Below are 126,529 nucleotides of genomic sequence, written 5' to 3' on the forward strand. Positions count from 1 at the left end.
GGGCCGAAACCCTTCTTCAGACTGAACGGGTCTGGAGAAGTGTTTCGGCCCGATACTTCACCTATTTCCATCGCTCCATGGATGCTGCTGCACCCGCTGAGTTTCTCCAGCATTTTTGTGTACCTTCAATCTTCCAGCATCTGCAGTTCCTTCTTGAACACTTTGCCTAGGTTGTCCGGCCGGCAACAGGGAAAAAATGGTAAGCGAGAGCCCTGGGGGGGGGGGGGGGGGGAGCGGGGGATTGAACTTACGTAGACGTGATTGGACGGATCTGCAGCTTCACCTTCTCCCCATTAACTGTCAGAACTGAACGAGGAGGAGGACACAAATGCAGGCTCAGACACAGGGCAGATCAGTCTTCGGCGTTTAATCGGTCCAAGTCAGTACACAGGTAGGCAAAACAGAGGCAACAGTACCATATAGGAGCAGGCAAAAACCAGTGGTCGAAAATACAGGCAAAGGTCGAGATCACAAGGTCACAAGATTTCGAGAGCTGGAACGAGGTGATACCAAGTAGCATACACAACGAACTGGCAATGGGAACTAAAACACAAAAGGCTTAAATACAGACTAGCAGGGGATAACGAGACACAGGTGAAACACATCAGGGCGTGGCCAACAATCACATGAGGGTAAACGACCTGACAGGAAATGGGACCTGAAACAAGAGGAGATGTGAGACACCAAAATAAAACAAGAATGCAAACTCTAATACTAAAAACCAATAAGAAACAGAAACTGGATCAAACGCGAGACTTGACAGTACCCCCCCCCCTCTCTCCACGGCCGGCTCCTGACGGCCCAGGATCTTCAGGATGTTGGCGCCGATAGTCCCTGATAAGTTCCGGGTCGCATATGTTGCGAGCTGGCACCCAAGACCGCTCCTCAGGTCCATACCCCTCCCAATCCACAAGATACTGACAACCACGACCACGCCGGCGCATCCCCAGCAACCGGCTGACTGTAAACACTGGACCCCCATCAAGGAACCGGGGGGGCGGAGGGGGTGTGGAGGCAGGGACCAGAGGACTCTCCTTAAATGGCTTCAGACGGGAGACATGAAAAGTAGGGTGGACCCTCATGGCACGGGGGAGTTTGAGACGAACCGCCACAGGATTGATGACCTTCGATATGGGGAAAGGACCAACAAAACGAGGAGCCAGCTTCCGGGATTCCACCCTCAGCGGTAAGTCTCGAGTGGAGAGCCACACCCTTTGACCAGGCGAGTATACTGGAGCCGGCGTTCTTCCACGGTCAGCCATCCTCTTGTAACGCGCAGAACTGCGCAACAGCATCTGACGAGCCCCATTCCAAACCTTGCGACAGCGACGGACGAGAGCCTGAGCGGAGGGCACACTGGACTCCTTCTCCACAGCAGGGAACAATGCGGTTGATAACCATAGGCACACTGGAATGGAGAGAGACCAGAGGATGAGCAAGGAAGTGTGTTGTGTGCATACTCCACCCAAATAAGGTGTTTGCTCCAAGTTGAAGGGTTCTGTGCCACCAAGCACCGCAGTCCTGTCTCCAATTCCTGGTTAAGGCGTTCAGTCTGTCCATTGGATTCCGGGTGATAACCAGATGTAAGGCTGACCGTGGCGTCCAACAGAGAACAAAACTCCTTCCAAAACCTGGACACGAACTGAGGCCCCCGGTCAGACACAATGTCTCTGGGAAATCCATGAATGCGAAAAACATGAGACAGCATGACCTCTGCCGTCTTCTTGGCGGAGGGAAGCTTGTGCAACGCAATGAAATGGACCATCTTAGAAAATCTGTCCACTACAGTCATGACTGAGGTGTTACCTTCAGAAGAGGGCAAGCCCGTGACAAAGTCCATGGAGATGTCTGACCAGGGGCGTGAGGGGACAGGCAGCGGATTCAGGAGGCCAAAGGCGGCCCGACGGGAGGTCTTGTTTTGAGCACAAATACTGCAGGCGGCGACGTACTCCTTAATCCCCCTCTCCATGGAAGGCCACCAAAACCGCTGTTTGGCCACAAACAGGGTTCGGCGGACACCGGGATGACAGGAGATCCGAGACGTATGAGCCCAGTGAATCACCTGTGAACGAAGAGACTCGGGAACAAACAGATGATTAGAAGGACACCCTAGCGGAGACTGAACACCAACAGTTGCCTCGGAAACTCTCTTCTCAATCTCCCAAGTAACCGCCCCAACAAAACAGGAAGCAGGCAGAATGGGAGTTGAAACCTTAGGGGATGGGTCAGGATCAAACTGTCTGGAGAGAGCATCAGGTTTGCCATTCTTGGCACCAGGGCGGTAAGACAGTACAAAATCAAATCGATTAAAGAAGAGAGCCCACCTTGCTTGGCGCGAGTTGAGGCGTTTGGCTGACTTGATGTATTCCAGGTTTTTGTGGTCTGTCCAAACTAGAAACGGCTGCTTGGTACCCTCCAACCAATGTCTCCATTCCTCCAAGGCTGTTTTAACCGCTAACAGTTCACGGTTACCCACATCGTAATTTCTCTCAGCAGGAGAAAGCTTCTTTGAGAGGAAAGCGCAGGGATGTAATCGACCATCTGTGGGGGATTTCTGTGAGAGTACGGCCCCGATGCCCACACCCGAGGCGTCCACCTCAACCACGAACTGGAGTGACGGGTCAGGGTGAACCAGGATGGGGGCTGAGGAGAAGCTCCTCTTGAGTCTCACAAATGCAGTTTCTGCTTGAGAGGACCAAGAGAAAGGCACGTGGGGTGAGGTAAGAGCATGGAGTGGTGCAGCAGTGACACTAAAGTTCCGGATAAACTTCCTATAAAAATTAGCAAACCCAAGGAACCCCTGAAGTCGCTTACGACTGGAGGGTGTAGGCCAGGTGGCCACAGCACTGACCTTGCTCGGGTCCATCTGTGTACCAGCAGGTGATACAACATAACCAAGGAATTGAACAGTGTTTACATGAAATTCACATTTCTCAGCTTTCACAAACAGATCATTCAGGAGCAAACGTTCTAGCACCTGGTGTACATGCTGCACATGGGAAGTCTCGTCTGGAGAAAAAATCAAAATGTCATCAAGGTACACAAACACAAATCGGTTCAGCATGTCCCGTAATACATCATTAACCATGCCTTGAAAAACTGCTGGAGCATTAGTAAGACCAAACGGCATGACCAGATATTCATAATGACCACTGGGTGTGTTAAACGCAGTTTTCCATTCATCCCCGTCCCTTATCCTCACCAGATGATACGCATTTCTAAGATCTAACTTAGTGAATACTGCAGCGTCTTTTAACAGTTCAAATGCAGAGGAGATAAGAGGAAGAGGGTATCTGTTCTTAACAGTAATGTCATTGAGTCCTCTGTAGTCAATGCAGGGCCGAAGTGTTCCATCCTTCTTATCCACAAAGAAGAATCCAGCTCCTGCAGGTGAAGAAGAAGGTCTGATGATCCCAGCAGCAAGGGTATCGTTAATGTACTTTTCCATGGCGAGCCGCTCAGGTGAAGACAAGGAGTAGAGATGGCCCTTAGGAGGCGCTGTACCTGGCAGAAGGTCGATGCAGCAGTCGTACGGTCTATGCGGCGGAAGAGATGTGGCCTTGGCCTTGTTGAACACCTCCTTTAGGTCTAGATAATATGAGGGAACCTTGGTGAGATCTGGAAAATCCTCCTCCCTTGAACGGGGAGGCTGCCGGAGGGTGGTCCTGGAAGATCCCAGCAAACTGCTCCTTGACGGATCCTTCATAGACTCAGGAGAAGAATCATGCAGATAGATGAGTTTGCAGTTATTCCCCCAAGAAATTACTTCCCCAGTACCCCAGTTCATGTGAGGATTATGGTAAGACAGCCAAGGGAGCCCCAAAACCAGAGGATGAAGAGGACAGTCGAGGAGATGAAAACTGATGGTCTCAAGGTGATTACCTGCCACGATGAGTTGAACAGGTTGAGTTCGGTGAATTACCCTGTACAGTAGGCGCCCATCCAGTGCACTAGCCTCCATAGGATCTTGAAGCTGTTCACGTTCCAGCTTCAATTCATCAGCCAAGCGAATGTCCATGAAGTTCTCATCTGCCCCAGAATCAACCAAAGCCTGCAGGGAGTGCCACTGGGAATGCACCAACAATTGTACCGTCGACAATGGACGAGAGGAACGGCTCATAGGAGTGGTACAACTCACCAATGTCCTCTCTTTCATTGGTGAGCTTTGTCTTTTACTGAACAGCTGTTCAACAAATGTCCCAGTTCACCACAGTAAAAACACCTCATTTCCCTTAGGCGGCGCTGCCGTTCCTCCGGACTGAGTTTGGCTCGTCCCACCTGCATGGGCTCCTCCGAAGATGCAGGTGGCGCTGTAGGCTGACTGGACCGGCCGAGAGGGAAGAAGTCCCGACTGGAAGGTGAAGGGCGACGCTGCCGCCACTGCTGAGAGGAGGACCGAACTGCAGCCGATCTCCTCTCTCGATCTCTTTCTCTGAGCCTAGCGTCAATTTGGATAGCCAGGGAAATCATAGACTCGACGTCGGAAGGCTGGGTTAGTGGAGCCAATTGATCTTTGATAGCTTCAGACAATCCATTGCGAAAAGCATCCAACAAAGCAGCCTCATTCCATCCACCCTTAGCAGCAACAGTTCGAAAGTCAATAGCAAAATCCATAACAGAGCGATTACCTTGTTTCATGGAGACCAGGTTCTGTGAAGCCTCTCGGCCAGGATTGGAGTGATCAAACGTGCGGGACAGAGCTTCCATGAACAGGATCGATGTCTGGCAAACAGGAGAATTCCGAGACCACTCCGCCGTGGCCCAAGCCTCCGCCCTACCCGACAGGTGCGTGATGATAAAGGCTACCCTTGAGCGTTCTGATGAAAAGGAAGCCGCTTGAAGTTCGAAATGCAGTCCACACTGAATCAAAAAAGGTCTACATTTCTCCGATTCCCCCGAAAAGTGTTCCGGTCTTGCCAGGTGGACGAATGGAGACGCTGCGGCAGCCGTGGCCGTCGGAGCTCCTGGAGACACAGACAAGGAAACAGACTCGGCAGGCACGGGAGCCGCAGCAGGAAACAAAGAATTCAGCCGAGTAACCAGGTCTTCAAACCGAGAACTTAAAGTGTTCACCTGTGAACCGATGTCTGCCTGTAACCCCTGCTGACGCTCGCCGAGATCCCGGAACCCGGCGACGATCGAGGAGAGTTGACCCTCGTAATGCGAGATGCGCTCCTCTTGCTTCTGGAGCGCTGCACGAAAAGGATCAGAGCCCGCTGAGTCCATTGTTGGCCAGTTCGTAATGTCAGAACTGAACGAGGAGGAGGACACAAATGCAGGCTCAGACACAGGGCAGATCACTCTTCGGCTTTTAATCGGTCCAAGTCAGTACACAGGTAGGCAAAACAGAGGCAACAGTACCATATAGGAGCAGGCAAAAACCAGTGGTCGAAAATACAGGTAAAGGTCGAGATCACAAGGTCACAAGATTTCGAGAGCTGGAACGAGGTGATACCAAGTAGCATACACCACGAACTGGCAATGGGAACTAAAGCACAAAAGGCTTAAATACAGACTAGCAGGGGATAACGAGACACAGGTGAAACACATCAGGGCGTGGCCAACAATCACATGAGGGTAAACGACCTGACAGGAAATGGGACCTGAAACAAGAGGAGATGTGAGACACCAAAATAAAACAAGAATGCAAACTCTAATACTAAAAACCAATAAGAAACAGAAACTGGATCAAACGCGAGACTTGACATTAACATCGACCGTCTGAATCTTGAAATCCACTCCGATAGTAGTGATGTAGCTACCTGTAAGAGAGAGAGAGTGAGAGACAGAGAGAGAGAGATAGAGAGAGAGAGAGAGAGGGAGAGAGAGAGGGAGAGAGAGATGGAGAGAGAGAGAGAGAGAGAGAGAGAGAGAGAGAGAGAGAGAGAGAGAGAGAGAGAGAGAGAGAGAGAGAGAGAGAGAGAGAGAGAGAGAGAGAGAGAGAGAGAGAGAGAGAGAGAGAGATGAGAGAGAGAGATTAGGGAGGATGATTGAGAGGGAGAGAGAGAGAGAGAGAGAGACAAAGAGCGAGAGAAAGACAGAGAGAGGCGAAACAGAGGGGGAGGGGGAGAGAGACGGAAGGAGAGATAGGGTAGGAGAGGGAGAGAAGGGAGAGAGGTGGAGGGGAGAGAGAGGTGGGGAAAGAGATGTTCAAACCCTTCGGGAAACAGACCCTCCTGTCCTCGCCCCTCCCCTACATTTCGTTTCTCCCTCTCATGCTCTCCCCTCCTCTCTCTTCCTCCTCCACCTTTCTCCTTCATTTCTCTAGCTCTACCTCATCCCTCCCTCATTCTATCTCTTCCACCCTCCCTCCTTCTCTCCCTCCCCTCTCTCTCTCCTACCTGAGAATGTGTTTTCAGCAAACCAAAAGTAACAAACTGCTCTAGAGTGAAAACCTGTTGAGTTAAATCACAAGATCATCTGGGATGATTATGGGGAGAAGGCAGGCACGGGTTATTGATTGGGGATGATCAGCCATGATCACAATGAATGGCGGTGCTGGCTCGTAGGGCCGAATGGCCTATTCCTGCACACATTTTCTATGTTTCTATGATAGGAGCATAATTAGGCCATTTGGCCCATCTAGTCCACTCCGCCATTCAATGACGGCTGATCTACCTCTCCCTGCTAACCTCTTTCTCCTGCCTTCTCCTCATAATCCCTGACACCTGCACTAATCAACAATCTATCTATCTCTGCCTTAAATAAATCCACTGACTTGTGGCCTCCACCCCGTCTGTGGCAATGAATCCCACAGATTCACCACCCTCTGGCTAAAGAAATTCCTCCTCATCTCCTTCCTTCAAGATTCTCCTCCATGTCTACAAAGCCCTCAATGGGCTTGCCCCCACCTACATAAAAAGTCTTCTCACCCACCACTCCACCTCCAGGCCCCTCAGATCGGCCGACTTGGGGTTGCTGAATATCCCACGGTCTAGGCATAAGCTCAGGGGCGACCGCGCCTTTGCGGTTGCAGCCCCTAGACTGTGGAACAGCATCCCCTTTCCCATCAGAACTGCCTCCTCCATCGACTCATTTAAGTCAAGACTAAAGACTTATCTATATTCCCAAGCCTTTCCTGATGTTCTCTGAGTGAGGACTACATGTATATATGTATGTAGTTTGTTTTGTTGTGCTAGTCTTATAACAAATGTAAAGCACTTTGGCCAACGAGAGTTGTTTTTTAAATGTGCTATATAAATAAATGTGACTTGACTTGACTTGAAGGAACGTCCTTGAATTGGGAGTTTGTGCCCTCTGGTCCTAGACTCTCCCACTAGTGGAAACATCCTCTCCACATCCACTCTATCCGGGCCGCCCACTGTTCGGTGACGTTTCAATGGCCCCCCTTGTTTACCCACTTACTTGTCCTCCACCGCCGTCTGTGGCAACGAATCCCACAGATTCACCGCCCGCTGATAAATATCATCATTAATAAACTTCACACCCGCTCTTTAACCCGACAGGAAAGTGGGGAGGAAACTTGACTGTGTGTGGGAGAGAGGGAGAGAGAGAGAGAGAGGGAGGCAGAGGAGTGAGGGAGAGAGGGAGAGGGAGGGAGAGTAGGGAGGGGACAGTGGGAGTCAACCTCTCTCTCCGCTCTCTCCTCACACCATCTTTCTCTCTCTCTCTTTCTCTGTATCGATCTATCTATCTCTCTCTCTCTCCACCGCTCCTTTCTCCGTCCCCACACCCTCTCTCTCTCTCTCTCCCTCTCTCTCCCTCTCTCTCTCTCTCCCTCTCTCTCACCGTCCAGTGCGGGATCGGCTCCATCTTGGGCCGCGGCGACACGTCATATCTGGGCACACAGACCTGACTGTCACCATTGACTCCATCTCCACTGCCTCAGGAAAGCAGCCAACATAATGAAGGACCTTTCTTACCCCAGTCATTCCCTCTTCTCCTGCTCCCATCGGGCAAAAGATACAAAGGTTTGAAAGCACGTTCCACCAGCCTCAGGAACCACTTCTTCCCCTCTGTTATCAGAGTTCTGAACTATCATCCCATTAGGTGTAGTCCAAATATCCCAATCTACCTCGTGGTGGAATTGGACCTTTTCTCTGAATTGTAATGTTAAAATACTGAAAAAATATATTGTGCACGCTGATATTTTTCTCCCTGCTCTACTTGTTGTACCTGTGTATGACTTGATTGTGTTGATGTATAGAATTATATTTTTAAATTGAATAACTTACAAATAAAAACTTTTTGTTGCATCTTGGTATACATGACAATAATAGACCAATACCAATACCAATATTAAATTAGGGCCAGAATATAAATTCATTGTAGCATCTTCCCATTCTTCAACATCATTTTGAGTGGTCGAGAAGCCTGCTCACTTGTCACATCCAACCAACTCACTGCAAATGGCAACTTCTGAGCTTCAGAAAAGATTAAATTGAGAATATATCTACATGTTTGCTGAAACCCCTCTCCCCCCTCAACCCCCCGCCCACACATCCCCCCCTCCCCCACAAGCCCCACTGCCCACACACCCCACCGCCCACACACGCCCCTCTCCCACACTCATCACCCTCCCCACACCACCCTCTCCCCCCCATATACCTCCCCATCCACACGCACCCCTCCTCCGCACCAACCCCACAGCCCCCCTCCCCACACCCCTCCCCCCCCACACCACCCTCTCCGCCCCTCCTACACCTCCCCGTCCACACACACCCACCACACACCTACCCCTACAAGGAACCAGAAAAGGAAATTTCGTTAAATGTAGTGGTGAGGTTTGAAGGCGAAGGAGGAGTAAAGAAGATAGAGCCAATGAAGCTGACAAAAATAATCAGAGCCCAGGTTGGGGAAGTAAAGTATGCAATAGTGCTGGAAGATGGAAACATGCTAATAGGGTGCAACAGTGAGGCTCAAGTTGAAAAGGCAATGAAAATAAAGAAGATTGACAAAATCAAAATAATCAAAGTAGTGAGAGTGGGAGAACGGAGGAGGGCAGGGTGTAAAGGGGTTATCTATGGAATCCCTCTCAAAGTCAATATGAGTGAACTGGTTCAGGAACTCAGAAAGAAATGTGAATTAATTATGAATGCCAAAAGAATGACCAAAGGAGCAAAGAAAGAGGAAACTGAGTCAGTCCTGCTTGAATTCAAGACAGAATCCCTTCCAAAAGTGGTCAATTTTGGATTCATGCGATATAGTGTAAGAGAGTACATACCCAAACCAATGAGGTGCTTCAAATGTCAGAAATTTGGGCATATAGCTAAAATGTGCAAGGGGGCGAGGAAATGCGCAAGGTGTAGTGGGGACCATGAATATGGTCAGTGTGGAGAGGGGGTCAGACCAAAGTGCTGTAATTTTGGAGGAGAGCATAGTGTGGCTTACAGGGGCTGTGAGGTGATGAAACGTGAAGCTGAAGTACAAAACATAAGAGTGAAGGAAAAGGTCTCCTATGCAGAGGCAGCAAAAAAGGCTGACCCTACAAAACAGATGAATGAAAGAAGGATCAGGAGGGAGCAAGGTATGGGCATAATGGAAACAATAAAAGAAAAAGAAAAGAGTATATGGAAAGAAAAGAAAAACCTGGTTATATTTATAGCAGGAGTAATAAATGCGACAGCAGAAGTAAAATCCAAAACAGAAAGGATCCAAATCATTGTAAAGGCTGCAGTCCACCACTTGGGCATGGCAGGATTGAAGTGGGAGGAAATACATGATGGGCTCAGTATCCAGGCGAGCCAAGAGTCAACATGTGTGGGTTAATAATATTAATGTTAATCCTACAATGGAATGCAAGAAGCTTGTTAGCCAATGGGCAAGACTTTAAGCAATTCATAGACAGTAGGAAGGAAAAACCAGATGTCGTATGTATCCAGGAAACCTGGTTGAAACCAAGTTTAGATTTTGTTCTATATGATTATGTTGCAGTGAGATGTGATAGGGGAAATGGGGGAGGAGGGGGTTGTGCCACTTTCATTAAAAAAAAAGGGATACCATACAAGGTATTAGGAATTGGGCAGGAACAGGAATATGTGGTAATAGAAGTGTGGTCTGAGAGGAGGAAAATAGTGGTAATAAATTACTATAAACCATGTAAGCGATTAGAGGTCAATGTTACAGGAAGTAGAAGGCCAGAGCAAATCTGATGTTATTTGGTGTGGGGACTTTAACACACATAATACATTATGGGGCAGTGGAAAGTCAGATAATAATGGACAGGTAATTGAGGAATTATTAAATGATGGTAATCTAGTATGTCTAAATGATGGAAAGAAGACCAGGGTAGATGTTAGGACAGGGAAGGAGTCTGTGTTGGCCCTTAGGTACACAAAATTGCTGGGGAAACTCAGCGGGTGCAGCAGCATCTATGGAGCGAAGGAAATAGGCGACGATTCGGGCCGAAACCCTTCTTCAGACTCATGGGGGGTGGGGGTGGGAGAAAGAAGGAAAAGGGGAGGAGGGGGAGGAGCCCGAGGGCGGGCGGATGGGAGGGTGGGAGGAGACAGCTAGAGGGTTAAGGAAGGGGAGGAGACAGCAAGGGCTAGCAAAATTGGGAGAATTCAATGTTAATGCCATACGGACGCAAGGTCCCAGACGGAATATGAGGTGCTGTTCATCCAATTTCCGCTGTTGCTCACTCTGGCAATGGAGGAGACCCAGGACAGAGAGGTCGGATTGGGAATGGGAGGGGGAGTTGAAGTGCTGAGCCACCGGGAGTTCAGGTAGGTTATTGCGGACTGAGCGGAGGTGTTCGGCGAAACGATCGCCCAACCTACGCTTGGTCTCCCCGATGTAAATCAGCTGACATCTAGAGCAGCGGATGCAGTAGATGAGGTTGGAGGAGATACAGGTGAACCTTTGTCGCACCTGGAACGACTGCTTGGGTCCTTGAATGGAGTCGAGGGGGGAGGTGAAGGGACAGGTGTTGCATTTCTTGCGGTTGCAACTGAAAGTGCCCGGGGAGGGGGTGGTGCGGGAGGGAAGGGAAGAATTGACGAGGGAGTTGCGGAGGGAGCGGTCTTTGCGGAAGGCAGACATGGGGGGAGATGGGAAGATATGGCGAGTGGTGGGGTCACGTTGGAGGTGGCGGAAATGGCGGAGGATTATGTGTTGTATTTGGCGGCTAGTGGGGTGAAAGGTGAGGACCAGAGGGACTCTGCCCTTGTTGCGAGTGCGGGTATGGGGAGAGAGAGCCGTGTTACGGGGTATGGATGAGACCCTGGTGTGAGCCTCATCTATGGTGGCGGAGGGGAATCCCCGTTCCCTGAAGAACGAGGACATTTCCGATGCCCTGGTGTGGAATGTCTCATCCTGGGAACAGATGCGGCGTAGGCGGAGGAATTGGGAGTAGGGGATGGAGTCTTTACAGGGGGCAGGGTGGGAAGACGTGTAGTCCAGATAGCCATGTGAGTCAGTGGGTTTGTAATGTATGTCGGTCAGGAGTCTGTCCCCTGCGATGGAGATGGTGAGGTCAAGGAATGGTAGGGAAGTGTCGGAAATCGCCCAGGTGTATTGGAGTGCCGGATGGAAGTTGGTGGTGAAGTGGATGAAGTCAGTCAGTTGTGTGTAGGTGCAGGAGGTGGCCCCAAAGCAGTCGTCAATGTAACGGAGGTAGAGGTCGGGGATGGGGCCCTGGTACGTCTCGAACAAGGATTGTTCAACGTACCCGACAACGTACCCGACAAAGTGTTGGACCTTACACTTGTGTTGGACCTTACACTTGTTTCTAATAGGATTGCTGCTAAATGTAACTGGGAAGTATATGAAAAGGGTACCATAGGAAGTGATCATCATCCTGTGCTATGCAAAATAAATATTACTTTAACTATGTGTAAAGAAAACAGAAGTGGACGATGGGTGTTTGGAAAGGCTAATTGGGAGAAATTTAAGGAGGAAAGTGATAGATATGTAAAACCGATACAAGAAGAGACAGATTTAGAAAACTTTGAGAATAAATTGTCAGAGGGTATCAAAAGAGCAGCATTAGTTTCCATACCTAAAAGTAAAGGAAGATCAAAAAGGAAAGCTGTGCCATGGTGGGACAATAAATGTAAAGAGGCAGTGGTGAATAGAAACAGAGCATTCAGATTATTAAAAAGAACTCATAACTACCAACACATGATTAATTACAAACAGGCTCAGGCAATTGTAAGGAGGACTATAAGACAAACAAAAAGAGCATATTGGAGGAAGTATTGTGATTCAATTGGAAACACAACACAGGTAGGGGAGATATGGGGGATGATTAAAAAAATGGAAGGTGATAAAAGGGAGTGGAGTTATCCTACCCTAACAAATGGAGATCAAACTGTAGTCTCAAATAAAGACAAAGCAGAACTAATGGTTAACACTTTTAGTAGGGTTCACAGCTCCCACAACTTATCAGATGAAGGAAGAAGAGGTAGGGAAAGAACAAGAGAGGAAAATGTTGAGGCCTTACAAAGGAAAGGTATCACAGAGGACAAGTACAATATTCCATTTAATTTGGGGGAGCTAAAGAGAGCTCTGGCCAAGTGCAAGAACTCAGCCCCAGGGAAGGATGATATTTGCTACATAATGATAAAGCATCTAAGTGAGGAGGGACTCCAAAAGATACTTGCACTATATAACAAGGTGTGGGAAGAAGGGCGAATACCGGAGAGGTGGAAGGAAGCAATCATTGTGCCTATTAGGAAACCAGGGAAAGATGCAAGTAATCCAGTAAATTATAGACCTATAGCTTTAACAGCACACATGTGTAAACTGATGGAAAGAATGGTAAATGAAAGATTAATGCATCTAATGGAAGAAAACGGTATAGTGGCTAATTATCAGAGTGGCTTTAGAAAAGGGAGAGGTACTAATGATCCAGTTCTGTGCTTGGAAGATGATATAAGGAAAGCACAAGTTAAAAAAGAATCTGTAGTTACTGTATTTTTTGATGTAGAGAAGGCTTATGATATGTTGTGGAGAGAAGGTCTTCTAATAAAGCTGCATTTAATGGGAGTAGGAGGAAATATTTTTAACTGGAAATGGATTTTCTTAACGGTAGAAATATCCAAGTTAAAATAGGGTCAGACATCTCTAGTAAATGTGTAGTTGAGAATGGAACTCCCCAAGGAAGTGCGATAAGCCCGATCCTATTCTCAATCATGATCAATGATATATTTGCAAACATTCAACCAGAGATGGGGCGATCGCTCTTTGCAGATGATGGCAGCCTATGGAGAAGGGGGAGGAATATAGATTTTATCGTGGGTAAAATGCAGCAAGGGATAGCCCAGGAGGAAGAGTGGGGAGTGAAATGGGGTTTTAAATTATCTATAGAGAAGACAAAGACAATGGTTTGCACAAGGAAGGAAATTAAAGAGGATGTCCAGTTAAAACTATACGGCAACAATTTGGAAAGAGTAAAAGATTTCCGTTTCCTGGGAGTCCATTTTGACTCCAGATTAACATGGAGGGTCCACATTACAAAAATAATTGAAAAATGCAAAAAAGCCATCAATGTAATGAGGTGCTTAGCAGGTTTAGAGTGGGGAGCAGATATATTATCTCTTAAACATATCTATGTATCACTGATCAGATCCAGACTAGAGTATGGCAGTATAGCTTATGGATCAGTGAAAAAGCTACTTTCTTAACTACTAAACCAGGTTCGCTTCTTAATAAACAGACACCACACAAACTGTTTGGTAGACCAGTTCAAAACTTTACTTAACATCGGCCGATGGAAGGGAGCGAGAATTCCAGTCAAGTGACCAATACAGACACTTGACCGTCTTCCGTCCACTTCACTGAACAACAGAATTACATTGCATTAAATAGGGTTTTTTCGTCCCCTTAGCACATTTCACAGACATTAGTCATGGTCAGAGGTACAGGAAAAGGTTTCCACAGAATGCATCACATCAAAGGCCTTTTGTTTACGTGTTACAAGATAACATTGGCCATTTGGTTTACGACATTTTATCTTTCCACTTCCCTGGTTCCTCTCTCGTCCTTCATAAACATTGGCCATTTGGATAATGCCATTTTATCTTCACAGAGATCACCCTAGCTCTTTTGCTGCTTCCTCGCTGTCATTTGGTCCCTCATAAACATTGGCCATTTGGTTTATGGCATCTTACTTCACAGAGATCTCTCTAGCTTCTCCTCTCTGCTTGTCACTTGGGAGACAATGTTATAGGATTTATTATCTCACACACCCGCAACCTGAGGCAAGCCTAATTTGAGACTAAATATAAGCTGTAAGCTAGCCCAGAAGCCAATTTAATATCTTCTTATATTTTTAACTAAAATTCGGCTTCATCATTCCATCCTTTTATCAAAATTTTGATAACAACTACAGTCCTTGCTGAGTACATACGAAAGACCATTAGCATCTCATCAGACAAATTAATAGTACACTAGTAACACAATCATTTCATAGTGGACAATCGTTCCACAAGTCCCTCCAAACATTTTAAATGGCCACCAACCTCCCCCGAACGTGACACTAAGATACTACCATAGGACAGGAAAAGGATCATAAAAATTGCTCAGCCTTTATTCGGCTTCGCTTGGAACTCCCCTTGTGCTGGTGTAACTGGTTCATGCTTCTTTTGTGTGGCACTGCATTTGCAACATAACAATGCCCTGTCACAAATATACTGTTTCCTAAAAATACACCAGTGCCTTGGTTGTGGCAAAAACAGGTAGATTTAACTGGCCTTTGCAGACCTCTTACTGTCTGTAGTCAGGTTATCTTTGCTGCGCTTGTCATGTTTGACTTCAATCTTGTTTAAAAGGAGGTGTGAACCATCCTTTAAATTTGGGTTAGTCCGCAAGCTTGCCATTCTGAAGAAAGTTCAGTCCATGTGGGCTGGGCCACCCTAGAATAAAGGGAGCATCAATAGCCCATCGTCCTTGTTTCCACAAACTGTTCACAGTCAATCAAATGTATCCAGCGACGATGATCTTCAAACTTTACAGCAGTTCATGTTGTTAGCAACACTTGGTTGTTCTTTTCAATACAGTCTCAATTTTTTCTTGTCCCAGCACCATCATCGTATAGCTTTTATGGCCTTGGTCACTGGTTTCCAGCAAAAACTCCTCCACCCTGGGAATGTAGATCTGGCAAGACATGGGTTAATTGCCGTCCATACATAATTAGTTAATTGCCCAGGGCCTGTAAGTGGCTTTTCCTGTATCAATAAAAAGTTGTAAATCTTGTTCCCAGCTGAGTTTCTCCAGCACTTTTGTCTTCCTTTGATCCTCCAGTATCTCAGTTCCTTCTTAACACTTCTCTGTGAACTTATTCTTTAATCCAATTATATCCGAAGAGGCTCTCTCCACCTGAATATTAAATTATCCAAATATGTTCTCTTCCCCAATCTACTTTATCTTCTCACCTTTCATCCCTCATTGTGAGTTCCCTCAAACCCCCTTTTGTAAGTCATAATACAATTTTTCATCTACCATCATTTCCCTCAAACAGCCCATGCTTCAAAATCTTTTTGTTTGCTTGAAAACAGTAATCTTGCTTCATTTGCATTTTAAAAGACAACCTCTGTTATCATATCAAAACAATCTTTCCCAAAAGAACTCACTCAGAATCAGTAATCAATAATACATTTTCTTTTTCTCTGTAATTTTGACATTTCCAATCTCATTTAACACTTTAATCGGGATGAGTCTTTTTTAAACTTGGCTCAAAAGATTTATAATCAACAAACACATTTTATCATTCGAGTATAGCTCCGCCCCCCATTCATGCCTGTTTCTTAACGGAGCACACCATAAACTATCCATTTGCATTTTAAAGGACAAACTTCTTAAAGCGACACACAACTTTGCTCATTGCTTTGAATTTCACACATTCCACATACAAAAAACCTTGTTTTACAAGCAGTACATATACAAAAACATTGTTTTACCAGCAGTATATATACAAAAACATTGTTTTACCAGCAGTATATAATATTTCATCTTCAAAGACATCTCTTTGTAATTTACATTCCCTTTTTCTGACAAGATTTCTGTTTACCAAAATCCTGGTTACCTAACCCTAATTGGACATTGATCCAGATCATGATTAGTCAGACTCCCCGTGACTTTTCAGTCTCCCTAGCTCTTTCCTCATTTCTCCATCAAATTTCCCTTCATCCCCAATTTTTTTATAACATAGTTGCCTGTCAGAAAAAGGATTTACCTTCGGGGTAATTTTGTTTTGCAATCCCCATTGACTCTTTCCACCATCCCAGATGCCTGTGGGTGGTGTACACAGTGAAATTGCAGTCGAATATTAAAATGTGCACATTTTTCCTTATTAATAGTTGTTAAAATGAGGACCATTGTCTGAACTTATGGCAGTAGGTAGGCCAAACCTGGGATTACAACAATGTTACTGTAGTTTCAGCAGTATTATTAGTGGTTGGTAGAGCTTCACTCCACCTGCTAAATAAATCTAAAATCACTAAGCAATATTTATAACACTGGGCCCTTGGCATTTCAATAAAATCAATCTGTATGCATTCAAACGATCGTGATGGCATTGGCGTCACCCCTGAGGGTATCTTAAATGGTTTGTCTGGATTACTTTGTTGGCAAATTTTACATTCAGAGGCATGCCACCACATTTCCTTTGTTATCCTATCATTCCCTCCTTACCAGCATGGGTAAGACGAGTAAAAATGTATCGAATACACCAACTTGTCCAAGCGGGGTGTGCTGTATCAATGGCACAGCCCTCCTGTTTCCATAGTTATTATTATATATGAGAGGCGTCCCTCTGTAATGTACATACCTCCTTCATGTTTGGCAGGACCGTTCTATTTGCTAGCATCTGTTTACGTGCTGTCACTGTGCATTTGGATGTACAGGCTGCCTGTTTGGATACAATATCAGCAACCTACTGCCTTTTGCTATAGGGTCCCCAGCATCAGTGTGTGCAGTACATTTCACAATGACCAGCTGTTCTGGTAGCATCAATGCGTTAAACAAATTACGCACAGAAAGGCATTCCCCTGCTCCCAATCCTGGGGAGCTTTGTAAGGTCAGAACTTCAAGGTATAGGGATGTTACTGACGGAACTGTCCCAGGTAAAGATGCCATTGCTACTGGTAGGGCATAGGGAGGTGGACATCTCCCAAGATTATCTAACTCCTCATCTTCATCACCAAATAGGGTCGTCGTGCCAGACATGACGTCTCCTCCAGAGGATTTACCAGTACTGGGTTTATTTTTTACTAACCATCACCTGTTTCTCACCTCCTGTCTGTCTTTTAATTATTTCCTCTTGTTCCTCTGCCCACTGGCATTCTAGTTGCAATACGTTCCATCCTTTCCGAGTGCTATCCTTGTTTCTTAACTCTATCCCCTTCTTACATACAGCATCCATCCAACTTCAAACTCTATACTCTCCTCATGCTTCTTCACTGCGTCTGCGTCCCATGTTTTAATTCCTTTCTTCCATTTCTTTCCCGCCTTTCTTTCCCATATAAATGTCTCTACATTCCATGTTCACCCTACTGGCCAGGCTTCATCCCCTAACCGTTTGGTCAACTTGTAACTTAACATTCTAAATTTCTTATTATACCTAGGATTCAAATAACACATATGTTGGACTGTTATCCAGAGCATTCCCCATAGATAGATACAAAGAAAGAGAAAGAGAAAAAGAAAACAGACTTCTTAATTCCGAATTGTTCCAAATATATCAACCAGGCCGACTCGCTACTCGAGACCCCAGTTTCTCAATTTGGCTAACTTTTTAACTCTTTAATATACGACCCAAGTGTCTCAACGAGGCCGACTCGCTAACCGAGACCCCCGTTTCTCAACCTGGCAGACTCCTTAACTCTTAAAATAAGCCCCAGGTGTCTCAACGAAGCAGACCCGCTATCCGGGACCCCCGTTTCTCAACCTGGCAGACTTCTTAACTCTTTAATATACAACGCCACTTATTTCTCAATCCGACAACTCTTCGGATGTCTCAATAAGCCAGACGCAAACCTCAACTCCCGTATCACAACCCGACAAATCACGGATGTCTCAACGAGGCCGATGAGCCCTTAGTAGAGAGAGAGAAAAAAAGAAAACAAAGAGAGATAGACAGAGAGAGAGAGAAAGAGAAACCGCTCAAGTCCTTCTTAAAAATATACACAATTCCTTCTTAAAAATACATACACAATTATGTCTTAAAAATACATACACAATCCCTTCTTAAAAAAACATATAAAGCCCAACTGGTCTTACCTTTGTCTGTTTCTAAGAACCTCGGCAGGGAACCAATTCAATGTCTGATGAAGGATCACAGATGTTCCCGGGAGTTTCTAGGGAGTCGGACTTACAAGGGGGCCGATAGAGCTCAGTTATCTCCCTTCCAATCCCGGCAACCTCTGCAACCTCTTGCACAGTCAGCCGTTGATGTGGTCCCAGCGAGGCCTGCATAACTACGCCAATGAAAACGCTACTTTCTTAACTACTAAACCAGGTTCGCTTCTTAATAAACAGACACCACACAAACTGTTTGGTAGACCAGTTCAAAACTTTACTTAACATCGGCCGATGGAAGGGAGCGAGAATTCCAGTCAAGTGACCAATACAGACACTTGACCGTCTTCCGTCCACTTCACTGAACAACAAAATTACATTGCATTAAATAGGGTTTTTTTTGTCCCCTTAGCACATTTCACAGACATTAGTCATGGTCAGAGGTACAGGAAAAGGTTTCCACAGAATGCATCACATCAAAGGCCTTTTGTTTACGTGTTACAAGATAACATTGGCCATTTGGTTTACGACATTTTATCTTTCCACTTCCCTGGTTCCTCTCTCGTCCTTCATAAACATTGGCCATTTGGATAATGCCATTTTATCTTCACAGAGATCACCCTAGCTCTTTTGCTGCTTCCTCGCTGTCATTTGGTCCCTCATAAACATTGGCCATTTGGTTTATGGCATCTTACTTCACAGAGATCTCTCTAGCTTCTCCTCTCTGCTTGTCACTTGGGAGACAATGTTATAGGATTTATTATCTCACACACCCGCAACCTGAGGCAAGCCTAATTTGAGACTAAATATAAGCTGTAAGCTAGCCCAGAAGCCAATTTAATATCTTCTTATATTTTTAACTAAAATTCGGCTTCATCATCAGCATCTAAGTCAGTGTTGTCCGAGTTGGACAAAGTCCAAGCGGAAGCTCTAAGAATCTGTATAGGAGGTGTGCGGACGTCACCTGTATGTGCACTACAGGTGGAAACTGGGGAGATGCCGTTGAGACTGCGCCGCAGACAACTAATGGCTAATTACTGGCTAAGCCTTAAGGGTCATGGAGAGAACCACCCAACAAAACAGGTAGTACAGGAGTGCTGGGAAAGAGGGGTGGCTCAGTCTGGAAGCTTCGGCTGGGTTGGAGGAGGTGTGGCAAGGGACATGGGAGTAGAGGACAAAGAGTTCTGCCCTGCAGTATTGTGGCCATCTGACCCAATATGGTTACTGAACATCCCAAAAGTTGATCTGGAGATATGGGAGGCAAAAAGGAGGGGGAAAAATTCGGACTTAAAAACAGAATACCATAACCATATATATAAGAGATACAGGGAACACCTCTTAATCTTCACAGATGGATCAAAGGACCCAGTAGCTGAAACAACAGGGGCAGCTGTGGTAGTGCAAGGGATGAATGTTGAGATTTGCAAAAGAACAAATAACTATTTGGCAGTGTATACAGTGGAACTGTACGCTATTTTGATGACAGTTCGGTGGATAGAACAGGTGCAACCATGCAAAGTATTAATATGTAGCGACTCATTGTCTGCAATCCAGAGTATTGGGTCTGGTGCATCCTATAGGCGGCCTGACCTAGTGTATGAAATTCTACTACTATTAAGCCAAGTAACAAGGAAGGGCAGTGACGTGACTTTGTTGTGGGTCCCAGCACACATTGGTGTTCTAGGAAATGAAAAGGTGGATAAATTAGCAAAGGAGGCTTTAAAAAAAAGAAACATAGAGGTAAACTTACAATTATCCAAATCTGAAGGAAAACACATTGTGTGGAAGAAAATAAACCAGGAATGGCAACAATACTGGGAACAGGAGACAAAGGGGAGACACCTCTATTCGCTACAAAACAGAGTGGGCATTAAAGCAAGAAGAGGGGGGAACAGGAGAGAACAGGTAGTATTAGCAAGATTGAGGATAGGACACACTCACCTGAACAGCACATTAAAAATGTTGGGAAAACACCCTACTGGGCTGTGTGAGGAATGCCATCAGCCGGAAACAGTTCAGCATGCTCTAGTTGCATGTAGAAGATATGAAACAGAAAGAAGCGTTTTGATCAGTGAAATGAAGAAAATTGGAATGACAGATATATCAGAAAAGATCATTCTAGAGTATGGAGGGGAAGGAGAGAAGGAGTAAAGGTGTTGTTTAATTTCTTGAGGGCCTCTGGCCTTATAAAAAGGATATAATGTAAAGACATGAGGGCTGTGGAGTGAAGCCAGAAGGTGGCAGCAATGCAACATTGTGGATGCCGGCTGCCGTAAAACTCCAAAGAAGAAGAAGAAGAAGAAGAAGAGTTTGGGACGTGATCAGAGCTGGCTATACAGGCTTGAGATCAGGACGAGAAACTTCACACAGAATCGGACACTTTCCCCAATGTCCCATTGTGGTGAGTATGATGTCGGGACCAGCCCCGCACAACTCCAGACGCCTCCGCGGTTGGAAGTGGGACCGGCCCCGCGAGGCCGTACGCCTCAAGCCACCCCGTTTGGTCGCGCTAGACGCATTCAATCGTCCTTAGGATTGGGGGGGGGGGAGGGCTGACCGACAGTAGAAGATGGGATGGCAGAGTGGAGCTGCTATTGGAGGAAAAACAACACTTCCAGAAGTGGGAGGTGTTTGAAAGAGAATTGGTCAGCCTGTCCCTGTAAGGGTAGGAAGCAACGATGGTGAGATTAGGGAACCTTGTTTAACAAAGTAAGTTGAGGCAATATCCAGGAAAAAAAAATTAGTGTGTCTTTAGACAGGCAGGTGGCTATGCCTGGAATGGAGGGATATGGATCTTGAGCAGGCAGAGGAAATTAGTTAATCTTGGCATCATGTTCGGCAAGGACATTGTGGGCCGAAGGGCCTGTTCCTGTGCTGTACTGTTTTATATTTGATGTTCACTTATTTTCTGCCTCCTATCACTGAACTGATTTTCAATGTCGTTTGTCAAAACACCTTGTTTTGGTGGCATCTGCCCTGACACTCTGGACCAGCTTACCCTGCAGAACCTTGTCCAAAGCTTTGCTAAAGTCCACGTAAACCACATCTACTGCCTTGTCGGTGCCTACGTTTTGCCCACATCCCTCTAATCCTTATCTATCCATGTACCTGTCCATGTGTCTTTTAAATTATGTTGCAGTACCTGCCTCAACTACCTCCGCTGACAGCTCGGTCCTTATATCCACCACCCTTTGTGTTAAAAGGTTGCCTCTAGGATACGTATTAAATCTTTCCCCTCTCATCTTAATTCAAAGTCACAGTGTCATTTTGAACGGGAACAGGTCCTGCAGCTTATTTCATGCATGCCGACCAAGGTGCCCACCTAAGCTGGTTCCACCAACCCACGTTTGCCCAAACATACCCAACTCAACATAAGTGTTTTCAACACAAAGTGCAAGATCGTTACACGCAGGCTAAGCAGGGATTTATTCAAGGCAACATCATAAATCACAAACCAAAAATCGTAGCAAGGCAGTTACAATGTTTTCTCCCTCCAGTTAACGATTGTTTAATGACAAAGTGCCAACCAGACTCATTCCAAATCTTTCCCTGTTTGACGCAACAGGGTGGCCAGATGAAGTTTCAAATGAAGTTCCCTCTGGTTATTAGTGCAGTGTAAGAGACATAGGAGAGGAATGAAGACCATCACTGGCTTCAAGGAGAAGAGAAGCCAGCCGTCAGGAGACGTGGACAAGGCCAATGAGTTTAACCTGTTCTATAACAGGTTTGATCTGGTATCCCCTCCCACCTCTACAGGTGCAGCCTCTCCCCCACCATCACCATCACCTCCACGAGGCAGCCCCCCCAACACCACAGCTGCAGCACCTCCTATGCCGGCATCTCCTCAACTGTTCTTCACGGCGGACGAGGTGAGAGCTGAGCTGAGGAGGTTGCGCCCTGGTAAAGCAGCTGGCCCTGATGGTGTATGTCCCAGGCTACTAAAAGACTGTGCGGCTCAGCTGGCGGAGCCGCTCCAGACCATTTTCAACCTGAGCCTCCAGTCAGGGAGGGTACCAGGTCTGTGGAAAACATCATGTCTCGTGCCGGTTCCCAAAGCAGGGCGGCCGACCGAGATCAACGACTATGGCCCTTACACCCCATATCATGAAAACAATGGAGCGGCTACTCATTCGTCTCCTGAGACCACAAGTCCAGCACGCACTCGACCCACTACAGTTTGCATACCAGGAGAACATTGGGGTGGATGACGCAGTCCTCTACATGCTGCACCGGATCTACTCCTTTTTGGACAACCCGGTGGCTATGTGAGGATTATGTTCTTCGACTTCTCAAGTGCGTTCAACACCATGCCAACCCCTGATTCTGAATGACAAGCTTAAGAAGATGGGGTGGGATTCCACATTTATCTCCTGATATATGACTACCTGACGGGCGACCACAGTTTTGTCAAGGTGGGGACAGTGTGTCTGGCACAGTGGTGTGCAATGTGGAGCCCCACAGGGAACGGTTCTGGCCCCGTTCCTCTTCACCCTGTATACAGCAGACTTTAACTATAAGTCTGACTCATGCCACGTACAGAAATACTCAGATGATACAGCGATTGTGACATGTGTAATGAACGGGCAGGAGGAGGAATACAGGAACTTGACCAGTGCCTTTTGTGCCTGGAGTGAAGAGAACTGTTTCACCCTGAACACAACTAAGACTAAAGAGATGGTGGTTAACTTTGGCAGGTCCAAGCTCCCCCTTCAAACGCTGCAGGGGCTGACATTGAGGTGGTGCAGACATATAAATACCTTGGAGTGCACCTTGACAACAAACTGGACTGGCCTGTCAACTCTGACTCCCTCTACAAAAAAAGGCCAAGAGCAGACTCTTTTTCCTCAGAAGGCTCAAATCCTTCAATGTGTGTAATGAGATGCTGCACATGTTTTACAACACAGTGGTTGCAAGCGTTATTTTCTACGCAGTTGTCTGCTGGGGCAACAGCATTAGTGCAAAAAAACAATAAGAAGCTGGTCAAACTGGTTAAACGAGCTAGCTCAGTGCTGGAGGGGAGAGTAGACTGGGATGGAGGTGCTTGAGAGGCGTATGAGGCACAAGGTGCAGGTCATCCTGAAAAACCCCGGGCATCCCCTCCATGTAATTCTGGAGAGTCAAAAGAGCACTCGGAACAACAACCGGCTCCTCTCCCTGCCCTGTAGAACGGAGCGGTTCAGGAGTTCCCTCACTTATAATTCGGACCGCTAGGCTGTAGGGGGATGCATTTTGCAATTTTTAATTTTTAACTGTTAATTATTGGTCTTTTTAAGTATTATTGCTCTCAGGTAGTGTCCACATTGTATTCTATGTATTTTCTTTCTGCGTTCGTTTTGAATCTGTGGGTTTGGTTGGTTGGGAGCTTCTGGACATCTGAATTTCCCTGAGGGGATCAATAAAGTATTATTATTATTATATTATTATAGAAACATAGAAAATAGGTGCAGGAGTAGGCCATTCGGCCCTTCGAGCCTGCACCGCCATTCAATATGATCATGGCTGATCATCCAACTCAGTATCCCATCCCTGCCTTCCCTCCATACCCCCTGATCCCTTTAGCCACAAGGGCCCTTTAGCCACAAGGGCCACATCTAACTCCCTCTTAAATATAGCCAATGAACTGGCCTCAACTACCTGTGGCAGAGAATTCCACAGATTCACCACTCTATGTGTAAAAAATGATTCTCTGTGAAAAAATGATGAACAGGCAGCTCCTGTTTCCCAGGTACATATATATACACACGAGGCAGTCCACATTAAATTGATATTTGTCAACGTTCAGACCTTGAAGACACAGCATTCCCAATACCTCCATGATCAGGAGGTAGAGATGTAATGTTCCTTTCACCTTTGACACATGACCTCTTAAAATGGAGATGGTTTCACCCCACGTATCATCCACTTCCGAGGCAAGGCTGGAGGAGCCACAATCTCACCGTGACATGCCACGGAATAGTGAAAGGTCTGGATAGAGTGGATATGGAGAGGATGTTTCCACTAGTGGGAGAGTCTAGGATCAGAGGCCATAACCTCAAAATAAAAAAATATGTACTTTAGAAAAATGAGGAGGAATTTCTTTAGTCAGAGGGTGGTGAATCAGTGGAATTTATTGCCACTGACGGCTGTGGAGGCCAAGTCATTGGATATTTTTAAGGTGCAGATTGACAGATTCATGATTGGTAAGGGTGTCAGGGGTATGGGGAGAATGGGGTTGAGAGGGAAAGATAGATCAGCAATGATTGAATGATGGAGTAGACTTGATGGGCCAAATTTATTTATTTAGCGAATGCAAAGTCCTTTAGCCAAGCATTTGCCTCTTGATCTGCTGTATGAAGGGTGACAAGTCCTCCTTTGAGTCTTTGTTGAGGGCATGCTTCAATGATGTGTTGCATTGTTTGCTGCTCTCCACAAGCACACCGTGGGGTTGGACTTCTGCCCCATTTGTGAAGGCTGGCCAAGCAGGGGCCATGCCCAGTCCTGAATCTATTCAGCGTCGTCCACTGCTTCCTTGGAGATTGGTGCCAGGGACCGGTAGGGTGGGGTCTGACACCAGATGTTATTTGGGACGTCCTTGGACTCCCATTCCTTTTTCCAAGCTGATTGGATGGTGAAATCAGCTGGTGGTGGGTTCTTCCAAATTGTCGTCTAGATGGAAGTCGAGCAGTGGATGGGTTGAAGATGTCCATGTGAATTGGCAGGTGAGGGGAGTTTTTGGTCTTTTGGAGCATCCTTTGAGTGAGGACTACTCGCCGGATGTGTGGAGGGGCTATGTTGGATAGGACAGGCAGCCAGGGGAGTGGTGTTGAGCGGATTGTTCCTGTGATGATCCTCATTGTTGAGTTCAATTGGGTGTCCACATTGTGTGTGTGGGATGACCTGGACCAAACAGGGTCAAATGGCCTAATACTACTCCTATAACTTATGAACGCCGGCTGCTTCCCCACGCTTGCCCTTGCGTTTGACACAAGCCTCAAGCTGCTGCAATTTCTGTTCAATATACCAGCTCCCACAGCAAAATAAATATTACTGTCATCCAGAGAATTGAAATTTCTTGCACACCATTGGGAATATTTTACAGTAAAATAAACCTGAGGAAGCTTGAAAACACTCAACAGGTCAGGTGACATGTGTGGAGAGAGAAACAGTGAAGTTTAAGGTTCATAAAACTCTTGGCAATTTGTCACAAAGCCACTTTACATCCAGAGGAATCTCGAAGCATCGTTCCTAAAGTCCCAATGGCAGGAGTATTGGGAGATGTCTTCATAGGACATCTATTCAAGAGAGAGTTACATTTAGCTCTTAGGACTAACGGAATCAAGGGATATGGGAGAAAGCAGGAACGGGATTCTGGTTTTGGATGATCAGCCATGATCATATTGAATGGCAGTGCTGGCTCGAAGGGCCGAATGGCCTACTCCTGCATCTATTTTCTATGTTTCTATTAAGTGTGGACCCCAGCAGGTTTCTCCGGAATTATTCTTCCCTTGCAAAGGCTGGGTTTTGCCGCTGTATTTCTGGCAAGACGGCTCTGGTATAGAAATTTTCCAGCTTCTCCACTGTTTCCTGCCAGAAGTCGGCATCGAACTCCACGGGGACAATGGCAGTGTCACGGTTAGTGTAGACCACCAGATCCGCTTTGTTGACGCCCGCCACAGCCATCTGACACTGAATTTGGGTGAAATAAGGGTGGTTCTTCTTCAGCTGAAAATGGTCCTTGTTCTCCAAGCAGAAGTATCGGTCTTCGCAGGCCTCTGTGACGGTGTGGTTCCGGTGTTTGTACGGGCACTTCACCTCTACCAGGCCCACCGTGGTCTTGGTCTTCTTGTCCTGCACCACCCCGTCGGGACTCGCTGCCAGCCAGTTCTTGGCCGGGTCGATGAAGAGGCCGCAAGGACGGACCTCAACCTCTCGCTTCATCTCCTTGGACTTGAGCTTCTCGTACTGCTGGAGGGCGACGGGCTCATTGTCGATGCCCCATTTCATGGGTGGGGTCAGCACGTTGGACCCCTGGCCCACGATGGACTTGAGGTAAGACTGCGGCACCTCGTTGCTCTTTCCGTTCACGAACTTGCTGTGGGAGACCTTGTGGGCGACAGAGGCCGTGATACGGTTACTGCGCCACTTGAACCACTCGGGGTTCTCCCGCTGCCCGCAGGTCTCCCTCTCAATTTCTGCCGCCTTCTGCTCGCTGATCGTCCGGCTGGGCTGCTTAGCAGCAGTAGTGACCTTGCCCACTGCCCTGGGAGCTGGGCTGGACTTCCCAACGGGGGACGGAGCACTCTTTGTGGAGCTCATTGGCTCTCTGCTGCTCGAGCTGGTGGCTCTCCGAGCTGCCGGGGCTGTGGATCGAGGGTTTGTAGGAGCTCCCACGCTGGTTGGTGTGTGGGGGCTGCTAGGCCCAGAACGGGCTCCCACTCCCCGGGTCTTGGAGCCCGAGGAGGTAGGGCTGGCTGCCTGACCCACACGGGGCACTGCCCCCTTCACAGGACCAGCCCGATTCACGTCTCCTCCCGTCCTCATCCCATGATTAGAAGGTTTTGCTGCCATTTGGAAATCGATCCCAGCTTCTGTGAAGAGAAAGAACAATGAAACACAGTGCGGCACAGCGGATGCTCCCGCTATCTCAGTGCCAGAGACACGGGTTCAAGCCTGACCTTGGGTACTCTGTCTGTGTGGAGTTTGTATGTTCTCCCGTGACCTCGTGGGTTTCCTCTGGGTGTTCCGGTTTCCTCCCACAAACCCACGTCTTTCGGATGTGGGCGAAAACCGGAATACCCAGTGGAAACCCACACGGTCACAGAGAGAACATAAAAACTCCACACAGGCAACACCCGAGGTCGTGACTGAACCTGGCACTCTGGTGCTTCGAAGGCCTAGGATAGAACGGTCAGTGTGGAAAGGGGAGTTGGAATGTTTAGCAATGGGGAGATCGTGTAGGCCATGGACTGAGCGTAAATGTTTTTGGCAAGCGGGAGATTAGTTATTGAGGCCAGCTCCTGATGTTCACCCATCAATGCAAGTCCCCGCGCCATGGACTAATTTAAAACAAAAAATGCTGAAAATGTTCAACGGATCAGAAAATGTTACCAAACTGACATTGACCTTAAACATTATGTGCGATCTCACCCACTGAAAAATTCCAGCATTTTCTCTTTTTATTGCAATGTTCTGGCATCTGCTGCTTTAATTTTGCTTCCCTGGACTCCGCCCAGTGTGATGCCTGACCAGACCACATGGTGAATTTGTGTCAATTAATAGGCCAGTGTCAGTAAAAGTGAATGTGAAAGTGTTCAGTTGTTTTGTGAAACAGCTGATTCACCATCGAAACTGCTTCCTGCAGCCTCTCCCTCTCCGGCAGCACATTCCAGATCACAGATTCTGCCCAGAATCATAACTGTGGAGCAGAGAAACAGGCCCTTCAGCCCACCATGTCTCTGCTGACCTTCAGCCCATCTACACTCATACCCCTCGCCTACATCTGGATCTATGATTTGCCTATTTAGTCTATTTAAATGTCTCTTAAACATAGAGATGGTTTTTGATTTTACCACTTCCTCTGGCAGAGTGTTCCACACATCAACCACTCTTTGTGTTTTAAAAAAAATCCTCTCAGACAGATGCCCTTTAAAGTTAATTTCTCTCTCCTTAATCCTGCGCCCCATTATTTTTGATTCCTCTGCCCTCTTGTCTCTTGTTCCTTTGCTGATTGTCTTCACTCCACATCCTCTGGCCACCATCCTTTATACCCTTGGAAACACATCCTTACAATCTATCAAACCCTTCAAGATTGAGGCTCCATCAAATCTTCACTCACTTTTCCTGCTCTTCAGGTAGCAGTCCCAGCTTCATCTTGGCTGCCCAGTAACTGAAGTCTCTCATCTGTGGTAGATCAATGAATGCATGTGCTCCCTCCAGGGTCTGACCATAGTGAGGGACCCAGAGCTACATACGATACTCCACTCGGTTCACCAAGACCTACTGGGTCTGCGAGTTACTAACCATTTTAACTCTACTTCCCATTCTCATACTGACATTTCTTTCCTATGCCTCCTCCATTGCCAGAGTGAGGCCACACGCAAACGGAAGGAAAGGCACCTCGTATTCAGCGACGGTGGCTTCCAACCCAACTGTATGAAGATTGAACTCTCCAATTTTAGGTAACTACATCACCCTCCACCTCTCTGTTCTTTCTACCTTGCTCCCTGCTTCCAACCCCCCCCCCCCCCCCACCCACATGCTCCACCTGCCCTCTCCCCTATGCCCCACCTTGACTCACATCCATTTCTCCCGTCCCCCTCACTTCCACCTACATCTCCCCCTCTAGTTTCACAATTTACAATTCTCCAATACTCAACTCAAACTTATCTTTTCATCTCTGGCCTTCGCGCAACCATCTGCCTGTCAAATAACTTTCCTCACCTGTGTCAGCCTATTACCTGCCAGGTTTTGTCCTGCCACTCCTCTCCTCCAGCTTTCTTCACCCCCCCAATCATCAGTCTAAAGAAAGCCCCGACCCTATCCAACTTCTCCAGAGATGCTGCCTGATCCGCTGTTACTCCAGCACTTTGTGTCTTTTTCTGGATACAACACTACTTGCGAGGGCCTAATAAACCTTTGAAACTGTAACAGGTGTCACTTGTTTCTGTATTAAATGTCTGCTTATAAAAAAAATTAATGGGACCCCATGAGTTTCTTTAGAAGTCTCTCAACATCAAACATACACACCCAAGGGCATCTGCACTCGTACGTAACCCTACTTAACAATGCTCATTCCCTCCAGAACTTTGCATTTGAACAGTAGAGAATGGGAACAGACATTTATTTTGGTTTAGTTTAAAAATACAGCATGGAAACAGGCCCTTCAGCCCTTTGAGTCTGCGCCAACCAGCAATCACCCTTACACTAGTTCATAAGTAGTGGGAACAGAATTAGGCCATTCGGCCCACCATGTCTACTCCACCATTCGATCTTGACTGATCTATCTTTCCTTCTCCACCCCATTCTCCTGCTTTCTCCCCATAACCCTGACACCAGTACTAATCAAGAATCTATCAATCACTGCCTTAAAAATATCAATTGACTTGGCCTTCACTGCCACCTGAGACAATGAATTCCACAGTTTCACCACCCTCTGACTAAAGAAATTCCTCCTCATCCCCATTCTAAGGGTACATCCTATTATTCTGAGGCTGTGCCCTCTGGTCCCGGACTCTCCCACTATTAGAAACATCTACTCCACATCCATTCTATCCAGGCCTTTGATTATTCATTAAGTTTCAATGAGATACCCCCTCATCCTTCTAAACTTCAGCAACTTCAACTAATGCCAGAGAGCACACTGACTGAAAGTTCAGACAGGAAGTGCTGTAGTAACTCAGCGGGTCAGGCAACATCCTTGGAAAACATTGATCGGTGACAGTTCAGTTCGGGACCCTTCTTCATACTGACTGGTCCAGCAACTCAAACGTCCAGGAACAAAGGAGACTGCAGTGAATGGTGGACACTGTCTGGTCCATCACGGGTATTGACCACCCCACCATCGAAGGGATCTAGAGGAGGCACCGCCTCATTAAGGCAGCCAGCATCATCAGACACCTACATTCTCATCTCGCTGCTACCATCGAGAGGAAGGTACAGGAGCCTGAAAACCGTGACCTCCACATTCAAAAACAGCTTCTTCCCAGCAACCATCATGCTTTTGAACACTGCACACCACTAACCTCAGCAACCATGATCTTCTATGGACTGTGTCTTTGGTTGACTATAGACTTTGTTATTGCACTATTATGGTTGCCTAATATTATGGTTATTAATTTATTGCATTGTTGATTATTAGATATTTTTCTGTTTTTTATTTTGTTGAGCCAATGGGGCAATAAATGTCACACCTCCTCTCCCCTCCCCTAATAAACCCAAAACATTTGGGGAGCGAGCAGCCCATTGCTGCTCGAGTCCTGGTAACTAAGATGTTGCCAGGACTTGAGGGACTGAGCTGCAGAGTGGTTGTGCAGGCTAGGACTTTATTCCTTGGAGCGCAGGAGGATGCGGGGTGATCTTGTAGAGGTGTATAAAATCATGAGGGGAAATAGATAGATAGGGTGAATGCACAGAGTCTTTTACCAGGGCAGGGGAATCAAGAACCAGAGAATATAGGTTTAAGGCGAGAGGGGAAAGGTTTAATAAGGGAGGTACACAACTGCGACATGTCCACTGGGGAAAGGGGAGAGCTTAGATTTACTGCAAGACCCCCCAGAACCCGGTGTGCCAGGGAGGGAGAGATGGGTTTGGTTGATGGGGCGAGAAGGCTGGAAGATTAGGGGGAAGAGGGTGGAGAAGGTGTAGTGGGAGGAATAGCAGGGATATCCCAGCCCATTCACTCCCTGAAGCAATGACCTTGGGATCCACTGGAAGCGCCGCTTTGGGCAGAAGCTTTACTGGGAGAAACTTCAGGATCCCGGAGTCTGCCGCTTACCTGTAAACAAGTAAACTGGAGCCCAACTCTGGCGAGTTCGATCGGACACCTCTCTCTTGCCTCCACCCCGCAGACACACGGCTCCACCTCGCTCATGATGCAATCACTCATATTTAAACCAAGCTAGCTACATTTAAAAGGGCACTGCAAGGTGTCAGGAGTGGACCCCACTCGACACCTCTGAGCCATAGCGTGCTCACAGCAGATATCGGGGAGTGTCTGAAATAACAGCAGGAAGTTTACCTGGATGTTGCCAGGACTAGCCTGAGCTACAAGTGGAGTTTGAGCAGCCTGGGTCTTCATTCCTTGGATTGCAGGAGGCTGAAGGGTGATCATACAGAGGTGTATAAAATCATGACGGGAACAGAGGGTGAATGCACACGTTTATCCATGGGAGGGGAATCAAGAACTGGAGGACATAGATTTAAGGTGAGAGGGGCAAAATTTAATAGACAATAGGTGCAGGAGTAGGCCATTCGGCAGTTCGAGCCAGCACCACCATTCAATGTGATCATGGCTGATCATCCACAATCAGTACCCCGTTCCAGCCTTCTCCCCATATCCCATGACTCCGCTATCTTTAAGAGCCGTATCTAGCTCTCTCTTGAAAGTATCCAGAGACCAGGCCTCCATTGCCCTCTGAGGCAGAGAATTCCACAGACACACAACTCTGTGTGAAAAAGTGTTTCCTCGTCTCAGTTCTAAATAGCTTACCCCTTATTCTTAAACTGTGGCCCCTGGTTCTGGACTCCCCCAAAATCGGGAACATGTTTCCTGCCTCTCGCGTATCCAAACCCTTAATAATCTTACGTTTCAATAAGAAACCCTCTCATCCTTCTAAACGCCAGAGTATACAAGCCCAGCCGCTCCATTCTCTCAGCATATGACAGTCCCACCATCCTGGGAATTAACCTTGTGAACCTACGCTGCACTCCCTCAAGAGCAAGAATGTCCTTCCTCAAATTAGGGGACCAAAACTGCACACAATACTCCAGGTGTGGTCTCACTAGGGTCCTAGACAACTGCAGAAGGACCCCTTTGCTCCTATACTCAACTCATCGTGTTATAAAGCCCAACATGCCATTCGCTTGATCTAGTCTTAGGAAATTGGAAGGGGCAAGTGGTTGAAGTGTTTGTGGATGAGTCTTTTAAGACCAGTGACCACTGTTCTGTTGGTTTAAGATAGTTACGTATGGATAGAGAGGGCTGTCCTACATGTTTAAAGGCTAAATTGGGGCATGGTCAACTTTGGAGGCACTAGACTTGCTCAAGTTGATTGGAGTAGGTTGTTTGAAGGAACAGGAATGTCCAGAAAGTGGAACAGAGTCATATAGCGTGGAAACAGGCCCCTTGTTTCAACTTGCCCACACTGACCAACATGCCCCATCTTCACCAGTCCAAACCCCTGCCTTTGGCCCATATCCCTCCTAACCTATCCTGTCTATGTACCTGTCCAAATGCTTTTTAAAAGTTGTGATAGTACCTGCCTCAACTACCTACTCTGGCAGCTCGTTGCATATATAGTGGATGTTCAATCCAGATTCAATTAAAATATCTCAACATTTATTTCCACCAGAGGGCAGTCATATATACATTAAATACAGCAAAATTAATGGGAGGGATATGGGTGATCAGATGCAAATGGGGTTAGTTTAGATGGAGTATCTTGGTTGGGATGGATGAGTTGGGTGAACGAGCCCGTGTCCCTACTCTCTGGCTCTATCCCCACTGAATATTGTACGTTAACCTACAAACCCGCACGACTTTGGGATGTGGGGGGAAACCAGAGCACCGGAGGAAACCTTCGAGGTCACAGGGAGAACATGCAAACTCCTCCATTGGCTGATTGTGTCCTTTCAGAAGACGATTCCTGGGATCTGATCACATGTTTCTGTATGAAGCCTTTTGCGGGCAGACCGATGATTGAATGTAACGAGTGTGGCACCTGGATCCACCTATCCTGTGCTAAGATCAGGAAATCGAACGTCCCCGAGGTCTTCATCTGCCAGAAGTGCAAGGACTCCAAGCAAGACATCAGGAGTTCGAACCGGGCTCGGACTGGGCATAAGAAATGATTCAGTGAGTAGCCGAGCGATTCTGGTAGGTCTCATGGACAATCAGGAACACTTGGAACTGTGAAACCCTTTGGTTCTGGTCTCACGTGGGCCTGTTTCTGTGCAGTATGCTGCTGGAGTTTGTACGTTCTCCCTGTAACACCCTCCACTGTGGTTTTGCTGATCTTTCCTCCCCTTTGTGTCAAAGTCTTGAGGTAGGGCAACACAGTGACTTCAAACTGGAGAGATACTGCACAGAAACAGTGCCTTTGACCCACCGAGCCTGTGCTGACCAGCGATCCCGGTACTCTAGCACTATATTACACACTAGGGACAATTTACAATTTATTTTACAGAAGCCAATTAATGTACAACCCTGCATATCTTTGTGGGAATGTGGGAGAATACCGGACCACCCTGAGAAAACTCTCACAGTCACAGGGAGAACGTACAAACTCCACACAGTCAGGGTTGAACCCGGGTCTGTGGCGCTGTAAGGCAGTGTCTCTACCAGTACACCACTGTGCTGCCACTAGTTGCGCAGCGGGTAAGACCACTGCCTCTCAGATCCAGAGACCCGGGTTCGATCCTGACGTTGAGTGCTGTCTTTTGTAGTTTATACACGCTCCCTCTCTTAACTAAACTAAATCAGACCTTTCCCACTGCAAGGGGAGGAGCTGTGATGCAGGAAGATGCTATTCACCCTTGATCATTTTCTACCCCAGTGGGAATGTGGCTGATCTGCTCCTTGCGCTTAATCACCTGAATTTTGTCATGGATTACGAAGATTACAGGATGGCACAATGGTGAGATTGGCACTGTCTGTGTGGAGTTTGCATGTTCTCCCTGTGACCTCGAAGGTTTCCTCCCACATCCCAAAGTCGTGCGGGTTTGTAGGTTAATTGGCCCTCTGTAAATTGACCCTTGTGTGTAGGGAGTGGATGAGAAAGTGGGAAAACATAGAACAAGTGTGAACGGGCGATCGATGGTCAGTGTGGACTTGGTGGGTCGAAGGGCCTATTTCCATGCTGTTTTTCAATGGGGCTCCAGGTTCAGTATGATGAAGAAGGGCCCAGACCTAAAACATCGCCTGTCCATCCCATTGAGTTCCTCCAGCACTTTGTTTTTTGCTCAAGATTCCAGCATCTGAAATACCTTGGCTCCAAGAGGTGTTGTAATCTTAACCAAGGGGGGCATGTAATTATCCATTCCACCACCAGAGGGCAGCTCGCAGCACTAAATGTTATAACTTTATCTGTACATTGTGGACGGCTTGATTGTAATCGTATACAGCAAAGATTATAGAGGAGCTGCTATAAGATCTTTGGTATACAGTCTTTGATTGGATAGCATGCAACAAGAGCTTTTCACTGGACCTCAGTACACGTGACAATAGTAAACTAAACTGAACGTTACTGCTTTAGCCTGCGGGTGAAGGGAGTTTGGGACGTGATCAGAGCTGGCTATACAGGCTTGATATCAGGAAGAGAAACTTCACACAGAATCGGACACTTTCCCGCTAGGCAATAGGTTTTAGTTGTGCTTTGGGACAGAGGAACAGGCCCTTCAGCTCACAAAATATCTGTGCCAACATGATGCCAAGATCAACTGTGAAGCATATCTGGCCATGTGGCTATCTAAAGGCCTATTGTATCTGTCTCCACCACCACCCCTGGTAGTGCTAACTTGCCCCTCACATCTCATTTACATTTTCCCTCTCTCACTTGAAGAATACCATGGCAAGGTCTAATCACAGCCAGAACAAATGAGACTACTGGGTACAACTTGGAAATAGGATGGGGTGATGATTATGATGGGACTTCAAATAGTCAGTGGGATTTAGAAGAACAAATATGTAGACAAATGGCAGTAGGATGTGGGAAACGGTGGGGATTTTAACCTCAATATATTGCCTTGATATTGGTTTATTATTATCATATGTTTTGACATACAGGGTAAGTGTGCTATCCACTCAAAGCACAGTGTGGACACAAGGGACTAGATGTTGCCTTACAAATAAGACAAAGTGCTGGAGTAATTCTGGGTCAGGCATCATCTCTGGAGGACATAGATGACATTTCAGGTCGGAACCTTTCTTCAGCCTCATCATAATGTATAAGAATAAAATGAAGCAGGTCCGGATTTACGTATAAGCTAGACAAGCTTAAGCTTAGGGCCTCGAGATCTAGGGGGGCCTACTCACCTCGCTCCCTCACCGGTCTTCCCCATCCCCCTCAAACCATGTGACCCCAGCTCTTCCCCACCCACACTACAGTCCTCATACCCCCCTACCTCCTGACCACCCCCACCCCTCCACCAGACATCGGCCCGGCCTCAGTCCACTCACCTGCTTTCCTCCGGCCCCAACTCCCATCCCTGCTGGAGGCCCAACACTCCAGAGGTTCAAACGGCGATCCAGGTAAGGCATCTCCCGGTCCGCGGTGAATCCAATATGTATTTTAAAACCAATTGTTTATTAACCACATACAGTAGGACCTAAAAGTGTCACACTGTCACTGTCGGGTAGTCATGGTCCTCTAGTCGTGGGGGTGGGGGATTGGGAGGGGGGAGGGGCTCACAAGTGAAAATAGCTTAGGGCCTCTCTTCATCTAAATCAGGCTGTGCAATGACGCCATACACAAGGAAAAGGTGTAGAGTAGAATGTAATGTTGAAGTGTTATTGTGTTGGAGTCGGGGGCCAAGATGGTGTGGAATTTGTTACATGTGCCCAGGAAGGCTTTTAAAAGCAGGATGAAGCAATTCTACTGAGGGGCAATTTTTGATTGATTGATTGATTGATTTTGATTATTCCTTTAATAATCCTTTTCAGGAAATTACAGTGCCACGACAGCTTCAAGACAAACATAACACCACACATTTCCTCAAAAGGCTTCCATACATAACAAGTTAAAATACGTTAAAATACAAGTTAAAATACAATTAATTTAAAAAAAGTGCAGTTATTTATGCTCATTATAAAGTCTTATAGCAGCTGGTAAACAGGACTTCCTGTATCTCTCCGTTTTGCACATTGGTGCAATCAGCCTCTGACTGAAGATGCTGCTCTTGATCACCTTCAGGGCATGGAGTGGGTGAGTGGGGTTTGTCATTATAGAACCTAGTTTATTTAGAGTTCTGGCCTCTGCCACCTGCTGGACCGTTCGTTGCTCAGCCCCGACCACTGAGCCGGCCTTCCTGATTAGTTTGTCCAGTCTGTTTTTATCCGCTATACGGGCGCCCTCTCCCCAACAGGCCACAGCAAAAAACAGAGCACTGGCCACCACTGAATGGTAGACACTGCACAGTAGGGGTTGGCAGATATTAAATGACCTCAGCCTCCTTAAAAAATACAGTCGGCTTTGACCCTTCCTGTACACCGCCTCCATATGACACTTCCAGTTCAGCTCACTGTCAAGCTGCACCCCAAGGTACCTGTGAATTTGTTACATGTGCCCAGGAAGGCTTTTAAAAGCAGGACGAAGCAATTCTACTGAGGGGCAATTTGTACTCAACCTTATTTTAGGAAAGTACACAAAAATGCTGGAGAAACTCAGCGGGTGCAGCAGCATCTATGGAGCGAAGGGGATAAGCAACGTTTCGGGCCGAAACCCTTCTTCATCAGGAAATGCAGATGTGGAATGAGGAAGTGTCTGTGAAGGAGCTCTCTGCAAACGGGGACCACAATTTGCTGAGTCTTTAAGGTTGTTTGGAAATGGAGAAGGTTGGACCTCGGGTTTGCATCTTAAGATTGGGGGGAGGGCTGACCGACAGTAGAAGATGGGATGGGCAGAGTGGATCTGCTATTGGAGGAAAAACAACACTTCCAGAAGTGGGAGGTGTTTGAAAGAGAATTAGTCAGCCTGTCCCTGTAAGGGTAGGTAATAACGATGGTGAGATTAGGGAACCTTGTTTAACAAAGTAAGTTGAGGCAATATCCAGGAAAAAGAAATAAGTGTGTCTTTAGACAGGCAGGTGGCTATGCTTGAATGGAGGTATATGGATCTTGTGCAGGCAAAGGAAATTAGTTAATCTTGGCACCCTGCCTCCTATCACTGAACTGATTTTCGCTGTCGTTTGTCAAAACACCTTGTTTTGGTGACACCTGCCCAGACACTCTGGACCAGCTTACCCTGCAAAACATGTCCAAAGCTTTGCTAAAGTCCACGTAAACCACATCTACTGCCTTGTCGGCGTCAATGTTCTCAGTGCCCTCCTTAAAAGCCTCAATCAGATTTGAGGCTGGATTACTGCAGGGTTGTTTTCTGACTGGAATTTTGTAAGCAGCAGTAAGCTTCAGGGATTGGTGCTGGGACCTTCGTAGCAAGTATGTGTGTATGTATATATTAATGATGGATGAGAATGGAGGTGGATTGATCAGCAGATTTCCTGATAACATGAATTTGGGTGGAGATATAGATAGCGAGGATGGTTGCCAAAGGATATGAAGAACATAAATGAGCTGGGAAATTGGGCAGATGGAGTTTAATTTAGACCAGTGTGAGGTGATGCACCATGGGTCATCTAATTGGCAGGCCGCACATAGCAAATGCAGGGATCTACAGAAGCTTTGATGTACAGACCTGGATGCTACCTGGAATGGTGAGCTTCAGATGATTGGATAAGTTGCGATTGATCAGTGGACAGCAGGAAGCTGAGGGATGACCGTATAAAGTTAATAAAATAATAAGCAGCCTAGAGCGTGTTGATAGTCATTGTCTTTTCCCCAGCGCACAAGAGTCTAAAACTAGAGGGCATGGTTTTAAGGTGAGAGGAATCTGAGGGGCAACGTTTTCCACACAGAGTGTTGCGTGTTGGGTGTATGGAACAAGCTGTTAGAGGAGGTAGGTGAAGCAGGTACTATAACAACATTTGTAAGACATTTGGACAGATCCATGGATAAGAAAGGTTCAGCCCAATACATCCGTGCCGACCGAGGTGCCTACGTTTTGCCCACATCCCTCTAATCCTTATCTATCCATGTACCTGTCCATGTGTCTTTTAAATTATGTTGCAGTACCTACCTCAACTACCACCGTTGGCAGCTCGGTCCTTATATCCACCACCTTTTGTGTTAAAAAGTTGCCTCTAAGATTCCTATTAAATCTTTCCCCTCATCTTAATTCAACGAGTCAGTGTCATATTGCACGGGAACAGGTCCTGCAGTCTATTTCATGCATGCCGACCAAGGTGGTCCCACCAACTCACGTTTGCCCAAACATACCCAACTCAACATAAGTGTTTTCAACACAAAGTGCAAGATCGTTACACGCAGGTTAAGCAGGGATTTATTCAAGGCAACATTATAAATCACAAACCAAAAATCGCAGCAAGGCAGTTACAATGTTTTCTCCCTCCAGTTAACGATTGTTTAATGACAAAGTGCCAACCAGACTCATTCGAAAGCTTTCCCTGTTTGGCGCAACAGGGTGGCCAGAGTTCAAATGAAGTTCCCTCTGGTTATTGGTGCAGGGTAAGTGACAGGCAGCTCCTGTTTCGCAGGTACATATTTCCATACACGAGGCAGTCCACATTAAATTGATTTTTGTCAAAGCTCAGACCTTGAAGACACAGCATTCCCAATACCTCCATGATCAGGAGGTAGAGACGTAATGTACCTTTCACCTTTGACACCTGACCTCTTAAAATGGAGCTGGTTTCACCCCACGTATCATCCACTTCCGAGGCAAGGCTGGAGTAGCCAAAATCTCACCGTGACACGCCACGGAATAGTGAAAGGCCTGGATAGAGTGGATAAGGAGAGGATGTTTCCACTAGTGGGAGCGTCTAAGATCAGAGGCCATAACCTCGAAATAAAAAAGTCAGAGGGTGGTGAATCAGTGGAATTCATTGCCGCAGACGGCTGTGGAGGCCAAGTCATTGGATATATATTTTTTATTTTATTTTTTATTTGAAGCAATTGTACAAAGATAAAACATTCGGCATCTAAAATTATACAATTATTGTACAGCTTCATTTTTAACCTTATAACCCGAAAATGAAAAAAGAAAAGAAAAAGAGAACAAGAAAGGGAAAAGTTTAAAAGTGAAAAGATAGATCGAAAAAGCACAAAAGAAAGACTTCTAATCTACCAAAGCAATGTGGCTGAAAGTTATAGAAATAAGAAAAATGAAAAAGAAAGGTGGAGATATACCTTGCCCCTCGTCTCCCCCCCCCCCCCCCCCCCCCCCCCCCCCTCCGCCCACCTCACCCAACCCGGCATTGGATTTAAATTTAAATTTGTGTTGCACCATGCTTTTCTTGTAAGAATTCGGTGAAGGGTGTCCATGTCTTGAGAAATTGATCTGGTTTTCCCGCCAAGACAAGCCTAATGTTTTCCAAATGTAGTGTCTCGGACATGTTTGTGATCCACAAACATTTTGTACAGGAAGCAAAGGAATGGGTTATGGTTGCTTCTTGGAGGAGACATTTATCACAAATAGGGGAGACATTTGGGAAGGTCATATTCATTTTAGACTTAATGAATAATAAAGTCTATGCAGTATTTTAAATTGCATTAGCGAGTGCCTAACATTAAGAGAACAGTAGTGTATATATAGAAGACTTTCCTCCCAACTATCCTTTGAAATTGTTAGACCCAATTCGTCTTCCCAAGCTCACCTAATTATTTCCGACAGTGGGATATGTACATTTAAAAGGGCATTATAGAGGTACGATATTAACTTATTTGAATCTGATTTTCTATTCATGCATTCATCTAGTATATCTGGACCCATAGAGTGACAATCTTGAATGTGTATTTTCACATAGTCTCGTATATGAAGATATCTGAAGTATTGACTACCTTTCAAATGATATTTCGACTGTAATTCTTGAAACGAGAGGAGGGTCCCCATCTCATAAAGATCTCCCAGCTTTTTAATTCCTAAGCTTTCCCATTGTGCAAACGCCTTGTCTGAAGTAGACGATTTAAAGGAGGGATTATTGGCGATTGGTAAGAAGAGAGATACATTTCTCAATTTAAGGGTTGATTTCAACTGTTTCCAGATTCGTAAGGTGATATGGATTATCAAATTTTTCTCATATGGTGATTTCTTCAGATTTATTGGAGAGAGAAGAATCGCGCCTATATTGAAAGGCAAACAATCTTCCCTCTCCATTTTTAACCAGTTTTCTTGTTGGCATGTATCTTCCATCCAATAAATTAAATTATTAATATTAGTTGCCCAGTAATAGAAAAGAAAATTAGGGAAAGCCAGTCTGCCGGTTTCTTTAGGTTTGTATAAATTTCGTTAGTGAATTTTGTGAGTTTTGAAATCTCAGATAAAGTTTGTAATCACAGAGTCAAGTTTTTTTTTTTAAGTTTTTAGGGAGAAAAATCGGTATTGATTGAAATAAGTACAGGAATTGTGGAAGGAAAATCATCTTTATGGCATTTACTCTACCTATGAGGGAAATCAGAAGTGTTTTCCAAAATTGAATAAGGGCATTTAATTTGGTGATTGGTGGTGGAAAATTTGCTTGAAATAAGGAAGAATATTTTCTAGTCACGTAAACTCCAAGATATTTAAATTTTTCCGTAGCAACTCTAAAGGGAAATTTTAGAAGGTGTGACGGGTCTTGAGGTTTTATCGACATAATTTCACTTTTGTTCCAGTTTATTCTATACCCTGAAAAGAAGCCAAATTGTTCTATAAAATTTAGTATATTTGGGATACTGACTTGGGAGTTGGTAATATATAATAGTACATCATCTGCATACAACGATATCTTATTATTAGAATATTTAGTATTATAGTATTATTATTTTAGTTCGGATGTACTCTTATACTTTCAGCTAAGGGTTCAATCGCAAGGGCAAATAACAGTGGTGATAATGCACACCCTTGTCTATTGCCCCTGGATAATTGAAATTTAGGTGAGAGTGTTTGATTAGTCAGTATTCTGGCAGTCGGATTGTTATATAACAACTTTATCCATGAAATAAAGTTTTCTCCTAGTTGGAATTTTTGCAATACTGTGACGAGATATTACCATTCTACTTGGTCAAATGCTTTTTCTGTGTCTAAGGAAATAATTGATGAGTTCATTTATTGTTCTGTATGAGTACATTATATTAAACAAGCGTCACAAGTTATTGAACGAGTGTCTCTTGGGTATAAACCCAGTTTGATCAGGGTATATTAGTTTACTAGCGTACTTACTTAGTCTTCTTGCCAGGGTTTTGGCTAATATTTTCTGATCCGTGTTTAAAAGAGCTATTGCTCTATATGATCCTGGCTCATCAAGATCTTTATCTTATTTGGGTATCAGTGTAATAGTTGATTTGGTTAAAGTTTGTGGTGACGTCTGTTCTTTAAATGCGTGTATATAAAGAGCTTGTAAACGAGGAGAGATTCATGACATTTTTTCATAAATTTTGTTATTAAATCCATCTGGGCCTGGCGTTTTACCATTATTCAGTGATTTAATAGTCTCTTCAATATCTTTTACTGTAATCTGCGCTCCTAATTCTTCACGTTCTGCTGCGTTAAGTGACGGAAGATTGCAATTGTCAAGGAAATTTTTAATCTTTATTGTTTCTACTGGTTTTAGATGTCTATAAATTTTGATAAATTGTAAAAATCTTTCATTGATATCTTTAGGGATTGTAAGTAGCTCACCTTTTTCTGATCAAATTTTTTGAATGGTATGATCTTTTTCCATTTTTCTCAACTGACGTGCCAGACGTTTGTGCAGTTTGTCACCGAATTCAAAGTTTTTTTACTTAGTATATTGAAATAACTTGTAAACTCTTGAAGAAAGAATTTGATTCAACTTAAATGCTAATACTGCTATCTTATTGTGTTTGTCAATAGAAGGATCGGTAGCATTTTCTAAATCAAGCTGTCTAATCTGTTCTTCTAATTCCAATTGTTCCGGCCTTTTAAAAAAAAATGTATACGCTTGATATGAGATAATAGAACCTCTAATAAAGCCCTTAAAAGATTCCTATAATAAACAGGCCAAAATACCTGGTGTGTCATTTGCCTCATAAAATAATTCCATCTGTTGCTTCAAATATTCACAGCAACCAGGATCGGTTAATATTTGAGGATAAAATCTCCAGAACATTTTTTTATTATTCATTCCTTCTAATTTTAAAGTGAATGTTAATGGACAATGATCGGAAATAATATTATGATATTTGGGATTTATTGTAAAAGGGATTAGTTTTGTGTCCACCAGAAAATAATCAATATGTGTATACTTTTTGTGCACGGCTGAATAAAAAGAATATTCTCTTCCAAGGTACACAAAATTGCTGGAGAAACTCAGCGGGAGCAGCAGCATCTATGGAGCGAAGGAAATAGGTGACGTTTCGGGCCGAAGCCCTTCCTCAGTCTGAAGAAGGGTTTTGGCCCGAAACGTCGCCTATTTCCTTCGCTCCATAGATGCTGCTGCACCCGCTGAGTTTCTCCAGCAATTTTGTGTACCTTCGATCTTCCAGCATCTGCAGTTCCTTCTTGAACAATATTCTCTTCCAGGTGGATTCACAATCCTCCATACATCGGTTATATTTGTATTTTTTATACAAGTGTTTAGGAGTTTGCTAGATTTTGATTTTGTATTATATATCCTTTGCTGTGAGGATTTATCCAGATATTGGTCCAGAACACAATTGAAGTCTCCTCCAATTATCAGATTTTGCTGGGTGAAGTCTGAGATTATATTAATTATTTATTAAAAAATTGTGGGTTGTCAAAATTGGGGGCTTAGATATTCACCATAGTAAGTGGGGTTGAATATAACTCCCCAGATACTATAATGTACATACCCTCCTTATCGGCTATAGTGGCTTTGTGTTTGAATGATATGCCTTTACAAATTATGATTGCAGTACCTCTAGCTTTAGAAAGAAAAGTATAATGATATAGTTGGCCAATCCAGTTAGCCTTCAGCATGTAATAAGCTTCATCCTTGAGATGCGTCTCCTGTAAAAATGTTATATCAGCATTTATTGATTTTAGATGGGCTAAGACCTTACCCCTTTTAATTGGCTGATTAACGCTCCCAACGTTCCAACAACGAAAGGTAATTCCTCCAGTTTTTCTAGAAGGATCGTCTTGCATTAAAGCTTACATGGTTTCCCTTGTTTCAGATGGAGTAACACAATATTTAAAATAAAACTTTTGATTGCTGGGTGGGTAAGCCCAATTCCAAAGCCGTGCAGGTATCTCCCAAGAAAAAGTGCCTTAAAAAGAATAGATAAAGAGTGTGACAGATAGGCTAAAAATAAAAAACCCCGTCAAAAATCACAGCATATAGACATACTGTGGTTGTGACCCACCCCCTGGTGGGATAATTCTTGTAAACTTCCGTAGATGTTAGTTTTAATTAGCTCTGCCCCTTGCAGAGTAATACTAAAAAAAGGGACCGAGCAGTATAGAGCATAACAAAGAAAAAACAGAGGAAGGTCAGTAAATAATTTCCTCTGGGAGAATTAAGTATCTTTTTATATAATACATACTAAGTGAATATTTGGTAATTAGATTAGTATATAAAACTTATTAACTTCTTAGTGAAATTGAAATGTCAAATACATAGCCGATTTAAAATCGGTAGACTTAAAGGAATTTATTAGTGCCTTCAGCAGTTCAGCAGACAGAGCGAGATCTCTCTCTCCTCCCTTCTCAAGCACCCATCAACACCTCACCAGCTTCCCCAATCATTCTAATACCATCTCTAACCTTCCGTGCATCTTACTACAACTTACTCAATGCCTGTCTAGACTTGCTTGACCCCTCTTTCTCTATTGACCTCTGCTCACTCCCTGGGCATCCCACTTTCTTGCTTCTCTACTTGACTCCCCTAACTTTCCCCGACTTCCTGACCAATTCTCACTAAATCCCCTTTCTGATAACACTCTGTAATTCTCCCCATCTCACTCTTCCGTCAGCTAACCCCTAGTTCTTTATTACCTTAACTCTGCTCCCCACCTTCACCTAAATTAAAATAGACGGCTTAATATGTGGATTTTTTCTGTTAATATGTTAGTATGTTAGATAAGTTGTTAGGAATTTCAACTTCTTGACGCAGCTGGATTGTACAAGGAGAGATTAATCTCTCCCTCTCCATCTCTCCCCCATACCCTCCCTCTCCTCGGTCAATTTTCACATACATTCCATTTCTATCTCAAATCTTAGCCTAGGCTTAGCAGCATGTCGGCCATCCTATACAAACATTTTAAAACCCATTATAAACTTATAAGCCCTTTATAAACCCTTATAACTTTTATATCCCCGTTATAAATGCATACAGAAGGAGTGATTTAAACACACAATATAACAAGCAGTATAACTTCAAGGCAAATAAAACATAGCCCTAAGTAATCTAGTAAAGTCAGCTCAATGTATTTTCGTGACAAAGCTATGCAAAGTGTTACATCCTACTTGTCCTTTCTTGCGCATACTTAAATGCATCTTCTGGGTCAGTGAAGAAGCGTTCGGACTCTCTGTATGTGACCCTTAGTTTGGCTGGATACATTAGTCCATATCCAAGATCTGGTATGTCTCCGAGGATAACTCTTGACTTGGTGAAAAGTGCTCTTTTCTTGACGACTTCGGCTGGATAATCTCTGAAAATTCTCATGCCGTCACCTTCAAAAATCAGATTTCTTTTGTTTGCCACTTTCTTCATGGTGTCTTCAAGAACTGATGCATGATGTATCTTCAAAATAAATTGTCTTGGTGGAGCTCCAGATACAATGTGCCTGGTAGTTTGGGTCTCTCATCGAGATTAAGTACCTGTTGAAGTAAGTCGACAGAAAAGTCACGAGTATCTTTACCATCTTCTTTTCGTTCCTTCAACCCGACAATCCTTAGATTTTGACGTTTAGAACGGCCTTCGAGATCGCGACATTTTTCGGTCATTTTGGCCAATTGCCCAGAAACACGGTTGAGTTCTGTCTTCAGTTTTCGAGTTGTCTGGGTGATCTCAGTAGTTGCATATTCCAGTTCTCTGATGGCATCACTATGTTTTCTTGAAGTGACAATAATGGGTTCTAGCTTGTTGCTGATGTCTGCTTCAAGCCTTATAATTTCTCCTTTCAGGGAGGAATTCACCTCCTCTATACGAACTTGTACCGTATCAATTTTTTCACATATTTCTGTTTTCTCAGAATTAAGTTGCTCATCCAGTTTTGTGTCTAACTTTACACTTTTCAACCAACGAGTCTTTAATTTCTTGCACCATAGCCTGTCTTAGTGCTTGCTAATGCTCTTGTTCCATAGTAAAAGTAGAGCTTTCTTCCTCAGTCTTGAGAAGTTTCCTCACCTTCCTCTTGTAGAGTTTTCCCACGAGTTCTAGATCTTCTCGGAGGTGGGGTGGGAGGTTCCTTTTGTGGACCCGTTTTCTCATTTAAAATACCGGTGTCAGGCCGATTTCTGATGACATCACTTACGCAACAACGGGCATCTGCCGGTAAGTGGTTTTCTTCAGTCTGTTTTTTTTTTCAGGTGTTTTTGCGCGTTTTTCGGAGCGGAGCTAAATGGCGCGCGTCTTAGCATTCCATAGCACCGCCGGAAGCGAAACGTCATTGGATATTTTTAAGGTGCAGATTGACAGATTCTTGATTGGTAAGGGTGTCATGGTTATGGGGAGAATGGGGCTGAGAGGGAAAGATAGATCAGCTATGATTGAATGACGGAGTAGACTTGATGGGCCTAATGGCCTAATTCTACTCCTATATCTTATGAAAGCCGCTTGCCCTTGCGTTTGACACAAGCATGAAGCTGCTGCAATTTTTGGCTAATATACCAGCTCCCACAGCAAAAGAAATGTTACTGTCATCCAGAGAATGTAAATTCCTTGCACACCATTGGGAATATTTTATAGTAAAATAAACCTGAGGAAGCTTGGAAACACTCAACAGGTCAGGTGACATGTGTGGAGAGAGAAACAGAGTGAACGTTTAAGGTTCATAAAACTCTCGGCAATTTGTCACAAAAGCCACTTTACATCCAGAGGAATCTCGAAGCATCGTTCCTAAAGTCCTAATGGCAGGAGTATTGGGAGATGTATTCATAGGACATCTATTCAAGAGAGAGTTACATTTAGCTCTTAGGGCTAACGGAATCAAGGGATATAGGGAGAAAGCAGGAACGGGGATCTGATTTTGGATGATGAGCCATGATCATATTGAATGGCAGTGCTGGCTCGAAGGGCTAAATGGCCTACTCCTGCATCTATTTTCTATGTTCCTATTAAGTGTGGGCCCCAGTAGGTTTCTCCGGATATTCTTCCTGTGCCAAGGCTAGGTTTTGCCGCTTTATTTCTGGCAAGACGGCTCTGGTATAGAAGTCTTCCAGCTTCTTCACTGTTTCCTTCCAGAAGTCGGCGTCAAACCCCACGGGGACAATGGCAATATCATTGTCAGTGCAGACCACTAGATCCGCATTGAGAACGCCCACTACAGCCATCTGACACTGCATTTGGGTGAAATAAGGGTGGTTCTTCTTCAGCTGAAGATGGCCATTGTTCTCCAAGCAGAAGTCTTTGCAGGCCTCTGTGACGGTGTGGTTCCGGTGATTGTACGGGCGTACCACCTCCACCAGGCCCACCTTGGTCTTGGTCAGCTTGTACTGCACCACCCCGTCGGGACTCGCCGCCAGCCAGTTCTTGGTCGGGTCGATGAAGAGGCCGCAAGGACGGACCTCAATCTCTTGCTCCATCTCCAAGGACTTGCGCTTCACGTACTGCTGGAGGGTGACGGGGTCGATGCCCCATTTCTGGCCCACGATGGACTCGAGGTGGGACTGCGGCACCTCGTTGCTCTTTCCGTTCACGAACTGGCAGTGGGAGACCTTGTGGGCTATGGTGTCCGTGATACGGTTTCTGCGCCACTTGGACCACTTGGGGTTCTCCTGCTGCCCGTAGGTCTCCATCTCAATATCTGCCGCCTCCTGCTTACTGATGATCTGGCTGGGCTGCTTAGCAGCAGTAGTGGCCTTGGGAGCAGGGCTGGCCTTCCCACCGGGGGACGAAGCACTCTTGGTGGGGCTCATTGGCTCTCTGCTGCTCGAGCTGGTGGCTCTCTGAGCTGCCGGGGCTGTGGAACGAGGGTTTGTAGGAGCTCCCACGCTGGATGGTGTGTGGGGGCTGCCAGACCCAGACCGGGCTCCCTCTCCCTGGGTCTTGGAGCCCGAGGAGGTAGGGCTGGCTGCCTGACCCACACAGGGCACTGCCCCCTTCACAGGCCCAGCCCGATTCACGTCTCCTCCCGTCCTCCTCCCATGATCAGAATGCTTTGTTGCCATTTGGAAATCGATCCCAGCTTCTGTCAAGAGAAAGAACAATGAAACACAGTGCGGCACAGCGGGTACTCCTGCTATCTCAGTGCCAAAGACCCGGGTTCAAGCCTAACCTTGGGTAGTCTGTCTGTTTGGAGTTTGTATGTTCTCCCGTGACCTCGTGGGTTTCCTCTGTGTGTTCCGGTTTCCTCCCACAAAACCATGTCTTTCGGATGTGGGCGGAATCCGGAACACCCAGTGGAAACCCACACGGTCACAGAGAGAGCATAAAAACTCCACACAGGCAACACCTGAGGTCGTGACTGAACCTGGCACTCTGGTTCTTCGAGGCAGCGGCTCTACTGGATGCCAGCTAAGGGGTGTTGCTGGGGCTGCGAGCACTTCTGCAGTGAGGTTCAGTGCACAATACACCTTCTCGGTCTGGATGTCGCTTTGCCCAGCTCTTACTAAGACTAAGCACAGTGCTGGAGTAACTTAGCGAGTCACGCAGCATCTCTGGAGAAAAGGAATAGGTGATGTTTTGGTTCGGAACCCATCTTCAGACTGAAAGATAGAGGCGGGTAGGAAACCGGATTCGATACAATTGATCATCATTTGCTAATCAAAAAACTGGAAAAGTATGGAATCAGAGGGGTTGTACTAGAGTGGATGAGACGCTACATAAGTAAAATACATCAGTTTGTGCAAATAGGGGACTGCAAATCAACATGCTTAGAAATAACTTGTGGAGTCTAACAGGGATCGGTTTTGGGCCCCAAATTATTTATTTTGTATATTAATGATATATGTAGGGTGTCAAACCTCTTGAAATTTGTGTTATTTGCAGATGACACTCATATTTTCTGTGATGGGGACAATTTGCAGCAGCTTTTGGAGGTTGTCACAGCAGAAATGAGTAAACTAAAAACATGGTTTGATTTGAATAAATTATCATTAAATTTAAACAAAACCAAACTTATGCTGTTTGGAAAACGCAAAATAAATACACAAATAAAAGTAATGATAAATAATGTTGAAATAGAAAGAGTGTATGAAAATAAATTTCTGGGTGTGATTCTTGATCACAAAATCTGCTGGAAACCCCATATAAAACATGTGAGAGCAAAAGTAGCACGGAGTATTGGAGTGATGGGGAAAGCAAGGCATGTTTTGAATGAGAGAGCACTGTATATTCTGTACAGCTCACTTGTGTTACCGTATTTAAATTACTGTGTGGAAGTATGGGGCAACACCTACAAAACCACCTTACAATCTCTAAGCACACTGCAAAAAAGAGCTATTCGTATAGTAAACAATGTAGGATATCATGAACACACCAATATACTGTATTTAAAATTACACACCTTAAAGATTAAGGATCTGGTAGAATTTAAGACTGCACAAATAATTTATAAAGCAAAAAATAAACTGCTACCTGTAAACATACAAAAACTGTTCAAAGACAGAGAGGGGGGTTATAACTTTAGAGGGAAACTAAACTTGAAACAGCATTATGCTCGGACCAATTTAAAAAGTATGTGTATTTCCATTTGTGGGGTGGTTTTGTGGAATGGTCTTGACAAAACGATTAAACAAAGTATGAATATAATGCAATTTAAAAAAATGTACAAAAGATATATCTTTGAAAAGTACAGTACAGTGTAATAAGGAAGGAGAATGTAAATCTCACAGATGTCAATGGTGCTTGTTCTTTTTGTTCTTTTCTTTTTTGTTCTTTTTTTCTTAATAGCTTGATTGGAGTAGTTTTATTTGAATTGTCTGTTTAGTTTATTTTATTGAATTTTGCATTTGTTAATGGTGAAGAATGGGGGTAGGACTTGACAAGCATAGGCTTCTTCCTATCCCTTTTCGAACGAGTCTAATGTGTATTATGTTGAAATTGGCTTTTGATTTTTTAATTTATGTATGTACATATATGTTATGTATATGTGTATGTGTGTATATGTGTATATTTATGTATGTATATATGTACATGTATATGTATGTTTGTGTGTATGTATTTATGTATATATGTATGTATATATATATAATTTTCCTTTTATTTATTCAATTTCATCTTTTCTTTTCTTATTTTTTTTTTAATCCTTCGAAATAAAGATATCATTCATTCAAAAAACCGGAGGCGTGAAATGGCCAGAACAAACCAGGGCCATCAACAAATGACCTTAGGAAAGGTGTTCCATAATGGCCCATTGTTAGCTGGAGGACATGTTCTAACAAGAGGGTTACAAGGATGCAATAGTGGAACGAGTAGGACAACTAGGGTGGTGGGGGGGGAAGGCCCAGGACAGAACGGTCAGTGTGGAAAGGGGAGTTGGAATGTTTAGCAACCGGGAGATTGTGTAGGCCATGGACTGAGCGTAAATGTTTTTGGCAACAGGGAGATCAGTTATTGAGGCCAGCTCCTGGTGATCACCCATCAATGCAAGTCCCCACACCATGGACTAATTTAAAACAAAAAATGCTGAAAATGTTCAACGGATCAGGCGTCATCTGTGGAGAAAATGTTACCAAACAGACATTGACCTTAAACATTATGTGCGATCTCACCCATTGAAAAATTCCAGCATTTTCCCTTTTTATTGCAATGTTCTGGCATCTGCTGCTTTAATTTTGCTTTCCTGGACTCAGCCCAGTGTGATGCCTGACCAGACCAGACCACATGGAAAATTTGTGTCAATTAATAGGCCAGTGTCAGTAAAAGTGAATGTGAAAGTGTTCAGTTGTTTCTGATTTTACCACTTCCTCTGGCAGAGTGTTCCACACATCAACCACTCTTTGTGTTTAAAAAAACAATTCCTCTCAGACAGATGCCCTTTAAAATTAATTTCTCTCTCCTTAATCCTGCACCCCCTTGTTTTTGATTCCTCTGCCCTCTTGTCTCTTGTTCCTTTGCTGATTGTCTTCACTCCACATCCTCTGGCCACCATCCTTTATACCCTTGGAAAAACATCCTGAAATCTATCAAACCCTTCAAGATTGAGGCTCCATCAAATCTTCATTCACTTTTCCTGCTCTTCAGGTAGCAGTCCCAGCTTCATCTTGGCTGCCCAGTAACTGAAGTCTCTCATCTGTGGTAGATCAATGAATGCATGTGCTCCCTCCAGGGTCTGACTCCATAGTGAGGGATCAAGAGCTACATACGATACCACTCGGTTCACCAAGACCTACTGGATCTGCAAGTTACTAACCATTTTAACTCCACTTCCCATTCTCATACTGACCTTTCTTTCCTATGCCTCCTCCATTGCCAGAGTGAGGCCACACGCAAACTGAAGGAAAGGCACCTCGTATTCAGCTACAGTGGCGTCCAACCCAACGGTATGAAGATTGAACTCTACAATTTTAAGTAACTCCATCACCCTCCACCTCTCTGTTCTTTCCACCTACTTCCCTGCTTCCCCCCCCCCCCACCCACATGCTCCACCTACCCTCTCCCCTATGCCCCACCTTGACTCACATCTATGTCTCCCTTTCCCCTCACCTTCCACCTATATCTCCTCCTCTAGTTTCACAATTTGCAATTCTCCAATACTCATCAAACTTATCTTTCATCTCTGTCCAACCATCTGCCTGTCAAATAACTTTCCTCACCTGTGTCAGCCTATTACCTGCCAGGTTTTGTCCTGCCACTCCTCTCTTCCAGCTTTCTTCACCCCCCCCTATCATCAGTCTGAAGAAGGTCGTAACCCTATCCATCTTTTCCAGAGATGCTGCCTGACCCGCTGTTACTCCAGCACTTTGTGTCTTTTTCTAGATACAACACTCCTTGCGTGGGCCTAATAAACTTTTGAAAGAGTAACAGATGTCACTTGTTTCTGTATTAAATGTCTGCTTATAAAAAAATTAATTGTACCCCATGAGTTTCTATCGAAGTCTCTCAACATCAAACATACACACCCAAGACCATCTACACCCATATCTAACCCTACTTAACAACACTCATTCTCTCCAGAGTCTGAACTTTGCATTCAAATAGTAGAGAATAGGAACAGACATTTAGTTTGGTTTAATTTAAAAATACAGCATAGAAACAGGCCCTTCAGCCCATTGAGTCTGCGCCAGCCAGCAATCACCCTTACACCCTTACACTGGTTCATAAGTTGTGGGAACAGAATGAGGCCATTCGGCCCATCAGTTCTACTCCGCCATTCGATCTTGACTGATCTATCTTTCCTTCTCCACCCCATTCTCCTGCTTTCTCCCCATAACCCTGACACCAGTACTAATCAAGAATCTATCAATCTTAGAAATATCAATTGATTTGGCCTTCACTGCCACCTGAGGCAATGAATTCCACAGATTCACCACCCTCTGACTAAAGAAATACCTCCTCATCTCCATTCTAAGGGCACATCCTATTATTCTGAGGCTGTGTCCTCTGGTCCCGGACTCTCCCACCAGTAGAACCTACTCCACATCCACTCTATCCAGGCCTTTCACTATTCATTAAGTTTTAATGAGTTTCCCCCTCATCCTTTTAAACTTCAGCGAGTACAGGCCCAGAGCCGTCAAACACTCATATGTTAACCTTTTCATTCCTGGGATCATTCTTGTAAACATTCTCGGGACCCTCTCTAACGTCATCACATCCTTCCTCAGATATGGGGCCTATTTCCCACTGGGAATATCTCCCACTACCTGGAGCAGTGGCCCAACTGAGTGAGCCTGACAGGCACAGTGAATTCTGCACTGTGTGACTGTATGTGTTGCCCTGTCCTGCTGTACAGCTGGATGTCTGCACTAGAGTAGTGAATCAGAACAAACCTGGCTTATTGACAACAGAAACCAGCTGGTCACTGGGGAAGTGAGAAATGGGGTGGGGCACTGGATCAGGTTTCTACAGGTTTATAAATAGTTGGCACAGTCAGATATTATTGCTCTGACTTACGCCGGAGAGCACACTGACTGAAAATTCAGACAGAAAGTGCTGTAGTAACTCAGCGGGTCAGGCAACATCCTTGGACAACATGGATCGGTGACGCTTCAGTTCGGGACCCTTCTTCATTCTGACTGGTCCGGCAACTCAACGTCCAGGAACAAAGGAGACGGCAGTGAATGGTGGACACTGTCCGGTCCATCACTGGTATTGAACTCCCCACCATTGAAGGGATCTAGAGGAGGCACCGCCTCAAAAAGGCAGCCAGCATTATCAGAGACCTACACTCTCATCTCGCTGCTACCATCGAGAGGAAGGTACAGGAGCCTGAAAACCGTGACCTCCACACTCAAAAACAGCTTCTTCCCAGCAACCATCATGCTTTTGAACACTGCACACCACTAACCTCAGCAACCATGACCTTCTATGGACTGTGTCTTTGGTTGACTATACACTTTGTTATTGCACTATTATGGTTGCCTAATATTATGGTTATTAACCATATAACCATATAACAATTACAGCACGGAAACAGGCCATCTCGGCCCTTCTAGTCTGTGCCGAACACTTACTCTCACCTAGTCCCATCTACCTGCACCCAGACCATAACCCTCCATTCCTTTCCCGTCCATATACCTATCCAATTTATTTTTAAATGATAAAATCGAACCTGCCTCCACCACTTACACTGGAAGCTTATTCCACACAGCTACCACTCTCTGAGTAAAGAAGTTCCCCCTCATGTTACCCCTAAACTTTTGTCCTTTAATTCTCAAATCATGTCCTCTTGTTTGAATCTTCCCTACTCTCAATGGAAAAGGCTGATCATCGACAACTCTGTCTATCCCTCTCATAATTTTAAAGACCTCTATCAAGTCCCCCCTTAACCTTCTGCTCTCCAAAGAATAAAGGCCTATTAATTTATTGCATTGTTGATTATTAGACATTTTTCGGTGTGTTATTTTGTTTACAGGCCTATAAAAAGCTGCAGCAAGTAAGAATTTCATTGTTACATTGTCGGTAAATATGACAAGTACACACTGTTGACCCTTGAGCTTTGTATAAGCTGCCATCTATGAGTGGACGAATGGAGACAAAGCAGCTGCTGACTTTTCTAAAGCTCCACCATAGAAACATAAAATAGAAAATAGGTGCAAGAGGAGGCCATTCGGCCCTTTGAGCGATCATGGCTAATCGTCCCCAATCAATAACCCGTGCCTGCCTTCTCCCCGTATCCCTTGATTCCACTAGCCCCTAGAGCCCTATCTAACTCTTAAATCCATCCAGTGATTTGGCCTCCACTGCACTCTGTGACAGGGAATTCCATAAATTCACAACTCTGAGTGAAAAAGTTTTTTCTCACCTCAGTCTTAAATGGCCTCCCTTTTATTCTAAGACTGTGGCCCCTAGTTCTGGACTCGCCCAACATTGGGAACATTTTTCCTGCATCTAGCCTGCCCAGTCCTTTTATAATTTTATATGTTTCTATAAGATCCGCCCTCATCCTTCTAAAGTCCAGTAAATATAAGCCCAGTCTTTTCAATCTTTCCTCATACGACAGTCCCGCCATCCCAGGGATCAAACTTGTGAGCCTACGCTATGCTGCCTCAATGACAAGAATATCCTTCCTCAAATTAGGAGACTAAAACTGTACACAATACTCCAGATGTGGTCTCACCAGAGCCCTATACAACTGCAGAAGAACCGCTCTACTCCTATACTGAAACCCTCTTGTTATGAAGGCCAACTAGCTTTCTTCACTGCCTGCTGTACCTGTAAGCCAACGTTCAGTGACCAGCATGTAAGGACGCCCAGGTCTCGCTGCACCTCCCCCTTACCTAACCTACCCTCATTGAGATAATAATCTGCCCCCTTGTTTTTGCCACCAAAGTGGATAACCTTACATTTATCTATATTATACTGCATCTGCCATGCATCTAACCACTCACTCAACCTGTCCAGGTCACCCTGCAACCTCCTAACATCCTCTTCACAGTTCACACTGCCACCCAGCTTTGTGTCATCCGCAAACTTGCTGGTGTTCCTCCGAATTCCCTCTTCCAAATCATTAATATATATGGTAAACAGTTGCACCCCCAATACTGAGCCTTCGGCACCCCACTTGCCACTGCCTGCCATTCTGAAAAGGACCCGTTCACTCCTACTCTTTGCTTCCTGTCTGCCAACCAATTTTCTATCCACGTCAACACCCAATACCATCTGCTCTAATTTTAGTCACCAGTCTCCTGTGCGGGACCTTATCAAAGACTTTCTGAAAGTCTAGATAAACTACATCCACTGGCTCCCCTTCATCCATTTTACTTGTCACATCCTCAAAAGATTCCAGAAGATTAGTCCAGCATGATTTTCCTTTCATAAATCCATGCCGAATTGGGCTAATCCTTTTACTGTTATCCAAATGCCCCATTATTACCTCTTTAATCTTTGACCAGCATCTTTCCCACCACCGAAGTCAGGCTAACTGGTCTGTAATTCCCCGTTTTCTCTCTCGCTCCTTTCTTGAAAAGTGGGACAACATTAGCTATCCTCCAATCCACAGGAACTGATCCTGAATCTATTGAACATTGGAAAATGATCACCAATGCGTCCACTATTTCTAGAGCCACCACCCTGAAGAACCTGGGATGCAGACCATCAGGCCCCGGGAATTTATCATCCTTCAGTCCCATTAGCCTTCCCAATACTATTTCTCGCCTAATGAAAAATTATTTCAGTTCCTCCACCCCCTTAGATCCTCTGTCCTCCAGTACTTCTGGGAGATTGTTTGTGTCTTCCTTAGTGAAGACGTCAGCCTCCTTGGTTCTGGCTCAACAGCACTTTTTGCATCGCAAGCCATTGCGCCGCCCAGTGCGTCAACGTCTTCGACAGCTTTTAAGTGGGTTTACCTGTTCACAAGAGGTACAACACCCGGGGACCTGTGCATTCCATGTTTACTTCCCTTTCTCACTGTCACCCACCTTCCCTCTTCCAGTACCTTCGGTGTAACAATCTTGCTGTAGGACTCTTGCTGTATCTTCTGACAATCTTGCTGTGGAACTGTAGGACGGATTGCACCTGAACAGGATGCTTGACTAATCTTCTGGAATTTTTTGAAGATGTAACTAGGAAAATGGACCAGTGGATGTAGTGTACCTGGACTTTCAGAAAGCATTTGGTAAGGTCCCACATAGGAGATTAGTGGGCAAAATTAGGGGACATGGTATTGGGGGTGGAGTGCTGACATGGATAGAAAATTGGTTAGCAGACAGGAAACAGAGAGTGGGGATTAATGGGTCCCTTTCAGAATGGCAGGCAGTGACTAGTGGGGCACCGCAAGGCTCGGTGCTGAGACCGCAGCTATTTACAATATACATCAATGATTTGGATGAAGGGATCCAAAGTACCATTAGCAAATTTGCAGATGACACAAAGCTGGGTGGCAGTGGGAACTGTGAGGAGGATGCTATTAGAATGCAGGGTGACTTGGACAGGTTGGGGGAGTGGGCGGATGCATGGCAGATGACGTTTAATGTGGAGAAATGTAAGGTTATCCACTTTGTTATCAAAAACAGGAAGGCAGATTACTATCTAAATGGCATCAAGTTGGGAAAAGGGGAAGTACAACGGGATCTGGGGGTCCTTCATCAGTCTATGAAAGTAAGCATGCAGGTACAGCAGGCAGTGAAGAAAGCAAATGGCATGTTGGCCTTTTGTCAAGTCAAGTCAAGTCACTTTTATTTATGTAGCACATTTAAAAATCAACTCTCGTTGGCCAAAGTACTTTATATTGGTATAAAAATAGTATAACAAACAGCAGTGGTTCATAGATTAAATACAAACATTACAAAATACCTATAGCCCTGGCTCGAAGGTCATCAAGAAAGACTTGGGAGTAGAGATGAGTTTTAAGTCTCGACTTAAAGGAGTCGATGGAGGGGGCAGTTCTGATGGGAAGAGGGATGCTGTTCCACAGTCTAGGAGCTGCAACCACAAAGGCGCGGTCGCCCCTGAGCTTATGCCTCGACAGCGGGATGTTCAGTAACCCTATGCCGGCCGATCTGAGGGACCTGGAGGTGGCGTGGTGGGTAAGCAGACTTTTGATGTAAGTGGGGGCAAGCCCATTGAGGGTTTTGTAGACATAAAGGAGGATCTTGAAATGTATTCGGAACTGCACAGGGAGCCAGTGGAGAGAGGCCAGGATTGGGATGATGTGGTCCCTTTTTCGGGTGCCCGTCAGGAGTCTCGCTGCAGCGTTTTGGACCAGTTGCAGGCAGGACAGGGAAGATTGGCTGATGCCTGTGTAAAGGGAGCTGCAGTAATCTAGGCGGGAGGAGATAAAAGTGTGGATGATCTTTTCGAGGTCATCAAACTGGAGGAATTGTTTTATTTTAACTATCGTCCGAAGCTGAAAGAAGATAGCTTTTACCACGGCATTGTCTTGTTTGTCAAATTTCAGTGCTGAGTCAAATATCACGCCAAGGTTTCTGACGTGAGGTTTGAGTAGTGGGATAAGTATAGGAGCAAAGATGTCCTTCTGCAGTTGTACAGAGCCCTAGTGAGACCACACCTGGAGTATTGTGTGCAGTTTTGGTCCCCTAATTTGAGGAAGGACATTCTTGCTATTGTGGGAGTGCAGCGTAAGTTGACAAGGTTAATTCCCGGGATGGCGGGACTGACATATGTTGAGAGAATGAAGCAGCTGGGCTTGTACACTCTGGAGTTTAGAAGGATGAGAGGAGATCTTATTGAAACATATAAGATTGTTAAGGGTTTGGACAAGCTGGAGGCAGGAAACATGTTCCCGATGTTGGGGGAGTCCAGAACCAGGGGCCAAAGTTTAAGAATAAGGGGTAAGCCATTTGGAACGGAGAAGAGGAAACACTTTTTCTCTCAGAGAGTTGTGAGTGTGTGGAATTCTCTGCCTCAAAGAGCGGTGGAGGCAAGTTCTCTGGATGCTTACAAGAGAGAGCTGGATAGGGCTCTTAAAGATAGTCAGGGGATATGGGGAAAAGACAGGAATGGGGTACTGATTGGCGATGATCAGCCATGATCAGCCATTTTGGATGATGAGCCATGATCATATTGAATGGCGGTGCTGGCTCAAAGGGCCGAATGGCCTACTCCTGCACCTATTGTCTATTGACTCGTCGAGGAATGACTCACCATCTCGGTTGATGTTGAGGCCAGCCGCTTGCTTCTCCAGTTCCCCGTCACCTTCATTTTGCTGTACCTGGATGCACTTCTCACACTTGTAGCAGTCAGAGGCACCAGCGGTGTCCTTGTCCTCCCACATAAGGCAAACAACGCACTGAATCTTGCCTGACATCTCCTTCTTTCGTCTCTCCCTCTCCAGCGTATTGCGTTGTCTCCTCCCCTCAGCCTCTTCGCCAAAGACTCTCGAGCCAAAGACTCACACTTCCCTCACAAGGCCGCTCCCTAAGTGCCGCCTTGCTTATATTCACTGATAAATTGCCTAATTTACCAATTGACCAATTTACAAACCAAATTCCTCACTTTTAAACTGTTGTTCCCCCTCTGACTCACTTCTAACTCTCTTCCCACTCAGGCTAGAGCCAATTAGTGCTTTTTCCTGTTTCTCTTTGCTGCTGTTTCTTCAAAATCCACTGAGTGAGTTATCCAGTCTGATGAAGGGCAGCAACCCGAAACATCACCAATACCTTTTCTCCTGAGATGCAGCCTGACCTACTGACTTACTCCAGCACTTTGTGCCTATCTTTGATCACACTGGCCCTTGTATAACTCATCCGACTCCTGCCCCATCAATCCCCACCCTCTCTTGCACAACATGCCACGCACGTCACCACATGCTCATGTTGCAATCACTCATATTTCAACCAAGCTAGCTAAATATAAAAGGGCACTGCAAGGTGTCAGGAGTGGACCCCACTCGACACCTCTGAGCCACAGCGTCAGTGGCGTAGGGTGGGTTTTGAGCGCCCGGGGCAGTTTAAAATATTGCGCCTCCTCATTAGCGGCTAGCCATGGCCCATGAGCTGTTATAAATAAAAGTTTTGTATTTATTTTCTCAACCTAACAAAAATATGGCGGCGCTGCCTTAGCAACTGCGGCTCGCCTGCAGTCTGTTTTTTTTTCTTTTTTTGTGTTGTTCTTTTGTCCTGTTTAGTTGATTTTTGGTTTATTATGTTGTGTATGTGGGGGTGGGGGTGGGGGTGGGGGGGGGAACACGTTTTTGGTCTCTTCCTTCGGGGGATGCGACTTCTTTTGTCGTATCCCCCGTCTCCGCCTGCGCCGAGGCCCAATGGCGGAGCTGGCGGCCTCGGAGCTGGGGCAGCGGCAGCGGCGGCTGGGGAAGCGGCAGCGGCGACCAGAACTCGGAGCTGATTGAATCTGAATAACAAAAATTACAATAAAAATCCAATGATACATAGCACAATTAGAACTTGGAAACAAATAAAACAGAATCTAAAATTAAGAAATCTATCTCTTTTAAAGCCAATAGTCAATAATCCGTCGTTTAAACCTTCAATTATAGATAAATCATTTACACAATGGGAAAAAATGGGAATCAAAACGCTCGGAGACTTGTATGAATTAGGAAAATTATTATCATTTCAACAATTACAACTGAAATATAATTTGAAAAATAATCAATATTTTAAATATCTTCAAATCCGTGACTATCTGAAAAAATACACAAAAGACTATCATAACATACCCCCAGACTTATTGGATGAAGCCATGAAGACAAAGGCTGAATCAGCAAATCTAATATCATATTCCCACCTGATCTCCCACCGGATCACCTACAAAATCCTGGTCCTCACCTACAAATCCCTCCACCATCTGCCCCCCCCATATCTCACTGACCTCCTCTCCCCCTACCAACCCTCACGGTCCCTCAGATCCACATCAGCCGGTCTCCTCTCCATCCACAAGTCCAACCTCCGCAGTTTTGGGGACAAAGCCTTCTCCAGGGCAGCTCCCAGGCTCTGGAACTCCCTCCCCCAACTGATCCGCAATTCCGTGTCCCTCACCATCTTCCAGTCCCGCCTCAAGACCCATCTCTTCACCTCTGCCTATCCTTAGCCCCACGTCCCCCTCCCTTTTCATCTGTGCTTGAATTGCCTCATATTGTGTTTTGAATTGAATTCTGTCTTTAATTTGTGTACCAGTCATGTCTACTATTTATTTCATTCCGCTTACATGTTTTTCCTCTACTTGCTAAATTTTTGTAAGGTGTCCTTGAGACTCTTGAAAGGCGCCCATAAATAGAATTTATTATTATTATTATTATACTTATATAACATTATTTTAAATATAGAAATACCTACAACCGAAGGTATTAGAAGAGACTGGGAACAAGAACTAGCTATAAAAATTTCAAAAGAGAGCTGGGATAAACACTTACTATATGTGCATAAATGCTCGATCAACGTACGACATACTTTAATTCAATTCAAAACATTACATAGACTATATTATTCAAAAACTAAAATAAATAAACTTTTCCCCAATGTCTCACCCACTTGTGATAAATGTCAGTCACAAGAAGCTACCATAGCGCACTCTTTTGTTTTTTGTATAAAAATCCAAAAATTCTGGAACGAAATATTTGAAATTTTCACAAAATTAATTAAAATAAAACTTGTACCAAAAGCAGAATGGATCATTTTTGGAATATCGGAAGGTAACCCCGAACTAAACGTGTTTCAAAAGAACTTACTTAATTACGGGTTAATAATGGGAAACAAGCTTATACTCAAATTCTGGAAAAACGCTCCAATACCAACAATATAGAAACATAGAAACATAGAAATTAAGTGCAGGAGTAGGCCATTCGGCCCTTCGAGCCTGCACCGCCATTCAATATGATCATGGCTGATCATCCAACTCAGTATCACGTACCTGCCTTCTCTCCATACCCTCTGATCCGCTTAGCCACAAGGGCCACATCTAACTCCCTCTTAAATATAGCCAATGAACTGGCCTCGACTACCCTCTCTGGCAGAGAGTTCCAGAGATTCACCACTCTCTGTGTGAAAAAAGTTCTTCTCACCTCGGTTTAAAAGGATTTCCCCCTTATCCTTAAGCTGTGACCCCTTGTCCTGGACTTCCCCAACATCGGGAGCAATCTTCCTGCATCTAGCCTGTCCAACCCCTTAAGAATTTTATAAGTTTCTATAAGATCCCCTCTCAATCTCCTAAATTCTAGAGAGTATAAACCAAGTCTATCCAGTCTTTCTTCATAAGACAGTCCTGACATCCCAGGAATCAGTCTGGTGAACCTTCTCTGCACTCCCTCTATGGCAATAATGTCCTTCCTCAGATTTGGAGACCAAAACTGTACGCAATACTCCAGGTGTGGTCTCACTAAGACCCTGTACAACTGCAGTAGAACCTCCCTGCTCCTATACTCAAATCCTTTTGCTATGAAAGCTAACATACCATTCGCTTTCTTCACTGCCTGCTGCACCTGCATGCCTACTTTCAATGACTGGTGTACCATGACACCCAGGTCTCGCTGCATCTCCCCTTTTCCTAGTCGGCCACCATTTAGATAATAGTCTGCTTTCCTGTTTTTGCCACCAAAATGGATAACCTCACATTTATCCACATTATACTGCATCTGCCAAACATTTGCCCACTCACCCAGCCTATCCAAGTCACCTTGCAGTCTCCTAGCATCCTCCTCACAGCTAACACTGCCCCCCAGCTTAGTGTCATCCGCAAACTTGGAGATATTGCCTTCAATTCCCTCATCCAGATCATTAATATATATTGTAAATAGCTGGGGTCCCAGCACTGAGCCTTGCGGTACCCCACTAGTCACTGCCTGCCATTGTGAAAAGGATCCGTTTACTCCTACTCTTTGCTTCCTGTTTGCCAGCCAGTTCTCTATCCACATCAATATTGAACCCCCAATGCCGTGTGCTTTAAGTTTGTATACTAATCTCTTATGTGGGACCTTGTCAAAAGCCTTCTGGAAGTCCAGATACACCACATCCACTGGTTCTCCCCTATCCACGCTACTAGTTACATCCTCGAAAAATTCTATAAGATTCGTCAGACATGATTTACCTTTTGTAAATCCATGCTGACTTTGTCCAATGATTTCACCACTTTCCAAATGTGCTGCTATCCCATCTTTAATAACTGACTCTAGCAGTTTCCCCACTACCAATGTTACTAACTGGTCTGTAATTCCCCGTTTTCTCTCTCCCTCCCTTCTTAAAAAGTGGGGTTACGTTTGCTACCCGCCAATCCTCAGGAACTACTCCAGAATCTAAAGAGTTTTGAAAGATTATTACTAATGCATCCACTATTTCTGGAGCTACTTCCTTAAGTACTCTGGGATGCAACCTATCTGGCCCTGGGGATTTATCGGCCTTTAATCCATTCAATTTACCCAACACCACTTCCCGGCTAACCTGGATTTCACTCAATTCCTCCAACTCCTTTGACCCGCGGTCCCCTGCTATTTCCGGCAGATTATTTATGTCTTCCTTAGTGAAGACGGAACCAAAGTAGTTATTCAATTGGTCCGCCATATCCTTGTTCCCCATGATCAACTCACCTGTTTCTGACTGCAAGGGACTTACATTTGTTTTAACTAATCTCTTTCTTTTCACATATCTATAAAAACTTTTGCAGTCAGTTTTTATGTTCCCTGCCAGTTTTCTTTCATAATCTATTTTTCCTTTCCTAATTAAGCCCTTTGTCCTCCTCTGCTGGTCTCTGAATTTCTCCCAGTCCTCCGGTATGCTGCTTTTTCTGGCTAATTTGTACGCATCATCCTTCGCTTTGATACTATCCCTGATTTCCTTTGTTTTCCATGGATGTACTACCTTCCCTGATTTATTCTTTTGCCAAACTGGGATGAACAATTTTTGTAGTTCATCCATGCAGTCTTTAAATGTCTTCCATTGCATATCCACCGTCAACCCTTTTAGAATTAATTGCCAGTCAATCTTGGCCAATTCACGTCTCATACCCTCAAAGTTACCTTTCTTTAAGTTCAGAACCATTGTTTCTGAATTAACAATGTCACTCTCCACCCTAATGAAGAACTCAACCATATTATGGTCACTCTTGCCCAAGGGGGCACGTACAACAAGACTGCTAACTAACCCTTCCTCATTACTCAATACCCAGTCTAAAATAGCCTGCTCTCTCGTTGGTTCCTCTACATGTTGATTTAGATAACTATCCCGCATACATTCCAAGAAATCCTCTTCCTCATAAATGTAATCCATATAAATGTGGATTTCAAACATGTTCGAAACATTACACCTGGAAGAGATGAGACTCCTCCTAGCAGGTAAAGCAGACCACTTTCAAAAGACGTGGTCTGCATTTATGGAACTATTACAAGGATAAGGTGCTATAGTAATTTTAAAAATAAATGGTGCCAGGATCTGGTAACGGGGGGTAAAAAAAATCACGGTTGGTATATCCCTTTTATCGGAGTTTTGTGTTATAATAGAGCGATTGTTTCTCCTTTTTTTTCTTTTCTTTCTAGGGTCTATTTCCTTTCTTTACTTCCTTCTCTAACTTCTTCCCTAAGGGGCTTTCTTTTTCCAACACTTTCCTGCACCTTCACGACTCTTGCTCACTTTCCTTACTTCTTTTATTTCTACCTTTTTTAAAGCTCGAAAAACGAAGTGGTACAACAAATGTAATAAGATATATGTGATGTGTATTACTGTAATTTACTGTACTTCTAATAAAAATAAATAAATAAATAATAATAAAAAAGAACTCGGAGCTGGGCAGCGATAGTGGCGGCTTTGACAGCGGCAGCGGCCGCGGCCGCCCAGCATCGGAGTTGGGACGGCGGCGGCAGCGGCTGGGACGGCGGCATCGGCAGCGGCGGCCTGGCCTCGGAGCTGGGGCGGCGGGATCGGCGACCTGGCCTCGGAGAGGGGACAGCGACAGCGGCGGCCTGGGCTCGGAGCTGGGGCAGCGGCAGCGGCCACACGGCATCGGAGCTGGAGCAGCGGCAGCGGTGACCTGGCCTCGGAGCTGGGACAGCAGCGACCAGAACTCGAAGCTGGGGCACGTTCCGGCGGCAGCGGCCACTCGACCCGACCGCGGGCCCAGTGGACGACAGCGGTGGCTGGGACAGTGGCAGCAGCAGCGGCGGCTTTGACAGCGCAGCGGCGGCCTGGCCTCGGAGCTGGGACAGCGGCAGCGGCCTCGGCGCAGAGGGAGAATAAGAAGGGATGAGACAAAGACTTAAGACTTTTGCCTTCCACCACAGTGAGGAGGTGCCTGGTGAACTCACTGTGGTGGATGTTAATTTGTGTTTATTGTGTGTTTTGTCAGTTTTACTATATGTCGGACTGCAAGGCAACAACATTTCCTTCAGAGACATCAGCCGAGACTTCCGGTGGCTGCTATGAAGCAGTGAAGGCAGCTGCACTGAGCTCTCCTCCAACAAATCGTGTTTAAAGTCGACTCCCATGCCAGGATCGAGTTAAAAAATCTTATCAGGTTTGCTGAACGTCGAGGGTACTGACTCCATCAAACGGTACCGGTGGATTTGGGATTTAAAACGATCTTATCGTAAAAACTGGATGAGAAAGAGAAGAGGTCAGAGAGGACCCAAGAAGACTACAATCAGTTTCCAGCTCCAAAAAGCTCTGGATGAGCTTGAAACCACCCCGGAACTCACTTTTGAAAGTTTGGAAGAGGAGCTGGAACCTCAACAACCTACAAGTGATATGGCTGCGAGAAGTGATACAAAGGAGAAAGAAATGAAAAGCTGGGAAGAAACGGTAAGAGCTAATATTCTTAAAGATATTACTAAAGATCTTCAGAAGCAATTTGCCAAAATGAATTCTACAATTCAGAACAACTTCTCCACTATGGAGGGCAATCTTTCTAAGAAAATTGATAATAGCTGCGGCGAAGTAAAAGAGCTTTATGTAGCCCTGAACCAGCAGTTTAAAGATTTGGAGTCCAGGACGGCGAAGGAATTGGAAAGTATGCAGAAAGATTATAACAATAAACATGACACCCTGCTGAAGCAATTAACAGACTCGGAAAAATTGATGGAAGAGATGGATGGTGAAATGGAACAGATGAGCCAAGAAATACAAGGTCTGAAAAAACAACACGATACTAATTGGGAGCTAACGAATAAACTGAATGAGAAATGTCAAGATTTAGAGGCCAGGTCAAGGAGGCAAAATCTGAGAATAGTAGGAGTTAAAGAGGGTGCTCAACACGGCCTTCAAATGCGTGATTTTATTACTAATCTACTTAAAGTGTTTTCAAACTTCCAGAAAAACCAAAGATAGATCTGGCTCATCGAGTGGGTCGCTTCCAAAAACATGATAATGCTAAACCAAGGCAAATCATTGTAAAGTTCTTGGATATTTCAACTTTGGAAACTCTATTAAAGAAGATAACCTATGGAGAAAATCTTACATTTGCTGATAATATCGTAAGATTCTACAGGGATTATCCTCGGGAAATTTTGGCAAAAAGACGCGAGTTTAAAAAGGCAAGCAGTATTTTATATGGACATTCTGAAGTTCGTTATGGCGTGATCTATCCAGCGAAAATGCTAATTACGTTTAAGGACAAGCAACGCTCATTTACGGACCCGGACTCTGCTTGCAAATACGCCCAGGAGATTTTAAACAAAATTCAAGGAGGAACAGAATAATAGACATTTTATCCGTGGAACTTTGTTTTTTCTGTTTCAATTAAGTCACTAGAACACTTCAGACGGTTACCAGACAGGCTTATCTGGCAAGAATGTGTTGTTTAATAACAGAGGCCGAATTAAACTTCTGAACTGAAAGCACAGATGGAAGCTCAAGGTCGCAAGCTCGTCAACAAACCCCTCAGCACGGAGAACTATGAGACCGTCTCCTTTTGAAATGGCCATTATGAGGCATCTGTTCCACACTATATAACCTATTATTTATATATATAATTAACTAACTAATTAACCACTTACGCGTAATAAACTCAACTAACGTTAAAGGCGTAATGTACTATACTAACACGACTAACTATATAGCAGGAAGGATGGGGGAGGTTAGACATATATTTTAAATACTAATTATGAATTAATTAACATACAGGTAAATGAAAAGTGTCATTATTGACGAGGTACTTTAACCCATAATTTCTTTAATTTTAATCCAAATCTTCTACCTTCCCTTTTATTTTATTCTATTTTAAACTGTTCAGCGATTAATTGACCTGATATGATAATTTTGGTAACAATTAGAGGGAACCGACTAACGTTGGGTCAAACTCTAATAGGGGGATAAGGCCCAGTGCATAATCTCATAGACGGAGGTCAGTTTAAAAACAAATCTAGCTACCTTAGGTGGCTTTTTTGTAATTTATCGCTTTTTTGATAAATTACATTCACTTTTTTTGTTTATTCACAATTATGTATTGTACGACTTCACAATTTTTATGTACATTTTATTTTATGTTTTTCTCTTTCCCTTAATTATGTTTAACAGTGTCAGGAGATGTAGAACTACTGTAGAAACTATGAAGGACAACTCTGGATTCGGGATTCCGAGGTACTTGGCTGCAGCACATGAATCATACAGTCTGGTAATAATAGCCAATGCAAGATAATAGTCGAATAAATATCGGAGGTCTCACCTTCTGTAGTTGGAACATCAGAGGTGCGAATGAGCCAATTAAGAGGGGTAAAATTCTGGCACAATTAAAATCATTAAATATGGATATTGCTTTCCTACAAGAGACACATCTGAAACAACAAACTCAGATCAGATTAAGGGCAAATTGGATAGGTCAAACCTATTACTCCTCATTCACCTCTAAAGCAAGAGGCACGGCTATTATAATTCGGAAGGGTATACCTTTTAAATTAAAGAAATCTATATCTGATAAAGAGGGAAGATATGTTATAGTCACGGGAGAAATTTACAATACACCATTAACTATGATAAATATTTACGCGCCTAATTTTGATAACCCACAATTTTTTAGGAAAATAATAGATTTAATCGCAGAGCATGATTATCAAAATATAATAATGGGGGGAGATTTTAACTGTGTTATAGATCCATACTTAGATAAATCAATAAAGCTAGGGAAGCGTCTTGTTAAAACTAAGACCTGTGAATTTTTAAATACTTATATAAAAAATAATAACATAGCTGATATTTGGAGAATAGCAAATCCAAGCGGTAGGGACTACTCATTTTATTCATCAGTTCACAAAACTTATTCGCGAATTGACTATTTTTTATTGGACACAAAATTAATCCCGTATACGAATAAACCATCATATCATAATAGTATTATTTCTGATCATTCACCATTGACTTTTATACTTAAAATTGAGGGAATGCCGAGTATAAAACCTTTTTGGAGATTCAATGTACATATATTAAATAACCCGCAGGGTTATGAGTATATAAAAGAACAAATAAAACTTTTTTTCGAAATAAATGACACGCCGGGTATTTCTGCACCGCTATTATGGGAAACCTTCAAGGCATATATTCGCGGCGTCATAATTTCTTACCAAAGTTTTCAAAATAAGGAAAATAAAAGAGAACTTCAGCGGATAGAACAGAAAATAAAACTACTAGAACTGGACAATGCAACTGACCCAACCATAAATAAACATAATAAGATAACTTTATTGAAATATAAAGTTAATAGAATACTATCGGCTAGAGTAATAAGATTATTCCAAATTACAAAACAAGCACACTTCGAATTTGGGGATAAGCCACATAAACTACTTGCGAGGCAACTGAGGCAACGAGAAAAGGAAAAAACTATTACTAAAATTAAATCGGATAAGGGTGAGTTTTTAACACTGCCTAAGGATATTAATAAGAGGTTTGCCCAATTTTATCACAATTTATATACATCTAAAATAAATACAGATGTAAGTAAAATTACAAATGTTTTAGGTAATTGCAAGCTCCCAAAATTGGATAGTTTAGAACTAAGAGCAATTAGGAGCACGGATTACTAGTGAAGAAATAAAACAAATAATAAACTCACTGAAAAATGGGAAGACCCCAGGACCAGACGGTTTTAGTAATGAATTTTATAAAAGATTTCAGGAGTCAATTATACCAAGATTATTCAATTTATACACGCAGGCTTATACCGAAAATAAACTACCAGAAACCCTAGCAGAAGCAACAATAACACTTATACCAAAAAAAGATAAAGATTTAGATGAACCGGGTTCTTATAGAGCTATTTCACTACTAAATACGGATCAGAAAATTTTAGCAAAGATTCTAGCTAGAAGGCTAAATAATTATATTAACAATTTAATAAATACGGATCAAACGGGATTTATACCCAAAAGACAATCATTTAATAATTTGAGAAGGCTTTTCAATATAATGTACTCTCATAATGAGGACAATGAAGATATTTCAGTTGTCACGCTGGATGCAGAGAAGGCATTTGATCAAGTAGAATGGCAGTATTTATACAAGGTACTCCAAAAATTCAATATGGGAGAGAATTTTATTAGATGGGTTAAACTACTTTACGATAGACCTACGGCAAGAATATTAACTAACAATACGCTATCTCCAAAATTTTACTTATCAAGGGGTAATAGGCAAGGGTGTGCCTTATCACCATTGCTATTTGCCCTTATGATAGAACCGTTGGCCGAAAGGATTAGAAATCACCCGAATATTCACGGATATAACACTAAGGATTCAAAGAATAAAATTTCACTATATGCTGATGATATTCTTTTATATATTACTAATACACAAACGAGTATACCCACCTTATTAACACTAATTGAGGAATTCGGCTCTTTTTCAGGATATAGAATAAATTGGAATAAAAGCGAAATTATGTCTTTAAAACCACAGGATTCGAGACATTTACTAAAATTCCCCTTCAAAATTGCAACAGAAAAATTCAAGTATCTGGGTATTCAAATTACGAGAAGACACAAATCATTATTTAGTGCCAATTTTACACCACTATTAAATAAACTGAATGATATGATTACATTTTGGAAAACACTTCCGCTCTCATTGATAGGTAGAATTAACGCTATAAAAATGACTTTCTTACCACAATTAATATATTTGTTTCAAGCGATCCCAATATATATTCCAAAATATTTTTTCAAAAAACTAGATTCCACTATCACTAATTTTATATGGGATTACAGAACACATAGAATTCAACGAAAGCATTTGTGCAAATCTAAAGAAGTTGGGGGTTTATCATTATCTAATTTTATGTATTACTACTGGGCAGTGCATATTAAGAACATAATGTACTGGCTGGATAGTTCCACTCAGCAGTTGGAGTGGATAAGAATGGAGAAAGAGGAGTGCTATCCGCACGATATAGGAACGATCCTGCTCTCACCGATAAAATTGAATAGTATAATATATAAGAAGAACCCAATTATTCACAATATAATAAGAATTTGGAAACAAATAAAAGTATCCTTGAAATTAAATAATTTATCAGTACTAACCCCACTATTGAACAACCCCGCATTCAAACCTTCTCTCATCGACAACACATATCAACAATGGGATAGACTGGGGATTAGGAAAGTAAGGGATATGTATGAATTGGGTAAACTGTTATCATTTCAACAATTAAAATTAAAATTTAAATTGAAGGATAATCAATATTTTAAATATATACAGGTATGTGACTTTATGAAGAAATATACACATAGATTTCAAACTATATTTTTAGACCCTTTAGAAGAAGCAATGAATATTAAGGCTGATTCACAAAAATTAATATCATACTTTTATAATAATATATTATATAGAGAATCACCCTCAACAGAAGCACTAAGGGAAGATTGGGAACATGAGCTAATGATAAAGATCTCGAAGGATAGATGGGAAAAGTATTTGATGAATACACATAACTGTTCTATTAATACAAGACATAATTTAATTCAATTCAAATTATTACATAGACTATATTATTCAAAAACGAGGTTGAATAAATTTTATCCAAACGTCTCTCCCAGATGCGATAAATGTTTGTTTCAAAACGCTAATATAACACATTCATTTGTAGGATGTACAAAGTTGAATACATTTTGGAGTGATATATTTGATATATTTACAAAGCTCTTCAAGTCAAGAATAGAACCCAAAATGGAATGGATTATATTTGGAATAATAGGAGAAGATACCAATTTAAATGAAGACCAAAATGTTTTTTTTAATTATGGGTTAATAATTGGAAAGAAATTGATACTTACATTTTGGAAAAATACAGCCATACCAACTGTTAAAATGTGGATTAGGAATATGATGGACATAGCACGCCTTGAAGAAATGAGACTCCGACTAATAGATAAATATGACCAATTCTTAAGGAGTTGGTCTCATCGACTTTTTGGAATCATGTGATGCAGCGGTACCATAAGGATTGCTGATTTCAGTTCATGACGTGGATAGATCTACATCTCCGAATATAGATTTGAAAAATTCTCTTTTAAGGGGCCTTCTCTTCTATTTCTACTTTCCACCTTTTCTTTTTTATTTTATTTTTTTATTTTTATTTTTTATTTACACACTTCACATTTTTCTACTTTCTACCATCTATTTTTCCACTCTTTCCCCTTTCTATTGTTTTCTTTTTCTTGTCTTGCTTACTTCTTTCTCATAACATAAAACCAGAGGTTGTACATGGAATGGATTACGGTATGACATAGTTGGCACCTAAAATTAGGTGCCACTGTATTGTTTTGTATTGTATTAACTTCTAATAAAATAAACAAAAAAAAAAACAAAACAAAAAAAAACAACATTTCCTTCAGACCGCAAGGTCTGAATGACAATAAAGGCTACTTGTTACTTGTTACTATAATCACACTTGCATAAAATTTATTTATTTATTTATAAAATAAAATAGTAAGATTAAACGAGAACTTACCAGTTTGAAGTTTGATCTGTATTTTATGAGGAGTTACGATGAGGGATTACGTGAAGAACCCGCTCAGTGCGCAGGCGCGGCATACTTCCAAGCAGCGGTGTGGAATCACAGATAGACACAGTTATTTGAAGTAAACATAGTAAAGATAAGGAGACATCAATTTATTAGTTTGATCCATATAATGAGGGTGGGAGCGGAGGGCACGTAATCCCTCATCGTAATTCCTCATAAAATACAGATCAAACTTCAAACTGGTAAGTTCTCGTTTAATCTTACTATTTTACTTCGGAGTCACGTGAGTGACTACGTGAAGATTTCAAAGCTCTGTGATTTCAAACCGTGTAACAGTTTCATTTCACTCACTGCCGAAGTTCTTGAGGGAGGAAGTGTTATCGTAATCAACCAATGAGTCTATTTGTAGAAAAACACAATGGTATTTTTTAAACAATAACAACAAAGAATTAAGTTGCTCCCCTGGGCTTAAATTAAATATTTGCAGTTCGTAAATCTTTACTGCAAATAAACCAGGTTTTGCCAACGGCTTATTATAAAATTTCTGAACGGTCTTTTCCCCCCCCACCATCCTGCTGTAGCCAGGATGTGGTCTATAGGCATGTCCATTCTTTAGCCGTCGACATGGATGCTGTCCTGGTGGAATAAAATTTGTACATGTTAGTGTTTATCCCAGCAGTTTCTAGCACCTGCTTGAGCCATCTCGCAATGGTTTGGCTCGTCACCCGACCATAAGGTTTTTGTGACTGACCCACAAGGCTTTTCATCTCCCTCGAATATTTTGGTTGTGTCTATGTAGGATAGTAGGTGGGTCATGGCACATAACCGTGGTTCTGGTGGGTAAGCCACGACTGGATTAGGTGTTCCTGGTCTGCTCTGTTTGATCAGTCGCTGGATAACGACAGATCTGGTCTGGAGCTGTGATCATGTTGTCCAGTCGCAATAGGTGTAGTGACTGGACCCTCTGAGCGGATACAAGTGCCATCAACATGAGCGTCTTTAGTGTAGCTTGCTCGAGGCCGGGGGATCTGGCTGGTGGCCATTCCCTGAGATATGTCAGGACCACACTGATATCCCAAATATGGGTATACCTGGCCTTAGGGCTTGATATTGTAAATGCCCTTCATCAGTTTTACCACCAGTGGATGGGATCCCATCGCCTGTTGTCCTGGCGCTGGTTTGAGATAAGCAGAAAGAGCACTCTGCGCTGTGTTGATGGCACTGTAGCTGATCCCTACATCGTGGTGTAGATAGGCCAGGAACTCCAGTATGTTGGTGGCTGTAGCTGTTGCGTATGTTGTCCCTGTTTCCTGGCAGTACTTCTCCCTTTTTTTATGCTGGTTAAGTACTGCCTCTTGGTGGATGTTCGAAGGGATGCCGACATGGTGATGGTTTGTTTGGACAATCCCAGTTCCAGGTAACGTCTGTTCAAACTTGCAACCCAGGCGTTTAATTCTCTCATGGCATGGGTGTTTGGCTTACCTGGTAGGTAAGTAGCTGATAGCCAAATATGTCTTTCGACACACCATTGCCAAATCATGTTGACCAATTTGTCGCATGATAATGATTTTATGCCACCCATATGGTTAATATAAGCCATCACCGTAGTATTTATCAATTTGTAACCGAACATGCAAGTGCTGCATATTAGATACATATGCTTTTAAACCATAAAAGGTGCCCAACATCTCTAGATAGTTAATGCCCAGTGTAAGTAGTAATGATGACTCTAGGTTAGTCCATCTACCACCTGTGCTGGATATGGAGTTAGTCGCTCCCCAGCCTTGAGCACTGGCATCTGTTTGAGTAACTAAAGTAGGGTTAGTGATAAAGATAGGGCTGAAACTATGCCAAACGTTTTCTGCCCACCACTGTAGCTCTGATATTGCTTCAGTGGGTAAGTTCATGACATGATCATAGTGACCTGTATGTCGTTTTATTGCCTGTACCTTTGCTCTCTGTAAATTTTTTGATAGTGCAAAGGTCCGAATTGTGTAGCCGGAAATGCTGCTACCATTTCCCCAATTACTCTTGCTACTTGTCGAATAGTTGGTCGCTCGTTGACCATTAAATTGTTGCATGATTGTGCTAATTCAACCATTTTTGCCTTTGGCAAGGTAACAGTCATCTGGACTGAGTTAATTGTGAAGCCCAGGTAGTCCATGATAGTGGATGGCTTCAACTTAGATTTATCTGGATGTAGGACGAACCCCAGAGTTTCGAGGAGCTGTTTTGTAGCTGATACTGCTGCCACAGCCAATTCCATCATTTTCCCTACTAATTCCATCATTTTCCCTACTATCAGAATATCATCCAGATATGCCATGACAGTATGTTTTTGTTTTCTTAGTATTGCCATGGCTGGGTTCAATATTTTGGTGAATAATCTTGGGGCTGAAGTTAGCCCATAGGGCAATGTTTTGTACCATCCAGATAAATTTTAGGTATCTGCGATGATCCTTGTATATGGGTACTAGATAGTAATCATCTTTAAGATAAATGCTTGCCATGAAGTGTCCTTTGGAATCCAGTTGTTTGGCAGTAACATATGTCTCCATTTTGAAATGTATATACTTAACAAATTTGTTTAGTGATGTTAAGTCAATGATGATGCGACAGCCACCATCTTTTTTGGTTTTAGTGAATATATTCGATACAAATTCCAAAGGTTCATGTTTGGTCTTTTCGATGACCCCCTTTGTGATAAGTCTCACCAGTTCAGCTTGTCCCTCATGTTCTCTTTGACGGAGGGAGAAATACCCTTTTTCAAATTCCAAGGGTTCATGTTTTGCTTTTTCAATGATACCCTTTGTAACTAGTCTCATCAGTTTAACTTGTCCTTCTCGTCTCTCTTTTACTGAGAGGGAGAATACCCTTTGGGGTAAATGCTGAACTGGTGGCAAGTTACCTGATATAAACTGTATTTTGTATCCACTAATGCCATTGAGTATATACTGATCACTCGTGATAGACTCCCATGCTGCTTTAAACTGGTGCAATCTACCTCCTGTTAGTATTAAGCCTCCACCTCCCAAAAGTTGATAGGAACCAGACCCACCTACCTCCATGGTTACGGATATTTCCTCTGATTCCCTTTGGTCGGACGAGGCTTGCGAGGTGTCTGATGTGGCGTGTTTGTTGGGGGTTGGCGCATTTTCCATGGGGTCCGCTCTGGGCCCTGGTCTAAAAAAGACTTACGGTGAAAGTAAGCGGACCCCGAGCTTTCACCAGTGTTGAATGGCGGATGTTTACTGGTGGATGCGGCGGGGTGCTGCCACTTGGTGGTGTGTGTTTTCAGTTTGCTCGTTTTATACCCTGCCTTCATGAGGCCTTCGTCATGTCCTTCATGCGTTTAGGTAGGTCTTTCCCGAAGAGCAGCCTGTCTGGCTCATCGGCTGGTGTTTTACACAGCCCGGCAAATCGAGGATTGATGGCAGGTTTGATGATTTCTTTCCGCAGATTATTAATTTCAAACTGCGTGTTACACAACAACGCGAGTGTATCCTGTTGATTGGTGGTCATCTCGGTGTTGTTTATAGAACGAGCAAACGAAGTGATGCCTGCTGTCAATAATCGGAGTATCCGCTGCAGCTTTAGCTCGTGGTGCTGGATGGTTGCCCCAATGTGTCCCCAAATTTGGCTGTTCACCGCTGGTACTTTTAGAGATTCACAGTTCTCCGGCGCCGTATAGGTATCTAAAGCTTCATTAATCACCTGCTCCTGCAGAGCTCTGTTGGAAAGGTGATTGATACTTGCCGCTAGTTTGGCCTCTAGCGGTTCCCCTGCACGGGGTTTTGACACGTAGCGGCCCACTACACCAAGCAGCTGTTCCTGCTCCTGCACCCCCTGCATACTCCCGAAATCTTCAGCTATAACCCCTTGTTCTGGACCAGCCCAGTCCTGGTCCCCAAAGCTATCCTCTGGAAAGGAGGATGCAATGGACAGTGCAGGAGGCACTGTAGAGGGAGTGCCTGACCTCCCTCTGCAAGACCTCCCGGGGTGCACCTTGCTGGAGCACCTGCTCCAAGAGCCGCTCCATGCGGCTCAGGCGGCTGTCCCTCCCCCTCCTGGGTGGAGAGACGTCCCCGGACGACGAGTCGGATGCCACCGGCCGGTTGCTCTTCCGTTTGGCTTTGCCTCCAGCCCGCTGTTCAGGCGTTAGCGGAGCTGGACTCGGCTCGGTGTCGGGGATAGCGGAGCGCCCGGATAGCGCTCCTACCGCCTGTTGCTGCCCCCCCTTCTCCTCTTGCGGAGTTGGACGGGGGGCAGATTTCTTCGAAAGTCTTGTCTTGAGTGTGGACATTCTGCAAGAGAAGACAGCCGGCTCTTCTTCGGTAAGGAAAGCCGACTTCTGTTCACTTACCTGATGGTCCGTCTTTGAAATTGCAGCGGGAGCTGTTTGACTTCCGCTGCTGCCGCTGTTGCACTGCTGGCGTAATGCCGCGCCTGCGCAATGAGCGGGTTCTTCACGTAGTCACTCACGTGACTCCGAAGTAAAATTACTTCTTTGCAGCCATTAATATTTATTTCAAAATTGTAACCACATTTTACAGGTTCCAATAAAAGTATTACAAAGTGTTCGAATAATAGGGAAACAGAACACATTAAATGTTAGACATTGTCAGTAAATTGCATTTATTTAAAATCTTCTGGATTTTATTCTTGCAAATTTTTCAATGACACTATCAAAATTTACATGAAAATTTCTCTCAATAGACAAAATTGCAAGGTTACTTAATCTTTCCTGGCTCATTGTTGATCGCTGATATGTCTTTATTAACTTTAATTTGGAGAAACCCCTTTCACAACTAGCATTGGACACAGTAATTGTTAAAAAAATTCTCAGTGCCACAACAATGTTAGTTAAACTTTCTTGCAGCTTCCGCTTAATTATCCAGCAAAGCAAATCTAAAGCTGTCCATGTAGAAATGCTCTCTTCTGGATGAACTTCTTTAAATAAAGCAATATGGCGTCTAATACGATGTACTTCAGCAGTCATAGCAGTCAGGAGGAGGAGGAGCCATCTTGGTGAACGACTGCTAGCCAGCAGCCGTCCGTTTTAATTCGTTTTTTAAAATAGTTTTTAGTGAGTCCTGTTTTTCGTTCGTAGGGGATATGGACTTTTTAATGTGGGGGGTAAGTGTAAACTTTATTTCTAGGTCCCTACCTGGTCGGTGAGGCAGCTTTTTCTCTGGGCTGCCCGTCGACCCGTCCTCGTGGCCTACCAGCGGGCTTGGAGCGCCGTTTCCTGGCGGGGACCGCCCAGCACCTCGGCCTCGGTGGCGGCACAGCGCTGGAGCGCTATCGCGGAGCGGGCGATGCCTTGCCTGGGTCGCCGCGCTGGATCGACGCGCTGGAGCTCTGGTGAGCTGGACTGCTGAGAGCAACATCTCCGGGCTGCGGGTCTGCGGAGCGGAGAGGCGGCGCCGACTTTAACATCGGGAGCCTGGGAGCTCCAAACCGGCGTGGCCTTGTCGGCTTCCGCAGCCGCGGTCTCCAACCAGGAAGCGGACGTTCCAGGTGGCCCAGCCGCCAAGAGGACTCTCCCGACGCCGGGGCAAGACCACCCGGTGAGAACGGCCAGGAACATCGGGCCTCCGTAGAGGCAATTGCGGTGGCCTCAATAGGCCTGACTTCGGGGTGAACTTGGGGTTGGGGACTGGACATTGTGCCTTCCCCCACAGTGGTATCCACTGTGGGGGGATGATTTTTTTGTCTAATGTAATCCTGTAAGTCTGTGTCCAAGATGGCTGCCGTGAAGAGAGAGTGGACGCTGGCGCGCTTTGGCTGCCGCTGCTCTCTCTTCACATTGTGTTTTTGATTTTCTGTTTTCGGACTGAATTCTGTTTTTAATTTGTGTCTCTGTGATGTCTTTATTACTTATTTTATTCTGTATTATATGTTTTTATTCCTATTAATCTATGTAAGGTGTCCATGAGATGTCTGAAAGGCGCCCATTAAATAAAATTTATTATTATTATTATTATTATAGCTGTAGCATTCAAGTCAGAATATTTCACACATAAATGCTGAATGTGTCGAACAATTAAGTCGTCTTTTTCTGCATCTAACAATGTTTGAATTTGCAGAAAAGCAAATAGCTCATGAAGTGTATTCATCTGTACTGTACGTTTTGTAATTTCAGCTGTTAGCTTATCTACCGCCTCAAGTTGTTCCCGACGTTTTTCCTGAATTAAACTTGCCAGAATCACTACTTTTTTCACCTGACATCTTCTTTCGTCTTCCAATTCTTCTTTCTGTAGAAATATCATATGTATTGCATATCTGCATAGCTCTCTCAGCTGCCTCTGTGACTAGAGAATCACGCTTTTCCTCACAAAATAGTGTCAATGCTTTTAGCTTTTGAACACATTGATCAAGTCCAAGTCCTCTTTGTTGTAGGTATATCTGAGCGTCATTCACTTCAGTAAGCACTGGGCTCCAAAAATAAAGGAATGCAAAGAAAGGATAGGTCATAATGCAAACTAACAAACTGCCTGCATCTCCTTTGGTTTCTGAGGTTTCTTCTAATCCATCCCTCAAGACTTACAAAGCATCTATTATTTTTTCAGTGTACTCAGCAAGAACGTGTACAGTTTCATGCTTTGAACTCCATCTTGTGTCACAGGATCGCTTCACATTAACTGGCACATGTTCTTTAAGAACATCCCACCTGTGTGTAGAGCTTGAGAAAAATGTGTACACTTTTTGCACAGTGCCAAAAAAAGTCACAGATTCTGTTCCAACACTAGCTGCATGTACACCAGCAAGATTAAGTGAGTGATTGTTACATGGCACAAACACTGCTTTGGGGTTTACATCTAGAATACGTTTCTGAACACCACATATGTGGCCAGCCATAGTTGCAGCATTATCATATCCTTATCCATAGCAGTACTCAAGTTTTAGACCATCTGCTTGCAACTTGTCACAAATTTGTTCTGTAATTTCATTAGCTGATTTCCCATGTATCTGAATGAAGTCGAAAAAGGACTCCTCAACTGTGACTTCTGTATCTTCAATATGCACATACCGAATTACTTGGGACATTTGGGCGGTATGCAAAATATCTGGTGTACTATCAAACATGATAGAGTAATACTTGGCCTTTAAAATTCTTTGAAAGATATCTGTTCGGATGTGATCACCAAGTAGTTGGATGAACTCATTTTGGCTCTGTGGAGAAAGATAAGACACGACATAGCCATCTGCTTGTTGAACTTTGTGAAGATGTTGATTAGCAACTGGGTCATATTTGGCAAGTAACTTGAAAACTTCAAGGAAATTTCCACAGTTATCACTTGCACTTAGATCTTCTGAGTGGCCACGCAAGGGTAAGGATTGTCTGGCTAAATACAGCACACAATCAAGAATTCTTGATAATACAGCTTTCCATTTCTCAAATGACTTCTGTTGTTCTATCTGAACAGCAGCATCGATTGTTTCACATTTCTGTAGTCGCATTTCAAGTTCTTTCCACTTTTCAAATGCTTCGACGTGATGGCAACTTTTTTCATGATCTAATACTCTGGTGTTTAGCTTTTTCCATGTTTAAAATCCATCTGGCTGTGCAAAAGAACTTCTTCCTTTATTTTTTTGAAAAAGCATGCAAGGAAAGCAATATACAGCACATTTCACCGGAGAATACAGCAACCATGTCCTTAAAACTGTCTCACCATTATCTAAATTCATATAAAACCAATCCTTAGAGAATGATCTGCCATTATTATCTCTTGGAAAAAATGCCTTTATTCTGTAGTTCAGACCTCCCTCTCTTAACAAGTTCATTTTTCAAAGTTTTATCTACATTTTCTGGCCAATAACCAATATCAGTGAAAACTTTCATATCAATATGCTCTGAAAGGGCACTTGACTGCCCAGATGTTGAAGCATGTTCAGGCAAAGCTGTCTCTGCTTCTAAAGCAGAAAGTGAACAGTTTACAGGCAGTGGATTATCTGGACATACAGATTCTGGTGTACTTTCATCACTGGTGCTATCAGCAGTGTTCACAATAAATCTGTCAAGACTTCCAGTTAGTTTAGCAAGCTGTTCTTGTTCTGTTTTTCGTCTTTTCCTGCCCTGGGCACCAGATTCCTTTCTTTTAAACATTATGGCTGAGATATATTCTGACTAGGGGTGCTGTCTGTATGGAGTTTGTACGTTTTCCCCATGACCACGTGGGTTTTCTCCGAGATCTTCGGTTGCCTCCCACACTCCAAAGATGTACTGGTTTGTAGGCAGTAGGCTAATTGGCTTGGTATAAGTGTAAATTGTCCCAAGTTTGTGTGCGGAGATTGCTGGTTGGTTAAAATTGTTGGATAAATTTTTTTTATAAAATGGCAAAAAAAATTGCATTTTATTACAATAATTCAGGGGAAGGCTGCCAAAAAGGTGCAGCGTGCCTTTAGAACAATTTTTTTTGCCATTTTATAATTTTTGTTTATCCAACAATTCTTTTGCGCCCCTAAAAATTAAACCCCCCCCCCCCCCACGCTACGCCACTGCACAGCGTGCACACAGCAGATATCGGGGAGTGTCTGAAATAACAGCAGGAAGTTTACCTGGATGTTGCCAGGACTATAAGATTCCCTCTCATCCTTCTAAACTCCAGTGTACAAGCTCAGCTGCTCCATTCTCTCAGCATATGACTGTCCCGCCATCCCGTGAATTAACCTTGTAAACTACCCTGCACTCCCTCAACAGCAAGAATGTCCTTCCTCAAATTAGGGGACTAAAACTGCACACAATACTTCAGGTGTGGTCTCTTTAAGGCCCTGTACAACTGCAGAAGGACCTCTTTGCTCCTATACTCGACTCCTCTTGTTATAAAGGCCAACATGCCATTCGCTTTCTTCACTGCCTGCTGTACCTGCATGCTTACTTTCATAGGCTGATGAACAAGGACTCCCAGACCCCATTGTACTTCCCCTTTTCCCAACTTGACGCCATTTAGATAGTAATCTGCCTTCCTGTTTTTGATACCAAAATGGATAACCTCACATTTATCCACATTAAACTGCATCTGCCATGCATCTGTCCACTCACACACACACACTAACCACACACACACGCACGCGCACGCGCACGCGCACGCACACGCGCACACACACACACACACACACACACACACACACACACCAGGTAAGGAGGGAGAGGTGGGGGGTGACAGCAGCAAGCAGACCCATTGTGATGTCATCAGCGAAACACAGTCATCTTTATTTCAACGTTTTGTCCGATTTTTGAACATTTTCAGTAATAAAGCATGGAATTTTCAGATAAGACGATTTCGGACTCCAAGGGAAAAATCTTTACCGGAATATGTAAAAATGTTGCCATTAGTGCGTCGTTTTTTTCGACAGGATGTGATCACACACACACACACACACACACATCGAAGATCAGAGTTTTAAGTATATAGATATGAGGGGAATTTTTTTTACATAGAAAGTTGTGGCATCTGGGACACAATGCTAGGTGTGGTGGTGGAGGCAGATACGATAATGGCATTTAAGAGGCTTTTAGGTAGGCGCAGGGAATGGAGGCAAATTGATCACATGCAGGCAGATGAGATCAGTTTAACTTGGCATCTTGTTTGGCACAAACACGTGCTGTACTGTTCTGTGTTTAACTGTTTACATTGTCTGAGTTCCTCCAGCACTATGTGTTTTAATTAACGTTCTGTTCCTCTCCGTCCTCAGCATGACCCCTGGGCACACGCCAACCTGAGTCCTCGCAACAGCACGGGCAGCACTCTGGACAGCGACAGCTGGGAGTCCTCGCGCTCGTCAGACTCCCACATTCTGCACTGCGGCAGGAAGCTAAAGTGCGTGGGTGCCAAAGATGGGGCGAAGCGGGGGAAGGTGGACGGCATGTGGCTGGAACGGCCTGGGTTCTCCAGCTTGCTCTTCAACACCCCCGAGAAGTTCAAGTCCGAGAAGCCGAAGAAGAAGATCTCCTCAAAGAAAGCTAGTCTGGATGGTGCACGGAGGAGGAAGAGTCCTGAAGGTGGGAAGAGGATGGGCTTGGAAAACATCAACAAGGTGTTGGTATGTTGCAAAGCCTACCTGAAGCGTCGCTGAAAATCTGTCGCTGCGGGTGTGCGCGATTTTGGCGCCGTTTAGAGGGGGGCGGGTTTAAAACGCGATTTTCTCTAGGCTGTTCAAATCGAAGATGTTCCGCCTTGTTAATTATTAACGAAAAATCGCTGGAAGACCCCGTCGCAAAAGCTATTATTAGTTTTAAAGGCCTTGGATAATAGTTATAGTAGTTTAAAAATCAATCTCTAAACCCACGACCACCAGCAACCGCAGGGTCTCATAGAGCAAACCACAGAAGGTATGTAGCTTATTTTTACATTAAAAAGGGCTTCTTAAGATCCCTTTATACAAAGTTTAATATTGCGAGCAGCTCATTTTGGGCCCATTATATCCCGCAGTATTTTTCTGGGCATTTGGGGCACAAATCTAGCGCAATGTGAACGTTCTAAACCAGCGCGTTCACAGGAACCCACTAGAAAGCTGATTTAAAATGGACTTTAATTTACAGCAATTGAACACTAAATTCCTTCCATTTGGCCTATAAATTAATGTAAATGAGATTTAAAAATCATGTTTTATTGTGAATTATTTATGAATATTATTTGCACACTTAGGCTATTTAAAAATGTTAATCATTTATTAAGAAATGGATAGATGTTTAGATCTAGTAATTGAAGTTTGGAATTAGCTACACTTGGGTAACTAACTAATTATATGCTTTAATTTCAGGTCATCCAAGTAAGATTATTTTATATTTGTTTCAGAATGGTTCAATCTATGATAACTGAAAATTTCATTCAGTTCTCTTAATTTTTAAGAAAGTTATGGGCTTTTGACTGTCCACGATCACAGCTTTTTTGTTACGTCCATAGAAAATCAATAGGGAACAAGATGCTAATTTCCGAGTATGAAAATGGCCATAACCTTTTAAATACATGAGATATGAAAGTGAATTAGGTGTCAAATTAAACTTCTTTTTATGCTTTATCTGATGGGATAAATTACAGACTTGATTTTTTAAATCTCAAAACTTTGTAACATTGCTACAAGGTGCTGGAAGTGTCCCAACCTCCCGTCCAGCTTCCCAAAGGAGGGGGAGGAGGGGGGGGAGGAGGGGGAGGAGGAGGGGGAGGAGGAGGGGGAGGAGGGGGAGGGAGGTGGGGGAGGAGGAGGAGGAGGAGGAGGAGGAGGAGGAGGAGGAGGAGGAGGAGGAGGAGGAGGAGGAGGGAGGAGGAGGAGGAGGAGGGGGAGGAGGGGGAGGAGGAGGAGGAGGGGGAGGAGGGGGAGGAGGGGGAGGAGGGGGAGGAGGGGGAGGAGGGGGAGGAGGGGGAGGAGGAGGAGGAGGAGGAGGAGGAGGAGGAGGAGGAGGAGGAGGAGGAGGAGGAGGAGGAGGAGGAGGAGGAGGAGGAGGAGGAGGAGGAGGAGGAGGAGGAGGAGGAGGAGCAGGAGGAGGAGGAGGAGGAGGAGGAGGAGGAGGAGGAGGAGGAGGAGGAGGAGGAGGAGGAGGAGGAGGAGGAGGAGGAGGAGGAGGAGGAGGAGGAGGAGGAGGAGGAGGAGGAGGAGGAGGAGGAGGAGGAGGAGGAGGAGGAGGAGGAGGAGGAGGAGGAGGAGGAGTCTGGAATGTTGGATGGGACCACGGCCAATTCAGGTAAGGACAGTGACCTTGTAACGGAAGCATTTGCTGAATATAAAGCATATGGCAGGCTACAGTGTACAATCATGGGACCTGGCATCACCAGAGTCACGCAGCATAGAAACAGGTCCTTTGCCTGCATATGGCCCATATGCCTCAAAGCTTTCCCATCCATGTACCTGTCCATGTAACATTTAAATATTGTTATAGCACCTGCCTCACCTCTTCTTTGGCAGCTCGTTCGATATACTCACCACCCTCTGTGCGAAAAAGACTTTCAGACTGGCAGTCTAAAGAAGGGTCTTAACCCGAAATGTCACCTATTTACGTTCTTCAGAGATGCTGCCTGACCTGCTGAGTTACTCCAGAACATTGTGTCCTTTTGTGTATTAACCAGCATCTTAGATCTCTATTTCTCTTATCGAACATAGAACATTACAGCACAAGAACAGGCTCTATGGCATCCAATATATGTGCCAAACATGATGCCAGCACCTTCTTATCTGCCTGTACATGATCCATGTCCCTCCATTCCCCACCATCAACCAGCAATGAACTGGTGTCCTGCCCACTTGGACCTGGAGTTAACTCAGTGTAAAGACTAACTGATGGGTTTATGTTGGGCGAGAGTGTTCAGGACTGCAGACCAGGCCAGGTTAGGGTACAAGTCGACTTTGATCGTGTTGAATAGGTACATGTACAAGGGGGCGAAGGCCCCTTCAGTTCATGGCTTGATTGTAATCATGTATAGTTGTTTCGCTGACTGGATAGCACGCAATAAAAAACAGTTTTTCACTGTTCCTCAGTGAAACAGTGCATGTGACAATAAACTAAACTAAGGTTTTATCCTACAGAACCTCCGGACCCAACACCAACAGAAAACCTCAAAATTGAAGGTAAGTCTGAAGGTGGTCCAACTGAGTGTGTGTACTTGAGATGAAAATTGGACTAGTTTAATCAGGGCAGGAAAAGAATAGTGGCAGAATTATTTTAAAAGACCACATGGTGTTTAGAGAGAGAGAGAAAGAATTAAAGAATACAAAATAGATGCAGGAGTAGGCCATTCGGCCCTTCGAGCCAGCACTGCCATTCAATATGATCATGGTTGATCATCCAAAATCAGTACCCCGTTCCTGCTTTCTCCTCATATCCCTTGAATCTGTTAGCCTTAAGAGCTATATCTAACTCCCTCTTGAAAACATCCAGTGAATTGGCCTCCACTGCCTTCTGTGGCAGAGAATTCCATAGATTCACAACTCTCTGGGTGTAAAAGTTTTTCCTCATCTCAGTCCTAAATGGCCTACCCCTTTGTGACCTCTGGTTCTGGACTCCCCCACCATCAGGAACATTTTCCTTCATCTAGTCTGTCCATGAAGAATTTTATATGTTTCTATAAGATACCCTCTCATCCTTGTAAATTCCTGTGAATATAAGCCCAGTCGATCCATTCTTTCATGTCAGTCCCACCAAGCCGGGAATTAACCTGGTGAACCTACGCTGCACTCATTCAATAGCAAGAATGTCCTTTCTCAAATTAGAAGACCAAAACTGCACACAATACTCCAGGTGTGGTCTCTGTACAACTGCAGTAGGACCCTCTTGCTCCTATACTCAAATCCTCTCGCCATGAAGGCCAACACTGCCTGCTGTACCTGCATGCTTGCTTTCAGTGACTGATATACAAGGACACTCAAGTCTTGTAGCACCTCCCCATTTCCTAATCTGACACCATTCAGCTAATAATATGCCTTGTTCTTGCCACCAAAGTGGATAACCTCACATTTATCCACATCATACTGCATTTGCCTTGCTTCTGCCTACTCACCCAACCTATCCAGGTCACCCTGCAGTCTCATAGCATCCTCCTCGCTGCACACACTGCCACCCAGCTTTGTGTCAACCGCAAATTTAAAGATGTTACATTTAATTCCCTCGTCTAAATCATTAATATATTTTGTAAAAAACGGGTCCTAGCACCAAGCCTTGCGGTGCCCCACTAGTCACTGCTTGCCATTTTGAAAAGGATCTGTTAATTCCTACTCTTTGCTTCCTGTCTGCCAACCAGTTCTCTATCCATGTCAATATCCTACCCCCAATACCATGTGCTCTAAGTTTGCACACTAATCTCTTGTGTGGGACCTTGGCAAAGGCTTTTTGAAAGTCCAGATACACCACATCCACTGGCTCTCCCTTATCCATTCTACTTGTTCCATCCCCAAAAATTCCAGAGGATTAGTCAAGTATGATTTTCCCTTCATAAATCAATGCTGACTTTGACCGATCCTGTCACTGCTTTCCAAATGTGTTATCTTAGAGAGAAACAAGGAACGGCAGATGCTGGTTTACAGAAAAAGACACAAAGTGCTGTAGTAACTCAGTGGGTCAGGTAGCATCTCTGGGGAACATGGAATAGGTGATGTCTCAGGTTGGGACCCTTCCTCTGACTAGCTTAGAAACAAAGAACCGCAGATGCTGGTTTATACCAAAGCTAGATACAGAATACTGGAGTAACTCAGCGGGTCAGGAACATCTTTAAAGAAAAAGGATGAGTGACATTTTGGGTCTGGGCCCTCCTTCTGAAGAAGGGCCGTGACCTAAAATGTCATCGATCCTTTATCCTTGAAGATGCTGCCTAACCTGTTGAATTACTCCAGCACTTTGTGACTATCTTAAGAATTATCTTACACTGATTGGAGAGTTGTGAGCTACCCAGCTGGTGCATGTTTTGTGTGCGCTTGGTAGTATTTTCTTAGCCCAGCAACAACGGCAGGGCGATATCTTACACCTCCCACACCCACCTCCTGTTCTGGCCCCTCCACACGGCAACTCATCATCAGCTGATACTTTTGTGTTTGAGACCATGGAGTGGGTGTGTATCCAGGGCCTTCTAATTGCAGGCTGGGAGTGTTCTCTCCCAGGGTAGTCGGATGGTGTAGTCTCGGGAGTCCCCGGGGAGGTTTCCCGGACTACTGGTCTACTCCTGGGGTAGTCTGCTGGTGTACTCCTAGGGCAGTCACCTGGTATACGCCTGGGGTAGTCAGCTGGGGAATGGTGATGGAATGTGAGGTGTTGCATTTTGGGCAGTCTAACCTGGGCGGGACTTATACAGTGACAATTGTAGAGCAGGGGATCTAGGAGTGCAGGTGCATGGTTCCTTGAAGGTGGAGTCGCAGGCAGTTCAGGTGGTCAAAAAGACTTTTGGCACATTGGTCTTCATCGGTCAAAGCAATGAGTATAGAAGTTGGGAGGCCATGGTGCAGTTGTATAAAACATTGGTGGGGCCTGCATTTAGAGTATTGAGTTCAGTTCTGGGCATCATGTTATAGAAAATATGTCAAGCTGGAAAGGGTACAGTTTTACGAGGATGTTGCCAGGACTAGAGGGTCTGAGCTATCGGGAGAGGTTGAGTAGGCTGGGACTCTTCCTTGGAGTGCAGGAGAATGAGGGATGATCTTATAGAAGTGTATAAAATTATGAGAGGAATAGATTGGGTAGATGCACAGAGTCTCTTGCCCAGAGTAGGGGACCAGAGGACATAGGTTTAAGGCGAAGGGGAAAAGATTTAATAGGAGTCTGAGGGGTAACGTTTTCACACAAGGGGTGATAGCCGTATAACTTTATGATCTCAATGACTAGCTGCTCAATGACAGCAAAAATAATGGGAGGTTTTTGGGTGATCAGGTGCAAATGGGGTTAGTTTAGATGGAGTATCTTGGTTGGGATGGATGAGTTGGGTGAACGAGCCTGTGTCCCTGCTCACTGGCTCTATCCCCACTGAATATTGTACGTATCCTCCATTCACTGATTGTGTCCTTTCAGAAGACGATTCCTGGGACCTGATCACATGTTTCTGTATGAAGCCTTTTGCGGGCAGACCGATGATTGAATGTAACGAGTGTGGCACCTGGATCCACCTATCCTGTGCTAAGATCAGGAAATCGAACGTCCCCGAGGTCTTCATCTGCCAGAAGTGCAAGGATTCCAAGCAAGACATCAGGAGGTCGAACCGGGCTCGGACTGGGCCCAAGAAACGATTCAGTGAGTAGCCGGGCGATTCTGGCTGGTCTCATGGACAATCAGGAACACTTGGAACTGGGAAACCCTTTGGTTCTGGTCCCACGTGGAAGATATGCCTTTCAGACGAGGCACAATGGTGCAGGATTCACCGTGCATTGAATGTGTACATAATCCAAGCCCACCCTTCAGTCCATCTGATCCGTCGTACCTTGTTTCTTTGGTGGAGTTCTTATTAAAATCTGGGACTTGGAGACTGGGACCAAGGCGGCAAGATGTTCCGCGCCGTCCTATTTAAGGGTCTGTGGTTTCACTGACTTTGGAGCAGGACTTCAATGTAAATGCCATAGATTATTTGTTACTGGAAGTGTGGACCATGCCCATTGTCAATGGAACAGTTGGTGGGTGGGTATGGGTTGCGGTGTGGTTTATGGTGAGGGGCATCGGACTCTCCTGGAGCTGGTACGGGGGTGGCAGGGGGTTGGGAGTGGAGGCATCTGAACATCCTTTTCAGAGCGGTGTGATGTGCACAAAACCTGTCGAGGGGGAACACAAAGATATTGCCCCCCTCCTGTGTCCGGGATGTTGTTCACTGTCCACCAAAGATCACGTGAGTAGCCCTAGGTCCAGGTTTGAGAAGATCTAGGCTTCCATGAATGTGTCTACTACCATGGTTAACGTTGGAAGTTGGGCTATGGTTCAATAGCCCCACTTGGTTCCTCCATGCACCCCTGCCAGTATATTGTTCTAAAAAGAAGTGCAATTAAAGTTTGAGAATTGTTACCCATTGAATGATAGGAATGAATAGTTTGTGATCGTCCTGTTTTCAGACAATGGACTCAAGACACTGGCTGGGCCTTTAGCCTCTGCACACCTGTCCCTGGCCTTACCTGTGGCTGATGTGTGCAAGTGTCGAGGGGTCTAACGCTAAAAGCCCAGCTGTGATTGAGAAGGGCAGAGGTCGGGGGTGCTGCAGTGTTTGGCCAAGTCACAGCTCGATTGCCTAGCCAAGGTGTCTCGTTATGCACTGCCTTAATCCAATCTTTGGCCACACAGCCAAATTGCTCTGCGACCGCCTCTCTCTGCCTTTCTCGCTGTCCCCACCACTGTAGGATGAAGAAACCGGGAACTGCAGATTCTGTTTAATAGGGCACAATGCTGGAGTAACTCGGCAGATTAGGCCGCGGATCTGGAGAACATGAATCGGTGATGTTGAGCCTCAATCCAAAATATCACCTTTCCATGTTCTCCAGAGATGCTGCCCGACCCGCTGATTTACTCCAGCACTTTATGTTCCACCACCGAAGATGCAGACTGGCCTACACTGTTTCCATTTAACCAGGTGGATGTAAGGCAGGGGGGGGGAGTTGGCTGCTTGGGACTAATGGCGGTGTATTTAACAATAGAGGCTGGGGTAACTGGTGCAGCCCAGAGGGTGTGGGTCCAATCCAACTCTCCAGGCACCACCCTCTCGCTCTGAGTTCCCGGCATCTTGGAGCGGGTATAATTGTCAGCAGACAGTTTATGTACAGATCTAGCTGGGAGAGTTGTAACCACAATCCAGGCGGTTTCTATCCCCAAGTGCTTTGTTTAACTGAAGCAGCCTTGTTGGCGGGTATCGGCTTAGTTGGATGAGTTCCTTAGCACAAGTCCACTGTTTAGAGTCCACTTGCTTAAGCTGAACCTCTCTGGTTTTAGTTCTTGGTGCACTTTCCACTCCAGCGTGACAGGACCTCTGACACCTCTGGAATCAATGTTCCTCAGGCAGATTGATGGGTTCCTTTATTTACCACCATGATGGATGTTTCTTTCGTTTCAAGTTCCTGTTTTGAGGAATTTGGGCTTTCAGGAGAGGTATTGTTAGAAGGCTGTCCAATGAGCTGGTGATCCGTACTCAGGTTATGGCTCCATTATGGGGTCAATGGGTCTGCAGTGGGTCTACAGTCCCCACTCTGGTCCATATCACCCCACGATACATCCTGGTGAGTTTTGCCCATAGAAAGCTTATGGTTCTCTTGTGAGCAGGTGAGTGGCCATCTGTTGATGCAAGGGAGAAGAGGCAAGCCCGATGACTATGGCACCTCAATAGGAGCTAAAGTCAGCCAGGAGGAGGCGGTGGTGGGGCGGGCAGTCACGGGATGGATGGTGATGTTCTCACAACACTGTAGCTGGGGGTTACCCCAGCCCCTGTAAACAGCCCAGAGAGTCTTAATAATGTCACACCTGGGTCTTGTAACTTAGCCCAGTGCTAAACGCCATTTAACGGTGCGTTTGTAAATAGCCTTGAAATTCTTCTGTAAATAGTGTTCTGGAAAGGCACAGTGGGTGTTATGGAGTGGCCCGTGAAGTTTGGGGATTGGTGGTTTAAATTTGCACTAAATCGTTAACCACGATACCCGGGGACGGACAGTGCTCGGCTGGGTTATGTTGAACAAATGTAAAATATGTGAAACCTCCGGATGTAAAGTGCCAGGTGTTCACCGTGTTCCTATTTTATTCTGTAAGGCTATTTCTGTGCAAATGATTTATAGTGCTGCAAGGTTTGGTCACGAGGGAGATGGAAATGAGAAAATAATTTTTAAAGCTCCCCCACCTCTTTCCCCCCCCCCCCACCCCCCCCCCCCCACCCCCCCCCCCCCACCCCCCCCCCCCCCCCCCCCCCCCCCCCCCCCCCCCCCCAGCTCCCTATACCTACTACGCCCTCCTTACCCACTTTCTTGCTCCATCGTTCTTTCACTCTGCAATCTTCTCCTTCCCATTCTCATCCTTCTACTACCCCAACTTCTTCTGCCCCCCCCCCCCCCAGACCCAACCTCCTTTTCCATCACCACAGTTGCTGGATTTTCTATTCTTGAGAGGTAAAATAAATCTACACAGAATAAACCTCTTGGTGTGTGGTGTTGATATATGGTGTCTGTGACTGATTGATTTACAGGTTTGAGTCAGACTGCATCCTCTTGCACCTCTCCCGTGTGGGAGAGAGTTTGTTTGTGGAGCCACCTTCAGCCCGCAGCTGTCTGTGGTGCAGATGTGGGGGGAAAGGGTGGAATCCGGGGGAGTTCCCTTTCATTCGGAGCAGCCACTTTACACTTTCTGCCAAGTCCAAGGGGAGCCTTTGCATGTTCCAGCTCCTTCAACTTGCCTTCAGGAGAAGCTTGAAGGGTCCCGACCCGAAACATCACCTATCCATTTTCTCCAGAGATGCTGCATGACCTGCTGAGTTACTCTAGCATTTTGTGTCTATCCACGGTTTAGAGGGATATGGGCCATACGTGTGCATCTTGGTCGGCATGGAGGTGTTGGGCTGGAGGGCCTGTTTCTGTGCAGTATGCTGCTGGAGTTTGTACGTTCTCCCTGTAACACCCTCCACTGTGGTGTTGCTGATCTTTCCTCCCCGTTGTGTCAAAGTCCTGAGGTAGGGCCTCACAGTTACTTTTGGGAGAAAACCGGACCACCCTGAGAAAACCCACAGTCACAGGGAGAACGTACAAACTCCACACATGCAGCACTCACAGTCAGGATTGAACCCGGGTCTCTGGCACTGTAAGGCAGCGTCTCTACTGCTACACCACTGTGCTGCCACTAGTGGCGCAGCGGGTAGGGCCGCTGCCTCTCAGATCCAGGGACCCGGGTTCGATCCTGACGTTGGGTGCTGTCTTTTGTAGATTATACATTCTCCCTCTCTTAACTAAACTGAACACTAAATCAGACCTTTCCCACTGCAAGGGGAGGAGCTGTGATGCAGGAAGATGCTATTCATCCCTGATCATTTTCTACCCCAGTGGGAATGTGGCTGATCTGCTCCTTGCACTTAATCACCTGAATTTTGTCATGGATTACGAAGATTGCAGGATGGCACAATGGTGAGATTGGCGCTGTCTGTGTGGAGTTTGTACGTTCTCCCTGTGACCTCGTAACCTCCGGTGCTCTGGTTTCCTCCCACATCCCAAAGTCGTGCGGGTTTGTAGGTTAATTGGCCCTCTGTAAATTGGCTCTAGTGTGTAGGGAGTGGATGAGAAAGTGGGAAAACATAGAACAAGTCGATGGTCAGTGTGGACTTGGTGGGTCGAAGGGCCTATTTCCATGCTGTATTTCAATGGGGCTCCAGGTTCAGTATGATGAAGAAGGGCCCAGACCTGAAACCTGAAGCGCCTGTCCATCCTATTGAGTTCTTCCAGCACTTTGTTTTTTGCTCAAGATTCCAGCATCTGAAATACCTTGGCTCCAAGAGCTGTTGTAATCTTAACCAACTACTATGCATGTAATTATCCATTCCACCATAAGAGGGCAGCTCGGAGCCAAGACCTGCAACTGGTTCACTCCTGTTAAAGGGCAGAGCTGGAGTTTTATTTTGTTGCTACAGATAAGAGATGGTGCTTCACAACCTGAATGCACACCAAGTTCGGGGTGCAATCTCTGGCTGCTCTTTACTGTGATCAAGCAACTGAACATTCCTCTCACCAGTTACCATGAGGACCTGACCGCCCATCTACCTCATTGGAGACCTTTGAACAATTTTTAATTGGACTTTATCTTTTACTAAATGTTATACCTTTATCTGTACATTGTGGACGGCTTGATTGTAATCGTATACAATCTTTGATTGGATAGCATGCAACAGGCCTGATATCAGGAAGAGAAACTTCACACAGAATCGGACACTTTCCCCAATGTCCCATTGTGGTGAAAGTCAGTTTGATCTTTCCCGCTAGGCAATAGGTTTTAGATGTGCTTTGGGACAGGGGAAAGGCCCTTCAGCCCACAAAATATCTGTGCCAACATGATGCCAAGATCAACTGTGAAGCATATCTCTCCATGTGGCTATCTAAAGGCCTATTGTATCTCTCCACCACCACCCCTGGTAGTGTTAACTTGCCCCTCACATCTCATTTACATTTTGCCACTCACTTGAAGAATACCATGACATGGTCTAATCACAGCCAGAACAAATGAGACTACTGGGTACAACTTGGAAATAAGGATGGGGTGGTGACTGATGGGACTTCAAATAGTCAGTGGGATCTAGAAGAACAAATATGTAGACAAATGGCAGTTGAATGTGGGCAACGGTGGGGATTTTAACCTCATTATATTGCCTTGATATTGGTTTATATTGTCTTGTTTTGACATACTGGGTAAGACTGCTATCCACTAAAAGCACAGTGTGGACACAAGGGACTAGATGTTGCCTTACAAAAAAGACAAAGTGCTGGAGTAATTCTGGGTCGGGCATCATCTCTGGAGGAAATAGGTGACATTTCAGGTCGGAACCTTTCTTCAACCTCATCATAATATATAGGAATACAATGAAGCCATACACAAGGAAAAGGGGTAGAGTAGAATGTAATGTTGAAGTGTTATAGTGTTGGAGTCGGGAGCCAAGATGGTGTGGAATTTATTACATGTGCCCAGGAAGGGTTTTGAAAGCAGGACAAAGCAATTCCACTGAGGAGCAATTTGTACTCGACCTTATTTTAGGAAATGCAGATGTGGAATGAGGAAGTGTCTGTGAAGGAGCTCTCTGCAAACGGGACCGCAATTTGCTGAGTCTTTAAGATTGTTAGGAAATGGAGAAGGGTGGACCTAGGGTTTGCATCTTAAGATTGGGGGGAGGGCTGACCGACAGTAGAAGATGGGATGGGCAGAGTGGAGCTGCTATTGGAGGAAAAGCAACACTTCCAGAAGTGGGAGGTGTTTGAAAGAGAATTGGTCAGCATGTCCCTGTAAGGGTAGGAAGCAACGATGGTGAGATTAGGGAACCTTGTTTAACAAAGTAAGTTGTGGCAATATCCAGGAAAAATAAATAAGTGTGTCTTTAGACAGGCAGGTGGCTATGCTTGGAATGGAGGGATATGGATCTTGTGCAGGCAAAGGAAATTAATTAATCTTGGCATCATATTCGGCAAGGACATTGTGGGCCGAAGGGCCTGTTCCTGTGCTGTACTGTTTTATATTTGATGTTCACTTACTTTCTGCCTCCTATCACTGAACCGATTTTCGATGTCGTTTGTCAAAACACCTTGTTTTGGTGATATCTGCCCTGACACTCTGGACCAGCTTACCCTGTAAAAGTTGTCCAAAACTTTGCTAAAGTCCACGTAAACCACATCTACTGCCTTGTCAGTGTCAATGGTCTCAGTGCCCTACTTAAAAGCCTCAATCAGATTTGAGGCTGGATTACTGCAGGGTTGTTTTCTGACTGGAATTTTGTAAGCAGCAGTAAGCTTCAGGGATTGGTGCTGGGACTTTCGTTGCAAGTATGTGTATGTATAAATGACTTGGATGAGAATGCAGGTGGATTGATCAGCAGATTTGCTGATAACATGAAGTTGGAGAAATAGATAGCGAGGATGTTTGCCAAAGGATAAAGAAAAACATAAATGAGCCGGGAAATTGGGCAGATGGAGTTTAATTTAGACCAGTGTGAGGTGATGCACCATGGGTCATTTAATTGGCAGGACGCACATAGCAAATGCAGGGATCTACAGAAGCTTTGATGTACAGACCTGGATGCTACCTGGAATGGTGAGCTTGAGATGCAAGGTGAGATTGGATAAATTGGGATTGATCAGTGGACAGCAGGAAGCTGAGGGATGACCGTATAAAGTTAAGAAATAATGTTGGGTATATGGAACAAGCTGTTAGAGGAGGTAGGTGAAGCAGGTACCATAACACAATTTGAAAGACATTTGGACAGATCCATGGATAAGAAAGGTTCAGCCCAATACATCTGTGCTGACCAAGGTGCCTACGTTTTGCCCACATCCCTCTAATCCTTTTCTATCCATGTACCTGTCCATGTGTCTTTTCAATTATGTTGCAGTACCTGCCTCAACTACCTCCGTTGGCAGCTCAGTCGTTATATTCATCACCCTTTGTGTTTAAAAAGTTGCCTCTAGGATTCCTATTAAATCTTTCCCCTCTCATCTTAATTCAAAGAGTCAGTGTCATATTGCACGGGAACAGGTCCTGCAGCCTATTTCATGCTTGCCGACCAAGGTGAGACCCACCAACCCACGTTTGCCCAAACATACCCAACTCAACAAAGTGTTTTCAACAAAGTGCAAGATCGTTACACGCAGGCTAAGCAGGGATTTATTCAAGGCAACATCATAAATCACAAACCAAAAATCGTAGCAAGGCAGTTACAATATTTTCTCCCTCCAGTAAACGATTGTTTAATGACAAAGTGCCAACCAGACTCATTCCAAAGCTTTCCCTGTTTGACGCAACAGGGTGGCCAGAGTTCAAATGAAGTTCCCTCTGGTTATTAGTGCAGGGTAAGTGACAGGCAGCTCCTGTTTCTCAGGTACATATTTCCATACACGAGGCAGTCCACATTAAATTGATTTTTGTCAAAGTTCAGACCTTGAAGACACAGCATTCCCAAAACCTCCGTGATCAGGAGGTAGAGACGTAATGTACCTTTCACCTTTGACACATGACCTCATAAAATGGAGCTGGTTTCACCCCACGTATCATCCACTTCCGAGGCAAGGCTGGATTAGCCAAAATCTCACCGTGACACGGCACGGAAAAGTGAAAGGCCTGGATAGAGTGGATATGTAGAGGATGTTTCTACTAGTGGGAGAGTCTAGGATCAGAGGCCATAACCTAAATATTTAAAAAAAACGTGCTTTTAGAAAAATGAGCTTTCTCCCCATAATCCTGACACCAGTACTAATCATGAAACTATCAATCACTGCCTTAAAAATATCAATTGACTTGGCCTTCACTGCCACCTGTGGCAATGAATTCCACAGATTCATCACCGTCTGACTAAAGAAATTCCTCCTCATCTCCATTCTAAGGGTACCTCCTATTATTCTGAGGCTGTACCCTCTGGTCTCGGACTCTCCCACTAGTAGAAACCTACTCCACATCCACTCTATCCAGGCTTTTGACTATTCATTAAGTTTCAACGAGGTACCCCCTCATCCTTCTAATCTTCAGCAACTTCAACTAATGCCAGAGAGCACACTGACTGAAAATTCAGACAGAAAGTGCTGTAGTAACTCTGCGGGTCAGGCAACATCCTTGGAAAACATGGATCGGTGACGCTTCAGTTCGGGACCCTTCTTCATACTGACTGGTCCGGCAACTCAAACATCCAGGAACAAAGGAGACGGCAGTGAATGGTGGACACTGTCAGGTCCATCACGGGTATTGACCACCCCACCATCGAAGGGATCTAGAGGAGGCACCGCCTCATTAAGGCAGCCAGTATCATCAGACACCTACATTCTCATCTCGCTGCTACCATCGAGAGGAAGGTACAGGAGCCTGAAAACCGTGACCTCCACATTCAAAAACAGCTTCTTCCCAGCAACCATCATGCTTTTGAACACTGCACACCACTAACCTCAGCAACCATGATCTTCTATGGACTGTGTCTTTGGTTGACTATTAGATATTTTTCTGTGTTTTACTTTGTTGAGACAACCGTGCAATTAATGACCCACCTCCTCTCCCCTCTCCCCCCATCTCCTCCCCTCCCCTCCCCTCCTCTCCCCTCCCCTCCCCTAATGAGCTCAAAACATTTGGGGAGCGAGCAGCAGAGGACATGGGTTTAAGGCGAGAAGGAAAAGGTTTAATAATGGAGGTTTAGTGGTGTGAGAAACGACTACTGGAGTTTTCAACAGATCTTTATTCAAAAGTTCGATATCCAGTATACAGGTTCTCCAGACCAGGGCCGGATTTACGTATAAATTAGACAAGCTTAAGCTTAGGGCCTCGGGATCTAGGGAGGCCTACTCAGCTCGCTGCCTCACCGGACCCGTCGAACCTCGCCGCCCCACCGACCATCCGCCCACCGAGACCTCCTACTCTTTGCCCGCTGACCCTGGCCACTCCACCGCCCTCCAGCAGCCCGCAGCCGTCGCCTTACCTGCAGCCTGGACTCAGCACCGGGCCTGAAGTTTCCACGCTGCAGATTCTCAGTCCCCTGGGTTTGACTGTGCAGGGTCCTAGTGCTAGCCCCCCCCCCCCCCCAACCCAACCCAACCCTGGTAATCGCAGTGGCTGTTCCATTGGGTCTTCCCCATTCCCCTCAAACCATGTGATCACAGCTCTTCCCCACCCACACTACAGTCTTCATACCCCCCTACCCCCGACCACCCCTCCACCAGCCTTGGCCTCAGTCCACTCACCTGCCTTCCTCCAGCCCCAACCCCCATCCCTGCCGTGTGTTCACCATCCCCCCTGACCTACCGAACGGTCTGTCCACAGCAGAGGCCTCACCTTTGTGCCGCTCCGTCCCCACCTCAACGAGTTCCGCGCCCGCCACGATTTGGAGCTCTTCTTCCGTCCCCTCTACCTTACACCGTTCTTACATAGGAGTCCTCGCCCCCATTGATGATCCCTTTTCCCGTCTCCAACGGACCCCCTCCTCTTGAACCCCCCCTCATGGCCATTGGCACAATTAAATTTGGGGGGTCACCATCCGATGTCGGAACGGGAGAACATTCTCAGCGGCTTGGACTTCCAAATCGGACACTTCCTACCGGAGATCGCGGCTCCCAAAGTCCACAGGCTGAGCTGGGTGGAGATTCACGCTGGCGGCCCTCGGCAAAGGGTTCCCAGGACTCCGCGATTTTAAAATCAACGCGGCCCAAGGCTGGGAGCTCCGCAAACCACAGCTCCATGATGTTGAAGCAGCTGGCCCAACACTCCAGAGCTTCAAGCGGCGATCTAGATAAGGCATCGCCCGCTCCGCGGTGAATCCAATATGTATTTTAACACCAACTGTTTAATGGCAACATACAGTAGGATATATACATGTCACAGTCGGGTAGTCATGGTCTTCTAGTGGTGGGGGATTTGGGGGGGGGGGGGGGGTGGAGGGGGGCTCACAAGTGAAATAGCTTAGGGCCTCTCTTCTTCTATTTATTATTTATTATTATTATTATCTAAATCTGGCCCTGCTCCAGACACGTCTGCCAACAGCGGTGGTCAGCAAAGAGCTCTGCTCTATAATCTTTGGTGATCAGCGCTGAACTAACCCGCGCAAGTGAAAAACCGCGCGAAACAAGCAGCCCCTCCCGAGTCACGTGACCGCGGGTTGGATACATGCGAGCGCTATCAGGCGCCGCTACAGATGTAAACATCTGCGACATGTCCACTGGGGAAAGCGGAGACCTTAGACTTGGTGGGTTTGGGTGCTGGGGCGAGGAGGCTGGAAGATTAGGGGGAAGGGGGTGGGCTGTGGGTGGAGAAGGTGTAGCGGGGGGGATAGCAGGGATATCCCAGCCCATTCACTCCTTGGGGATCTACTGGAAGCGCCGCTTTGGGCAGACGCTTTACTCTGGGAGAAACTTCAGGATCCCGGAGTCTGCCGCTTACCTGTAATCCAGGGATAGGAGCCCAACTCTGGCGAGTTCGATCGGACACCTCTCTCTTGCCTCCACCCCGCGGACACACTGCTCCACCTCGCTCATGATGCATTCGCTCATATCCTCTATAATCTTTGATTTAAACCAAGCTAGCTAAATTTAAAAGGGCACTGACTGCAAGGTGTCAGGAGTGGACCCCACTCGACACCTCTGAGCCACAGCGTTCTCACAGCAGATATCGGGGAGTGTCTGAAATAACAGCAGGAAGTTTACCTGGATGCCTGAGCTACAAGGGGAGTTTGAGCAGGCTGGGTCTTCATTCCTTGGATTGCAGGAGGCTGAAGGGTGATCTTACCGAGGTGGATAAAATCATGACGGGAACAGAGGGTGAATGCACACGTTTATCCATGGGAGGGGAATCAAGAATCGGAGGACATAGATTTAAGGTGAGAGGGGCAACATTTAATAGACAATAGATGCAGGAGTAGGCCATTCGGCCCTTCGAGTCAGCACCACCTCCACATCTGATCATCCACAATCAGTACCCCGTTCCTGCCTTCTCCCCATATCCTCTGACTCCGCTATATTTAAGAGCCGGATCTAGCTCTCTCTTGAAAGTATCCAGAGACCAGGTTTCCACTGCCTCTGAGGCAGAGAATTCCACAGACACACAACTCTCTGTGTGAAAAAGTGTTTCCTCGTCTCCGTTCAAAATAGCTTACCCCTTATTCTAAAACTGTGGCCCCTGGTTCTGGACTCCCCCAAAATCGGGAACATGTTTCCTCCCTCTAGCGTGTCCAAACCCTTAATAATCTTACATGTTTAAATAAGAAACCTCTCATCCTTCTAAACGCCCGAGTATACAAGCCCAGCTGCTCCATTCTGTCAGCATATGACAGTCCCGCCATCCTGGGAATTAACCTTATGAACCTACGCTGCACTCCCTCAAAAGCAAGAATGTCCTTCCTCAAATTAGGGGACCAAATCTGCACACAATACTCCAGGTGTGGTCTCACTAGGGCCCTAGACAACTACAGAAGGACGTCTTTGCTCCTATACTCAACTCATCTTGTTATAAAGGCCAACATGCCATTCGCTTTCTTCACTGCTTGCTGTACCTGTATACTGACTTTCATTGACTGATGAACAAGGACCCCCAGATCCCGTTGTACTTCCCCTTTTCCCAACGACACCATTTAGATAGTAATCTGCCTTCATGTTTTTGTTACCAAAATGGATAACCTCACATTTAACCACATTAAAAGGGTACAGTTTTACGAGGATGTTTCCAGGACTAGAGGGTCTGAGCTATCGGGAGAGCTTGAGTAGGCTGGGACTCTTCTTTGGAGTGCAGGAGAATGAGGGATGATCTTATAGACGTGTATAAAATTATGAGAGGAATAGATTTGGTAGATGAACAGATGAGCGCCCAGCGTAGCGGAATTGAGGACCAGAGGACATAGGTTTAAGGTGAAGGGAAAAATATTTAGTAGGAGTCTGAGGGGTAACGTTTTCACACAAAGGGCGATGGGTGTATTGAACAAGCTGCCTGAGGAGGTAGCTGAGGCAGAGATTATCCCAACATTTAAGAAACAGTAAGACGGGTACATGGATAGGAAAGGTTTGGAGGGATATGGACCAAATGCGGGCACGTGGGGCTAGTGTAGCTGGGACATATTGGCCGGTGTGGATAAGTTGAGCCGAAATGCCTGTTTCCACACTTTTATCACTATGACACTGGACTGCGCCTGGGATAGTCACCTGGACTGCACCTGGAATCGTCTCTGGGACTACTCCTGGTGTAGTCTCCTGGAATTGTTAGACCACCCGAGGGTTGTTAGCAACCAACTAATTGGTACGAGGTTGGACTGGCATACCAGAACCAGGCAGGGGAAGGATGACTGATGGGGAAAGGGGACCTTCCTTGACGGGCACCCAAGAGGCAGTGGATGGGTCCAGTGGCAGTGGAATATGGAGTGGGTTTCCACAAAGAGTTAATGGGGAAGTTGTCTTTAGCAATGCCGTGGATAAACAGGAAGAGAAATTGAATGTTGCAGATATACGAGTATGTTGCCAGGACACGAGGGGCCCGAGCTGTAAGGAGAGGATGGGTAGGCGATGAATTTATTTCTTGGAGCGCAGGAAGCTGAGGGGTGATCATACAAAGATGTATTAAATCATGAGGGGAATAGATAGGGTGAATGTACAGTCATGTATAAACAGTAGGGGAATTGTGAACTAGCGGCATAGACATAAGCAAGAGGAACCTGAGGGGCAACTTTATCTCCACAAGGGGTATTATGGAACAAGCTGTTGGAGGAGGTAGGAAGGGTTTCGACCCGAAACATCGCCTATTCCTTTTCTCCATAGCTGTGATGCAGAAAGATGCTATTCACCCATGATCCTTTTCTACCCCAGTGGGAATGTGGCTGATCTGTGCTCCTTGCACATAATCACCTGAATTTTGTCATGGATTATGAAGATTACAGGATGGCACATTGGTGAGATTGGTGCTGTCTGTGTGGAGTTTGCATGTTCTCCCTGTGACCTCGTAGGTTTCCTCCGGTGCTCTGGTTTCCTCCCACATCCCAAAGACGTGCAGGTGTGTAGGTTAATAGGCCCTCTGTAAATTGACCCTAGTGTGTAGGGAGTGGATGAGAAAGTGGGAAAACATAGAACAAGTGTGAATGAGCGATCGATGGTCAGTGTGGACTTGGTGGGTCGAAGGGCCTATTTCCATGCTGTTTTTCAATGGGGCTCCAGGTTCAGTATGATGAAGAAGGGCCCCGACCTGAAACATCGCCTGTCCATCCCACTGAGTTCCTCCAGCACCTTGTTTTTGCTCAAGATTCCAGCATCTGAAATACCTTGGCTCCAAGAGCTGTTGTAATCTTAACCAACTACTATGCATGTAATTATCCATTCTACCACCAGAGGGCAGCTCGGAGCACTAAACGTTATACCTTTATCTGTACATTATGGACGGCTTGATTGTAATCGTAGGTACACAAAATTGCTGGGGAAACTCAGCGGGTGCAGCAGCATCTATGGAGCGAAGGAAATAGGCGACTTTTCGGGCCGAAACCCTTCTTCAGATTTCCTTCGCTCCATAGATGCTGCTGCACCCGCTGAGTTTCCCCAGCAATTTTGTGTACCTTCGATATTCCAGCATCTGCAGTTCCCTTTTGAACACTTGATTGTAATCGTATAGTCTTTGATTGGATAGCATGCAACAAGAGCTTTTCACTGGACCTCAGTACACGTGACAATAATAAACTAAACTGAACGTTACTGCTTTAGCCTGCGGGTGAAGAGAGTTTGGGACGTGAGAGCTCTGGCCAAGTGTAAGAACTCAGCCCCAGGGAAGGATGATATTTGTTACATGATGATAAAGCATCTAAGTGAGGAGGGACTCCAAAAGATACTTGCACTATATAACAAGGTGTGGGAAGAAGCGCGAATACCGGAGAGGTGGAAGGAAGCAATCATTGTGCCTATTAGGAAACCAGGGAAAGATGCAAGTAATCCAGTAAATTATAGACCTATAGCTTTAACAGCACACATGTGTAAACTGATGGAAAGAATGGTAAATGAAAGATTAAGGCATCTAATGGAAGAAAACGGTATAGTGGCTAATTATCAGAGTGGCTTTAGAAAAGGGAGAGGTACTAATGATCCAGTTCTGTGCTTGGAAGATGATATAAGGAAAGCACAAGTTAAAAAAGAATCTGTAGTTACCATATTTTTTGATGTAGAGAAGGCTTATGATATGTTGTGGAGAGAAGGTCTTCTAATAAAGCTGCATTTAATGGGAGTAGGAGGAAATATTTTTAACTGGATAATGGATTTTCTTAACGGTAGAAGTATCCAAGTTAAAATAGGGTCAGACATCTCTAGTAAATGTGTAGTCGAGAATGGAACTCCCCAGGGAAGTGCGATAAGCCCGATCCTATTCTCAATCATGATCAATGATTTATTTGCAAACATTCAACCAGAGATGGGGCGATCGCTCTTTGCAGATGATGGCAGCCTATGGAGAAAGGGGAAGAATATAGATTTTATCGTGGAAAAAATGCAGCAAGGGATAGCCCAGGTGGAAGAGTGGGGAGTGAAATGGGGTTTTAAATTCTCTATAGAGAAGACAAAGACAATGGTTTTCACAAGGAAGAAAATTAAAGAGGATGTCCAGTTAAAACTATACGGCAACAATTTGGAAAGAGTAAAAGATTTCCGTTTCCTGGGAGTCCATTTTGACTCCAGATTAACATGGAGGGTCCACATTACAAAAAGAATTGGAAAATGCAAAAAAGCCATCAATGTAATGAGATGCTTAGCAGGTTTAGAGTGGGGAGCAGATATATTATCTCTTAAACATATCTATGTATCACTGATCAGATCCAGACTAGAGTATGGCAGTATAGCTTATGGATCAGCATTTAAGTCAGTGTTGTCCGAGTTGGACAAATTCCAAGCGGAAGCTCTAAGAATCTGTATAGGAGGTGTGCGGACGTCACCTGTATGTGCACTACAGGTGGAAACTGGGGAGATGCCGTTGAGACTGCGCCGCAGACAACTAATGGCTAATTACTGGCTAAGCCTTAAGGGTCATGGAGAGAACCACCCAACAAAACAGGTAGTACAGGAGTGCTGGGAGAGAGGGGTGGCTCAGTCTGGAAGCTTCGGCTGGGTTGGAGGAGGAGTGGCAAGGGACATGGAAGTAGAGGACAAAGAGTTCTGCCCTGCAGTATTGTGGCCATCTGTCCCAATATGGTTACTAAACATCCCAAAAGTTGATCTGGAGATATGGGAGGCAAAAAGGAGGGGAAAAAATTCGGACCTAAAAACAGAATATCATAACCATATAGATAATAGATACAGGGAACACCTCTTAATTTTCACAGATGGATCAAAGGACCCAGTAGCTGAAACAACAGGGGCAGCTGTGGTAGTGCAAGGGATGAATGTTGAGATTTGCAAAAGAACAAATAACTATTTGGCTGTATATAGTGGAACTACGCTATTTTGATGGCAGTTCGGTGGATAGAACAGGTGCAACCATGCAAAGTATTAATATGTAGCGACTCATTGTCTGCAATCCAGAGTATTGGGTCTGGTGCATCCCATAGGCGGCCTGACCTAGTGTATGAAATTCTACTACTATTAAGCCAAGTAACAAGGAAGGGCAGTGACGTGACTTTGTTGTGGGTCCCAGCACACATTGGTGTTCTAGGGAATGAAAAAGTGGACAAATTAGCAAAAGAGGCCGTTAAAAAAGAGAACATAGAGGTAAACCTGCAATTATCCAAATCTGAAGGAAGACACATTGTGTGGAAGAAAATAAATCAGGAATGGCAACAATACTGGGAACAGGAGACAAAGGGGAGACACCTCTGTTCGCTACAAAACAGAGTGGGCATTACAGCAAGAAGAGGGGGGAACAGGAGAGAACAGGTAGTATTAACAAGATTGAGGATAGGACACACTCACCTGAACAGCACATTAAAAATGTTGGGAAAACACCCTACTGGGCTGTGTGAGGAATGCCATCAGCCGGAAACAGTTCAGCATGCTCTAGTTGCATGTAGGAGATATGAAACGGAAAGAAGAGTTTTGATCAGTGAAATTAAGAAAATTGGAATGACAGATATATCAGTAAAGAACATTCTAGAGTGTGGAGGGGAAGGAAAAGGAGTAAAGGTGTTGTTTAATTTCTTGAGGGCCTCTGGCCTTATAAAAAGGATATAATGTAAAGACATGAGGACTGTGGAGTGAAGCCAGAAGGTGGCAGCAATGCAACATTGTGGATGCCGGCTGCCGTAAAACTCCAAAGAAGAAGAAGTAGAAGAAGAAGAGTTTGAGACGTGATCAGAGCTGGCTATACAGGCTTGAGATCAGGAAGAGAAACTTCACACAGAATCGGACACTTTCCCCAATGTCCCATTGTGGTGAGTATGATGTCGGGACCAGCCCCGCACAACTCCAGACTCCTCCGCGGTTGGAAGTGGGACCGGCCCCGCGAGGCCGTACGCCTCAAGCCACCACGTTTGGTCGCGCTAGACACATTCAATCGTCCTTAGGATTGGGGGGGAGGGCTGACCGACAGTAGAAGATGGGATGGCAGAGTGGAGCTGCTATTGGAGGAAAAACAACACTTCCAGAAGTGGGAGGTGTTTGAAAGAGAATTGGTCAGCCTGTCCCTGTAAGGGTAGGAAGCAACGATGGTGAGATTAGGGAACCTTGTTTAACAAAGTAAGTTGAGGCAATATCCAGGAAAAAAAAATTAGTGTGTCTTTAGACAGGCAGTTTGCTATGCCTGGAATGGAGGGATATGGATCTTGAGCAGGCAAAGGAAATTAGTTAATCTTGGCATCATGTTCGGCAAGGACATTGTGGGCCGAAGGGCCTGTTCCTGTGCTGTACTGTTTTATATTTGATGTTCACTTACTTTCTGCCTCCTATCACTGAACTGATTTTCACTGTCGTTTGTCAAAACACCTTGTTTTGGTGGCATCTGCCCTGACACTCTGAACCAGCTTACCCTGCAGAACCTTGTCCAAAGCTTTGCTAAAGTCCACGTAAACCACATCTACTGCCTTGTCGGTGCCTACGTTTTGCCCACATCCCTCTAATCCTTATCTATCCATGTACCTGTCCATGTGTCTTTTAAATTATGTTGCAGTACCTGCCTCAACTACCTCCGCTGACAGCTCGGTCCTTATATCCACCACCCTTTGTGTTAAAAGGTTGCCTCTAGGATACTTATTAAATTTTTCCCCTCTCATCTCAATTCAAAGTCACAGTGTCATTTTGAACGGGAACAGGTCCTGCAGCTTATTTCATGCATGCCGACCAAGGTGCCCACCTAAGCTGGTTCCACCAACCCACGTTTGCCCAAACATACCCAACTCAACATAAGTGTTTTCAACACAAAGTGCAAGATCGTTACACGCAGGCTAAGCAGGGATTTATTCAAGGCAACATCATAAATCACAAACCAAAAATCGTAGCAAGGCAGTTACAATGTTTTCTCCCTCCAGTTAACGATTGTTTAATGACAAAGTGCCAACCAGACTCATTCCAAAGCTTTCCCTGTTTGACGCAACAGGGTGGCCAGATGAAGTTTCAAATGAAGTTCCCTCTGGTTATTAGTGCAGGGTAAGAGACATAGGAGAGGAATGAAGACCATCACTGGCTTCAAGGAGAAGAGAAGCCAGCCGTCAGGAGACGTGGACAAGGCCAATGAGTTTAACCTGTTCTATAACAGGTTTGATCTGGTATCCCCTCCCACCTCTACAGGTGCAGCCTCTCCCCCACCATCACCATCACCTCCACGAGGCAGCCCCCCCAACACCACAGCTGCAGCACCTCCTATGCCGGCATCTCCTCAACTGTTCTTAACGGCGGACGAGGTGAGAGCTGAGCTGAGGAGGTTGCGCCCTGGAAAAGCAGCTGGCCCTGATGGTGTATGTCCCAGGCTACTAAAAGACTGTGCGGCTCAGCTGGCGGAGCCGCTCCAGACCATTTTCAACCTGAGCTTCCAGTCAGGGAGGGTACCAGTTCTGTGGAAAACATCATGTCTCGTGCCGGTTCCCAAAGCAGGGCGGCCGACCGAGATCAACGACTATGGCCCTTACACCCCATATCATGAAAACAATGGAGCGGCTACTCATTCGTCTCCTGAGACCACAAGTCCAGCACGCACTCGACCCACTACAGTTTGCATACCAGGAGAACATTGGGGTGGATGACGCAGTCCTCTACATGCTGCACCGGATCTACTCCTTTTTGGACAAACCCGGTGGCTATGTGAGGATTATGTTCTTCGACTTCTCAAGTGCGTTCAACACCATCCAACCCCTGATTCTGAATGACAAGCTTAAGAAGATGGGGGTGGATTCCACATTTATCTCCTGGATATATGACTACCTGACGGGTCGACCACAGTTTGTCAAGCTGGGGGACAGTGTGTCTGGCACAGTGGTGTGCAATGTTGGAGCCCCACAGGGAACGGTTCTGGCCCCGTTCCTCTTCACCCTGTATACAGCAGACTTTAACTATAAGTAGCAATGTTACAAAATTTTGAGATTTTAAAAATCAAGTCTGTAATTTATCCCATCAGATAAAGCATAAAAATAAGTTTAATTTGACACCTAATTCACTTTCATATCTCAAGTGTTTAAAAAGTTATGGCCATTTTCATACTGGGAAATGAGCATCTTGTTCCCTATTGATTTTCTATGGACATTACAAAAAAGCTGTGATCGTGAACAGTCAAAAGCCCATAATTTTCTTAAAAATTAAGAGAACTGAATGAAATTTTCAGTTATCATAGATTGAAGCATTCTGAAACAAATATAAAATAATCTTACTTGGATGACCTGAAATTAAAGCATATAATTAGTTAGTTACCTAATTGTAGCTAATTTCAGACTTCAATTACTAGATCTAAACATCTATCCATTTCTTAATAAATGATTAACATTTTTAAATAGCCTAAATGTCCAAATAATATTCACAAATAATTCACAATAAAACATGATTTTTAAATCTAATTTACATTAATTTATAGGCCAAATGGAAGGAATTTAGTGTTTAATTGTTGTAAATAAATGCCCATTTAAATCAGCTTTCCAGTGGGTCCCTGTGGAACGCGCTGGTTTAGAACGTTCACATTGCGGTAGATTTGTGCCCCCAAATGCCCAGAAAAATACTGCGGGATATAATGGGCCCAAATTGAGCTACTCGCAATATTAAACTTTGTATAAAGGGATCTTTAGAAGCCCTTTTTAATGTAAAAATATACAACCTAACTTCTGCTATTTGCTTTATGAGACCCTGCGGTTGCTGGCGGTCGCGGGTTTAGAGATTGATTTTTAAACTACTATAACTATTATTCAAGGCCTTTAAACCTAATAATAGCTTTTGCGACGGGGTCTTCCAGCGATTTTTCGTTAATAATTAACTAGGCTGAACATTTTCGATTGGAACAGCTTAGAGAAAATCGCGTTTTAAACCCACCCCCTCTAAACGGCGCCAAAATCGCGCACACTTGCAGCGACAGATTTTCAACGACGCTTCAGGTAGGCTTTGCAACATACCTACTATAAGTCTGACACATGCCACGTACAGAAATACTCAGATGATACAGCGATTGTGACATGTGTAATGAACGGGCAGGAGGAGGAATACAGGAACTTGACCAGTGCCTTTTGTGCCTGGAGTGAAGAGAACTGTTTCACCCTGAACACAACTAAGACTAAAGAGATGGTGGTTAACTTTGGCAGGTCCAAGCTCCCCCTTCAGCCGGTCAACGCTGCAGGGGCTGACATTGAGGTGGTGCAGACATATAAATACCTTGGAGTGCACCTTGACAACAAACTGGACTGGCCTGTCAACTCTGACTCCCTCTACAAAAAAGGCCAGAGCAGACTATTTTTCCTCAGAAGGCTCAAATCCTTCAATGTGTGTAATGAGATGCTGCACATGTTTTACAACACAGTGGTTGCAAGCGTTATTTTCTACGCTGTTGTCTGCTGGGGCAACAGCATTAGTGCAAAAAACAATAAGAAGCTGGTCAAACTGGTTAAACGAGCTAGCTCAGTGCTGGAGGGGAGAGTAGACTCTGGGATGGAGGTGCTTGAGAGGCGTATGAGGCACAAGGTGCAGGTCATCCTGAAAAACCCCGGGCATCCCGTCCATGTAATTCTGGAGAGTCAAAAGAGCACTCGGAACAACAACCGGCTCCTCTCCCTGCCCTGTAGAACGGAGCGGTTCAGGAGTTCCCTCACTTATAATTCGGACCGCTAGGCTGTAGGGGGATGCATTTTGCAATTTTTAATTTTTAACTGTTAATTATTGGTCTTTTTAAGTATTTATTGCTCTCAGGTAGTGTCCACATTGTATTCTATGTATTTTCTTTCTGCGTTCGTTTTGAATCTGTGGGTTTGTTGGTTGGGAGCTTCTGGACATCTGAATTTCCCTGAGGGGATCAATAAAGTATTTATTATTATTATGATTATTATTATTATAGAAACATAGAAAATAGGTGCAGGAGTAGGCCATTCGGCCCTTCGAGCCTGCACCGCCATTCAATATGATCATGGCTGATCATCCAACTCAGTATCCCATCCCTGCCTTCCCTCCATACCCCCTGATCCCTTTAGCCACAAGGGCCCTTTAGCCACAAGGGCCACATCTAACTCCCTCTTAAATATAGCCAATGAACTGGCCTCAACTACCTGTGGCAGAGAATTCCACAGATTCACCACTCTATGTGTAAAAAATGATTATCTGTGAAAAAATGATGAACAGGCAGCTCCTGTTTCCCAGGTACATATATATACACACGAGGCAGTCCACATTAAATTGATATTTGTCAACGTTCAGACCTTGAAGACACAGCATTCCCAATACCTCCATGATCAGGAGGTAGAGATGTAATGTTCCTTTCACCTTTGACACATGACCTCTTAAAATGGAGATGGTTTCACCCCACGTATCATCCACTTCCGAGGCAAGGCTGGAGGAGCCACAATCTCACCGTGACACGCCACGGAAAAGTGAAAGGTCTGGATAGAGTGGATATGGAGAGGATGTTTCCACTAGTGGGAGAGTCTAGGATCAGAGGCCATAACCTCAAAATAAAAAAATATGTACTTTTAGAAAAATGAGGAGGAATTTCTTTAGTCAGAGTGTGGTGAATCAGTGGAATTCATTGCCACTGACGGCTGTGGAGGCCAAGTCATTGGATATTTTTAAGGTGCAGATTGACAGATTCATGATTGATAAGGGTGTCAGGGGTATGGGGAGAATGGGGTTGAGAGGGAAAGATAGATCAGCAATGATTGAATGACGGAGTAGACTTGATGGGCCAAATTTATTTATTTAGCGAATGCAAAGTCCTTTAGCCAAGCAGTTGCCTCTTGATCTGCTGTATGAAGGGTGACAAGTCCTCCTTTGAGTCTTTGTTGAGGGCATGCTTCAATGATGTGTTGCATTGTTTGCTGCTCTCCACAAGCACACCGTGGGGTTGGACTTCTGCCCCATTTGTGAAGGCTGGCCAAGCAGGGGCCATGCCCAGTCCTGAATCTATTCAGCGTCGTCCACTGCTTCCTTGGGAGATTGGTGCCAGGGACCGGTAGGGTGGGGTCTGACACCAGATGTTTATTTGGGACGTCCTTGGACTCCCATTCCTTTTTCCAAGCTGAGTGGATGGTGAAATCAGCTGGTGGTGGGTTCTTCCAAATTGGTCGTCTAGATGGAAGTCGAGCAGTGGATGGGTTGAAGATGTCCATGTGAATTGGCAGGTGAGGGGAGTTTTTGGTCTTTTGGAGCATCCTTTGAGTGAGGACTACTCGCCGGATGTGTGGAGGGGCTATGTTGGATAGGACAGGGAGCCAGGGGAGTGGTGTTGAGCGGATTGTTCCTGTGATGATCCTCATTGTTGAGTTCAATTGGGTGTCCACATTGTGTGTGTGGGATGACCTGGACCAAACAGGGTCAAATGGCCTAATTCTACTCCTATAACTTATGAACGCCAGCTGCTTCCCCACGCTTGCCCTTGCGTTTGACACAAGCCTCAAGCTGCTGCAATTTCTGTTCAAGATACCAGCTCCCACAGCAAAATAAATATTACTGTCATCCAGAGAATTGAAATTTCTTGCACACCATTGGGAATATTTTACAGTAAAATAAACCTGAGGAAGCTTGAAAACACTCAACAGGTCAGGTGACATGTGTGGAGAGAGAAACAGTGAAAGTTTAAGGTTCATAAAACTCTTGGCAATTTGTCACAAAAGCCACTTTACATCCAGAGGAATCTCGAAGCATCGTTCCTAAAGTCCCAATGGCAGGAGTATTGGGAGATGTCTTCATAGGACATCTATTCAAGAGAGAGTTACATTTAGCTCTTAGGACTAACGGAATCAAGGGATATGGGGAGAAAGCAGGAACGGGATTCTGGTTTTGGATGATCAGCCATGATCATATTGAATGGCAGTGCTGGCTCGAAGGGCCGAATGGCCTACTCCTGCATCTATTTTCTATGTTTCTATTAAGTGTGGACCCCAGCAGGTTTCTCCGGAATTATTCTTCCCTTGCAAAGGCTGGGTTTTGCCGCTGTATTTCTGGCAAGACGGCTCTGGTATAGAAATTTTCCAGCTTCTCCACTGTTTCCTGCCAGAAGTCGGCATCGAACTCCACGGGGACAATGGCAGTATCACGGTTAGTGTAGACCACCAGATCCGCTTTGCTGACGCCCGCCACAGCCATCTGACACTGCATTTGGGTGAAATAAGGGTGGTTCTTCTTCAGCTGAAGATGGTCCTTGTTCTCCAAGCAGAAGTATCGGTCTTCGCAGGCCTCTGTGACGGTGTGGTTGCGGTGTTTGTACGGGCACTTCACCTCCACCAGGCTCATCGTGGTCTTGGTCTTCTTGTCCTGCACCACCCCGTCGGGACTCGCCGCCAGCCAGTTCTTGGCCGGGTCGATGAAGAGGCCGCAAGGACGGACCTCAACCTCTCGCTTCATCTCCTTGGACTTGAGCTTCTCGTACTGCTGGAGGGCGACGGGCTCATTGTCGATGCCCCATTTCATGGCCGGGGTCAGCACGTTGGACCCCTGGCCCACGATGGACTTGAGGTAAGACTGCGGCACCTCGTTGCTCTTTCCGTTCACGAACTTGCAGTGGGAGACCTTGTGGGCGACAGAGGCCGTGATACGGTTACTGCGCCACTTGAACCACTCGGGGTTCTCCCGCTGCCCGCAGGTCTCCCTCTCAATTTCTGCCGCCTTCTGCTCGCTGATCGTCCGGCTGGGCTGCTTAGCAGCAGTAGTGACCTTGCCCACTGCCCTGGGAGCTGGGCTGGACTTCCCAACGGGGGACGGAGCACTCTTTGTGGAGCTCATTGGCTCTCTGCTGCTCGAGCTGGTGGCTCTCCGAGCTGCCGGGGCTGTGGATCGAGGGTTTGTAGGAGCTCCCACGCTGGATGGTGTGTGGGGGCTGCTAGGCCCAGAACGGGCTCCCACTCCCCGGGTCTTGGAGCCCGAGGAGGTAGGGCTGGCTGCCTGACCCACACGGGGCACTGCCCCCTTCACAGGACCAGCCCGATTCACGTCTCCTCCCGTCCTCATCCCATGATTAGAAGGTTTTGCTGCCATTTGGAAATCGATCCCAGCTTCTGTGAAGAGAAAGAACAATGAAACACAGTGCGGCACAGCGGATGCTCCCGCTATCTCAGTGCCAGAGACCCGGGTTCGAGCCTGACCTTGGAAAGTCTGTCTGTGTGGAGTTTGTATGTTCTCCCGTGACCTCGTGGGTTTCCTCTGGGTGTTCCGGTTTCCTCCCACAAACCCACGTCTTTCGGATGTGGGCGAAAACCGGAATACCCAGTGGAAACCCACACAGTCACAGAGAGAACATAAAAACTCCACACAGGCAACACCCGAGGTCGTGACTGAACCTGGCACTCTGGTGCTTCGAAGGCCTAGGATAGAACGGTCATTGTGGAAAGGGGAGTTGGAATGTTTAGCAATGGGGAGATCGTGTAGGCCATGGACTGAGCGTAAATGTTTTTGGCAACCGGGAGATTAGTTATTGAGGCCAGCTCCTGGTGTTCACCCATCAATGCAAGTCCCCGCGCCATGGACTAATTTAAAACAAAAAATGCTGAAAATGTTCAACGGATCAGAAAATGTTACCAAACTGACATTGACCTTAAACATTATGTGCGATCTCACCTACTGAAAAATTGCAACATTTTCCCTTTTTATTGCAATGTTCTGGCATCTGCTGCTTTAATTTTGCTTCCCTGGACTCCGCCCAGTGTGATGCCTGACCAGACCAGACCACATGGTGAATTTGTGTCAATTAATAGGCCAGTGTCAGTAAAAGTGAATGTGAAAGTGTTCAGTTGTTTTGTGAAACAGTTGATTCACCATCGAAACTGCTTCCTGCAGCCTCTCCCTCTCCGGCAGCACATTCCAGATCACAGATTCTGCCCATAACTGTGGAGCAGAGAAACAGGCCCTTCAGCCCACCATGTCCCTGCTGACCTTCAGCCCATCTACACTCATACCCCTCGCCTACATTGGGATCTATGATTTGCCTATTTAGTCTATTTAAATGTCTCTTAAACATAGAGATGGTATCTGATTTTACCACTTCCTCTGGCAGAGTGTTCCACACATCAACCACTCTTTGTGTTTAAAAAAAAATCCTCTCAGACAGATGCCCTTTAAAGTTAATTTCTCTCTCCTTAATCCTGCGCCCCATTATTTTTGATTCCTCTGCCCTCTTGTCTCTTGTTCCTTTGCTGATTGTCTTCACTCCACATCCTCTGGCCACCATCCTTTATACCCTTGGAAACACATCCTTACAATCTATCAAACCCTTCAAGATTGAGGCTCCATCAAATCTTCACTCACTTTTCCTGCTCTTCAGGCAGCAGTCCCAGCTTCATCTTGGCTGCCCAGTAACTGAAGTCTCTCGTCTCTGGTAGATCAATGAATGCATGTGCTCCCTCCAGGGTCTGACTCCATAGTGAGGGACCCAGAGCGACATACGATACTCCACTCGGTTCACCAAGACCTACTGGGTCTGCGAGTTACTAACCATTTTAACTCCACTTCCCATTCTCATACTGACATTTCTTTCCTATGCCTGCTCCATTGCCAGAGTGAGGCCACACGCAAACTGAAGGAAAGGCACCTCGTATTCAGCGACGGTGGCTTCCAACCCAACGGTATGAAGATTGAACTCTCCAATTTTAGGTAACTACATCACCCTCCACCTCTCTGTTCTTTCTACCTTGCTCCCTGCTTCCAACCCCCCCCCCCCCACCCACATGCTCCACCTGCCCTCTCCCCTATACCTCACCTTGACTCACATCCATTTCTCCCGTCCCCCTCACTTCCACCTACATCTCCCCCTCTAGTTTCACAATCTGCAATTCTCCAATACTCAACTCAAACTTATCTTTTCATCTCTGGCCTTCGCGCAACCATCTGCCTGTCAAATAACTTTCCTCACCTGTGTCAGCCTATTACCTGCCAGGTTTTGTCCTGCCACTCCTCTCCTCCAGCTTTCTTCACCCCCCCCCCCCCCCACCTCCCCAATCATCAGTCTAAAGAAAGCCCCGACCCTATCCAACTTCTCCAGAGATGCTGCCTGACCCGCTGTTACTGCGGCACTTTGTGTCTTTTTCTAGATACAACACTACTTGCGAGGGCCTAATAAACCTTTGAAACAGTAACAGGTGTCACTTGTGTCTGTATTAAATGTCTGCTTATAAAAAAAATTAATGGGACCCCATGAGTTTCTTTAGAAGTCTCTCAACATCAAACATACACACCCAAGAGCATCTGCACCCATACCTAACCCTACTTAACAACGCTCATTCCCTCCAGAACTTTGCATTTGAACAGTATAGAATGGGAACAGACATTTAGTTTGGTTTAGTTTAAAAATACAGCATGGAAACAGGCCCTTCAGCCCTTTGAGTCTGCGCCAACCAGCAATCACCCTTACACTAGTTCATAAGTAGTGGGAACAGAATTAGGCCATTCGGCCCACCATGTCTACTCCACCATTCGATCTTGACTGATCTATCTTTCCTTCTCCACCCCATTCTCCTGCTTTCTCCCCATAGTCCTGACACCAGTACTAATCAAGAATCTATCAATCACTGCCTTAAAAATATCAATTGACTTGGCCTTCACTGCCACCTGAGGCAATGAATTCCACAGTTTCACCACCCTCTGACTAAAGAAATTCCTCCTCATCCCCATTCTAAGGGTACATCCTATTATTCTGAGGCTGTGCCCTCTGGTCCCGGACTCTCCCACTATTAGAAACATCTACTCCACATCCATTCTATCCAGGCCTTTGATTATTCATTAAGTTTCAATGAGGTACCCCCTCATCCTTCTAAACTTCAGCAACTTCAACTAATGCCACAGAGCACACTGACTGAAAATTCAGACAGAAAGTGCTGTAGTAACTCAGTGGGTCAGGCAACATCCTTGGAAAACATTGATCGGTGACAGTTCAGTTCGGGACCCTTCTTCATACTGACTGGTCCAGCAACTCAAACGTCCAGGAACAAAGGAGACTGCAGTGAGTGGTAGACACTGTCAGGTCCATCACGGGTATTGACCACCCCACCATCGAAGGGATCTAGAGGAGGCACCGCCTCATTAAGGCAGCCAGCATCATCAGACACCTACACTCTCATCTCGCTGCTACCATCGAGAGGAAGGTACAGGAGCCTGAAAACCGTGACCTCCACATTCAAAAACAGCTTCTTCCCAGCAACCATCATGCTTTTGAACACTGCACACCACTAACCTCAGCAACCATGATCTTCTATGGACTGTGTCTTTGGTTGACTATAGACTTTGCTATTGCACTATTATGGTTGCCTAATATTATGGTTATTAATTTATTGCATTGTTGATTATTAGATATTTTTCTGTTTTTTATTTTGTTGAGCCAACGGGGCAATAAATGTCACACCTCCCCTCCCCTAATAAACCCAAAACATTTGGGGAGCGAGCAGCCCATTGCTGCTCGAGTCCTGGTCACTAAGATGTTGCCAGGACTTGAGGGACTGAGCTGCAGAGTGGTTGTGCAGGCTAGGACTTTATTCCTTGGAGCGCAGGAGGATGCGGGGTGATCTTGTAGAGGTGTATAAAATCATGAGGGGAAATAGATAGATAGGGTGAATGCACAGAGTCTTTTACCAGGGCAGGGGAATCAAGAACCAGAGAACATAGGTTTAAGGCGAGAGGGGAAAGGTTTAATAATGGAGGTACACATCTGCGACATGTCCACTGGGGAAAGGGGAGAGCTTAGATTTACTGCAAGACCCCCCAGAACCCGGTGTGCCAGGGAGGGAGAGATGGGTTTGGTTGATGGGGGGAGAAGGCTGGAAGATTAGGGAGAAGAGGGTGGAGAAGGAGTAGTGGGAGGAATAGCAGGGATATCCCAGCCCATTCACTCCCTGAAGCAATGACCTTGGGATCCACTGGAAGCGCCGCTTTGGGCAGAAGCTTTACTGGGAGAAACTTCAGGATCCCGGAGTCTGCCGCTTACCTGTAAACAAGTAAACTGGAGCCCAACTCTGGCGAGTTCGATCGGACACCTCTCTCTTGCCTCCACCCCGCAGACACACGGCTCCACCTCGCTCATGATGCAATCACTCATATTTAAACCAAGCTAGCTACATTTAAAAGGGCACTGCAAGGTGTCAGGAGTGGACCCCACTCGACGCCTCTGAGCCATAGCGTGCTCACAGCAGATATCGGGGAGTGTCTGAAATAACAGCAGAAAGTTTACCTGGATGTTGCCAGGACTAGCCTGAGCTACAAGTGGAGTTTGAGCAGCCTGGGTCTTCATTCCTTGGATTGCAGGAGGCTGAAGGGTGATCATACAGAGGTGTATAAAATCATGACGGGAACAGAGGGTGAATGCACACGTTTATCCATGGGAGGGGAATCAAGAACCGGAGGACATAGATTTAAGGTGAGAGGGGCAACATTTAATAGACAATATGTGCAGGAGTAGGCCATTCGGCAGTTCGAGCCAGCACCACCATTCAATGTGATCATGGCTGATCATCCACAATCAGTACCCCGTTCCAGCCTTCTCCCCATATCCCATGACTCCGCTATCTTTAAGAGCCGTATCTAGCTCTCTCTTGAAAGTATCCAGAGACCAGGCCTCCATTGCCCTCTGAGGCAGAGAATTCCACAGACACACAACTCTGTGTGAAAAAGTGTTTCCTCGTCTCAGTTCTAAATAGCTTACCCCTTATTCTTAAACTGTGGCCCCTGGTTCTGGACTCCCCCAAAATCGGGAACATGTTTCCTGCCTCTCGCGTATCCAAACCCTTAATAATCTTACGTTTCAATAAGAAACCCTCTCATCCTTCTAAACGCCAGAGTATACAAGCCCAGCCGCTCCATTCTCTCAGCATATGACAGTCCCACCATCCTGGGAATTAACCTTGTGAACCTACGCTGCACTCCCTCAAGAGCAAGAATGTCCTTCCTCAAATTAGGGGACCAAAACTGCACACAATACTCCAGGTGTGGTCTCACTAGGGTCCTAGACAACTGCAGAAGGACCCCTTTGCTCCTATACTCAACTCATCGTGTTATAAAGCCCAACATGCCATTCGCTTGATCTAGTCTTAGGAAATTGGAAGGGGCAAGTGGTTGAAGTGTTTGTGGAAGAGTCTTTTAAGACCAGTGACCACTGTTCTGTTGGTTTAAGATAGTTACGTATGGATAGAGAGGGCTGTCCTACATGTTTAAAGGCTAAATTGGGGCATGGTCAACTTTGGAGGCACTAGACTTGCTCAAGTTGATTGGAGTAGGTTGTTTGAAGGAACAGGAATGTCCAGAAAGTGGAACAGAGTCATATAGCGTGGAAACAGGCCCCTTGTTTCAACTTGCCCACACTGACCAACATGCCCCATCTTCACCAGTCCAAACCCCTGCCTTTGGCCCATATCCCTCCTAACCTATCCTGTCTATGTACCTGTCCAAATGCTTTTTAAAAGTTGTGATAGTACCTGCCTCAACTACCTACTCTGGCAGCTCGTTGCATATATAGTGGATGTTCAATCCAGATTCAATTAAAATATCTCAACATTTATTTCCACCAGAGGGCAGTCATATATACATTAAATACAGCAAAATTAATGGGAGGTATATGGGTGATCAGATGCAAATGGGGTTAGTTTAGATGGAGTATCTTGGTTGGGATGGATGAGTTGGGTGAACGAGCCCGTGTCCCTACTCTCTGGCTCTATCCCCACTGAATATTGTATGTTAACCTACAAACCCGCACGACTTTGGGATGTGGGGGGAAACCAGAGCACCGGAGGAAACCTTCGAGGTCACAGGGAGAACATGCAAACTCCTCCATTGGCTGATTGTGTCCTTTCAGAAGACGATTCCTGGGATCTGATCACATGTTTCTGTATGAAGCCTTTTGCGGGCAGACCGATGATTGAATGTAAAGAGTGTGGCACCTGGATCCACCTATCCTGTGCTAAGATCAGGAAATCGAACGTCCCCGAGGTCTTCATCTGCCAGAAGTGCAAGGACTCCAAGCAAGACATCAGGAGTTCGAACCGGGCTCGGACCGGGCATAAGAAATGATTCAGTGAGTAGCCGAGCGATTCTGGCTGGTCTCATGGGCAATCAGGAACACTTGGAACTGTGAAACCCTTTGGTTCTGGTCCCACGTGGGCCTGTTTCTGTGCAGTATGCTGCTGGAGTTTGTACGTTCTCCCTGTAACACCCTCCACTGTGGTTTTGCTGATCTTTCCTCCCCTTTGTGTCAAAGTCTTGAGGTAGGGCAACACAGTGACTTCAAACTGGAGAGATACTGCACAGAAACAGTGCCTTTGACCCACCGAGCCTGTGCTGACCAGCGATCCCGGTACTCTAGCACTACATTACACACTAGGGACAATTTACAATTTATTTTACAGAAGCCAATTAATGTACAACCCTGCATATCTTTGTGGGAATGTGGGAGAATACCGGACCACCCTGAGAAAACTCACACAGTCACAGGGAGAACGTACAAACTCCACACAGTCAGGATTGAACCCGGGTCTGTGGCGCTGTAAGGCAGTGTCTCTACCACTACACCACTGTGCTGCCACTAGTGGCGCAGCGGGTAAGACCGCTGCCTCTCAGATCCAGAGACCCGGGTTCGATCCTGACGTTGGGTGCTGTCTTTTGTAGTTTATACACTCTCCCTCTCTTAACTAAACTACATCAGACCTTTCCCACTGCAAGGGGAGGAGCTGTGATGCAGGAAGATGCTATTCACCCTTGATCATTTTCTACCCCAGTGGGAATGTGGCTGATCTGCTCCTTGCGCTTAATCATCTGAATTTTGTCATGGATTACGAAGATTACAGGATGGCACAATGGTGAGATTGGCACTGTCTGTGTGGAGTTTGCATGTTCTCCCTGTGACCTCGAAGGTTTCCTCCCACATCCCAAAGTCGTGCGGGTTTGTAGGTTAATTGGCCCTCTGTAAATTGACCCTAGTGTGTAGGGAGTGGATGAGAAAGTGGGAAAACATAGAACAAGTGTGAACGGGCGATCGATGGTCAGTGTGGCCTTGGTGGATCGAAGGGCCTATTTCCATGCTGTTTTTCAATGGGGCTCCAGGTTCAGTATGATGAAGAAGGGCCCAGACCTGAAACATCGCCTGTCCATCCCATTGAGTTCCTCCAGCACTTTGTTTTTTGCTCAAGATTCCAGCATCTGAAATACCTTGGCTCCAAGAGCTGTTGTAATCTTAACCAACTACTATGCATGTAATTATCCATTCTACCACAAGAGGGCAGCTCGCAGCACTAAATGTTATACCTTTATCTGTACATTGTGGACGGCTTGATTGTAATCGTATACAGCAAAGATTATAGAGGAGCTGCTATAAGATCTTTGGTATACAGTCTTTGATTGGATAGCATGCAACAAGAGCTTTTCACTGGACCTCAGTACACGTGACAATAGTAAACTAAACTGAACGTTACTGCTTTAGCCTGCGGGTGAAGGGAGTTTGGGACGTGATCAGAGCTGGCTATACAGGCCTGATATCAGGAAGAGAAACTTCACACAGAATCAGACACTTTCCCGCTAGGCAATAGGTTTTAGTTGTGCTTTGGGACAGGGGAACAGGCCCTTCAGCTCACAAAATATCTGTGCCAACATGATGCCAAGATAAACTGTGAAGCATATCTCTCCATGTGGCTATCTAAAGGCCTATTGTATCTGTCTCCACCACCACCCATGGTGGTGCTAACTTGCCCCTCACATCCCATTTACATTTTGCCTCTCTCACCTGAAGAATACCATGGCAAGGTCTAATCAAGGCCAGAACAAATGAGACTACTGGGTACAACTTGGAAATTAGGATGGGGTGGTGATTATGATGGGACTATCCTGCAGGCCTTCAAATAGTCAGTGGGATTTAGAAGAACAAATATGTAGACAAATGGCAGTAGGATGTGGGCAACGGTGGGGATTTTAACCTCACTATATTGCCTTGATATTGGTTTATTATTGTCATATGTTTTGACATACTGGGTAAGACTGTGCTATCCACTCAGAGCACAGTGTGGACACAAGGGTCTAGATGTTGCCTTACAAATAAGACAAAGTGCTGGAGTAACTCTGGGTCAGGCATCATCTCTGGAGGACATAGATGACATTTCAGGTCAGAACCTTTCTTCAGCCTCATCATAATGTATAAGAATAAAATGAAGCAGGTCCGGATTTACGTATAAGCTAGACAAGCTTAAGTTTAGGGCCTCGAGATCTAGGGGGGCCTACTCACCTCGCTCCCTCACCGGTCTTCCCCATCCCCCTCAAACCATGTGACCCCAGCTCTTCCCCACCCACACTACAGTCCTCATACCCCCCTACCTCCTGACCACCCCCACCCCTCCACCAGACATCGGCACGGCCTCAGTCTACTCACCTGCTTTCCTCCGGCCCCAACTCCCATCCCTGCTGGAGGCCCAACACTCCAGAGGTTCAAACGGCGATCCAGGTAAGGCATCTCCCGGTCCGCGGTGAATCCAATATGTATTTTAAAACCAATTGTTTATTAACCACATACAGTAGGACCTAAAAGTGTCACACTGTCACTGTCGGGTAGTCATGGTCCTCTAGTCGTGGGGGTGGGGGATTGGGAGGGGGGAGGGGCTCACAAGTGAAAATAGCTTAGGGCCTCTCTTCATCTAAATCAGGCTGTGCAATGACGCCATACACAAGGAAAAGGTGTAGAGTAGAATGTAATGTTGAAGTGTTATTGTGTTGGAGTCGGGGGCCAAGATGGTGTGGAATTTGTTACATGTGCCCAGGAAGGCTTTTAAAAGCAGGACGAAGCAATTCTACTGAGGGGCAATTTTTGATTGATTGATTGATTGATTTTGATTATTCCTTTAATAATCCTTTTCAGGAATTACAGTGCCACGACAGCTTCAAGACAAACATAACACCACACATTTCCTCAAAAGGCTTCCATACATAACAAGTTAAAATACGTTAAAATACAAGTTAAAATACAATTAATTAAAAAAAGTGCAGTTATTTATGCTCATTATAAAGTCTTATAGCAGCTGGTAAACAGGACTTCCTGTATCTCTCCGTTTTGCACATTGGTGCAATCAGCCTCTGACTGAAGATGCTGCTCTTGATCACCTTCAGGGCATGGAGTGGGTGAGTGGGGTTTGTCATTATAGAACCTAGTTTATTTAGAGTTCTGGCCTCTGCCACCTGCTGGACCGTTCGTTGCTCAGCCCCGACCACTGAGCCGGCCTTCCTGATTAGTTTGTCCAGTCTGTTTTTATCCGCTATACGGGCGCCCTCTCCCCAACAGGCCACAGCAAAAAACAGAGCACTGGCCACCACTGAATGGTAGACACTGCACAGTAGGGGTTGGCAGATATTAAATGACCTCAGCCTCCTTAAAAAATACAGTCGGCTTTGACCCTTCCTGTACACCGCCTCCATATGACACTTCCAGTTCAGCTCACTGTCAAGCTGCACCCCAAGGTACCTGTGAATTTGTTACATGTGCCCAGGAAGGCTTTTAAAAGCAGGACGAAGCAATTCTACTGAGGGGCAATTTGTACTCAACCTTATTTTAGGAAAGTACACAAAAATGCTGGAGAAACTCAGCGGGTGCAGCAGCATCTATGGAGCGAAGGGGATAAGCAACGTTTCGGGCCGAAACCCTTCTTCATCAGGAAATGCAGATGTGGAATGAGGAAGTGTCTGTGAAGGAGCTCTCTGCAAACGGGGACACAATTTGCTGAGTCTTTAAGGTTGTTTGGAAATGGAGAAGGTTGGACCTCGGGTTTGCATCTTAAGATTGGGGGGAGGGCTGACCGACAGTAGAAGATGGGATGGGCAGAGTGGATCTGCTATTGGAGGAAAAACAACACTTCCAGAAGTGGGAGGTGTTTGAAAGAGAATTAGTCAGCCTGTCCCTGTAAGGGTAGGAAGCAACGATGGTGAGATTAGGGAACCTTGTTTAACAAAGTAAGTTGAGGCAATATCCAGGAAAAAGAAATAAGTGTGTCTTTAGACAGGCAGGTGGCTATGCTTGAATGGAGGTATATGGATCTTGTGCAGGCAAAGGAAATTAGTTAATCTTGGCATCATGTTCGGCAAGGACATTGTGGGCTGAAGGGCCTGTTCCTGTGCTGTACTGTTTTATATTTGATGTTCACTTACTTTCTGCCTCCTATCACTGAACTGATTTTCGCTGTCGTTTGTCAAAACACCTTGTTTTGGTGACACCTGCCCAGACACTCTGGACCAGCTTACCCTGCAAAACTTGTCCAAAGCTTTGCTAAAGTCCACGTAAACCACATCTACTGCCTTGTCGGCGTAAATGTTCTCAGTGCCCTCCTTAAAAGCCTCAATCAGATTTGAGGCTGGATTACTGCAGGGTTGTTTTCTGACTGGAATTTTGTAAGCAGCAGTAAGCTTCAGGGATTGGTGCTGGGACCTTCGTAGCAAGTATGTGTGTATGTATATATTAATGATGGATGAGAATGGAGGTGGATTGATCAGCAGATTTCCTGATAACATGAATTTGGGTGGAGATATAGATAGCGAGGATGGTTGCCAAAGGATATGAAGAACATAAATGAGCTGGGAAATTGGGCAGATGGAGTTTAATTTAGACCAGTGTGAGGTGATGCACCATGGGTCATCTAATTGGCAGGCCGCACATAGCAAATGCAGGGATCTACAGAAACATTGATGTACAGACCTGGATGCTACCTGGAATGGTGAGCTTCAGATGATTGGATAAGTTGCGATTGATCAGTGGACAGCAGGAAGCTGAGGGATGACCATATAAAGTTAATAAAATAATAAGCAGCCTAGAGCGTGTTGATAGTCATTGTCTTTTCCCCAGCGCACAAGAGTCTAAAACTAGAGGGCATGGTTTTAAGGTGAGAGGAATCTGAGGGGCAACGTTTTCCACACAGAGTGTTGCGTGTTGGGTGTATGGAACAAGCTGTTAGAGGAGGTAGGTGAAGCAGGTACTATAACAACATTTGTAAGACATTTGGACAGATCCATGGATAAGAAAGGTTCAGCCCAATACATCCGTGCCGACCAAGGTGCCTACGTTTTGCCCACATCCCTCTAATCCTTATCTATCCATGTACCTGTCCATGTGTCTTTTAAATTATGTTGCAGTACCTACCTCAACTACCACCGCTGGCAGCTCGGTCCTTATATCCACCACCTTTTGTGTTAAAAAGTTGCCTCTAAGATTCCTATTAAATCTTTCCCCTCATCTTAATTCAACGAGTCAGTGTCATATTGCACGGGAACAGGTCCTGCAGTCTATTTCATGCATGCCGACCAAGATGGTCCCACCAACTCACGTTTGCCCAAACATACCCAACTCAACATAAGTGTTTTCAACACAAAGTGCAAGATCGTTACACGCAGGTTAAGCAGGGATTTATTCAAGGCAACATCATAAATCACAAACCAAAAATCGCAGCAAGGCAGTTACAATGTTTTCTCCCTCCAGTTAACGATTGTTTAATGACAAAGTGCCAACCAGACTCATTCGAAAGCTTTCCCTGTTTGGCGCAACAGGGTGGCCAGAGTTCAAATGAAGTTCCCTCTGGTTATTGGTGCAGGGTAAGTGACAGGCAGCTCCTGTTTCCCAGGTACATATTTCCATACACGAGGCAGTCCACATTAAATTGATTTTTGTCAAAGTTCAGACCTTGAAGACACAGCATTCCCAATACCTCCATGATCAGGAGGTAGAGACGTAATGTACCTTTCGCCTTTGACACCTGACCTCTTAAAATGGAGCTGGTTTCACACCACGTATCATCCACTTCCGAGGCAAGGCTGGAGTAGCCAAAATCTCACCGTGACACGCTACGGAATAGTGAAAGGCCTGGATAGAGTGGATAAGGAGAGGATGTTTCCACTAGTGGGAGCGTCTAAGATCAGAGGCCATAACCTCGAAATAAAAAAGTCAGAGGGTGGTGAATCAGTGGAATTCATTGCCGCAGACGGCTGTGGAGGCCAAGTCATTGGATATATTTTTTTTTTTTTTTTTTTAAATTTGAAGCAATTGTACAAAGATAAAACATTCGGCATCTAAAATTATACAATTATTGTACAGCTTCATTTTTAACCTTATAACCCGAAAATGAAAAAAGAAAAGAAAAAGAGAACAAGAAAGGGAAAAGTTTAAAAGTGAAAAGATAGATCGAAAAAGCACAAAAGAAAGATTTCTAAACTACCAAAGTAATGTGGCTGAAAGTTATAGAAATAAGAAAAATGAAAAAGAAAGGTGGAGATATACCTTGCCCCTCGTCTCGTCTCCCCCCCCCCCCCCCCCCCCCCCCCTCCGCCCACCTCACCCAACCCGGCATTGGATTTAAATTTAAATTTGTGTTGCACCATGCTTTTCTTGTAAGAATTCGGTGAAGGGTGTCCATGTCTTGAGAAATTGATCTGGTTTTCCCGCCAAGACAAGCCTAATGTTTTCCAAATGTACTGTCTCGGACATGTTTGTGATCCACAAACATTTTGTACAGGAAGCAAAGGAATGGGTTATGGTTGCTTCTTGGAGGAGACATTTATCACAAATAGGGGAGACATTTGGGAAGGTCATATTCATTTTAGACTTAATGAATAATAAAGTCTATGCAGTATTTTAAATTGCATTAGCGAGTGCCTAACATTAAGAGAACAGTAGTGTATATATAGAAGACTTTCCTCCCAACTATCCTTTGAAATTGTTAGACCCAATTCGTCTTCCCAAGCTCACCTAATTATTTCCGACAGTGGGATATGTACATTTAAAAGGGCATTATATAACACAATATATAAGAAGAACCCAATTATATATGGTACAATAAGAATTTGGAAACAAATAAAATTATCTTTAAAATTAAGAAATCTATCACTGTTAATGCCAATAGCGAATAACCCTTTATTTAAACCATCTCTTATTGATAAGACATATAACCAATGGGAAAGTCTCGGAATTAGAAAGATCGGGGATATGTATGAAATGGGAAACTTACTATCATTCCAACAATTACAATTAAAATTTAAATTGAAAAACAACCAATATTTTAAATATCTTCAGATTTGCGATTTCGTGAAAAAATATATACAAGGATATCAAAAAGTAACTCCTGACTTATTGGAAGAGGCAATGAATATTGAAGCTGACTCACAAAATTAATATCATATTTATATAATAGTATTCTAAATATAGACCTACCATCGACAGAGGTACTTAGAGAAGAGTGGGAACGGGAACTAATGATAAAAATTACGAAGGTTAAATGGGAAAAATACCTGATATATATTCACAAATGTTCAATTAATGTAAGACATAATTTAATTCAATTTAAAATTGTACATAGATTATATTATTCAAAAACAAGATTGAACAAATTTTATCCAAATATATCCGCCACTTGTGATAAATGTCTAGCCCAAAAGCAACTATAACACACTCCTTAGTCTCCTGCATAAAACTTTATAGATTTTGGAATGATATTTTTGAAATATTTACAAAATTATTCAAGACAAGAATGGAACCTAATACTGAAATGATTATATTTGGCGTAATGGAAGATGGGAATAAATTGAACACATCTCAAAATCTATTCCTTAACTATGGTTTAATAATAGCAAAAAAATTAATTCTTAAATTTTGGAAGGGTACATCAATACCAACGCTTAAAATGTGGATTGCAAGTATGTTGGACACCGCTCATCTTGAGGAAATGCGATTCCTCCTAATGGATAAATCAGACCAATTCATAACGAGTTGGTCTCCATTCGTCGTTTTTTTGGAATCATATGGTGCAACACAATTGTAAAAAATAACTGTTTCAGGACTGGACGAGGGTTAGTCAAGACTATAAATAATGATCTCTTTTTTTCTTTTCTTTTCTTTTCTCTATTCTCTCTCTCAACTTTCTTCATTTACTCGTTTTCTTTTTTCACACACTATATATTTCACATCTTTCTATCCTTTACTATCTAACTTCTTTTTCTTATTCTAATCTTTTAAAAAAAAAAAAAAAAAAAAAAAGGGCATTATAGAGGTACGATATTAACTTATTTGAATCTGATTTTCTATTCATGCATTCATCTAGTATATCTGGACCCATAGAGTGACAATCTTGAATGTGTATTTTCACATAGTCCTCGTATATGAAGATATCTGAAGTATTGACTACCTTTCAAATGATATTTCGACTGTAATTCTTGAAATGAGAGGAGGGTCCCCATCTCATAAAGATCTCCCAGCTTTTTAATTCCTAAGCTTTCCCATTGTGCAAACGCCTTGTCTGAAGCAGACGATTTAAAGGAGGGATTATTGGCGATTGGTAAGAAGAGATAAATTTCTCAATTTAAGGGTTGATTTCAACTGTTTCCAGATTCGTAAGGTGATATGGATTATCAAATTTTTCTCATATGGTGATTTCTTCAGATTTATTGGAGAGAGAAGAATCGCGCCTATATTGAAAGGCAAACATCTTCCCTCTCCATTTTTAACCAGTTTTCTTGTTGGCATGTATCTTCCATCCAATAAATTAAATTATTAATATTAGTTGCCCAGTAATAGAAAAGAAAATTAGGGAAAGCCAGTCTGCCGGTTTCTTTAGGTTTGTATAAATTTCGTTAGTGAATTTGTGAGTTTTGAAATCTCAGATAAAGTTTGTAATCACAGAGTCAAGTTTTTTTTTTAAGTTTTTAGGGAGAAAAATCGGTATTGATTGAAATAAGTACAGGAATTGTGGAAGGAAAATCATCTTTATGGCATTTACTCTACCTATGAGGGAAATCAGAAGTGTTTTCCAAAATTGAATAAGGGCATTTAATTTGGTGATTGGTGGTGGAAAATTTGCTTGAAATAAGGAAGAATATTTTCTAGTCACGTAAACTCCAAGATATTTAAATTTTTCCGTAGCAACTCTAAAGGGAAACTTTAGAAGGTGTGACGGGTCTTGAGGTTTTATCGACATAATTTCACTTTTGTTCCAGTTTATTCTATACCCTGAAAAGAAGCCAAATTGTTCTATAAGATTTAGTATATTTGGGATACTGACTTGGGAGTTGGTAATATATAATAGTAACATCGTCTGCATACAACGATATCTTATTATTAGAATATTTAGTATTATAGCCATGAATGTTCGGATGTACTCTTATACTTTCAGCTAAGGGTTCAATCGCAAGGGCAAATAACAGTGGTGATAATGCACACCCTTGTCTATTGCCCCTGGATAATTGAAATTTAGGTGAGAGTGTTTGATTAGTCAGTATTCTGGCAGTCGGATTGTTATATAACAACTTTATCCATGAAATAAAGTTTTCTCCTAGTTGGAATTTTTGCAATACTGTGACGAGATATTCCCAATTCTACTTGGTTCAAATGCTTTTTCTGTGTCTAAGGAAATAATTGATGAGTTCATTTATTGTTCTGTATGAGTACATTATATTAAACAAGCGTCACAAGTTATTGAACGAGTGTCTCTTGGGTATAAACCCAGTTTGATCAGGGTATATTAGTTTACTAGCGTACTTACTTAGTCTTCTTGCCAGAGTTTTGGCTAATATTTTCTGGTCCGTGTTTAAAAGAGCTATTGCTCTATATGATCCTGGCTCATCAAGATCTTTATCTTTTTTGGGTATCAGTGTAATAGTTGATTTGGTTAAAGTTTGTGGTGACGTCTGTTCTTTAAATGCGTGTATATAAAGAGCTTGTAAACGAGGAGAGATTCATGACATTTTTCAATAAATTTTGTTATTAAATCCATCTGGGCCTGGCGTTTTACCATTATTCAGTGATTTAATTAGTCTCTTCAATATCTTTTACTGTAATCTGCGCTCCTAATTCCTTCACGTTCTGCTGCGTTAAGTGACGGAAGATTACAATTGTCAAGGAAATTTTTAATCTTTATTGTTTCTACTGGTTTAGATGTCTATAAATTTTGATAAATTGTAAAAATCTTTCATTGATATCTTTAGGGATTGTAAGTAGCTCACCTTTTTCTGATCAAATTTTTTGAATGGTATTGATCTTTTTCCATTTTTCTCAACTGACATGCCAGAAGTTTGTGCAGTTTGTCACCGAATTCAAAGTTTTTTTACTTAGTATATTGAAATAACTTGTAACTCTTGAAGAAAGAATTTGATTCAACTTAATGCTAATACTGCTATCTTATTGTGTTTGTCAATAGAAGGATCGGTAGCATTTTCTAAATCAAGCTGTCTAATCTGTTCTTCTAATTCCAATTGTTCCGGCCTTTAAAAAAAAAATGTATACGCTTGATATGAGATAATAGAACCTCTAATAAAGCCCTTAAAGGATTCCCATAATAAACAGGCCAAAATACCTGGTGTGTCATTTGCCTCATAAAATAATTCCATCTGTTTTCTCAAATATTCACAGCAACCAGGATCGGTTAATATTTGAGGATTAAAATCTCCAGAACATTTTTTATTATTCCTTCCTTCTAATTTTAAAGTGAATGTTAATGGACAATGATCGGAAATAATATTCTGATATTTGGATTTATTGTAAAAGGGATTAGTTTGTGTCCACCAGAAAATAATCAATATGTGTATACTTTTTGTGCACGGCTGAATAAAAAGAATATTCCTTCCAAGGTATACAAAATTGCTGGAGAAACTCAGCGGGGAGCAGCAGCATCTATGGAGCGAAGGAATAGGTGACGTTTCGGGCCGAAGCCCTTCCTCAGTCTGAAGAAGGGTTTCGGCCCGAAACTTCGCCTATTTCCTCGCTCCATAGATGCTGCTGCACCCGCTGAGTTTCTCCAGCAATTTTGTGTACCTTCGATCTTCCAGCATCTGCAGTTCCTTCTTGAACAATATTCTCTTCCAGGTGGATTCACAATCCTCCATACATCGGTTATATTTGTATTTTTTATACAAGTGTTTAGGAGTTTGCTAGATTTTGATTTTGTATTATATATCCTTTGCTGTGAGGATTTATCCAGATATTGGTCCAGAACACAATTGAAGTCTCCTCCAATTATCAGATTTTGCTGGGTGAAGTCTGAGATTATATTAATTATTTATTAAAAAATTGTGGGTTGTCAAAATTGGGGGCTTAGATATTCACCATAGTAAGTGGGGTTGAATATAACTCCCCAGATACTATAATGTACCTACCCTCCTTATCGGCTATAGTGGCTTTGTGTTTGAATGATATGCCTTTACAAATTATGATTGCAGTACCTCTAGCTTTAGAAAGAAAAGTAGAATGATATAGTTGGCCAATCCAGTTAGCCTTCAGCCTGTAATAAGCTTCATCCTTGAGATGCGTCTCCTGTAAAAATGTTATATCAGCATTTATTGATTTTAGATGGGCTAAGACCTTACCCCTTTTAATTGGCTGATTAACGCTCCCAACGTTCCAACAACGAAAGGTAATTCCTCCAGTTTTTCTAGAAGGATCGTCTTGCATTAAAGCTTACATGGTTTCCCTTGTTTCAGATGGAGTAACACAATATTTAAAATAAAACTTTGATTGCTGGGTGGGTAAGCCCAATTCCAAAGCCGTGCAGGTATCTCCCAAGAAAAAGTGCCTTAAAAAGAATAGATAAAGAGTGTGACAGATAGGCTAAAAATAAAAAACCCCGTCAAAAATCACAGCATATAGACATAC

The 126,529-nt window shown here is 44.6% G+C and overlaps 3 protein-coding genes across 3 annotated transcripts; all 3 read right to left on the reverse strand.

Moving 5' to 3' along the window:
• Positions 1–25,532: 25,532 nt before the first annotated feature.
• On the reverse strand, positions 25,533–30,815 carry LOC116979827. The gene is made up of 2 exons (XM_033031709.1): positions 30,674–30,815; positions 25,533–26,768 (listed from the first exon to the last, which is right to left on the reverse strand). Exon 2 carries the CDS (start codon positions 26,746–26,748, stop codon positions 25,675–25,677), a length of 1,074 nt encoding a protein of 357 aa, XP_032887600.1. The 5' UTR covers positions 26,749–26,768; positions 30,674–30,815; the 3' UTR covers positions 25,533–25,674.
• A 15,114-nt stretch (positions 30,816–45,929) lies between these two features.
• LOC116979477 lies at positions 45,930–95,855 on the reverse strand. Its single transcript, XM_033030991.1, has 2 exons — positions 95,792–95,855; positions 45,930–47,002 (listed from the first exon to the last, which is right to left on the reverse strand). The coding sequence occupies exon 2, from the start codon at positions 46,980–46,982 to the stop codon at positions 45,930–45,932; it is 1,053 nt and encodes a 350-aa protein (XP_032886882.1). The 5' UTR covers positions 46,983–47,002; positions 95,792–95,855.
• An 11,832-nt stretch (positions 95,856–107,687) lies between these two features.
• LOC116979828 lies at positions 107,688–112,996 on the reverse strand. Its single transcript, XM_033031710.1, has 2 exons — positions 112,874–112,996; positions 107,688–108,959 (listed from the first exon to the last, which is right to left on the reverse strand). The coding sequence occupies exon 2, from the start codon at positions 108,937–108,939 to the stop codon at positions 107,866–107,868; it is 1,074 nt and encodes a 357-aa protein (XP_032887601.1). The 5' UTR covers positions 108,940–108,959; positions 112,874–112,996; the 3' UTR covers positions 107,688–107,865.
• Between the last annotated feature and the right edge of the window lie 13,533 nt (positions 112,997–126,529).

This window comes from Amblyraja radiata, chromosome 13, assembly GCF_010909765.2.
Source record: "Amblyraja radiata isolate CabotCenter1 chromosome 13, sAmbRad1.1.pri, whole genome shotgun sequence".
Taxonomy (NCBI): domain Eukaryota; kingdom Metazoa; phylum Chordata; class Chondrichthyes; order Rajiformes; family Rajidae; genus Amblyraja; species Amblyraja radiata.

Coding starts and splice junctions, on each gene's coding strand:
- LOC116979477 (XM_033030991.1), bottom strand. CDS start 46,982: ATGGCAACAAAGCATTCTGATCATGGGAGGAGGACGGGAGGAGACGTG.
- LOC116979827 (XM_033031709.1), bottom strand. CDS start 26,748: ATGGCAGCAAAACCTTCTAATCATGGGATGAGGACGGGAGGAGACGTG.
- LOC116979828 (XM_033031710.1), bottom strand. CDS start 108,939: ATGGCAGCAAAACCTTCTAATCATGGGATGAGGACGGGAGGAGACGTG.